This window comes from Mya arenaria, chromosome 1 (genome assembly GCF_026914265.1).
Source record: "Mya arenaria isolate MELC-2E11 chromosome 1, ASM2691426v1".
Lineage (NCBI taxonomy): Eukaryota > Metazoa > Mollusca > Bivalvia > Myida > Myidae > Mya > Mya arenaria.
Window position 1 is genome coordinate 48,512,975 of NC_069122.1, and position 144,179 is coordinate 48,657,153.

The 144,179-nt window shown below is 34.2% G+C and overlaps 4 protein-coding genes and 1 pseudogene across 5 annotated transcripts; 3 read left to right on the forward strand and 2 right to left on the reverse strand.

Annotated features, from left to right (window-relative positions):
- Nucleotides 1–11,233: 11,233 nt before the first annotated feature.
- On the reverse strand, nt 11,234–21,172 carry LOC128225628 (integumentary mucin C.1-like). 2 transcript variants are annotated; one of them, XM_052935564.1, is made up of 8 exons: nt 20,987–21,170; nt 19,807–19,845; nt 18,833–19,174; nt 17,513–17,635; nt 15,345–15,458; nt 14,757–14,795; nt 14,314–14,643; nt 11,234–13,681 (listed from the first exon to the last, which is right to left on the reverse strand). In XM_052935564.1, the coding sequence occupies exons 1-8, from the start codon at nt 21,051–21,053 to the stop codon at nt 13,293–13,295; spliced, it is 1,443 nt and encodes a 480-aa protein (XP_052791524.1). In that variant the 5' UTR covers nt 21,054–21,170; the 3' UTR covers nt 11,234–13,292. The 2 variants fall into 2 exon arrangements, with proteins under 2 accessions (XP_052791524.1, XP_052791589.1); XM_052935629.1 differs by lacking the exons at nt 15,345–15,458; nt 17,513–17,635 and having other exon boundaries at nt 20,987–21,172.
- A 1,840-nt stretch (nt 21,173–23,012) lies between these two features.
- LOC128227653 (cryptochrome-1-like) lies at nt 23,013–40,713 on the reverse strand (annotated as a pseudogene).
- Nucleotides 40,714–55,105: 14,392 nt separating this feature from the next.
- LOC128240148 (uncharacterized) lies at nt 55,106–57,778 on the forward strand. The gene is made up of 4 exons (XM_052956670.1): nt 55,106–55,183; nt 55,892–55,984; nt 56,995–57,142; nt 57,611–57,778. Exons 2-4 carry the CDS (start codon nt 55,900–55,902, stop codon nt 57,711–57,713), a joined length of 336 nt encoding a protein of 111 aa, XP_052812630.1. The 5' UTR covers nt 55,106–55,183; nt 55,892–55,899; the 3' UTR covers nt 57,714–57,778.
- Nucleotides 57,779–63,880: 6,102 nt separating this feature from the next.
- Nucleotides 63,881–82,919, forward strand: LOC128227660 (peroxidase-like). The gene is made up of 18 exons (XM_052938405.1): nt 63,881–64,022; nt 65,044–65,187; nt 65,970–66,105; nt 67,638–67,731; nt 68,124–68,250; nt 69,061–69,240; nt 69,545–69,593; nt 72,188–72,294; nt 72,898–72,999; nt 73,642–73,740; nt 74,018–74,178; nt 74,812–74,963; nt 75,566–75,745; nt 77,969–78,108; nt 79,242–79,323; nt 79,815–79,984; nt 81,850–81,949; nt 82,856–82,919. The coding sequence occupies exons 1-18, from the start codon at nt 63,881–63,883 to the stop codon at nt 82,917–82,919; spliced, it is 2,229 nt and encodes a 742-aa protein (XP_052794365.1).
- A 5,289-nt stretch (nt 82,920–88,208) lies between these two features.
- LOC128227670 (peroxidase-like) lies at nt 88,209–108,356 on the forward strand. The gene is made up of 17 exons (XM_052938416.1): nt 88,209–88,281; nt 89,134–89,269; nt 89,645–89,738; nt 90,155–90,281; nt 91,121–91,300; nt 91,663–91,711; nt 95,074–95,180; nt 95,365–95,466; nt 95,818–95,916; nt 96,332–96,492; nt 98,425–98,576; nt 99,176–99,355; nt 101,709–101,848; nt 101,951–102,035; nt 102,584–102,753; nt 106,749–106,848; nt 108,232–108,356. Exons 1-17 carry the CDS (start codon nt 88,209–88,211, stop codon nt 108,338–108,340), a joined length of 2,064 nt encoding a protein of 687 aa, XP_052794376.1. The 3' UTR covers nt 108,341–108,356.
- The last annotated feature ends 35,823 nt before the right edge of the window (nt 108,357–144,179 follow it).

The following is a 144,179-nucleotide window of genomic DNA, read 5'->3' on the forward strand; positions in this document are numbered from 1 at the left end:
TAATCATAGCTGGTGAGCACTTTCTAAAGCACCTTAGTTTGACAAATGACCATATATCTCTATACTGGTGATATCTCTATATAGGTGTCTTTCTTATGCATTGTAGGAAGTCACTTTACAGATGTTCATTTTTTTTTTGATAGAATTGGACCAAAAAGACACTAGAAGCACACTAGCACAAAATGGCCACCACTACTATCACCATAAAGTGTGGGCTGTGCTGTCTGTCTACACCAGCTGCTTCTGGAATGAAGAAGAGTTCAAGAACGAACCATGTTGAAAAGCCTACTGGTAAGACTGTGCTTTGTGTTTGTAATTTTGTATGATACCACATTTATTGTTTCTGCCACGCTTAAAAGAAATGTCCATACACAAGTACAGGTCTAATACACAAGTACAGAATTGAAATAAAAACAATGATTTAAAGAGCATTGAGTTGATGAGTGAGAACAAAAAAGATATATCCATGTACATGTTTAATAAACAATGCATCTCATACTATGAATAATTAATGCTATAAGGAGCTGGTCATGGCCCTTTGCCTGCCATTCATCCAGAGTCTGCCTCAGTGGTGGTAGGTATATCCTGCTTGGACCAACAGCTGACCACACCATTGCGTCCATGATCTCAGTAGCAGCCATGACAACATCTACAGACTGTCACCTGCAGTAGGCCTATGGATGCATACAATCTGCACCTCTACTTTGGGTAAGAATAAACCTTTCCATGTCCTCAGCATCAACATTTTTGTAATTAAAACTAAAAATAATAACCTTTTTATACATAGTTATTAATAATTATATTCAGACAAAGTAAATTATATCATTTGTTCCATGAATATGTTTTCTTTGAAATGCTGTAAAATTCATAGCTTCATACCTGTAAAATTACTGTTAATGATAGTCTGTTTAATCATTAAATTATATACGGGCATCATTTAATGTATCATCACTTTAGGTAAAAAAAATATAAAAAGTCACTGCGAATAAAAACAGTTTTCAAATATGTACATTGAAATTGCAGGCTGTCAGTATGAAACGTCTCAACTCAGAAGGAAGTGAATGAATCCCTAGGATTGTTCCTCAGGAAAATCTCTTCAACAGGCTGTTGACAGCTTGCATGCTCTTTGGATGGAATAACCTAAGCATGGCTTCCAGAGAATCTGTGATATAAAAGAAGACCTCTTTTGGGCTGCTTTGTGTTATTGATTTATTGACCTTAAATGTATTCTATATGTATTTTGCCACTATTGTAAAAAATGGGCATACCTTAGACCATGAAATATTTATAAGAGGGTATCTTTGACTATAACATGACCAGTATTGTTTTTTGAGTTTCTTGGTCAAAGGTGAAGGTCATGGCAAACAGTTATTCTGCACAATGACTCTGGAATTCTTTGACCTAAGACCATTAATATTAAGTGATTGATATCACTCCAATGCATATGAACAGGGTCCTGCTGAAATTCAGCTAGAGCTTATTAATTAGCATTGTAAATTATTATTTGTGTATGTAACTATAAATACTGATAGGCTTTGTGTCAAAAACTTGACAATCACAAATTAGGGTCATTGTTGATCATATCTTGTTTCAGCCTTGGCTTTTTTACAGCAATCAGGAACAAAGTTTTGTGTTGTTGACTTTAAGAACGTATTACAGCTGCACTCTACAGTTTTTACATTAGTTTACATATTTTGTCTCAGAAACATTTAACCTTCAATTTAAATAATTTAAGATTAAACAATATACAGATCTCAATTTTGTGAAAAACTGCTGAAAAAATAATTTTATTAAAGCGTAAGTTACTCTTGTAGCCTTAAAACATTGATTTCCAATTGGAAATTTAAAACCCCCCACACGATCTGATCTTTTGTCAACAGTCATATATAATTATCACTGTTTTCCAGACATCTAGCACTAACTACCTCATTCCAAGACAAAAAAGATGTCAAATCGGTCGATCCGGCTATGGGAGAGCAGCTTTAAACAGAGACTTTATTACGTATTAGGTTTCAGTGACTACCTCATTCCAAGACAAAAAAGATGTCAAATCGGTCGATCCGGCTATGGGAGAGCAGCTTTAAACAGAGACTTTATTACGTATTAGGTTTCAGTGCCAATGTTTTTGCATACTCATATAATAAGTTTTCCATTTACATGTTATTAAACCTGTTAAATTTATTCGAAGTTTCGTAAAACATTTGATGGATTTAGAAATAAAACTTATTTGAAAGTTGATTTTGTTAGGGAATAATGTACTGAAAATTTGGTACAAATGTGTAGGACTGATATTGATGTTCAAGGGGATGGTGTTGTTGTGTCACTGTTAAAGGTTACATCCATCATTCAGTGTTATAAAAATGTTTGCTTAACTTAGTTAATAACAGAGTTATTTGTTTGAGGACCTTGTAACTTTATGCTATTTTGCACTAAAACAGCATACAACGACTAGCCGATTTAGTGGGGGTACTTATTATGTCAATATCGAAAAAAAGGTAATAAGGCACCATTTCAAATGTGATTTGTTTAAAATTTCCCTGAACCCCACTGCAAACATTTAAAACTGTATCATTTTCGTTTCTGAGGGATGGGCGTGTGTAAAAAGGTTGCGCCCTTAATCATCCCCCTCTAACATCAATTCCTGCTTGTTTTTGAAACCAGTAGATCAACGTCACTGTTAATGCTATAAGTAAAACATTCTTTTTGTTTTATATCTCAGACAGTTAATACGTTTTTAGTATATTTTACTTGACCAGTCGATTATCCTTTATGATCATTAGGTCAAATGTAAATATTACAGTCATTGCTGATATATACCTACTTTAATCAAGCACAATGTCTTTAAACATCTTTTGTTTAAATATTTTATTTGTTTAATGAGTGCATGTACTATTGCATTGTGCATTTGTTGATTGGAGGTTATGTTCAAAGTGTGTAAATTAGCCCAAGTATCTTTTTAACTAAAATAGCATTATGTACAGATGTATTCTCTTTAATGCTTTTAACCACATGATTTGCAAGATCTTTGCATATACTGACATGTATTGGTCTTAATTAGTTAAATGAACAATTAAAATGTTACAATGCAGTCATATTTGCCTAACTTTTAAAATAGCCCACTGTTTGATTTTTTTTGTTTCCACTAACCTGACTGATCACTATTTTTTCCACGGACCCTACACCTTTTGCTGTAGTGTGTATTTGTTTTCTTAATTTCCTAAAAATGTGCTTTTTAGCTCGACTGTTTGAAGAATAAGGAGAGCTATCCTAGTCACCCGAGCGTCGGCGTTGGCGTCGGCGTAACCACTTATGTTAAAGTTTGCGTACCTCCTCAAATATTTTCAAAGTCCATTGAAATCTGGCTTTAAAACTTAGCACGCTTGTTCACCATCATGCCCCCAACCTGTACACAGGAGGAAGTAACTCTATCAATGATTTTGACAAAAGTATGCCCCTTTTTCTACTTAGAACTTACGTTAAAGTTTGCGTACCACCTCAAATATTTTTAAAGTCCATTGACATCTGGCTTTGAAACATAGCACACTTGTTCACCATCATGCCCCCAACCAGTACACAGGAGGAGGTCACTGTATCGAGCATTTTGACAGAATCATGCCCCTGTTTCGACTTAGAATTTACATTAAAGTTTGCGTACCACCTCACATATTTTCCAATCAATTTATGTAAATATCTCAGCACATCATTTATTGCATTGAACTCTAATCTTACAGTGATCAATGCATGTTTTGCCAAAACTTTTCAATCCATACACCGAAAAGCGGCGGAATAATCGAGCGCGCTGTCTCTTTGACAGCTCTTGTTTAGTGAACTTGTTATATTTTGACCATGTTAAGCTCGACTATTGGAAGAATAAGGAGGCTTTACTACTTGCCCCAGTGTCACTGTTGGCGTTCGGTTCAAGTTTTGCGGCAAGTTGGCATTTTCACTTAAAACTCCCTTTCACGATACGGCCGTCAGTTAAGAGTTTTGTAAATAACTGTGTGGCTTTAGGTGAATGTGGTAGATTACCAATGTTCACTATTTATGTCTCGAAATGTGTAAAATATTGGTGCAAAGTATTACAAATGCCTGAAAATAGATTCCCTAGAAATTCATATATTATGATAAAAAATCTGGATAGTTTAGGTAGGCGTACTTGGGCAACTTATATAAAAGAAATATTGTTTACATATGGCTTTGGGTATGCTTGGATTGCCCAGGATGTGGGAGATATAAATATATTTATGTGTCATTTTAAAATAAGAATTGCTGATTGTTGTAGACAAACATGGCTTGGTGATGTAAATAATTCCTCACGTTGTGATACTTATAAATGCTTTAAGTCTTTATTGAATGTTGAAAGATACCTTAATATCAGTTTACCGTTTCCTGTACGAAAATCATTGGCAAGATTTAGAACATCTAGTCATAAACTTCATATTGAAATTGGTCGATTTTTTTGTATTGATAGAAATGATCGCTTTTGTACTTATTGTTTATTGGATAAAGACATACTTGTTATTGAAGATGAATATCATGTGTTTTTTAAGTGTTCAAGATTTAATGACATCCGGGAAAATTATTTGTTCTCTTGGTATCGTGGAAATACTGACATTTTTCATTTCTATAATATGATGGCATCGGAAAATGTTACCCATATTAAATCCATTGCTCTTTACATTCATAAACTCATGTTAGCTCTAGATAACACTTAACTTGTTAACCAAGAGACACAACTCTTATTTAGTTACATATATATATGCATTTTGTTATATTTGATTTGCATTGTAACATGTATTATGGGCTGGAGGCCTTTCATTGAAATAAACTTTCGTTCGTTCGTTCGTCGGACCGAGCACATGTTTGTTGAAGTGTTTGATGAAACCAATCACCTTATCAAACTCCGGTTATAAATAAAAGGTTGAGCTCTTTAAGCTGCATAAACTGGCCTTTGTTTCATTTTAAATGGTGAAGTAAGCGAAACGTTATCTTTGATTTGAGTCTTTATTTTAAAGAAAATATTGCCTTCCGACATAGCATATATGACGTAGTTTATCACGTGGTATACACACACTGATGTTTATATCTAATTGATTTTCATTCGGAACTCCTCGGCCATTTTTATCGAAAACAACCTCGGATGTATTTGGACGGTTTACATACTCAAAAAGTGGTACGTTTAAATCCGCTGCAAGTAGATCGCGTAGTAATTTTAATTAGCAGTTAAAAGTTATGACTTAACTCTTTGGAATCTTAATTATGTTTGCCACAATAACCTTCACTGGCAATCAATTCAAACTTAGATCAATAAATACAACTCTACAAACACTACATTTAATTATTGATATTATTCAAATATTTACTAACTACTTCAACTGATGTACCGGCATACATCCGATGTTGTTTTCAATACAAATGCCAAGTATGGGAATAACAGACAACTTGAAACTAACTACTTACTAAGGAAAACGAATACAATTCAAAGGCTACCAAAATGTGCTTTGAGATTGTGTTTTGTTTTATTTATGTTATCCTCAGTCAACAAGCATCGAGAAATGAAAGAATTACCACAGGATTAACACATCATTGAAATACACCACTGACTGAATCTGCCACCTATGGGAATAACATATTGAAGCTTACTACGACCAAGCAAATTCTAGAATAAAGCTGGCCAGAATGATTCTGTTTAAATTTCTCAAATTCCTGATTTGGTTTTATGTAATTAAATACAAAATAATATGGAATCCAATACCGTATTCACACTTTCATTAAGAACCATATCATTGAGAGATTTGAAATCGCTGTACTAAATTCATTATTAGTCACACTCAGCCATTTTCTTGTTGGGGCGTTTTAATCTGAGGGTGGTTTGATATTGGGATGTTGTAACCTGCAACCGTTGTCTTTCAATGTTGACACTATTTCTAAGGTACAGACGAAGTCCTAGGATTATTGATGAAATGGACCGTAGGGCCTTGTGGCTGACATTGGCGTTATGCAACCATGTTGCAAGTTTGTATTTTACGAACAATAGAAACACGCCAGCTTTCGAAATTCTACCCGTCTTATTATCGTATTGCTTCATTGTTCTAATGAGGTATGTTGTTAAGCATTCTTTGATAGAATGAACATAAATAATTATCCTCTGTTAGATGAGCATTTAATAAATGTATATATTTACTTTTGAAGGACCCAAGTACGGAACTTATAAAGGATATACATGTTTCTAGATTAACACATTTCTTTCTAACGATGGTTGTTGTTTATCAATTTGCAATATTCTGCATATTGCAATAGTATTTCCAATCAAAACGCGTGCCTTTTGTTCGATATTTTGTCCTTCCATATTCACACTAATAGGCAGGGCATATTCAAAATGCTTCTTTTTTCAATGAAATGGTAGTAAGATTATTGGGAAAGTGCAAAACTGCTGTCTTGCAGTTAAAACAAAATCAGCGACGATAATTTGGTCGATTTTCATGTAGGGTTTGATTGCATGATTGTGGGAACATTTGTTCAGATAGTAATTGATTATAACGAGGACTTATTTTGAAATTTGGGCTTACCATTTGGTGAATCTAAAGCATCTAATATTTCAACAAAACATTGAATCAAGGAAATGGAGGAAGAAACTCTTGTAGAACCCCAACAACGTATTAAAGAAAGCGCCAAGTTGCTTTACTGAAAGTTCCCATTGCTAAACCCACCTCACAATCACTGTCGTTTCATCCGATGTTAACTTCCAAAGAAATGCAATTGATTTAATACCGTTTTTCGATATGGTTCATACACCAACTGCTCTTTCAACATAACGCCAACACGTTAATTGAATTGGCAAGGGGTAAAAAACAGGGAGTCGTCGAATCAAGGGTGATTAAGTCAGGCTAATTGGTCAGACAGCTTTCCAGAGGAAAAAAAGAAAATAAATAAACTAAATAAATTAAGAATAACATTTAAGAATTTTAATAGATTACTCAAAACTGTGACCAAAACTCGATTGCTGAGAATGTCCGGTGCTTTACAAACTTAACAACTGAGGCTGGTAGTCCGTGGTGGTTTTACATTGAGAAACATTAAGAAACGGGGACACTGAACTTGGTCGGCCTATTAGAAGTAATGAAATGAGTGATAGAAGATAAAAAGAGAGCGGTTTAACTAATGAACATAAAAGAAATGTAGTTTAAATCGAAGCGGCCAAAAGATTTTTGGAAGTATTTTTGTAAAAATGAAAACAAATAAAGGTCAATTTATGGATGTAGTTGAGTTCGTGGAATATTTTTGGAATCCTGTTAATGAATGTAATATAGTAAGGGGGAATGAGAGTGAACTGTTTCGCGACGAGGTCTTACCAATGAATGATACCATTTACGAGGAGTTTGATGTCGATATAACTACTTAATTTAGCAGGTGCATTATAATTTAGCTGTAATTGCAAGAAGTGAATGGTGCTATACGAAATTTTAAACGTGGGCAAACGGTGTTATCAGACAATATTTTTTATGAATATTGTATGAAAACTCGCGACATCCTATCGGTACACATAACGGACATATTTTATCTCGCAATATCATCAGGATTTTTCCAGGAATTATAGTCCCAGTGTATAAAAGGGGGATTACTCGAATGTGAAAATTATAATGGATCGAATAACATTCCGAAGTTGTCTTGCGAAAAAATATGCATCGGTAGTTATTAAACGTTTTGTGACTCGGTCAGAAAGAATTTTTCGGATTCGCAGTTTGGGTTCAGAAAGGTGTTTTCTACAACGGACGCTATAGTTTGTCTCTAATCGGTATTTGAACACGTGTTAAACAATAGAAAATGTCCGTACTGTTCCTATATCGACATGCACAAACGTTTTGACAGTGTCAACCGGCATGCCCAATGGTTAAAAATGAATACACTAGGTATCAAGATATTGAGAACAATAAGATCTGTATTATACATTGCAACAAATAGTCTGAAGCAAGGGAATATTTATGTGCGCAGATATTTTGGTCAATGCTTGTTTAAGAGATGGAGATCTGTATTCAAAAAAGTATCACTAGTGGCATATCCCTAAAGGATATAACTTTGATGTTGTTGTTGTATGCAAACAACATTGCGAGTTGTGCTCCAACGTCGAAAGAGGTGCAATTAACTCTGGACAATCTTAAAGCCTATTGTGATAGATAAGGTAATAGAGTGACGCCAACAGAAGCATGGTAATGGTCACCAGACGTCATGGATATAGGAGGATTGGAAAAACGTCGACACTTCTTTAAAAATTGAGGATTAGTTCAATTATCTGGGAACGGTGTTAAATTGTCACCGGGCCTTAAATGAACAGAACAGTTTCCTCGACTTATACATGTGTACATCGTCGTAATACATATAGATATACATATAAACATGTCACGTATCTAAACTTACAAACATAATATAATGAAAAATGAAATATAAGCAAATAGATTATATAAATTGAATACCAAATAATTAGTATGTATATTATTATATAACTTTGGCAGTGAGGGAATGTTTCATAACTACTATATCAAGTTAAAGTGAGTTGCGTATAATAAATGGTTCTTTAATATATTTACAAACATTCATAACTTCCTTTTTATCACATGATACCAATATTGATGGAATTTGAATACAGATGGATTAACATAATAGCATCGTTTTATATAAGTTATACGTAACTGACGATAGCATGGACAAATACATATGAGGTGATATTCATCCTCTATGTCCGTACTATTACAACATAAACAATATATTTCGTTACGAGGTATATTGTACCGTGCATAACGTCCTGTTTGAATTCTTAAAGGGTGTACAGAAACTCTCAATCTAACAAAGTATAAACTTATATTCTTTGTAACTAAATCTAAATATATTTCATTATTAAAGGAAGTTTTGAAAATTCTATACATATCCAAAACAGAACTGTTACAAATATTACCATACCATTCTTGTTTAAATGTAAGTATAATTCTACATTTGAATTCGTTTATAAATACATTAACATGCACGATATTTGGGTTATCAAATACGTATGCAAAACCATAATCATTTGACAGTTTTTTTTACCTTAGAAACCCAGTTTATATAACCCTTATTACAGTCATCAATGGCCTGTTTATATACACGGACTTTCTTATATTGTTGTTACTGTTGCAATTCTTAAACCAGTATCGAATAATTCTTACATATCGATTAATGTATAAAGGGTATCTACCTAGTTCTCCATATACTGTAGCATAACATGTGTTTATTTTAACATGTAACAATCGCTTACAAAATTTTAAATGTATACGTTCTATTTCTTTTGACTTACTAAAACCCCATATTTCACAGGCATAATTCAATATTGAGCCAACAATAGAATCAAATAGTTGACAAAATATTTTAGGTTTAAGGTCGTATTCTTTGCATTTATATAAAAAAAGTATTCATGGCCTTAAGAGCTTTTCCAACCAAATGCTCTTGATTCAATGTAAAACTTCCAGTGTAAATTATCACAGTACCTAAATAATTAAAGTTAGCAATAATATCGATAGTATGGCCATTATATGTCCAATGCTCGTTACGACGTATTCCACCCCGTTTACGGAAAACCATGATTATGTTTGTCTTTGGTGTATTTACATTTAATCCCCATGCTTTGCAATACGAGTAAAGAGTGTTTAAATGGTTTTGGACTTTCTCGACTTCCTCCACGAATAGTCACTGGGCTTACAAGATCTGTTTCAATAAAAAGACTCCTAGAAGAAATTGGCTGGGTTACACTATCAGAGAGACGAAAGATGCAAAACATTATTATACTGTTTAAATTCAACAAAGGCGATATAAGTAATACAAGTAACTACATCTTACGTAACCAAATGAATTACGCAGTTGTAGCACGTCGACTAGAAATTTATTCGAACTCTGTAATACCATTGTCAGTTAAACTATGAAATGAATTAGACTTAGAAACTCGTAATTTAGAAACACTGTTCTCGTTTAAGTATAAATTGAGAAATAAGTTCAAAGCGGCCGAAGTACCATCATTTTTTCTCTCAGGAGATCGATTTCATCAGGTCCAACATGCTCGAATCAGAAATAAGTGCAGTAATTTGAATGCGGATTTATTTTATAATCATTTGCATGAAACTCCATTATGTTCTTGCGGCAATACACTAGAAGACGATGATCATTACTTTTTTAGATGTCCAAAATATGTTAATGAAAGACGCCAACAATTTTTAAATACACGCACTTTCCACCCATTAAGCGCGGAAAAAATACTTTTTGGTATCAATAATTTAAATGAGAATGGCAACAGCATACTATTCCAACAAGTCCAGCCGTTTATTAAAGCAACGAAGCGTTTCGAACAAATCTCTTGAATTAATACTGCGTTATTCTAGAATATAGCCAAACAGGTCAAGAGACGGTACGAGGTTAAAGGCATAAACATCATTCAATTCGTTTAAAAGTTTTTTGTTTTGTTTGTTTTTTCTTCTGCTCTTACTTTTGTCGAATTGAAATATTTTCCTTTTTTCATTACTTTTCCCACTTTTCCCCTGTATATTGTAATTTGTTGCAAGGTAATTTATATATGCATATTTAGATTTCGTAACCATCTTGATAATTTATTCGGATTTAAGGGAGGACCGTTTTCTAATGTTGTAAAAACTTGTGGCCCAACCTTTTTCCTTTTGACAAAGTAAAATATATCATGCTTTTCATGTAACTTAGATTTATTTTCTTGTATGTTTTCTTTTGCATGCATTGTCAAAAAGTGTACAATTATGAAGCCATAAAATACGATTTGATCGGACTTCCGCTGGCGATTTCCCTAAAATGGCCATATCGTCAGCAAATTGCAACATAATTAATACAATGTCATCAATACTTAAACCGGAAGTGATGCTATCTTGTATATATAGTTCTAAGTCCTCTACAAACAGGGAAAAAGAATCGGGGACATAACCTCCCCCTGGCGCAGGCAAACGGCATAACAAAAGTATTCAGAGTAAGATGTACATGATTTAACACAAGATTTAACATTTTCATACATATCTTTCACTTTTCTAAGTAATTTACTTTTTATACCAGACTTATACAACATAAACCACAGAGCATTGCGATAAATACGAAATCCGAATTGTGCATCCGAAATAGTGGCATTAGCTTAACAAAATGACTCGATGCGCTTATTTAAAATTGTTGTTAATACTTTTGAAAAACAACTAACAAGTGTAGTTCCTCTATAATTATTGACATCATTAACAGAACCTTTTTTATGGAAAAGAATGATGACACCTTCTGTCCACTTTTCTGAAAAAAAACAGACGCTAAAATGCTATTAAATACATCACAAAAGTGGCTTGTTAATATGTCAGCGCATTCAATCAAGTACTCATTTAATATGCAGTCGCTACCAGCCGATTTATTTCGTTTTAAATGCTTTATTGCGTTACGTACTTCAATAATAGAAATAGGTTGGTCTAACTCTGGAAAGGTAGAGTCATCAAAATCATTACTTGCAAACAACTGTTCAGCCTCGTTGTTATTGCAATCAAACGTATTGTTGCTAAGATTTTTAAAAAATGTTTTAAAATGTTCCAAAGGGATTTTACAATTGTTAACTTTATTTTTTGATTTAATAAATTTCCAAAATTCTCAAAGTTCTTTTTTCTTAAATTCTCAATATCCTTTATTTTTTACGATAAGCAAAGTTTTTCTTTTTACGAAGTAAATCTTTATAAGACTTATTTTGTGCACACAGACTAGCTCTGTTAATATCGTTTTTGTTCGAATTAAAAATATGTAAAGCTTCTTGGCATAATCGCCGTGCATTAACACATTCATTATCAAACCAATCTGCATTTTTCTTACAACTATCAATATCAAACAATGGCTTGTTACTATAAGTACAGCGTTTAGAAAATAACGGGTCCGCGACATTGCGGATTGTAACCATAAATCTATCTGAAACATCATTAATTGGCAATCTATTTGAACAGTTTGTATTATCAACAATATCATCGAACACAGGTAATTTTGTAATAATCCCAGTGCGAAATTGTTCACGTAGAGTATTATCCCATTTAAATTTAACATCAGTGTATGTATCGTAACTATTCGAAAAATAATTACAATATAATGAAAACAGTATTGGAGCGTGATCGCTCCTTTCATTGAAATCGCCAATAGTAAAGTCGGATATCAATGAAAAGTTACATTCATGGGTCAATAAGTAATCAATTACGGAAGATCCGTTATGAGAATAAAAAGTATGTTTATAACTGTCACCAATTCTACCATTTAAAATGCGAATACAAGTTGATTTTCAAAAATCTAGCAATTTAATCCCAAGACTATTATGTACGTTTTCAACAGAGGCCCTAATCAGGGACATAGTCTAGGTCGTCAAAAACAGTATTAACATTATCATGTGTAATAAAATCGCATTTGTTGCCTCCACGGCTATTTAAAACACCAGATAAAAATATTTTACCAAATTCAGAAAAATATGTGATGTCATTTTCTAGAATTTCATATAGATCTACGTTAAATGTAATGTAAACTGGCGAACCTTCTCCCCATATATAAGATGCACAAATATATACATCCTCCTCAGTATTAAAGAAATTACGATCTAATTTTAGCCAGATAATGATATCATAATGGGTTTTTACCGCTATTTCTACGTGCGTTTATGTTTTGATTTTTTCTGTTAAATTAAACGAACTATAACCGCTTAAATAAACGTTACTAGATGAATTTGTCAAAGTGTCATATAAAAAAACAAATATCAAAGGAACTTATCAAATCAGTAAAATCAGTATTGCTCTTTCAATACAAGAGGATGGACACCTCACCGTCGTCGTGTCCCTATGCCCTCACGGCGGTTCCGTCGAAGTAGAGGGTGTCGTAGGTTAGGTAAGCCCTCTTACCCAGCCGCTTCGCCTCTTTCATCTTGGGAACCAGCTTCCTTCTCTTCTGAATGACATCCAGGGGGAATTGTTCAAAAACTCGAAACTGGGTCCTATCAAGCTGTTTCCATGATTTACGAACCATTTCCCGGTCTTTGAAAAAGAAAACTTTGCAATAATATTCCTGGTCTTGCCCGCAACTGGGGAACCTGGTGACCGGTGAACCTTCTCAAAACGAATATTGTCCGCTACCTCACGGGCGATCTTAAAGGCGTCATGGAGGTGCCGACGCGGCTTCCGCTCTTACCCTTCCCTTGCTCGTTCCCGTCGGTGTTATCCTCGGGCACCCCGGTGAAAGCCAATATATATGCAAAAAAGTTACAAAAACATGCTCAGTAGCAAAACGTTTAAACATAAACCCGGTTTAGTGGCAATGCTCATGGATTGAGATTGCAGATATGAGACGTCGTCACGCAGAGTATCTCTCTCCTTTTCCAGATTCTGCATCCGCTCTGTCAGGACAGCCGCGTGCATATCGGCCCCCTCCACCTTGTCTTTGAGACGTTTTACTCTCGCGTCAACTTTCTTCACTCGGTCATCAAGCGCTACCCACAACTTTTTTATGTCGACCTCAAAAGATGCCATTCTTTTTTCTAAGGATTCAATGGCCCGTAACTTTTTTTCTACGGTTTCAAGTCTACCAATCACGGCATTCAACACATTCAACAAGTCTCGGTTTGTAGGTTCACTGCTGCTTTCTGACATGGCTGCAAACATAAAACTATTATTTGGCTAGGCCTTACAAGCAATGAATGATTACATCACTATCTATTATATTACTTAAAACATTAGTACCCAACGAATTGTCAATTGTTTTACGAGTTTCTTAATTATTCATCTGAAGTGTGGGGCTTTTGTAAATTAAGATTTTGTAAACACTCATCAAGCAATGTCGCTATATATATGGGGGATAAGGCAGATTTTCACCATTAGGTTCGCAGCATTAAGTCGTGGGTAAAAAATATTATCTTTTAACAATTCCAGGGAAATATTGCGTGATTTAAAAGCTAACAATCATAACTGGTTATTTGACTGGTTTAAAAAAAAATTGCATACATACGGTAGATTTCTTTTTTTGAAAGTAAATATTCAGTGGTGCGGCGGGGAATCGAACCTGCGATCTGAATATAAACCAGTATTGATGTCCATTTTGCAAGGAAATGGGAAATAACCACTGGTGGGGATCAAACTCACAGCCTTTTGTGTGAAAGAAGGAAACCGATACCACTAGACCACTTTCATCATGACTATTTAATTTAACAATGTAGCTCAAGCTTATTTACATGATTGATGCATTCATAAACTTTGCAAGATACATCACAGCTTTGAGTGTACTTACATGGGTTAGTAAGTAGGGATGATTTAGGAGTCACTGTTGGCTTTGAACCAGTTGAAACATCCTTGTTACTCCTATTTTCAGTAATTTCGTTCATAACTTTTCTTGTGGGTTTTATCTCGTTAGTTTGCTCTGCTGTTCTAATGTCGTTTGTAGATGTTAGTGGTGGTGTCGTTGTCGCCTTTGTCGTTGGTGTTGTAGGTTTTGTTGTTGTCGTAGGTTTTGTTTTAGTGTGTGTTTTATTTGTTCTTGTAGTAGTGGTGGAAGTTGTTGTGGTGGTAGTAGAAAAATGCTGACTTTCGAAACATTCAACTTCTATCAAAGGTCCGGTATCTGTGTAGATGAATAATAACATAAATGATAGTTAATTAGATCATTTGTCCATAGATTTATCTATTAACATGACGGCGAAATTCATTGTTTGTTTTGTATTTTTTTAAACGTACCTTGCATTTGTTCTTTGTCGTTTTGCCCATTTTGAAATCCTGAAAATATACTCACATATACATTCTAAGTCTGTTTAAACAACATTTTAGTAGGGAAATCCTGCATAATGCCCAAAAGCATTCGTGTGAATTTGTTCCTCAACACATATAATTACTATTTTAAACATTACTTTGGACATAAACTATTTTACTATGACAATCGGTACGATAGTTTAGTATGACCTTCCGCAGGAATCCGCCTCCGAGTCAAAAATGCTCCCGAATGCGATACGTAGTCACAGACATTCAGAACGGACATTCATTAGGAGTGCATGCATGAGATGACAAATGAGAATCGAATTACAAGCTCAAATTATTGAAACGTTTCACTTTAATATCTCTCACATTGCATTGGTTCAGACATAGTCTGTGACACAGAATGATTAAATAAAATTTGATTTTATACATCCACAAATAATTGTTTCCTCTGATCATGATAATATACAATTTAACGTTTGATAGAAAATAGAAGTTTTTCGTTCGGCCAGCCTTTCCTATTTTCTTTAGAACGTTAACATGTATATTTTTATATACGTAAACATTACACACCACAGTCTTTCTCGTCCGTGTGATCTCCACAAGTCGACACGTTGTCACAACGATCAGATTTTCTGAAGCAACCATTTCCGTCCATACAGGCTTCCATGCCCTTAACGCACTTTGCTAGGAGAAAGAAAACATTATGACCAGTTATACATTTCAATGACTTTAATAAGTATAATAAAATTGAAAACCTATATGAAATGTATATTGCAAGACAATTAATCCTGTTAACGTTTCTATAAACGTTTGCATTTAGCAATAGTTGTAAAACTAGTATAATAATTGTGCCTTATGTTAAATAACACGCATATATGCATGTAACTTGAAAGCCAACAAGATAATTTTAAGGCCTAACATTAACAATATGTATTTGTGGGCATTACTTTAAAAAAAGCAACAATCTGCAACAGGAGCCGGCTGCCAGTTGCACGGGGAAATCAAATCGGAAGGACCATGGGCCTTTATTTTAAAAATTGGTCCTTGGATGCTCTTTGTGTCTCACGGTGTATGAAGTTTGGAACCGATTCCTCTTGTGATGCTCTTTGTGTCTCACTGTGTATGTAGTTTGTACCCGATTGGTCTTTAGATGGTCTTTGTTGCTGACTGCGTATGTAGTTTGTACCAAATTGGTCTTTAGATGATCATTGTATCTCACTGTGTATTGAGTTTGTACCCGATGGGTCTTTGGATGTTCTTTGTTGCTCATTGTGTATTGAGTTTGTGCTCGATGGGTCTCGGAATGCCCTTTGAGTCTTACTGTGTATGGAGTATATACCCGATGAGACTTGGGATGCTTTTAGTGTCTCACTGTGTATGGAGTTTGTGCCCGATGGGTAGTGTGATGCTCTTCGTGTCTCACTGTGTATGGTTTTTGTAACAGATGGGTCTTAGGATGCTCCTTGTGTCTCAATGTGTATGGAGTTTGTACCAAATGGGTCTTGTGATGCGCTTTGTGGCTCACTTTGTATGGAATTTTACCCAATGGGTAATGTGATACACTTTGTGGCTCATTGTGTATTGCATTTGAAACCGATGGATCTTTAGATGCTCTTTGTGTATAACTGTGCATGGATTTTGTTACAGATGGGTCGTGTGATGCTCTTTGTGTCTCACTGTGTATGTATTGTGTAATCGAGAGAGCCTGTGATGCTCTCTGGGTCTCACTGTGTATGAAGTTTGTATCATATGGGTCCCTAGATGCTCTATGTGTCTAACTGGATATGGCTGGCCCTAGGTGCTATTTGGGTGACATTGTGTACGGAATTAGTATCCAATGAATCGTGGGATGGTTTTTGTGTACCTCTTAATTCGGAGTTTGTACCAGATTGGCTCTTTGTCTTTCACTGTTTACGATGTTTGTTTCCTATGTGCAATTGAATGCTCCTTGGTTCTTTGTGTAGAAGGAGTTTGCACCCAATCGGTTATTGAATGATTTACTTTTACACAGAGTAAGTACCAGATTAGCCATTGGATGTGTTCTGATGGTTCTAGGAATGCTCTTTGGGTTCCACAGTTTATGGAATTTGTACCCGATAGGGCCCGTTATGCTCTATGGTTCAATTGTGTACAGAGATTGTACAAGGCGGTTCCAGGGATGCTCGTTGAGTCCTACTATTAACGAAGTTTTTAGACGATGGTTCAAAGGATGCCTTTTGAGACCTACTGTAAACAAAGTATGAACCAAATGCGGCATGAGGTGCTTTTGTGCCACTGTATTAGGAGCTTGTACCCCACTGAGGCATGGAAGGCGATTTGAGTTCTCACTCTTTGGGTTGTTCCCAGTAAGACTCGGATAACTTATAGGATCTTAGTAGCTATAAGAAAAAAAAAAAGGTTTGGACAAATCATGGGATGTCAGAAGCTCTACCGATTCGGACAAACATTGGGTTAACAATGAACTTATAGTTAGTATACCATTTTGCTGTATAGACGCATGTGGCGTTTGCACATCCATAGAGCACGAACAACCTTTACACACGTAGTGTTTACGGCGTTTTAACCTCAATGAAGCGCAAAGTGCATTAGGTCTGTATCCCCTCAGCGTCGGCTACCAAAGACTGACCCATTTCATTACATCCATCTGACTCTCCCATCTCGTAAGTAACGGAAATGGGTCAATCGATGGTTTCCACTTTTAAGTAATGGCATTTGGTAGTCCGAGTCCAGTCGATTACCTGTGTTATAACAGTCTGTTTCATCGGATTCGTCGGAGCAGTCCGGCTGTTGGTCACATCTGAAATCCTTATTGATACACGCTCCATCATGTTTGCACTGGAACTCTTCCGCGCCGCATAGATCTTGAGCAGTCATATATATACTAATACAATTTTCTTATGTAAGGAAAAGTTACTGTATCGACGAGAACCATTTCACAAGGGCAGTGGGTGTAATACTGAACTGTTTAGTTACATAGCATCACTTTATCACGGGCATTTATTTAGAAACCGCACGCTATGTATTGCGCTGTAAAATCTATTGTGCATTTATTTTAATATCTCATGCTCCAGATAAGTACTGAATTCATGCATACACGACAAAAGAGAGAATATCGCAGATACTATATATACAATTGACACGATGACATTAGCGATAAGGCTACGCCTACAATGTCAGGTGACCACATAATATCCGGCCCTCAGACAAGTACGCAGACGCAGACGATTATAATATAGAAGCTATACTTGACAATGGGATAAAAATGGCATGGGACAAGGCGATACGTAACAAAAAAACAAAAAAAAAACATTAAGTTAGTAAATAATTTTTAATTGAATGCAAAGTATGATTTAAGTGGAACTTATTTAGTGTCTAAACAGTAACATAATTTATTTCTAAATAATATCGGAAATTTGTGACGGTAGAAAGGTAATCATTATTTCAAAACGAACAACGACGTTTGTTTAGATCAAATGTCAAAACGCAATGGTTTCCGCTGTTTTTATTCATTTCTGTATTATGAATCACTTGTGTCATACAAGATAAATAAATCACAATTATTTATATAACCACCGTAATGTTTCTTTTAATGTATTAATATCAATATTAATGCTAACTTGTCATTTTAAACTGAGTTGTTTTCCCCTTAAACCTGAGAGTAGGATAATTTATATATATTTATATGTATACGTTAATATATATCAGGAACATATTTTGTAATAAGTATAAGGTAAACAGCGTAATCAAACTTCTTATGATAAGTGGAGATTGTCGGAGGTCATGGCAGATATCATTTGGCAACTGTTGAGCCCCGCCTAATTTAAACGTTGATTGGTCAGTCGCGTATCGACCGGCTAGTCTGACTGACAGGCCGCGTTATGTTAATTATCGTACGAGCTTGAGATGTTTGTATGATTTTTCGAGGCTACGATCGTTATACGCATGCAAATAAGTTTATATTGTCGCAAGAATTGCAGGTAATGAAGACAGTTATGAGTATTACAGAACAGCCATCTTACTACACTAACGGTGTTTACTATGATAAGAATAAAAATTACCTGGCTTCATGCGTGCACAAAAGTCTGCCTCAAATGGTTGGTGAAGTTTGTCCAATGTGATATTAACGATCATTTCAGTCCCAACTTTGATGGTCCTATGCATTTCAAACGAACACTCTTCTTGTGATGATTTGGAGCTATGGTCGCTTGGATTTTCAAACTTGAAAAGGGAGCCGCACGTTCCAGGTGGCCCAGCCATGTATAGAGAATAAAACGATACGTCTTTGAATGTTGCTGTACAGTGACAGACAGTCGACCTGATGTTTACAGTCCGACGGGCTTCTGATGTGTCTATGTAGACTTCCGGTCCCTTTAGTGTGCCGGCTGTGCACATTTTGATCACTGGAAGTAGTAATCTGGATGTTTAAGTACCACTGTGATGTCATACTATGGCAACTAAAGTATACACTACCAAGTTGGTCATTGCAAAAACACCCCAAACAAGTCTGTTTAGTTACAGTATTGGTTGGAATCAATTAACAAAACATAAGTACATGTCTACTGCATGTAGCATGTCTTTTGGGGATCCTTTCATACCAGGGCATGGTCATGGGAAACGGTTTCAGTTAGAGATGGCATTTTGTTTCTGTTACATACATATAAATATTATAAGTAACGGGGTTATAAGAAGCCCCCGTATAGGATATACAAGTCAACGTTACGGGGCGAATATAGTTTTCGGCGCCCTAAATCGAAATCGGAAAAAAGAAGCCATTTTGGCACGAAATAAATTTGGTGACCCAATATGGAAAAATATGGGGTCCCCGCGTGACTGGCGTTGCGTTATTTATGCTGGAGGCGTGATATGCATGAATAAATATATACGTCTAAGCGTTTTCCATTGAGCTGTGACTATACTGCTATAGTTATGATGAGTGACAATGCATGTGCCTTTAAAGACAACCTTGGGTGCCAGTAAAGGTGATTTAACTCAGTTAAATAACGAAAACAAAATGTTGTTCAGCAAACCCTACCTTTCGTCGGGTTATTATTTCCCGGACAGCCACAGTAGCCTGGTAAAATAAAGGTGATCGTTATTTAATGCGTAAAATAATATTGTTTTTTTCGGAAAAATAGACAGCGAAGAAAAAAATCTTTTAAAATACCGTTGGTAAATTTTAAAGCATTCGTTTATCTTTAATACGTAATATATTTTTCTAAAATGCCTTTATACATAATAAAGTTTATGTAGCGTTTATATGCCGAGATTTACTATCGGAGGTAAATATGCCCTACTTGGACAAATATATAACCATACTCCCTTGGTAATTTCATATCTTTTGACTGAGTAATTGATTTGCCCTCCGGTGTGTTTTGATTTTGGCAAGAATTTACAGTAAATAATTGACAAATATAACAAAATAATGGAAGTTAAATTACTATAAATACAATTTTTATTATTTTTTCTTCATTATTTCCTCATCAGACTGTGTTTGAACTACCATGTTTAGACATGTTGTTTTCAAGTTTGGCTATTAGTTCTTTCTTTGAGGTTAATATGCTATCAACATGTAGTACTCACGTGTTCAAATACATGTTCATGTAATGAAAAGATATCGCACTCAGCTAATGTTTAGGAAGTTACCAGGTGCAAAAACATACATAAATCGAATTATGTAAGAATGAAACAAACATGTCATTTTCTTTTCTTAATGTACAGACTTCTATATTATTTTCCTGAAATGACCTCAACATTTTATCGCTAAATGAAAAAGAGTGGTTTACACGTTAGAAATGTTTGCTATATCGTTTGTACTTTTCAACACAAATATGCTGTAATTCATTTAAAATATCCAGTGTTCATCCAATTGCCATAATAACCCGTTGGTATATTTGACATCGGGGGTAAATGTCCGGCATATAAACGCAACATATTACTAGCAATGCCGTTGTTAATATGAACAGTATTGTAAGAACTAATTTTAGTCAAGCCAATGTAGTTGCATAAAATGTCAAGATACTGTAGCTCCTTTTTCTGTTACACGGTCGTTAAAATTGAATTGTATTTCAGAATTCGTAAACTGTACATTGTCGGTCTTTTGTAATTATTATTTTTAAAATCTTTGAAAAGTAAATTAAGGTAAAATGACTTGCAAAACGACATATGTGCTAGCAAAGACCATGCAATTAAATGTTTCTGTAGATAACACTTACCATTGTCGACGAAGCTTAGAAATAGCAGAAAAATATGTGCTAATTTTTCCATCACAAACTTCATCATTAATCTATCTTCAATACAGTTTCAAGATTATTGTTACACAATGAACCAGCATACTGTAAACACCACAGCGTATTTAAATCGTAATAGTTTCGAGTGATTAATTAACTACCATTAAGGAGTACTTAACCAGCAAGTCGTTCTCCTCAAACATACCTCTGTACATATACAGGGATGTACAGGCCGGAAATGGCGCTTTTATATCTCCATCTTGACGTGAACAGAAAACTTCCGGCGTTCAAGAGGCAGGCTTCCCGCTTAACCAATACAGTTCACGTGGGCTACTTGCACGAATACAATAAATTTCAATGACTTGTTTTTAACTACTTACAATGTTAAATTATGTTTTGTTACCTAAAATACTTTTTACAAACCTGACTCTGGGATTTAAAAAAAAAAATCTTTGTTTGAAACTCCGTCAATAAACTTGAGTCAGGAAATTTGAAGAATGACCACAGGAGTATGTATCAGTTTAAATGGTAAAATAGGTTGTTTGTTCAAAATATAGTTATATATCTCCGAATGATACTGCCACCGATGGGAATAACAGGCAAATTGAAACTGACCACTTTTGAGAAATAACTGGCCACAATGATTCTGCTGAAACTTATCAATCACTGGTTCTGTGTTATATAATTATATACATTATAAGAAGGTATCCAAAACCGTGTTCACCCCTGTCAAACTTTTTCTTATTATGCATGGATGTAGAAACATTACGTCGAGTTTACCTTCAGTATTCTCGTATGCACATAATCATATCAAAAAAAAAAAAAAATTGACGATCCATCTCCGACTGACACTGCCTTATCAAAGGGGATGTTATTCTATTTATTTGTAAGCATACCCAATGACTTCTGTTAATCTTTTTGACACTTTTCGTTGTCGCCATAAATTTGCCAAATTTGAAAAGTTGTTGACACTTTTGTGGTGGACACAAAAACATAGTGATATTGTCGATAGACTTTTCCGTAAAAATGAAAATGCTTTTTGGTCCAAAATTTGATAAAGTCTTCCTCTGTAAAATCGAGTCAACTCCTTAGTACCCCAAACATGTAACAAATGGTGTATGTTTTACTCACTCAAAACTAACCAAAACATAAACTTTTGAAACGTTTTTATTTTGGACCTTCCCCACCCACTTTTGCACTGTGTAAGGCCCTTATACATAAACTTTTTTAACAAGTCCAATGCATTGTGTTGGATGCATTTGGCTCAACGGACATGCCATGGTGGTTAATTAGGTACGACCCAGTCATGTTTGAAATGTAGATTAGATTTTACTAAAAATACCTTAAATGCTTTATCCGTGGCAATGCATTGATTACAAAAATCAAAGTTACAGATACTATTTCGTATGCAAATGAGTTTTACTTCATACTTTTGTAATTATTTGGGTATTTTACATATTCAATTAGTATTTCAAGTGACTGATACTCAATGGTCTTGATTTAACTGATTTTAACATAAAAAGAGTATTTCCGAAGGAATTCATGATCACGCATACACAATTTAGATGTTTATGCAAATTTGATTTACAATTACATGACTATACTCACAAACCGTAGCTAGCCGAAGACCTTTCGACGCTTTAAGCACTTTGATTTAAGAAGCGAAAACGAGCTGCATGGAAAGCCTCGTATGCTCCTGCTTCAAAGTAAATGAACACACACGAAAACATATGCACTCAATCCTTTAATAATAGTACAAAAGTACGTGAGTGTGAGCATATGTATGTTGTTGTTTTGAAATGATATTAACGAGAGTGTTTTTGACAATATTATTCAATACAATATATATTCATTTATTCACCCATCCCATTCCCTTCCCTACCAACTAATCCAAGCTAAAAGCTGAAGATAATGTCCATATACCCACAGCTTCAAAATCCCTAGACACATGCCAGTGTTGGTCCCCTGCAGTCAAACTCACTGACTCCCCATCAAACCCCTTCCCCAAGGCTCACATTCCCACGAGTCCGTCACACAGCACCCCTTCACTCGTCTCCTGTTTACCCGAGGAGCAGATTCCTTTGTGGGTCCCCGGCAGCCAGACGAACTGGCCAACCTCGTCAGAGTTGGCTGGACAACAGTGTTCGATTTCTGCAAAAAATGGTATTTCATTTGCCAGTATCTTTTAAATTAGTTGGAGTCCCAAAATATCACTTATTCATAAGTGAAAAGCTCAATGTTCATATCTATGGGTAAATGCGAACAATTCTAAGTGGCATTGTAGAATGTACATCTTAATGGGTAAATGCGAACATTACTAATAAACATTATACAGTGGGTGAGAACCGCTATGTTAACATAAATCATCGTTCTTTCTTCTTCTTTCTTCATATCGAGGGGTATGTGAATAATTTGTTTATATATATTTGCAGGATTATGAAAATAAATTACTGGTTGCATAAGGTCTCATGGACGCTTAGATTGTCTTTATGTCCCGATAGGGAATAGTGTCGACAAACATGCTTTTGTTCAAGCGTATGTTAACTTAAACCTAACAACATAAGCATAAATATTTCAATGTGAACACAATTTGCTGCAATGTTAAAATCCGCTATGTCACAAAAAAACATGTAAAAGCATTAAATTGTAGCGATAAAGACCTATAGTACCTAGATCGAATCCTAATGCTCTTTATCATTATATCTATAAATACCATGAAAGGTCTTTTTTATTTATTATACCCATACCTTTGCTTGAGGCCATCAGTTTATTCTTGACTTCCTACATCATGTTGTAACAATCCTTGGAAGCCTTTGCGTGATCCACCATTGGTTTGGGGTAGTCTACGCCGATAACACAACCAGCCTTCTCCTGGACGGCTTTTGGGGCCTTCCACGGCTCAAATAGGTAACAAATGGGCATGTTCTTCAATATCGGCAGGTAGCGTCTATGGGGATTTTTATAATTGCTTGAATTGAATTAATTGATTGGCATGGATGTCAACAGTTATCTAAGTGAACCTCTACAATCAGCATGTCTAACAGTAAATGTCAACCAAATTGACAGTGTTTGGCATTTAGAAACAAAGAAAATCAAATCAGACTGACGAAAATAACACAAGATGACTGAAATTTAGTTACATGTGATACTAAGTCTGCATTTCTTTTACGTGGCAAATATTTGAAACCAAACACACCTAATATATACGCCATCGGGGTCCATCTTGCGTCCGTATCGCACAGGGACACTGGAGAATCTTCTCGAAGGCGGAGCTAGACATCCACATCCAGTTTCCAGCACACACCGACCAATCAGCATCCAACAGGTACTTGTCAAACACCTTTACAATTTACGTTTGCGTAAAACATACTTTAAAATGAAAGTATTTGAAATGTTTAATATAGTGTATAGTTTATATCATGGAGTTTTCAATAATTTCTTTATAAACGTTTTTTTACGTTTGTGTGAAAGATAACGGTTTTGGAGCATGCAACATCTATTTATTTGTTAACAATTTTTATGAGACCTGAGATACAAATATCCACGCTGGTGAGGTGTTTTATATATACAGGAACAACTTTATATCTCAAGTAGTACCAGATAACACAGTAAACCGCCACCTTGAGTCCGTCCTCCCAAGAGAGCCAGAGATCCCTGCGAGTTAGGAAAGTGGACGTCGCGAGACGACACACGTAGTGAATCCAACCCTCGTTTTTCAGCTGCTTCATAATCGTATCAACCCATGGATAACCAGTCTCTCCCTGACAATAGTATGTGTGTTCTTCATATTATCGTAACATTGTTTTCTATATAACACTACCAGAAAGACTCAAACACGTGTTTATTTAATTACAAAATCGTCCTCCCCGGTATTTAGAAGATAAACATTAATACATCTCCACCAAGTGTAGATTCTAGCAAATGACATTGGCGAACCATTAGGCATAACTTAATAGAAAACTAAAGAAACACTTAAGCTTATACACAATGATAACTCTTGATCTTTTTACAGGCCTTTAATATATGATTTGACAAAATCTAGTGTTTTTTAACACCCCCCAAAACAAATACACAGAAAGAAGACAAACAAGTTATGTACCTGTTCCCATTTCTTCAGTCTATCCTTATCCTCATACCAGGGAATGTTCAGGCAGATTGGGTTGCTGTCCATCTTGTCGTAGTTTATGTTGTTCACAGACATCGTGTAGAAGTACTCCCGCTACATGAGCTGGCCGACCACAGATATCGTGAACGCCTTACCTGGGTTTATCTGATAGGGTAAATACTTTTACAGATTTGTTACTGAAAAGTCTCTCAGAAAATTAATCTTACAACAAACCGTGACCTAGCTAGTTGCTGTTTGTATGTAACTACTTACATTGACATGAATCGAATAATTAAACTTTAGTGTATGGAGCACCAAATTAACATAAAGACAAATGTCTGAAAAGTTCATCAAAGAATGATATTCCTCTTTAATTCAATTAAAGATAGCTCCAGGCGAATACATTTTATGTATTGCTTCTGAATAAGGAGTGGCTGGCCATGACAAGTTCAACCAAATGGGAGACGTGAATAATAAACCACAGTGAGTGAAAAGGACATTTATTTAATGTCAAAATTAAAAAATAAATACGAGTACGGCATCACGTTACCACAACTGAATGCCTGTGAAGGAAAATGTCCGCCCCATTATGATGTAACTTTATTTGTTTTTTAAAACTCTGTGCAAAATATATTAGATAAAATATGTATGCTTCAACACAAGTGACAATTACTTTTGTATTTGTATACAACAGCGAACTCTTAAAATGGATTTTACTAAAACAAACAGCAGCCAATTGAATAAACTGGAATATAATTTGGTTTTGTTCAAGTGAGTCAAAATGTTTATTGGTCAAGATGTGTCCTATAAGTAATATTTACTTATTAAATTGCTTGTACGGGTAAGCAAGCCAAAAAATATCCCGCGGATAACTTATCCTGTTTCTTACAATTGCAATTTGTAACTGTGAGGGTGTACCTTGATCTAAAGGCATCGTTTACACTCACCATCTCCTCAACATTCAATCTATGCCGAAGTAGGTCCAGAGCCTTTGACTCGCCGCCCATCCAAATGTTATGGCGCTGATTCTGTTCTTCATTTTCCGCAAATACACCTACATAAAATCCCATGAAATCCCATAGTAACTTTAGGAGTGATAAACTGTGGTCTAAGCTACCGTCATAAACATTCGCAAACACATATTCATGAAATCAAAATTTAAATCAAGGACAGACATCCAAACTGTCGTCGTAGCTACCTTAATCAACATTCGCAAACCCATCTACATAAAATAACAAAGTATATCAAGGCTTTGCTCACAAACTGTTGTTATAGTTACCTACATAAACGACACAAAGTGTAGTGTCCCTATATTAAGTCATGTTCAACCTAAATGACATTTAAAGAATGACTAAGTAAGAATAGAATAATACTGTCATTGTTTTTAAAGAAATAAGGTTTACAAATAAATACAAAAAAAACAACAACAAGCTTTACAAATAAATTTTAATAAACATAGCTTTACAAATCAATAGACGCTTATACAAGTGGTTACTATGAAACGAGAAGAAAATGCCTGTATTGATTTTTCTTGCCCAATACCATTACACCATGGAAGGAAATTCGTGCACCAAAGTAACAGGAAAAAAACATTATATTAATCTTACCGAGGAAGATTAATTATTGTTATTGCTCAAAATCCGAACAAGTTACATCAGCATAACAGTACAAGTTAGTAAGAACTTTAACATATTGTTTACCAAGTGATTGGGTATACTTTAAAGAGCTAACATACATTAATAAACCAAGTGACTTGGAAAACTTCAAAGAAGCTACGCCTATTAGTAACCAAAGGACTTGGTATACTTAAAAAACTACTTTTTTTACTTACCAAGTTAATGGTTTAACTTCACAGAACCAACGCTTATTACTAACCAAGTGAGTTCGTATTATTCAAACTTTTATTCAAAGCACTTACCCATATCACTGACCTAGTCATTGGTTATACTTAAAAACCTACGCTTATTGCTTAACATATGAGTTGGTATAGTTCAACTAACCTACCCTTATTACTTACCAAGTGATTAAACCTACACTTATTATAAACTAAGTTTGGGGGTATACTTCAATAAGCCGAAACACATTATTTATCAAGTGAATGTTTATTTGAAAGAAGATACACTTCTGAGTGATAGGGACTTCTTAAAAAACGTTGACTTCTTACTTACCAAGTGAGTGGATAAACTTCAAAACTCCTACACTAAATACTTACCGAATGAGTGGATATCTGAAATGCCAAACAACTTGTCGTGGTCGTTATGGATATTGAATGTGACTTTGGATAAGTCATGGACATTTACTGGTTTGGCGGGTCACCTACAACTTACCAAATGAGTGAATATCTGGAATGCATAACAACGTGTCGTGGTCGTTATTGATACTGAATGTGAATTTTGATAAGTCAGGGACATCTACTGGTCTAGGCGGGTCACCTACAACTTACCAAATGAGTGAATATCTGGAATGCATAACAACGTGTCGTGGTCGTTATGGATATTGAATGTGACTTTTGATAAGTCATGGATATTTACTGGTCTAGACGGGTAACCTACAACTTACCGAATGAGTGGATATCTGGAATGCCCAACAACTTGTCGTGGTCGTTATGGATATTGAATGTGACTTGGATAAGTCAGGGACATTTACTGGTCTAGACGGGTAACATACAACTTACCGAATGATTGGATGTCTGGAATGCCAAACAACTTGTCGTGGTCGTTATTGATACTGAATGGGACTTTTAATAAGTCAGGGACATTTACTGGTCTAGACGGGTAACCTACAACTTACCAAATGATTGGATATCAGGAATGCCAAAAAAAAACTTGTCGTGGTCGTTATGGATATTGAATGTGACTTTGGATAATTCAGGGACATCTACTGGTCTAGGTGGGTCACCTACAACTTACCGAATGATTGGATTTCTGGAATGCCCAACAACTTGTCGTGGTCGTTTTGTATATTGAATGTGACTTTTGATAAGTCAGTGATATCCACTGGTCTAGGTGGGTCACCTACAACTTACCAAATGATTGGATATCAGGAATGCCAAACAACGTGTCGTGGTCGTTATTGACCTTGAATGTGACTTAAGATAAGTCAGGGACATCTGCTGGTCTAGGTGGGTCACCTACAACTTACCAAATGATTGGATATCAGGAATGCCAAACAACTAAGTCTTGTCGTGGTCGGTATTGACCTTGAATGTGACTTTAGATAAGTCAGGGACATCTACTGGTCTAGACGGGTAACCTACAACTTACCAAATGATTGGATATCAGGAATGCCAAACAACTTGTCGTGGTCGTTATTGACCTTGAATTTGACTTTAGATAAGTCAGGGACATCTACTGGTCTAGGTGGGTCACCTACGGCCACTGCCACCTGATTAAACAGGGAGTACGTCAGATTTACTGTGATTCTGTATAACCAACCATAAACAATGATCAATGCAAGGAAATATTCGCGTTTTTGATTCTGTTCAATTGTTTCCCCAAGCATTCATAGTGCATTGTTATCAATGTTTTACGTACAATATGGGTCATGAACAAATAGAGAAAATTAACCTACAATTAATGATCTACACCGAAAGAGGGTCAATAACAAATATGTGGACTGATTATATGAACATTATCCTTATATTATATTTATATTATTATATATATCCCCAAAATAGTCAGAATTTATTCTCTTAAAATGAGATATTTTATTTAAGTATATCGATTTTGCTTGTTATATTTAAAAGAAATGTCGGGCAAAACAGAGCAACCCATTTATGCCAAGTGACGTTGTTTTCATAGGTGTACCAGCTATAAAATAAATATAGTTGACGTCATAATTTATTTAAATAATATAATAATTATTTATAAATGTTTGAGAAAAATCACCATACCTATCTTTCACTGCTGATGTAGTTCCAAGAATTAATCAAAGTACAGAGACTCCTAACACCGAAAAAAGTATTTAGAAATGAAGGAATATGGTCAAATACGAAATAATGCAGTTCAGAAACGTTTCTCCCACCTCAGATAAGTAGATCCATAAATTTAACCATGCTAGAAATTCTTTTCTTGTCCACGGGCGAAGATAAAATGCCCGTACGGAACTTCTTTTAATGATCACCACATTGTAATTACCTCCCTTGTTAAAGACTGTCGTCTGTAGCATCATGGAAACCTTGTCTTGTGGCAATATTTAGAACGCTTGTTAAATATTTCTCGCTTCAAATGTCACCAGAAAACAGTTTTCACGCACCTTTCAAGAAATAATGTTTCACTCTTCTTAGAACTATCTAAAGACCGATCAGACCATTCACATACTCGGAATCCCTGCGCGAATATCCATGGCAACCACGAATTATCGCATATCCGTACGAATTATTTTCACTAAGCACAACAGAGTTTCAGCAAAAAATACATTTTTACTTAATTGTGTTTTACATAGGTGGGAGAAAAAGCATCATCCATAGCCGTTCGTGTAAGATAGGTTCACCCCGACCCTCGCGCAGGGTGTTTTGTGGAAACTCGGTAAACCTTGTATCCGCAAAACACCCTACGCTCGGGTCGGAATTAACCTATCTTACACTCTCGGCCATGGAAGATACTTATAATCTCAATCTCTCTCATGTCTGTCCGTAATTTTGTTAGTTATTTCTGATGCGTAATCTGCCCTTATTTCGGGTACGCATACTTAAAACAAACGTATGTTCTTCGAAAAGTATTCTTATGCATACATCAGGGACGCAACAACTAATTTAAGTTTACCCTTACCTCTTTCCTAAAGTAGGTTATTTCCGTCGTAACTAGACCTTTCTATTACATCATTTACCGTAATCAGCCGTAAGAGATCAGTATCGATGCTTTAAGAGGCGTTAAGATGCTTAAGGGTTTACTTATTCGAAAGGCGCTGAGATGAAATTCATGTGTTTTGCCTTGAATCTTTAGTGTTGTGAAGACTTTGGACTGTCTTGTAATGATTGGTTTCTTGTTCTGTGTTTGCTTGACTTTGTTCATAATGTGATTAAACTGGATTTGGTTACATTTTAGCGACTGAAATTGTTACAGTAGTCACACTTGTTAACTTATTGACAGTTTCACTAAGTTCAAAATTAAGCTTATAATAATATATAAATATCATATGGCAGCATGTGTGACATTGATATTGTCAACCCGAGAGCAGAATGTCACCCGAGAGGTTAGCCAAGGGTGACATTCTGTTTCGAGGGTTGACAATATCAATGTCATACATGTTGCCATATGATATTTCTGTTATTATACCGATCAAAATTAAGTACATAAACAGTTTTAGAATGTATTCATTTCATTAAATTAAACATGTTTAACGAGGTAAATTCATTACATTTGATCAAATTCCAAGGGAAATATATTCTAGAGTCAAAAATGTATTTGAGCACTTTTCTTTGTTCTTAAAAAATACTCCAGTATATTTTTTGCGCTAGAATAATCTTTTCTTTGAAATATTGACAAATCTTTTTATCTACATTTTATAAGAAAATACGTTTTTAAAAAGTATAAAAAACATGCAAGATTTTGAATCATACTATGCTTTTATGTGGTAAAATAAGTTGAGATTGAAATTAAGATTAGATTTGAGTATTTTTGTGATAATGGGGCCAGGTGGCTCTATAAAAACATTATGAGAATCTGTTGTTACCGTTACTCAATTACTTTAAATTGCAGAAAACAATTTCATTGTATTTGCAGCATTTAAATATCTGCAATAAAAAATCTCTTTTTTTACATATTAATGCATTTTACATAGATGTCATTTTCTTTCCGCTTAATGTATACCTACTGGCGAATGACATCAGCCTGTCTCTTCTTGTTATATGTGTGTATATAGTCTTATTCTTGACAAAGCAATTCTATGTTTATCAATTTCGATATTAGAAAGGTCAGATAAAAATAGGTTTAAACTCAGCAAGACCCTTTTCCCGAGTTTTCTATAAATATATCCGTAAATCTCTGCTATCAAACATGTAAATTGTATATTTCAGACAGCTTGATTTAACCATATACCATACGTATTTGTAATACGTTTCTAACTATAATTATAACACCGCTATTATTTTGTTGTGTATCTTGTTTTAACCATACTTTATACAAACTCACACATTTGTAACATTTTTAATAGTTTGCATATTCACTGTTTTCAGTCAATATGTAATACAATTTACAGCATGTTTCCTAAACAAAGAATTTCTACCTAGCTCACCATGAACGATAATATTCTGAGTATAAGATCTTTACCCAAGTAATTACTATAATTAAATACATATAAAAATATATTAGCTTTTCATTCATATACTTTACAAACCTCTACTCATTACATTTACAAAATCAGGCTGGACTCTCGCGTTAATTATTGCTCTTTAGAACATTCAAATTTGAAAGGAGAATCCGGACTTTTCCAAATAGATAGTTTAGGTAAAATTTCAAAAAGTATATTCACCTTGAACATATTGTAAGAATGGTAAGGACAGGTCCGGTAAAAACGAACAGACGTCCACCATCTTTAATGAAATGTTCATCCAGGTCTCGCAGGCTCTCCAAGAGGAAACGCATGCGATTATAACCGGCTGTACGTGTGCCTATAAAAGAATATTTAGATTTAATGCGGCACCCTCAGAGATTGACCGTTTTGTATATGTTGTCTTGGAATGAGCAATTTTTACATACATATCTGGAAAACAGTGAAACAAGATTGATGACTAAAGATCAGATCGAAGTTTTTCATATTTACGTTCGAAAATTATTTTTTATGGCAAACGGAATTACTAACGCTTTAAGGAAAATGTGTTTTCGGCAGTTTTCCAAATTATTGAGATATGTTCTATTGGGATTTATATTATATGATTGAATTGAAGGCATTGATACCAAAATCCGCTGATTCTGAGACAAAAGCTAAAAGAAAGGTCAAATTGTCAATCAGTGTGAATGCAGCTTTAAAGTCAGTGTGGTATTAAAACAACAGCGCCGGGGAGCTTACTCCAAAGGTTTAAGCTTTTTTGTTTTATTTTGTCAAATAAAGGGTAAAAGTCGACAATAACCAGTGACATGGTTTGAGGTAAACTTGCATATTGTCACTGATAACATTTGTACCAAATTTCATGGACTGCTTTAAAAATAAAATTTAAGTCATTGCCATAAATAACCCTTTGGAGCGCCGATGCCGACAACGGCAAAGCAACTATTTTATGGCTCGAAAGCAGACGAGACAAATAGTTATGCAACATTAAACGCATTTACATCACATCCAACAAGATGTTATCCATTTTTTATTCTTGTAGGCATTACGTTTGAAGAAGTTAATTGGCTTTTTTAATTGGCTTTTGATTTTGATTTAGATATAATTGACATGACGCGGAACGATCATGGAATAAACATTGATAACTGTTACACTAATATAATATAATATTTGCTAGTAACTTATGACCATGGACAAACAAATGCTTAACAAAGAAGATAATTAATGAGAACGGTTTTACCTTCTTTGTTCAACAAGACAGAATACAGTAAATCCAAGTTCACGTGCATTTAATTTATCAAAGTTATCATGTGATTAAACCGTTAATATGTATATGCATATTTATATGGGAGTGTTTTCGGCGTCATGTCAATGGTGTGTGACATGCCTATGACTCCCATTTCTGTTTAAAAACCAATTTAACCATTGCAAAAATAAATGGTAAAAACTGCAGGTGTTTGCAAATCAACTTAATAAAAAAAGACTTTATCAATAATTGTACTGATTTTTTGAACACCAGTAACTTTTTTCTTTTTAAATTGTACAACTTTTGACAAGATTAAGGCGATAAGTCACACATAAATCGCAAAGCTTAACACCTGCCACTTCACCATCAAAGATGAAGATTGGATACAACTCGCCACAGTCCTCTACCGCATCAAGAAGGGCGGGATTGTCGTGAAGACGCAGACCATGCCTGAACCAGTGGATGCACACTGGTTTGTCACCTACGAGGTTATCAATGAGTGGTTTTGAAAGAGGCATATATGATGACTCCTGCAACATTGATTTTATAATTACGAAGTTCTCTCATATATTGTTTATAAAACATTGATTTTATCACTCCGGCGTAACAAAAACAAGTACTTGATTTCGGTTTCCCGACCAACCCTATTTTATTCCACCCGACATATTGTTTTGTTTTGGCCATCGGGCATTTTTGTATGGCCGTTATTTCTTTCATCGATTTGGGTTTATCTTTTCGACATTAAATTGCACCAGATTAACCTGCAGATGTATTGTTTTATAGAGCACTGTAGCACAGGTTCACTTTTTTAGTAATTAAAGGATATTCAGACTCACCTTTATCTTAAATCACTACCGACTCTATTTCTTTGTGTGGGAGGAGGGGGGGGGGGGTGTCAGGGGAAGGGGGCGCTTAAAAAAAGGAGAAAAAGATTCGCCTCATCAAGATGATAAATTTGGATCATACCCTACTTATGAGGTTGGGGCATTGTTGGAGGAGGGGCAGGTTACATTAAGCACCGCACTCCTCAGTCATCCATGAAAATTGTGCCCGGTGCAGGGCTGGAACCTACGGCTGCTGGAGCACTGGCATGTCGCTCTATCGAATGAGCTTACCAGGCGGGTGGTTCTAATTCTTACCACATATCAACCCTTTAAGCCGACCCAGACTCTTCTGCTTTTCACGCCTGACATCGATAATGTAAACCTGGGAAGCTCATGTTTACAATAATGGTCAAATTTAATGACAGATTTTAACAGTTATGTTTTATTGCTTTATTCAACAAAGACTTTAAAAAGAACAGTAACCAAAGCACATTTACAACAGAGAAAAATTACACACAAAAAGCGACTAACATCGTTCAAAAGATTACATTTCGCCATTAGAAATGATGCAATAAAAGCTCACAAAATATTTTTTGCTGTAAATCAGTCTCTCTATGATTTAAATATTTCTTAAAAAGACCAACTTAAGTCGCAGGAATGTTTATAACTGTTAATACATTAATGTTGTTGTTTTTTTTCAAAATTTATTAAAACAGAAACATTAAATATTGATAGTACGAAACGAAAGATAACAGTCATATTTATTACAAACAGCGGTATGCAAACATAGCATTGAAATTTTCAATGATAAAACAAAATCAAACATTTTCATTTCAATCGCATTTGAGCTTTGATTTCAATGAGGCCTTCTCGAAATCCCTTTGAATCATAATGACACCATTGTGTCATTTTGTAGAAGTCTCAATTAAAGACAGCATGCAATTAAAGTGGTACCATGTTTGCACTTACTGTTAAGCCAAATACTTATGACACCAATCAAGCACAGCTTGAACAGCGCCTGGTATGAGTTTGAGCAATGCAAACACAATATTGGTCTTTACTATACAAATAACGATTCCGAGGAAATTGAGCAAAACCATCTAGAGCCAACGGGTTTTGACTTCATGTTCAAAGTGAAACAATGACCGACTTAAGTCAAAGGAATGTTTGAAACAAGAACATATTGCAAACACACACTCATTAACGTAAATAAAAGTAGTAAATCCTTGGCCTTGATTATTGTGCCTTTAAACACGAAAATGTAAAATTTCAGACTATATATCATGACATGTGCAAATGCAATGTAATCAGCTCAAATCATGTATTTATACCGATAGCATACATCAAATTATTTTTTTTGTGAATATAATACATAAGAAAGCGCGTTTTAGTACATTTCTCCAAAAAGCGCGTGCGATGATGTTTACTGACGTCATGACGCGCAGTAATTTGTATTCACTGCATACTGTCAATAAGTTCAAGTACAAGTAGCTCCCTTGCCTGGCGCTCGGCATTTAAAGGGTAGTGCTTTAAAGAGTGGTGTACTCAGTACTGGTTTAACACAGAAAATGTGTACCCCGTGTGTCGGTGCTTTACACCGAGTACGTAAAAGAACCAAGGGTTCTCTTCGAAAAAGAGCTAGGGTATCGCACCCGGACTTCCTTGTATCCCACCACTGTCTCTTCAGCGTGCTGTCCCTTCAGCAAAAACAAAGACCCAGTTGGAAATAAGTGCTTGCACTTTCATGGGTTATCCTTGACCGCAAGGCCTAAAGACACACACACACAAACACACGCACCCCCCCCATCACACACACACACACACACACACACACACACACACACACACACACACGCACACAAACACACGCACACACGCACACACACACACACACACTAACACACACACACACTAACACTTATGTATATATACACACACATACACACGCACACGCACGCACGCACGCACACACACACACACACACACACACACACACACACATATATTATGGAAATAGATTTGTTGTACTGGTAGATCTCCGTTTCAACATATCTGAAATGTAAAGGAAAATCATTGGTACAACGTATGGCGGTCCGGCTTTCAGGAATAATACCAGCATTCCACAAACTAAACCTCTTTGTTATAAAAGAATAACTCACGTACCGTTTGGAAAGTGTTCAAATTTCTTTTCTTATAAATTTATGAACATTTCCCCATTTAATATACAAATTAGATCTTTAAACAAGAACTTATTACAATTCTGACAAGAAAACTTTCTCAAATTGTGTATGGTATCATCTCATTTAAATTCCACTCGGTTTACAAAACGAAAATGGAACTAACTGTACAATGTCAAAATGTAATCTTACTCAGCAAATGTTTTCATCAATATTCAACTAGAAAGAAAGTTACAATGAAATCATCATCTGCAGTTTTGACACATCAATATGAACTCAATTTTGAGACTATTCGTAACCATGGCTCTAGGCTTTCTTCATGGGTTAAACGGTCCTGATTGAAAGTAATACGTTACAACACACGCCGGGGTATGAAAATATTAGAAGGCGCAATGTCCTACTAATTTGTTTGTAAATAAAATGTTATCGCCAGGAATAAAGGCGATGAACATGAATGTTTGTGCTAATAAACTTTTGAAATGAATTAAATTTTAAGTGAAGTCTAAGTCAAACACCGTTTATTCACTCATACCATAAACATGGCAAATGTGGTCACATACAAAACATATATACATAACCGCAGATACACTGTTAAATTCAAAAATTAAATCTGAACGCGTGTAGCAAACTGTTTAGCAATTATCACCAACCTCAATCAATGGTGAGCGATTTTAACCAACGTGCGAATCACAAATCATGGTTTTCTTTCAATTTAGTAATAACATAGTGTAAGTGATTTGGGTTTAAATACGGTACATATGAAAGGTGCAGCATAAGTTACGGATAAAACGGTCTTTACCATTTAGTCATTGACATTACACACGCTTCTAATACATTCAGTACGGCAGATTGGCATGTTAGCGGACGAAGCTGAAATTGAAACGAGCTAAGTTGTATAATATAAATATATGTATTGTTTAACTAGTTATATTTTCCTATAAATTGTAAACGTGCATGTGCTTCATGTATGGGACAAAATGTTTATAAGTGAAAACGGCTGTCAAGATTGTGGATTTCTATTGTGGACATTTCATAAAGCATGTTTTGGCTTTGAGATTTTTTTTAAATTACAATCACGCTAATACGAAGAAAACATGAGGTATAGGTGGACATTTCGTGTTAAATAAATGTTATGCTAACAAAATGGCTAATACATTATTATAAATTTAATAACATTACCATCTTGATCACTCTACCGATGGTACAATTGTCTAGATTTGGTAGCGCTTGTTCGGGTTTTCTTGTAAGTGGAATACCTCTGATGCTCAACCTTGGTGGACACGCGCTCGACGCCTTCTAGAAATCTGAGCCGAATATTCTCCAGAACTCTATGTGCTGGTAGCGACAGGGACCTCGGTGGCTTAGAGGGACCTTCATGAACGGGGCTGCCTCCACAAGCGCTTATTAGATCTAGACAATTATGCAATTGCGGTAGGGTATATTAAGATCAAGCGAAAATTCAGTATCCACTTTTGGTTAGGCGCAACATTAGCTAGCAACTGCATTTTCGTAGATCGCCATGCATATAATTGTCGCATATCAGGGATCTCGTTCTTGCATTTATTTTATGTCAATTATCTAAGAGCATCAATATGCTCAATAAACAAGGCTTAAACGATTAATCAGTTAGTCAAACTTTGGCTAATACTGCATTAGTTTACAATTGTGTTTTTCGTCCTCCGCCTTGTAATTTTTGAAGCGTTATCATAGACATCTCGTAACAGCAAATGTCCACCATATCGTTACTTATATTATCGTAAAATGTAGGATCAATATACGAATACTGATGAAATCATTTTTGAAAGCGGAAAAACTTTCCTAAAAGAACAAACGATAGAAATGTTCATCAGTGGGGTCGTATTCAATGACTTACTTAGATTGAACTTAAGTTTAAGGTTAAGATCTAAATTTTTGATCGACCTGTCAATATTGAAAACAGGGCCTGAACTGAATATTAAACGTGTAATTGTATGTTTTGATTTTTCTGCAGATCGTGTCTGATACGGTTTCTAATTTGCCATTAGCAATGTGTGCCAAATTTAAACAAACATTGACTGGTGTGCAACCTTTGTCTACTGGGAATCGAACTTAAAGCGGTTACACGATTAGTCATTTGCCAAATGATATTTATGGTGTATAGATGTTACTCCAAGTTTGGTATTTTTTCCGCTCAGATGCCCGTATCCGTGTATGGAGATGATTGAGGGTTGACTGAGACAATGATGGCTTGGAGGACTGTTTGACGACGAAGCCGGGAATACACTTCTTTCAGGCTGTGAGAAATGACAACACAACATAAGCGTAAGTGTTTTGTACCTAAGTGGATCATAGGTATACTATTTCAGACACTGTTGTAAAACCTGTTGGGTGACTGATTGTGTTTTCACGGAATTTTGACTAAGAAATATGAAATGTCTGTAACATGTGGGCTTATCATAAAACGCATTTAAACACGAAGTGCTCTTTGTAAGCTTCGGTGATCGAGCGGTCGCTGTCCGTAACCATATTTGCATGTCGTTATTTTCATGTTTTAAGACAATCGTATATTAAATATTAATATTTCCATCTCAGTATAATTGTTTAGATGATTTGTAATTGTCAAAAACAAAATGAGTGCTGAATTTAAATGAAATCAAAGTCAACAATTGTATCATACGGAAAATATGGACTAACGGGAGTATGGATATTAGGGATGTTTTTTAAACACATGACCGTGATGCATAGAACTTATTTAGAATGTTTGTGCTATTAAATCCTAAGTGATGTTAGATTATGAGTCACGTCGATGAAGAGGTGTTTACTGAATCATTCATTAGGCGATTTTAAATAAAATGCTGGATTTTCATCCCCGCCCGCCCACTCTTTTTTCACCGCCACTTTAATTTTATTGACTAAAATAAAAATGCTGAACTGGGTTCTGTATTTGTGTATCGGTCCGGTACTGTACGGGAATGGCGTTTATTCATACCATACGGTGTCGATGTAAACAACCACATGTAAAAAAAAAGAGAAATTGTTACGATGGTGTTTTGATTCGTCTTGAAACACATGTATATGACACTTAATGCAATAAGAAAGAGCATGAACACATATTAAACAGTGAAAAATCATTTGAGAACAAATGTCCCCCCCGACCCCTCTCCTACCCCCGACCCCATAAAAATTGGATTGGCCTAAAGAAAATACTCTTAACCCTTGGTGATACTATTTTTTCTATACTCTTCGTCAAAATCAATACATACACATGTATATCAAACAAAATGTTTAAGTGATAAACCTTCAACTTCTTACTAAATAATGCACTTATGGAAAAAATAAATTACTGGTAGCAAGTTTATAACCGTGTATTTAATAGCTGAAAACGCAAAAATACTAAATGATTGGTTAGCCTAAACATACTTACTGTGATCTACTGTTGTCTCGGAAGGGAAGAAATATCGTGTTTTCTGCACCTTTCTTTCACATTAAACACAGTATCCTTCATAATAACCATTGTTTTCGACATTTATTAACATTTTTTGGTGAATTATATCCAATATGGTAAATCTTATATGGGAGTAATAGTGCATCTTTAGCAAACATGTTCGTTTTTTGTTGGCATTGTCATGTTAAAAGACCACACGTGACTGTTATCGTACCTTTGGAGATGTATTATACCAAACATTTACGAAACGTGGAAAGAACGTCCATCTTGAGTCGCGTTAGGTTATGTGGTATGTCCAGATTAAATAGGTCACTAGAAAAAAAGAACACGACACCTTACTGATAAATATGATGCCTGCTTATCAGAGGTATCAAAGCAATGTCAAAAAATTGGTAACGTTCTTAAAAACAAAGGTGCATTAATTAATGTTGAACAACTTATGTTTACAATCCTGATGGCACAATTTAGTTTGTAATATTGTATAATCTATCATATATAGGCCATGGTTGTATGTTGGGGTAAACCAATGTTGGCCATGATGTCAAATCTTTAACAACCTCCATTAAAACAATCGTAGTAACATGGTTGATTCTATACTGACACAAGTGCCTCAACTTGTTGTAAATTGTAATTTGGCATTTTTTAGGAGAATAAGGGTATAAGTACCGTCGTCAGGGAAACAGACATAAACGATGGCCACCACCGAAAAAGGTATATAACATTCATACAAGACTTAGCAAACAAGTTATGATTGACAAAACACACATTTAAGTCAAGGTGCGCTAGTATCTCTTAAAAATGAGTTATGTGGGTCATATAACGTGATCACTATGGCAAAGGGAAACATTCTTGTTGACATAATAGAAGGCATTTTCTTTCACCTAATATTCACAAATAAATATCCATTAACTGCCGACCTGGTATGAACGTTTGAACAATTGAACCAACAACATATTGGCTGAGAGGCAGACACTTATACCACTGGACCGCTCTCACCAAAGCTTGAGAGTAGAAAAAAGTTAACGTCGATCAATTTAAATGTGGCCACAATGTAATGCTATGATTATTTTATTGTTCAATGTGTTTAGAATATAACTGAAATACAATTTTGGGAAGGCGAAATGGATTATCATCATTGTTATACCGTTATTCGAACTTCTTTCCAGTCATAATAAATTATTTGTCCTTAACCAAATTGTTGATTCCATTTTAGGCGATGCTGTGCTGGATGCCATCTGCAGCCTTGACACTAGACCTTGCAGTGATTCAAGATTATCCGCGAAACCAGTCTGGGCGTAGCATGTTGTAAATTCACTATAATAAACCGGAAGTTGCGTTTTATCGATCCTGCAGAAACTGTGATACCAGACCGGAAGATGCGCGAAATGATCAGCCATGATGTGATACAAGACCGGAAGATACGCGTCATGATCAGCAATGGCGTCATACCAGACCGGAAGATGCACGTCATTTCAGGCGATGTTGGGCTTTGAACTATCGGCAACCGCGACACCACACCGGAAGTTGTGTGCAGTGGTTTAAGGAAATACGCGACATCTTTATGAGCGTTACACGTTGAAAAATTATTCAAATTCATTATATTTAACTGGGCGTTGCATTTTTTTGATCCAGCAGAGCCCGTGATACCAGACCGGAAGATGCGCACCATGATCCAGCGTATCCAGTTTTTTACACCCGCTTTACTCGACCAGACCAGAACTACAACTTTCAAGCAGAGACCTTGATCAAGATCGGAACCTTCGTATCGAGCTGCAATTCTAACCGTGATTATTCCCCTGGGGTCCGTAAAGATAGGAACAAACACCGCTTTTACGGAGCGGAAACTCCGTATTGGGATGCATTAGCATCTGTGATATCAAACTGAAAGTTCGCCAGAGGGATCAGACCGCAACCATGATACCCGTCAACAAACTACGTATTGAGATGCTGCATCAGTTAGAACGAAACCGGAAGTTCTGTAAAGGGACGGAGCAGACCCGATACAAGAGCGGACGTTCAGCAATATTTCATGAATTATCATTCTGATTATCACTACATTGTTATGTCGTGATTGCTTTATATTCAGCATATAGCGTTTAAAGACGCTTGTATTTAATAGTATGTATATGTTTGTACCCAAATCATCATTTTGCATATTTTTGTGATGCATGCGTACTATTGCATCCTCGAGCGGCCAATATTGTCTGGCGTCGACGACCCCGTCTGTAAACTGATTTATCCGCTCTCTAAATGTGATCAAATGTTTCAAAACGTTAACAACTAGAGCTAGTTTCAAATTTTCATACATTGTGTTACATATTAAGTTTTGGTTTGAGAAATATCCAATCGTTAGCACCAAGGCGATCCATTTATGTGACTTAAAAGTTACGAAAATTGACAATATTTATACACTTATATTGAAGTTGAAAATTAGTGTCTGCATTGATACTTTTCCAACAGGCCATGTAAACCATTCCATTTAAAAAAATCATCTATAGATATGAATTTAAGAAACAAGTATAAATTCTAGAAATGCTCATTGTAATCACCTATAAATGCCGGCCTTTTATGTCAAAATGAACCGTAATATTTATTTTCAACCTTGAGTTCGTTCCTTAAATCCTGGTCAATGTTACTTATTAAAACTCTTAAACATGCAAACGAGCATTAAGTTTAGACCAATCTCAACGATAGGCATTCGGAGCTCCTCGGCCATTTTTATCGAAAACAACCTCGGATGTATGCCGGTACATCAGTTGAAGTAGTTCGTATTTTTTTTTAATTAGATCATTAATTAAATGTAGTGTTTTAGAGTTGTATTTATTGATCTAAGTTTAAATTGATGGCCAGTGAAGAGAATATTGCAAACATCATTAAGATTCTCAAGAGTAAAGTTTAACTGCTTAATTAAATTACTACGCGATCTACTTGCAGCGGACTTAAACGTACCACTTTTCAGTATGTAAACCGTCCAAATACATCCGAGGTTGTTTTTGATAAAAGTGGCCGAGGAGTTCCGAATGAACGTTAGGCAAACTACTACTGATTATGCAAGCGTTACGGTCCATTAATTGGTCAAACGGAACTGATAACAACTCGATTTAAAACAATGTATTTATTTGCATCTTAAATATATTTAGCTAAACTAAACATTTAATCATTAAATGTAGTTGTCCGATAAGTAAACTTTCGCCAAGAGCTTTTTCATTCATTCTGTTGAACGAAACGAACAGCAACCTAAATTGTGAAGAACCGATATGGGAATGTATTTTGCAAAATATTCTTAATATATCTCCAGGGCGGATCCAGGATTGATGTTAGAGGGGGCATAACTAAGGCGGTTAATCTTTTCACTTGCGCCCCTCCCTCAGAACCGAAATGTATATAGTTTTAAGTGTTGGCTGGGGGGGGGGGGGAGTACTCCCCTGGTGCGAAAATGTTTTTAAATTTCTGGTGGTGCATTTTGGCGTCTTTTATTACTTTGTTCTGTCCTTAATTGAGAAGCAAACATGAACGATCCAAGGGGGGCTTGCGCCTGGTGCCCCCCACCCCTGGACCCGCTAGTGTATTTTATGACGAACATAGCATCAATTACCTTCTATATAGAATTTGGGACTTGGGAGAACGTCAGCAATATTCAACTAATAATAAAAATTCAAACGCAAAATATTGCGAATATGAGTGAAGCATATGACGATCAACGAAATCAGATTGGGGAACAATGATGTTCCCTCACCTAGAGTTCAACAGGAACCATATGGAGAAGTGGAGTTAAATAATTATGCCAGGTAGAAACATTTTTATCATAGGGTCGATTTGCGATTCCTTCAATTTGGGTTTTTTAATGATACAAATGATTTTGCTTAACATATTATTGAAGGGTTGTTTAGTTTTAATGTCCATTTCTTACACTAAATTAACACTTACTTTTTTAATTTTACGACATTTTATTGTACGCTCGTTTGCGTTTACAAAATACTTAAAATGCCATCCAGATTGAGAATGTTGTATTTTACAAGAGAATGGAGGTAGGTGTTTTAAATTGTTTTATTTCAATTGAAGCCTGCGTCTAAGGAACCGTTTAATTAAATGTTAAATGAACACTTCGAAGCGTACTATGTTTGTACGTAGGGATTTCCAAATTTGCCGTTTCGTTTATATTTTCATACGAAACGTGCACCTGATGTACGCAAATTCACACGACAGCGTTAAGGTTGGTGTACAAACATCGAAAAATAGAAATGAGGCCGCAACCACAAACAAATATTTTAAAAGTGTGATTTTCTATTTACTGTGTCGTATTTGAACAAAACCAAAAGCAACTTCGTGATAGAAAGCGATTATCGTCTAGTAAATTTATCTTTTGATACAATGCCGTTTTGGCTAAATGCTCAGGAGACGCAACAATATGTCTTTATTTCCATGCATTTCAAGAGGTATTTGTGATAACAACATGGGAGTTTGAAACTGAAATAGAATCCAAACATTAAAGCTGCACTCTCACAGATTTATCTTTTTTTTTATTTTTGGTCGTGGGATGAGACAATGTTTGCGTAAATATCAGCAAATGAGTGATATAAGACTGCTGACAAAAGATCTGATCGCAGATTTTCGTTCGAAAATTAATGTTTTATGTTTAAAAGCGTTACTAACGATTTAAGAAAAAATGTATAAATCCTCAGTTTTTGAACTTAAATATAAAAATCTGCGGTCTGATTTTTTGTCAGCAGTCTTAAATCACTGGTTTTAATTCCTTTTCGCATAAATTGGCTCGTTCCAGGACAAAAGAAAAAGTTGTCAAAACGTTCAATCTGTGAGAGTGCAGCTTCAAACTCAGATTATACAATCGACCTATAAACATAACTTTTATAAATATGATCGATCTTTCATTTTATTTGTCAATGACGATAACTCAATAATTTTAAAACAAATCCATGGTAGATTGCAAAAGGTTTAGTAGTAATAACTTCATTAAGATTAAAGGGACTAGACCATGATAATGATACAATTGCAAGGAAAAACGAAAATTGTCAAAAATATTGACATCGTTGTGTACAACGCATTGAATCTTACCTACTGATGTATCACATCGCTTACGACACATGCATGCATCTTTCGCAGTTTTTAGCGCATTTTTCAATTCGAAATTTACTGGGGATGTCTACCACATAAATCCCCAAAAGTTTAAAAATAGCATCGGTATATTTATCTGCTCTCATTAACAGATATGATGAGAAAGCAGCATGATTTTTTGCGTTTTTTTCTTCTTTTAATCATGTAAAATGATGTATTGTCGGCCTCCTACCAGCTCGCATTGGCAATGCTAGGCTTGTATTGAAGAAATACAGTATTTGGCGATTTTTGAACCATTTTGGTGTCTAGTCCCTTTAAGTCAAACATGAACCTTAGAAACGGTGGGTTGGGTGGCCTGAGGTGTGGGCTAATAGTATTATTCATTAAAGACACAGCAGCTTCAATATACGCTCTGATGGTGCGAATTGGGGACTGGTTTGTACCGAAATACATTATATTTTTCAATTACACTCCCCATTCCGAAGAGTGTAGCAAGTACGGAAATGGGACTGGATAATCCCTTCTTGCAGGTCATGCGCTTTATCAACTCGGCTTAGCGGCCTATATAACTAAACTACTTTCAGATTGCAATTCAGTTTCTCTGAGCTACCAACTGAGCTAACCGGAACGGTTAGCTAAGGATAACTAAATTCGCATATTGTCTGACTTGTATGACTCAATTAGTACTGTGACAAACTCATAAAAAGTATTTAATTAGTATCGTAAGCCAGGTTGCAAAAGTGGGACAAGTTCAGATCTTGGACCGCACGTTTGTTAAAACATTTGTGGTGTGCTCAGTATATACTGATCAAATGCAATATTTTTGTTAAAAGGAGACCACATTGCATTCAAAGATTTTTTTACCATTACTTATAACTTTATAGTAAAATATATATTTTAAATTATATATATAATCTTGTGCACTTTTTATCCACTATTTGCACATGGATCCAAGATGCTAGTAACTAGACGGATCAGATAATTTCACAGCTGTTGGAAACTGTAGTCTTAAAGATATGTTACTAAATTTCATGTTTATTTGTACTATTTTTATTAAGAAGCGACATAATATTTAATGCTCCCACTTCCGGAGTTATTCAAATAATACATCAAATTGCAAATCGCGAGTTCTGTATATTTCAATTCAGATTATCATTCAGACGTGCAGCACTTGCTAGGCCTAAAGTTTAATGAAAATGATAAAAATAACAAGGGTCTTTAGCGAACTAATCACTGCTGAAATGTGTACTCGTAATACTGACTGTAAATTATTAATTGTCATTATCTTATATACGCAACTGCAATAACGTTCTTTTATAGAATTGATAAACTGATCCAGGGCGATAGACTCGTTACACGAGGGCACCGATACCATTTCTTCAAGTTATAGTAAAGTTTATGATGATGATGATGATGATTATGATGATGATGATGATGGTGGTGGTGGTGGGGGTGATGATGATGATGATGATGATGCTGATGCTGCTGCTGCTGCTGATGATGATGCTAATGGTGGTGGTGGTGGTGGTGATGATGATGATGATGATGATGATGATGATGATGATGATGCTGATGATGATGATGATGATGATGATGATGATGATGATGTTGATGATGATGATGATGATGATGATGATGATGGTGGTGGTGGTGGTGGTGGTTGTGGTGGTGGTGGTGGTGGTGGGGGTGATGATGATGATGATGATGATGATGATGATGATGATGATGATGATGATGATGATGATGATGATGATGATGGTGGTGGTGGTGGTGGTGGTGGTGGTGGTGGTGGTGGGGGTGGTGGTGGTGGTGATGATGATGATGATGATGATGATGATGATGATGATGATGATGATGATGATGATGATAATTGGCTGACTGCTGACAGATTTTGACCAATTGGCACATGTTGAGAGGGTCAAACTGACGTTAGCGCTAGACGCCACAACCTCATCGAAACCATCTGAATATTGAAGCCTCACATTTAATCTAGCACACCAATTTAATATAGTTCTGTGTGGTGTTAATTTCGCATTGCACTCAGTCAACTTTAGTACCTGATGTTTTAAAACTTTTTTTAAACTGTATTTGACCAATATAAGTTGTGTTTTTGTAACATAATTTAGGCAGAATGCAAATGAGACAAAATAATGACAATTTGCTGAGGATATTATAAACATTAAAAAGGCGATCGCACTCACCCATTTTAAAAATAAATATTTCTGAGAACCTGGAAATTCTTCGCATTATTTTCTGGCTTGTTTTTATTAGAATTGTTTTATAATTTGTTTGTATACGTGGAATCTGCTTGTGTGTTTTTTATTTAAAGCATTGTTTCATCTGAATTAAATTGAGAGAAAATTTGAACAACTTTGAAACAAACACTTGAATCTTCACAATATCACATAGGTATATAAAGGTGGTCGAAAGTCACACGACAAGTTCGATTCTAGGACATTTGCCCCCCCGGATGTTTGCCCCCCCGGATGTTTGCCCCCCTTTTGGACCATCGCGGACATTTGCCCCCCCGCCGTTTTCGAGGGGGCGGACATTTGCCCCCCCGCCGTTTTCGACGGTGAACACCTGAAATAATAAAATAGAGGCTTTCATGCAAAAAAGTTTCAAATCACATCATGATAATTGCATAATAAAAGTTGAATGTTATTATATAATATTTTTCAACGATGTACATGGAACTCAGTGATGTTTAACCTTTAAAATAAACTTAAGTTACAAAGTTACTTCCCTTATATTTGACATATACATGACTGCACAGCGTCAGACGTTGCCCTTTTACCACAGGAAACAAATTTGATATTTAAAAATACTACTCTTACTTATGTTTTATATTACATTTTGATGTGTACCAAAGAGGTTTGGCAAACATACTTTAAGACAGTAAAACATTCCATTTACTAAGCATTTATACTGTGATACAGCCAACCACTTCTTCTCCTATTTTCAGTAGCAAAAAGTCAGATAATGCTTGCACAGATTGCACCACTAGCTTTGATAAGTGAAAACTCTGGGCTATCGCATGTGATATTTGAGATTCTCGGTATTGTTCAAAATGTTTGGAAAAGAAGGCGTCAGTAGTTGAGGAAATTTCTAAAAATGACAACATTTTATGGGCACTTGAACAAACGTTTTATTGAAAATGTGTACAGACGTGCTTTACAGTTAAAACCACAACTAACTACCATGTTAAAGTCGGCAACAAGAACTCAATCTTCCAAAATTGGAAAATCGTCTTCAAAGTCTTAAGATTTGATTTGATAATTCTGTGTAAAGCGTTAAACGAAAACGTAGACTTCTAAATTGTTCACTATATCAAATGTCTTTCACGGAGCATGGATTTACACAAATTATTGGAACCTGGAGCCAACAACTCATTCGCTTCAACGAAGTTTCTTACAGAGTATCTTACAACAAAGATCAGCAGGAGTTTATCTTTCTAAATCCATGTTATTTGGGATGTTTCTGAAATCAAAGAATTCGAACAAAACGACTCGGCAAGGTGATTGTCAAAGCCGTCAAAAACTCGTATTTTTCCTGGATGCCGGGGAACATTGATATATTATTGTGTTTATGATTACAGTTATTATATATTTTATTCGTGTTTTTATGCTCTAAACGAATGCTCTTTGTACATATTTGAGGCCAAGAAATATATGTGAAATTCAGATAAACATATATTAAATTTACTAAAATTTGCACTAAATTTACCCCTGACCCTAACACTTGTTTCGGTTGAAAAACAACAACACAATATTATACGCGCAATCTATATTGAAGTAAGCAGTTATTAAATAAAGTATGGTGAACACGCTGTCACGACGTTCCATTACAATTTAAATTCGTTGTCGAATTGTAAATTGAATTTATTGACTGAACATAAATATCCAGTAAGACTGTCCTAAAACATACACATGAGACACTGTTAAATATATTGAACAATCAAGGGGATACCTTAAGGACGTCGAACGGGTGGTATGACCGCCAACAGTTACACCGTCAACCCCGGGATGTCCGCCTGAGTGTCTATCAAAAGCCCCCCCTATCAAAAGCCCCCCGTTCAAAAGCCCCCCCTATCAAAAGCCCCCCCGTTCAAAAGCCCCCCCTATCAAAAGCCCCCCCTATCAAAAGCCCCCCCTCAATATAATTTTGTTCCATAAGTTTAAACCAATTGAAGAATGTTGTCATATTTTATTGAGTAGATCCAGATCAGACATTTTAACCCTATTTTACGTTAATTTCCTGCACTAATTCGATAAAATAGCAGATCAAAGAAACAATCAATATCATTATCTGACACAGCTAACAACATAAAATCATAAAACAGCAATTATTCAAAGCTTAGTTAACACATTCATCACTGATTATTGAAATAATTGATACCTCATGAATATTTATTAGCTAAAATGTCAATCGTAATTAATGATAAAATATTGCTAAATTGAGTAAACCAATCGCCTAAAAAATGACAATAAAACAAATATATTTTTTATTGCTTCGAAGAAAATTGCTTGAAAATTTAAAAGTAAAAAAGTACTGTACATGTTATACATTAATTAACGGTATTGAACAGTTTTGTAAACTAAAAAAAGTGACCATTGAAAAAAACATATATATATATTAATGGTTATATTAAATTTCATCATAATATTTAAAAAAAATGTTATAAAAATATATATATATGTATTTATTTTTTTAGTGGGGGGGCTTTTGAACCACTTGCCCATTTTGAGGGGGGGCTTTTGAACGGGGGGCTTTTGATAGGGGGGGGCTTTTGAACGGGGGGCTTTTGATAGGGGGGGCTTTTGAGTGTACCCCGTCCGCCTGTACAGCGAGAGGACGTGCTTTCGATCCCTATCAGATGCATCAGGCAATTCGTGTTGTCTCTAACACAAACGTTATCGTGTAAATATTACGTTGAACTCTGTCTTTCAAGAATCACTTCAAACGCCTGTGGCTTATTGTTTTAATATTATTGTGTTTAGAATTAAAAAAAAACATAAACAAACTCAAGCCATAAACTTGTAGTAAACCTGTTCGTCAAAGCGGATATTGGAATAATGTAGACACACTGGCATTACTGTGAAATCATTAATGTTCGTGGGGCATTAATGTTCGTGGTTTTCGTGGGTTGGGTGATCCATGAATTCAAGATCCCACGAAATATAAACCCTTTATTCACTTTTTCAATTGCCTTGTTACGTACATACTCTAGTATATTATTTACAGAGGTCGCAGTATACAGTGTTAAAACCTGTCTCACTGTATAACGATCATTATTCTGTTAATATATTATAACTGCCTTTAACAAATAATGAACCAAATCAATTAAATGTGTTTTATGCAGCAAATGACAGTTATAAGCACGTGTTTAAACGTGTGCTGTTAATGAAAATCTCCAAGTTTACAAGATGTGCGTGATGAGTGTCTGTACTCGATTTTTTTATTTAATGAAATAATTAATCGATTACTAGTACATTGAAGGTTACTAAGCACCGAACGTGACAATATACGCACCTTTTCGGTGTTTTCATAGTTTGCAAAATTCTTAATTGGCATTCAATGGCTTCCCCTATCTGTATTTATGATCAGGGTACATCTTCTTTTATTACCTTTATTCCCAATTAAATCGTTAAGTGGCATGGATATATATGCACTAATTGGCATGTCTTTCCACATAAGCGAGTGTCATAAATCGAGTGACGTAGAAGACGGAAATCACGGGCCAGCGCGTGGATATTATGCAGACGATCGCATCTTCGAATTTTTTTTTCAAAAATGAAAATCCACGAATTCAAGTACCCACGAAATTGTTTTTTTTCGGCAAACCACGAAATTTCATGCCCACGAACATTAATGATTTCACAGTATATCAACAGTAAATTTTACTGATTAATCAATTAAACAAAACCAACTATTATTCAAATTGTTTTAATTTTGGAGTGCTCTACTAAAGTATCTTGATTTGTGTTTATTTCACTTGCCATCAAAGCAAGCGCTGGATAGCAATTGGCGACGTATTGTGGAGCAGATCTTCTTTTTATAATGAACCCTAATAACTATAATGTTTTAGGAAAAACAAGAAAAATCGAGCCCTGGAGATATACACTCCTACACTTTACGGTCAGAACTTAAAAAAAAACAACTTGCATAACATTTGTCAGGACACCAGTGTCACGTTATTGAACTAGTATATTTAAAGCTGCACTCTCACAGATAGACCGTTTTAACCACATTTTTTTTATTTTGTCTAATATTGAGCCAGTGTTTGCGTAAATGTCTGAGAACCAGTGATATATGACTGCTGACAAAAACACATACCGCAGTTTTTCATATTTACAGTCGAAAATTAATGCTTTATGCCGAAAAGCACAAAAGTTCAATTTTCAAACGTAAATATTAAAAACTGCGATCCGATATTTCGTCACCAGTCTTATATCACTGATTTCCAGATATTTACGCAAAGATTGGTTCATTCAAGGACAAAAAGTTGTCAAAACAGTTCATCTGTGAGAGTGCAGATTTAAGGACGTTAGCATGTATTAAAAGATAAAACATGTTACAAATAACATTATACAATGGTTGTGATGACGGTACCATTCCTCTATCATTTCAACTCTCATGATAGATATGGTTGTCATTCTTTTGTCATTTTTATTTCTATTAAGGCAACGAGGAATTGCACTTTAAATTTTCTACTTACTGCAAATTCAGTTAAAAACGAGAATAGTAAATTGAAAACAACATTAGGTTTCACTGTTTATATTTCTAGACAGCCCTTTTGTCTACTGTTTTAAACTAAGAAATGTTCTTAGAACTGAAACTAATCATCAACAGATTTTGACCATAACTGTTCTAATTTAGAACTTGTTTGATATTTAGGTCATTTGTTAATTTGTCTCGTATTTTGGTAATAGTATGCTCCTCTGTTTGTTAATGACTAATTTGGTTTTGTATTACATTTGCGTAAATAACCATCATAATATACATTCTTTAATCATGAAAGGCTTCATCCTAATTGTTTTAACTCGAACCTTGTGCGTCTTGTACATGCGTTATTGTTTGTATTGAATTGTTGAGTTCCTTTAGTTTTCAATATACATGTACCTTCATGAAACATAATCAGTATCATATATTAAAAACACCACTATTTATAATTCATTTGACTACTCAAGGTGGATTTGACATTAATATTATCAGGTATGAAAATGATAATAAAACCCTCACTAAAACCCTCACTGTTTTTAACGGAAAGCTTTAATTAATATCAGACCAATTCCCATACACGTTTCAAATCCTGAATACAAAGACATTTCGTATGATTTATACCGCATGTTTTGAAACCGTCTCAGACAATTGTATCAGCAATATGTATTTTGTTGTGCATAAATGCCTTTCGTAAAATATACAAAACAACAAAAAGCCGTAAACTTTTAACTGATATGAACCGATTTCATGCGAACTAAATTAAAGTTAAGTTGTTGTTTTAAATAACATTTCTCAATCATTCAAGTTCAGGCAAATATTCAATGTTAAGGTTATTTTTTATAAATGTTTCTTGGTCGTATCATATCTAAACGGTTGTATTTTCTTTTGTATTGAGTTACAAACCATTTAATTGGACACAACCCAGTGAATGGAACTATATAACTAGCTATTCAACATGATGCCATTAAACTTTACATTTTAAAATAAATGTTTATGTACTAGTCGAACAAACGTTAGTGTTTTTTAAATTGTTGCGGATAAAAAAGGTATCATTTTCAACTTTAAATAAAATATGATGTTACATTTCTTAATGTACTGTCATAATACCGGATAACAGTTTACACAAAAGAGAAAAGTTTGATGTACATGTAATACTTTTATTGCAGGTTATTAATTTTTCTTAAGTGTTTTAGATCAGCGACTGTTTAATGCAATACGATATCTAACATGTGTTTTACTAAAAGTTTTTCATAACCCTGAAGCAGTGAGATATCAGTCATTAAATGAAATGTTGAACTTTTAAATATTAGCGTTTAATTTTACGTATAATCAGTTGCCACGCAACATTAACACTGTGCGTTTTTTTTGCCCAAAAAATAGACTAAAGTAATAAGGTTGGATTTTTGCAGTCATAAAAACGTTCGAGAAAGTACATATTATATATTAATAAATGGCATTACATAGGTTTATCCTATTTCACCTTTCTTTGATAAATAATGATGCGGAAAAACACATTTTGTTAACAATTATAGTAATTATATAAAGTTAGCGAAATTTATGGATTCTTAGGCGGTTGCTGATTTTAAATACAATAACTTGTGATATCATTAAGAGCCTTGGTGCATAAAATATTTGTAGTTCAGTACATCTTAACGTTAATGCTCAACTATTAAGACTGACATTTTCATGTCAAAAAAGTAACAATTAAGCTCTTAAAGAGTTGAATTAATTTTGTCATAGAAAAAGAGAAACACAGAAAAAAATACAAAATGTTATACGTCATCACAAGGAAGACATATATCAATATCATTGATAAGGATATCAGGAATGGCCATGGGCTCCTATTGACATTCAATACAGTAATTAGCTTTAAGTTGTTGTATTCCATTTCCTTTTAGAATCCAAGCTAGGAACTACAGTGCTCCGTCTGTTTCGGGCGTTGGTTTAAACATATTTAAACACGATAAGGATAAATAAAAAATGAAGTCACAATGACATTTCGCAACAATTTCATATCATTTGCAGAATGTGAATCTACTACCGGCGAATCTTTGTCCGTCGCATTATTGGCAATTTTGAGAAAAGCTGGTGTAGACATTGTAAAATGAGGGATCAAGGCTACGATGGCGCATCCAACATGTCGGGAAAGTTCCGTGGTGTTCAAGTGCGAATTCGGCAGAATTGTACACTCACTGCAAAGATCACTACCTAAACCTGGCTATTATGCATGCGTCTGAGGAGCCATTTGTGAGAAAAATGATGTACACCGTTTAAGAAGTAGCGTTTCTGTTTAATTACTCGGGCAAACGGCTGCTGCGTTTTCAGGAAACTCTCGCAAATGATCAAGTAAGCAGGGAACAAATTTTGAACAATCGAATTTAAATGCACTCGCTTTGTGAAAAACGATGGGCATCAATGGCAATCGCACTTAACATTTTTCAAGCGTCGTATACGACAATCGTTGATACCTTAGATGACCGCAAACTTCACTATGGTGATGCAAAAGCCTGGGCATAAAGAGCTGCTTTTACTAATTTCGACTTCATCATTGGTCTCGTGGCTATTGAGCACGTACTGTCAGGATTGGTGTCGTTATCCCAGATGTTACATAACAAAACCTGTGATCTTGTAGAAGCCTTGAGAGACGCGAACGGTAACCCGACATGTTGCAGCCGAACGGAACAACATTCCTCCACATTTTACTGCCAATGCCTGTTTCGAGCTCTACTGCGGAACATTCGTTTAACACCATGAGTAGGATGAAGACGTATCTACGGTCAACCATGACCACCGGTAGATTATCTAGGCTTGGTTTAATGAACACCCACAGTGATCAATACATAAACATTGATGTGGTGAAAGATGTGTTTGCAATGAGAATTAGGACGACGACTAGCCTTTCTATTTCGCGTATAGGCTGAAAAGGAAACCCTAGTATGAACCCCTTGACAGGTTGACCTGATCGGAAATATGCGCTTGCACGCAAACCTATATGACCATTTTTCCGAGTATGCTGGGTTGCAAGACCTTCGATTCCGTGACGATGCCCACAAGTACGATTCTATACTTTTGAAATAGTCTGTACAACAACTTTGTGGTCGGTGAAGACAAGATATGGCTGACCATTTTCTCAAAAGTTATTAATAGGCTTCCTTTTGCATTGCGGACAAGTTTTAAAATTTACTAGTCACACTTAGTCTATATATATATATATATATATATATATATATATATATATATATATATATATATATATATATATATATATATATATATATATATAGACTAAGTGTGACTAGTAAAGTGTATTGGTTCATATTGTATTTGTTGAAATGACAGTCCATTTTTAAACGAATAAAGTCAAGATGCTGGAAAAGTTTTAAGATTACTTTATGTACTTATGCCGCACATTATGATATGATTTCGGCTCATTTAGATATTGTGAAATATACGCCTAAGTCGCCTGAGACCATATGGATGAAAGCAAACATTTCAGTGAGGTTGGGGTGGGGGCATGCCCCTAAAAGCCCCCTAAAATGGTGCTTAACTCCAGTAAGAGCCCGTCTAGTGACGTAAAATAAGTTATATCCAATATATAGTTCGCAAAACACGAGGAAATCATTTTACTACTAATACCGCCATAAACCATATCATTTGTAAACTTTAATCAATACAGTTATTACAATAAACCAAAAGGAACTTATATTTTTAGAAACGTAAAGTATTTCAAACAAACAATTTTTTTCAATTTTTATATCTTAAGGTTTCAAAATAAGTTTCGCGTAGATAAATAGATAATGATAAATAAAAAATGAAGTGTCCTCAACGCCATACATTGTTTAATGACGGCAAGTCGTTTAGCGACAAAAGAAGATTGTTATAAACACTGGGGCGTGTTCGACGAATGGGTCTGATCCGACGGCAAAAGTATACAAACTCACATCCTCCATTGAGAGTATTCATTGCAGCAATGGGCGGTACAATACTGTTATCGAAACCTACTGTAGTAACATACCAGGCAACGAACCGCATAAAGGTCCCGTGACTACTAACTCTCAATGAACACAAACATTACGAAGAAGGGCCTCACGAGTACAGTGCACTAAGTAGACATGCTCAGATATCATTTTGACATGTTATCGGAGATTGAGTCAACTTAAGTGCATACTTATGAACATAGACACTAACGAAATGTCTACAATCCACATGCACAAGTGAAAAGCGTGATTGCGCCATATAACATTGTCCAAATATGTAATCACAGATAACAAGTGTGTCGGTCCCTAGCTCAAGATCGTTTCGAAGAGCGGCCTGCATAACGCCTCTAGACACCGTGAATAAAGGTAGGGATTTTGTTTTGATGTTTTTGTGTTTTCAGCTATTCTTTTTTTATAAAGAAATTCTCTTCTTTGTTGACTTTGTATTTATAAGTTATGCAAATCTTCAAATAAGATTACACATAAACATTGAACGTTTAAATAGCTTTAACATAAATGAGATTTTAAAAGAAAATAATCCAGCGATGCGGTCTAAATTATATTAAAAGGCAAACGTTTGTTTATGATTAAAGTACAGAAACTGAAAATTATAAATAAAACTTGTTTGTTCAGAACGATGTTAGCCTCGACACAAACACCTTAAAGAAACACAACGACAATATATTAGATAAGAGCTACTCCACCGTTAATTACTGTCTGTTTATCTCTTCGGTAAACATTTAAAAATGTAATCATACACGTACACTAGAATGTCATAACCTAATGTGTCTTGTAAACTAGTAAATGCTTCAATACATAAAACAAAGTTAGGCCAAAATCGAACAAAAACAAATGTGCTAGGTTACATTTAAACAGTGTTGGATTTGGTTAAGTATGTAGACAGGGATTTGTTTCCCTGCAATGAGCACACTTTGGCTACTAGCGCCCCTCTGTTGGAACAAAACACTGACACTACAGACGACCAAAATTGTTTTGAGTCGTGCAAATGGTATAAAGTAGGTCGGGTAGCCACAAACAAACATTTTGTTATAATGGTATAATGTACTATTTTAGACGCCAGAATGAGGTACCTTTTTCTCTGCCTGCTGCCTCTGGTCCTGGGAGCACCCAAAACACGATTCGTTTTGGATTCTCTCGGTAGTATATGTAAGTACAGTTATAAATAAAATATTTGTTTTATTAAAATATGACTTATATGACTTATGGCCGTATAAATAAAGATATTTGAGTAGTAAATTGAAATTATCTAAGTGTCATTGTTTCATTATTTTGCTACATCTTCATGTGATTTAAACGTTCGCCAAAATTGAAAATGAACATGAATGAAATCAATGTATTGCAATTCCTGATCTTTAATAATAATGAATAATTGACATTTTTTAAACTCCACTGGAACCTTACGTAGAGCAAAATACATACATAGAACCACATACTCACGGCTTAATTCACAGCAATTGTAGTTACAACACTGTTAACGCAACCCATTACCGCCTCATGTGGTATTCTATTTTCAGATTCAAAGATTTCGATGGGTTTAAAACACAACATATTTAGGTTACAGTACAAGGGGGTATTTTATGTAATGTAACTGACTTTGCTATGTCTTGGTATTGCTTGTACACACAGATACAAAAATAAGGTTTCAATGACATGGACACCGAAGCACTTTGTATTCATTCATTCATGTGAATGTCAATGATACGAAGTCAGTTCGTAAACGTACAGATACCATGATTATAATGTCTGTATGATATGAAAGAGAGGCGTGAATTCCTGTCAAGTGGCAGGCAAACAAACACGATTTGATAAGTATAGCATTGAGATGCCGAAGAAATGTGTTTTTGTAACTAAGTGAAAACTAAGGGTATGATATAAAGAATCTAAGATGTGTTTCACACAGTCAAATAAAATAACACGCCTTAAACATGTCATCAATTTGTCAAAATCTTTAAAGGAATCTGTTTCTTAGGTTATACGTAAATTACGTATGAGAGATTCCTGCGGTTTGATTTCCAATTTCCAATGAGTGTTCCATATGTTTTAACACTTTTAAAAAAGTGTCAACTCTCAAGTGATTTTGTTGTTAAACAAAGAAAACTTATTTCCATTGCGAGTTGTTATTAGCCAGTACATTGATTAAAATCTTTCAATTTCAGTTGACCAACAGGTCCTGAAATGTGATATACAGCTTATATTGGATGTGGTTGGTGCGCATCCCACGGAACAAGCGTGTGAGGCAGAATGTTACAAGGTCATCCAAGAGGGACACTTCTTGAATTACGGCTGCCCCCTCGTTTGCTTAGGGTACGAAGATGGCATATAACAACACGAATATAACGCTATAATGCTTTTCTGACCAAGTGCATTACGACTTTTTAGGTATATAAACACTGAACGCTTCGAGGTCTTAACGGATCCGTGTTTACGCAACAAACTTGACATATACAGGAATTCAGAAACACGTCCTGTTAGAATAATCTATATGTATTACTGAGATTGGGAATTATGATGTTTTATTATTCCAATAGCAATTTATCAAAGAGCTGCCGTAATTATTTATTTCATAATTATTATGAACGGTAAAACACGCCCTTGATTAATAACTTGCAATGTCGACATACCTTTCAAAATTTGTTTTATCTTTACCTTGATAATTATATTTTATATCAAAGCGACGTGTTTCTTTCACATATAAGTAAAATTTAACCACCTGGTTTCCCAAAAAAGCTTAATTTCAAAATATTTAACCTTTGCCTTATTTAAATTTCTAAGGTTGGAGAGCTTCGCCCACAGCTTTCATTTGGTGCCTGACCCCGTCGACGCAAATGACCCATGTGGCAGACCTCCCCCGAGTGTGGCCACAACACAGGCTTGATCATATCGCTGAAATCGAATAAAACTTACTGTCATGAACGGATGGACATTAAAAATGAAAGCATATGTCTTTGTTTATGTATGCTCTCTTATGATGTAATTATCATTTTTGTTATGTTTCAAGTAAAAAGACAACATTCTGCAAATGCACGTAGGTAGTTTTGAAAGTGCTACCCGAAATAAAATGCTTTAATTGATGCAATTACGATTAAACCTCATAAGCAGATATATAAAGGGTTACTGCTGTCCGTAGCCTGAATACTCGCGACAACAAATATTAGAACCAAGCCAACTTGTAGTTGAATGTAACCTACATGATTGTTCCGGAAAAATCATGACGTCACTTCCTTTTCATTCATGGTTTTCTACCGAAGGGTAGCACACATTCTTCTCCATGATCAGTCCACTTTTAATACCCATACAATAATCTCTCCTTTTTGTGTTTTAACAGATAAGATCTTATCAGTTCATCTTATCATAATAATAGCAGCAGAACTTCTCATACACCTTTATTAGTATCCTCATTATATGCCTGCAGTTCTAAATGAACATGTAACACCACGCTACTTGTGATTAAAATGTTAATTATATAGGTATGTGTTAATTGTGTATCAATTAACAGCCTAGAGACGAGACAATCAACCCGAACCCTTTCATTCCAATTACCAATTGTCTCATAATTTATTTTAAGAAACCTAGAAACAGTACGTCGGCAATCATGAGTCTTAGAAAGCGAGGATCAAGGGATCATGCAACTACTACGGCAACATCAGGAAAGTAGTTTAGTTGCCCAACCGCCAATTTCTATCTTCCAAACTTCATGGTTATTACTCGACTGTACACTTTTCCTGGCCGATATTTTGTACCTTAACCCCCAATGCCAACCGCCAAGGTCAACCAGGGTCTGCACCAGAGGTTTCCTGTGTATTCGACTAAATCCCGATGGCCCACACCGCGATCAGTGTTTCCTGCTGGAATTTAAGATAGTTGGTCGCTGGATTTCCCTTCCAATGGTTTCTGCCGCTCTTGGCGACACCGTACCAGCACCAAACAAAGACCTAATAATTGCTTGCAAAGTTGTTGAATTTGCATACCTATTATACCCCTGTATCGATACGATACCTGCAAAAGGTTAACTCTTCCTGCCAAACGCGTGCATGTTGCAGTTCATGTTTCAATGCGCAATCACGTCCATTGAATCATGCCTTTATAAAACATTTGGACAATTATTTTTTCGCTCATGCTGAAATAAACGAAAGTCCACTTGAAAGGTATGCATATCATAAGCGCAACAAAACCGCTTTATCGATCTACGGCAAGCAATTTTGTTAAATGATTGCCTTAACCCTAACGTATTTGGAGGTATTTAATCGTTTTGGCAGTTCCAATGCCTGTACCCATGTCTGTCCAGTATCATCTAAGGCGTTGTTGGAGCTACAACAATAGCGGCTGAAGTCAACGGAATTGCTCATCTGTCCATCATTACCTAAGATGACAAACTTGCCACAGATGCAAATTTACTTTGGAACGGTTTACACATGGGTTTAAGCTTTGTTACACAGAAACATAAAACACCCATACTATAACTTATCATTAACTGCTTTCTGCCCATTATCCAAGGGGGAGGACGTAATTTCGTTTCTGGCAAACATTAAGTGAAAAAATGTTTCATGGCAAACAAAATGGCGTATTTAGATTGATAAATAGCGTTTCTGGAACCAAGTTTTGCCTGGTAAGTTGACTTTTTTATAATTTTGAAAAATGAATACGTCCAGTGTGTGGGGAAACATATTCTTCAATCGACATCTTAATTTGGTATCATAATTTTAAAGATAAAAAAGTTAATGAACAGATTGTGGCTCGGGAGGCAACGTTTACAAATAAATGTGTTGAATATATACTCATTTTTTCGTATTTTCTCGGCAAATATGGCATATATCTGCATGTTGTAACCGTGCTTTCATGTATATATTTCTGTCTTCCAAACGTCAGGATTATTACTCGATTGTACACGTTTCCTGGCCGATTTTTTGTACCTTAACCCCCAATTTTGTTTAGTGCAAGCACATTACCCACATTTTGGTGACAGTGCAAACAACCTTCTGCATCATTTCAGTGTGTCCAACTGTTCATAATGTGCTGCAAAATTAACTACATACCTCTGACTAACTACATTGTATGTGTTCACGGTTATTCCATAGTTAAAAAGTAATACAACAGAAATTATTCTAGAATAACGTACCTTGATAATCGATTATCTTTCAAAATATTGTTTTGATGATTTCCGTAACGAAAATCGATTATCGAGGTACGTTATTCTAGAATAATATATGTTGTATTACTTTAACTTTTACTTTAAATACGTATTTGTTTGCCATGAAACATTTTTCTCACTTAATGTTTGCCAGAAACGAAATTACCTCCTCCGCATTGATTGTCCGTCGAGGTGATTTGGTGCGTTATGATATTTAAAAGTACAAATATATTTAAGGGCCCCGAGTAAAACCCACGAGTAAAATCAAGTGTTGCCAACTGTTCTGATAGCGGCCCTCGATGTTCCAAAATATTTCTCAAAATATAAAAATCATGTTACACAGACTATTCGTTGCTTATAAGAGTCCGCTGCGGACGGCTCTTCTAGGTTTCAACAACAAAATATATTTCTATTTCGCACACATTTGCTACTCACGAACATGCGTATAATTGCATGACAATTGAGAATCACTACCACTTGTGACTTTGTAATCATTCGTGATATGGTTGACAGTTCCGATAAATTTGTTACCATATGCTCTATAATAGATGCACTTTGTCTGCATTAAAATCATTTGTTATACACAATTAATAAGGGTAGCCCTCCTTTTCCACTTATGTGATAAAATTCCACGCTTTTGAAGTCATAGTTAATTATACTATGTAATTGTACTGTTCCGTTGCCATACAGTTTTGAGTTTAGTCTTTAGAAACTCATTTAAATAATCGGTAGAAATATGAAACAGTTGTCCACTACCAGAACTTACAAGGCTATCGTCAGTTAGTCAAAATTACGCTATCGCTATTATTCTACTGAAGAGTATGGATGTAACCTTAAATGAACATCATCTGAAGGTCATGAATACTTTTTGGTAATTTAAGTAGATAGGACAATAGGTCCGCATGAATCAAAATTAAGAAAGTTATCAAATGAACTTGAAATAATATTGAAATAATTCAAATGTTATTTCTTCAAAATAGTGCAAGACCAAACACATGTTCGTTTATACCGCGAATTCTTATTTTTTAATTAGTAGATACTGCGATTAAGTAGGAATACTTGTACACTAATACAAAACAATTCTACTATATAAATAGTAGTTACACTTTAATTTGAATTCTTAATTAAAGTTCAGCTTTACTTTCTTACATTTTCTTTCTTGTACTCATTCTTTTCTATTCGGTATTTGCTTATCCTTCACTCTAATCAACCGAAAGTTTACAACTTGCGACATGTTCTTAATCGTCTTAAATGGCATTAATAAGAATGCTAACTGACCTCAGTAGAGGCAGATTGCGACAACGACATTACTAGTCGGATATCAAGATAGAAAGGTAACGCATTTTCTCATTTACGAAATTAATAGACCTTTAGGATTATAAAATATTCATCACTCGTTAAGGTATATTTATGAACAGACACTATTAAAATAGTTTATGACAGTGTTCGTTGTATTCTTGTAAAACGTAAATATATAAAAGCATTAAGAATTCGAAATTCAAAAATAATCATTAATCAAATTGTAAATGTTTTGCTTGGCTTATATATCTTATCAAGTGTCAAAGGCAATGCGCTGTATTTTGATAAAATGAATACAGATACACTGCAAACATTTTTTTTTAAGTTTTGGAAGATGATATTAATGCTCAAACATAAAAAGGGTTTCCAAAACTTTAACAAGACTTTCAATAAACTAACATAGCGTTTAAAATTGTTTTAACACTCCGTGTGTAAACATTTGCACACTCTAAGTTTATATATGCCGACTGGGCTACTTCAACATTTACAAACAGAAGTATGACTGTAATATAAATTCTAGACAAATTCTTATGCGTATCAAACATAATTATTGTGTATGGCAGTGGTATAATCTAAACTTATACAGCGTACGTAGTCAAAGCTACAGAGTAAAATTTAAAACTATTGAAAACATACGTTTCTGTGCAACGTTTTGAGTACTAAATACAGACATTGCAGTGTTACTACCTATGGAAATATAAAGGTATGTTACTAAAAATTGTTACCAACAATTGTTACCAACAACAGATTTATGAGAATGTACAAGCCATTTCTAATATTTTGCAGTCAACATTTTATTACTTCTGTTGAATGACGTACTGATTATCCATCTTGGATAAGACATTCAGATGTTTTCATTACTTTCGTAAATTCTTTCGAAGAAGTCTATCTTATCAATCTTTTGACTTTTTATATTATCATTATAGTGATGTATCTAGTATTAAACTTGAAGTTTTTTTATCAAATTAAACTTATAATTCTTATAATAATTCGTTTTAAAACATTGAAGACACGATCGTAATCATACGAACTTCATTTTCTATATGTTAAAATAGTCGTTCATATTGCATGAACTCGTCGCCCTTTAGTGACCTCTGTAGGCGGAGTGTCGTAAGGAAAACCTAGGTAGGTCGTGCATATTTAAAACACACATAAAAAATCCCAAACATCGCAGAAACTCTTCAACCAAAATCAGCTTTATCGCAAAATAAGAAAATATAGCGCGCTTCATGGATTTGAAAAATCGCGGCCGAGTAATTATACTGCATGAACGCACAAATATAAGACTCAATCCTTAATATATATCCGTATTACGGAAAGCCATTAGGGCCATTACCTGTGCATGTGTTGGACTGAAATGCGATGCTCGATAGTACAATAATGAAAATGCAAAATTACGAAACTACGATAACGAAATCGCTTTTTCGCCATTTTACTGTCCGTTATCATTATCGCACTGTCCAGTAATAAATTAAAATACTGCCGTGTTATCATTTATCAAAATATATCACTTTACATGTCAGTTGGCCAGGTGAGTATTTAGCTTAGGTCAGGCCATACCAAATCGTTTCTATTTCAATATTCCGCCGACGGATAGGTTTTGAGATTCCCAATAAAAACACAACATTTTATATGATCAATGATTTTGCATTTTTTTTTAATTTAAAATTATAATTCCTAATACAGAACACAACTGCAAACAACATGCTTCATTCTATAATAATATAATGGCATTATATATCAGTAACTGATGCATTGTGTAAGATTCTACTTAAATACAGTTGTTTTATCACATTTTGCAGTTGATACTTATCGACCAATTTAGAATGGTCCAGAAAGGAGGCTCTGGTTTAGCTATTGTTCTAAGGGTGTCACTTATTTAGTATTCATTTTTGCCGTACGTTTTTGTTTCCAGCAAAGCTAAATGGGTGTTCATATTAAGGTTTGATGCTAGAGAAAAACAATAATGTTGGTCACGAGAAAAGATCAAAGAATATAGTTTGATTTAAATAGTATTTCTAAATAAAAATACGCGACGTGTTATATGCCGACATTAAAGATATGTTTGATAACGAGTAAAACGCTTATTATTGGGCTGTCTATAGAATGTCATTTTTAATGAATCTGCGAAGCCGGAAAGCCGAAAATGTTGACATGAACTTTAAAAAGTTGTGTCACAGTCAATGGATTGAATTCCGCTGAGCTATGGCTAATGATTCCACAGTCATCAATAAAAACGACTCCTTTATTCCTTTTCATTGATCACGTTCATTGTTTTTGCCAAACTATTTCATTAACAATCGAAAAATACATTTTATACCGATGTTTTGTTCAAATGAACAGTTGAAACAAGGTTGTCTGGTAGGACGTACCAATTCTCGTGTGTACCAAAATATTACGTATCACTCAAAGGACCCATGATAAGTATTTATTTTGTAAAAAAAGTTTTTCAACTAAAATTTGCAATAATCATTGTACATACATATCAAAGAACAAATTAAGGCCAAAATGATTCCGAAAACATGAATGTGAAACCTAATACAGCTCATCTTCTTTTTTTTATCTACATTGACATATTATTTACAGGACTCAGTATACCCTCTATAAACGAGAACATGCGACCGCGATTCTTCATCGTTGTCCTAGCCTCTGTCATTGTGGTTCAGATTAAGGCCCATATAGGCATGGGACTCTTACAGAAAGCGTTCCAGAAGGAAAACAGAGACAAGGAAATTGACAAAGAGAGGAAACAACTAGGTTTGCACATTCTCCAAGTAATTATATTCAATAATCTCCATTTTATATTCATTCTTTAATGATTTCGTTTTATGCACTGACTCAAATATACATCAGACATAGATGCTTCACAATTTGATAACCACAAGTAAGATTCAATTATGACCAATATTTGATATTATTCCTGCGATTTAAATAAATGTGCCTGATCTGAGTACAAATTCAAACCTAAAACCTGTGTCAATTCTACTGAAAGGTCTTGATACGTGAATAAATACTGCAAACTTTGTCTACAAATAGTATTTAGATGTTAATTTATACTCGTTGTCATGTTTACGACATGTCTCGAACTAACTCGGTATATGTCATAATAGAGCTCAAACTCAAGGGTAAATATAATCTTTACTTCTATCAAGCTATTTTTGAAAAAAGATTGAAGATGATAAACCTAAATATTTCCAGTGACATATCTCAACGGTATTTATGAGCGATATTATAAACACTATTAACCAAAATAAGCATTGATATCATATACTTAGAATTCTGTTTGATTGGCTATGTCTAGACTCAGACCTTATTTACATGTGCCTATATTGTAATGTAGTTGTGTAAATAAATGTAAATCATGCATTACATTTTCTACAAACACAAACTACTATTTGTTACTCGCAATGTCTTTAAAAATGTATTTGCCTAGAAAATAATTACTTTTCATATTAAAAAGTTCATTAAACTATTGATCGTCTTGAAGGGGGGGGGGGGGCGAGGGCGTAGGGGGGGGGGGGGGCGGTCATTTTGACCTTCATATAGGGGCGCAATATAGATTGATGCCATTTTCATATCATTAAAATCACATGCGTTCAACATGATAATGCATTTTTTTGGCATCAGCATATATTGTGCGCATTATAAAGGACATCTGAACTGGTTTCCACTCATTGAACTGTCTGAGATGTATTCATATCAACATTCAACTTTTCGTAGTTGAGTAAGTACAAAGTTTAAATAAGTGCATTATAGTTAAATTTAATTTGTATTTAAGGTATATACAGAAAAAACGACGAACACAAGAGTACAGGGAAACTCCATGGACTATTTGGCTCATTTATGCATATAGGTCCCTTCCAAAAGGCGGTGGAAAAGGAGAAAATAGATGAAGAATTTGACAAAAAGAAGTACCAACAAGGTTTGCATATAACCAAAAGATTGTATCAAATGAATTCCCTAAACAGTGAATCTAATGATCAAACGTCGATGATAACATCCACTGTATATGCCAAGTGTATATACATAATTTGATAAGCATGATTGTACTTAAGTTAGGTTCAATCAAAACCATTTTCCGATATTACTCCCTGTATGCATGTTAAAGAACTTTTGCTTATATTAGTGTAGGCTTAAATCGAAATCCTTGGTCAATTTTAACGAATGGTCTACAAACGGCAGCTCAAAACTGTTTTAAAAAGAAGTTGTTGTTTGTTGTGTTTTTTTTTGCTGTTGTTGTTTGTTTGTTGTTTTTTTTTTTTTTTTTTTTTTTTTTGGGGGGGGGGGGCTGAATCTAGACTCATGTTCTTATAGAAGTGCCCATATTGTTTATTATATACGTTTCGATACAAAATACAGTTATATAGATGAATATGTTTATAGATGAAGTCTCGGATTACGAAGTCTGCAAACACGAATTAATATGTAATAATCCTTTTGTTTAAAGATGTATTTAGTTGCAAAGCACAACATCACTGTTCATGTTTTGAGAAGGTACGTGTATCCTTGGAGAGGGTGAGAATAGACTTATGGTAAAGTGTCCGCCTCTCAAGGGGACGTGCGCTAGTGCTCCACCACAAGCACCGTCTCTGGCCCTATAAAAGGATACCCGAACTGGTATCTTTTCAGAAAACAGACATATTCCAGTCGTGTTAAAATACAATACGTGTAGTAAATGTAAACTAAACTTTATTTGAAATGCAGGTATAGACAGAAAAAACGACAAACGCAAGACGACAGAGGAGCTCCATGGACTCTTTGCGGGCTCTGATGCAAAGATACGGATGCTTGCAAGGGCCGCCAGTATTCAGCTTAACGCCCTCAAAGATATCCTTAACGCGTAAATATATTTCACACACTTCATACGTTATCTACATGACCTTTCCAAGCTTGTTGTCCAAATATTACACTAAGAATACTATTGTTTGCAAACAGACCCATCGAGGCGTACTCCGCAATCATTTGAGACAACGATTTTATTGGCAGATTGAAGGAAAAATAATACAAACTGTACATGTATGAAACATTTGCGGGTGGATGAGCTCTCCCCTACTCGTAAAATCCACGTTGGTGCGTTACAGACTTTGATCAATCGCTGACGGTGGAAGTCGACTGTCTTTGATGAAGAAGAAAATTTATTCAAAATATATATTCCTGAACATACATATTCGATTACGATTCATTGGCCAAAGGTCGAATTAATTTGATAATAAGATTGTAGGTACGATTATATTTGGCGAATAAGTAAATGATTGATCAAATATACATATTATTAGACAACAGCTTAATTGTATTCTGTATACCAATCTGGTAATAATGTAATAGTAGATTGAAAGACTATAAGTAGTACAAGTGATTCTGAATGCACTTGGTATACTTGGTGTAAGGGAAAACCACGATCATTCAATGCTCGAAACTCTACAAATGTTATGTTAATTTGCAAATAATAATATACTGAACAACTTGCTGATCAATAGTCAAAACATTTTGCCCTATGTCAGAGAGGGGCCGGTGAATTACCCGATACAAAATTTAGCTATTGACCGTCTACCGATTAATTCTCACTATTTATTTTTGTATTGGTATAATTTGTGCAACAGCCTTATTAAGGATTGTTTAATACTTTTGAATGAAATTGTTTTAATCCCGAAAAAGCTTGTCTGTTTTGTTAAGCAGTTTAAGTTAGTAATTGGGCTAAATGACTTTTTTATTTAAGCTTGATATACTATAAACGTTCTCGAAAAAATGACCCAGTATTTGAAGCAAAAAATGACAGTTTATAAAACATCAAAAGGAATAATTGAAACATGCATACAAATATTTCAAATACATTGTCATTTCCGAAGACTTTCTCCACATTCATATTGTATGATACCTTTGTATTTTGTTAATTGCAGTTTTAGGTTCCGGTTTTATTCTACTTTATCGTTATTAAGATAGATTTATTGCAAATAAACATCAACAAATTATCTCAAAAATGCACATTAAACGTAATAAATTAGCATTACCATATTACTACTTGCATGAATATCAATTATTGTTTTAAAACATCATAATATTCAAGTGTAAAAGGTTTTATTATATTTCTAAAACAGAAGTTGTACAGCATAATCCTTTAGTTACTTAAAAAGTCATTGATTCAAAAGTAAAGTAATATCAATTGACTATATTTGTAAGAGAGCAATTAAGAGTCAGTTGTAGACGATTTACTGATTATTTATAATCATATTTAGAATGTAAAGATGAGAATCGATTGTAATTGTTCCGTGTGTTCATGCAATCGTGCAATCATATGGAGGAATGAAAGCACGCAAAACTGCGATCGATCCGTAAAACATGACTCCTTCAAAACATGTCTTATCATATGTCCAGGGAACACGTTGATGCCAATATACTCCGTGAAAGCAACAATTACCGGCAGGTGTGGAGGAAACAGTTCAAGGAATATTGTCCGTACGCGAATGAGGTACGTATTCTAGATCATTTATTTATCATGTTGCGGAATAAAAACAATAAATATTATAGGATCTTTTTTATTATATGTGTTGTATGAAACATGTTTGGCTAAATATTTTTATTTAGGCGTATATTGATTATGTCAAAGGCCCGAAAGCGTGTATCATATTGTGAATATTAACCAATAGAAAATACATAACATGAGCAAACGCCTAGAACTCTACTCTCTAGAGATAGTTTTAATATAAATACCAGGAGCAGCTTTAATACCAAGGAAATATTACTACCGAAGCAGTACGCTCCTTTTGTCCATAAAAACTCCACCCAAATGTTCTTTTTAGACTTCTATGTAGGAATCCATTTGATAATACATGTGTTCATTATTGACGTATTCATTTAAAGGACGAAGATTGTGATGAGACAGCTTTCTACCGAACTGCCGATGGAACATGTAACAACTTGCAGAACCCGAAATGGGGAGCCACCTTTGCACCCGAGTTAAGGGAAGTTCCCGCCATGTATGACGACGGTAATCGTTACAAGGAGTAGGCTTGCTCATATCATGTTGTATTATTATATTATTTACCTTCGGATTGGTACTATTCGGAAGTTTGTTTGTTTGAGACGTTCTTGCTGCATACGGCGTACACTTATAACTGTTCTGTGTTGCTAGGCCAATTTCAATGGTAAGTTTACTGCACTCAACAAACGTTTAAATCACATTTCCTATCCTGGTTAAACATATCAAGGACGTTAAGAACTCTAAAACTCATAAAGAATCGTGTTACAGTATGATAAGGACAACTGACGTTTGCACGTTTTCAACAACACTCCATCAAATAAAGGGAAATACAAGCCATATTTCACGGGAAACCTCTTCTTTGAGTGTTTACACATTGCTGTCCCCTTTGTGTTGGGAATTATAAAAGTAGACTGTTCAAATTTGCCCAGCGTTTAGGAAAAATAACAATTTTGCATAACGCCGATAAATCTCAGTATTATAGGATATAAGTGTGCGAAATAGTTACAATTCCATGTAATTTCGTGTTCCAGTGAACTCGTGTTTCACTGACAGTTCCGATGTGGCAATTTCATCATTTATTGATCAAGTTATTTTGAAGCGGGATTTGTGGGGTATTTTCATTTGTGTCTCTATTGATGTACTAGATCTTATGAATACTGGCTATTCCCTGTTGTTTTCATTATATTTTTCCAAAAAATAAAAATAGATAGCTTATATGACAATATTTTCATGTTTTACAGCAACCTTGTACTTCTTTGTTATCTGAGTTTTATAAGTTATCACCTGTTCGTTCTTAGACTGAAGTGTGTATTTAAGGCATTAACGAGCCACGACAAAAAGACCGTATTGGTAACCCCCTGCCAAGTGCAAGGCTTATCAGCAATATACTGCATAAAGTGGACGGAGAAAGCCCCAGAAACTCTAACAGAACAATGATGGTTATGCAGTTTGGCCAGTTTATAGACCATGAATTTGTGGCAACACCAGTCATGAAAGGTTTGAGATGTATTCAGTTGTACATAATTTAATGATTTTATTTTTTCACATGATTGTGCAATAAAAACTGGCTCAGTGTTATACAAATTATAAATGAAAATGGAGTTTCCATTTATGTCGTCATTTATTCAATTCATTTCAAGAAAACACAAATGCGAATTTGGCGAAGATATGATATATATACAGTTTTTTTTATTCAAATCTAAAGACTTCAATTCACATTTCATTTGTTAACAAAAACATGTTGATAAAAAATTCACATATTTTTGCATTCATCTAACCAATAAACATCTTGAATATCCAGGCGATGGGGGAACTAACATCCAGTGTTGCGGTGCAGAGAATGTCAACAGGTGATTTCCCCTCTTACTACTCCTTGACAACCAACCGTAATTTTGGGAAGTTGTCCTTACTCTTTATCTTGTGAATAGTGTGTATATAACAAATACGTTGAAGGGTTAAGAGTTACTATTGGACATCTATTGACCAATAAATACAATTGTAACCTTACCAATATTCATGCGAAAAACAACTTACAAGTATCATAATATGGGCAGCTACCGTTCTATTTTAAAATGATGTAAAACATGAAACGGTAGAGAGTTGCATAGCAGTAAAGGTGTCCGCCTCTCAATTAACAGGTTGAGCTCAAATCGGGGCGCGTTCTTGAGACCTCGCAATCACTGTACTTCTATTCTGGACAGTATTCAATTAACATCTTAGAACTTACTTAGAGATAACAGTGAGGTGTTTTTTCGACGATATAATCAATTATGGCCAATGAATTCACATATAATTAGAAAGTATAAGCTGCATACTTAATATGGCATAATTTACCGGAAATTTAATAAAAACGGCGTATAATTGTCTTCCCAATCGATCTGAATGAATAAGTATCAACGAGTATAAACATTTCATGTTCTTAAAGCATTTCTACATGGGGCAATTGCCTCAAGTTGCTAAGTGATGAGGTATTTTTATATATTATAAGATGGAATGTCAACGTAATTGTAACGAAAACAGATGAAAGAGCTTCATGTGAAACAATACATTCCTGAGGATTTATTTTAATAATGAAATACATAGAGGTAACAGTAGGATATATAAGTAACAGCTTAACCAATACATGTAATTTGACCAGTTAACATAAAATACAAACATACATAAGTTTCAATCTAATAAAGAAATGTAGAAAACATGATCGATTGTAACAGTTTAAATAATTTGATAGCACTGAATTTAACATTGTCAGTTCGCATTTATGGAGGAGTGACTAGGACACGTGATCAGCAGTGCCATTTAATCCGTTAAGCACGGACATGTTTCCTTAAACCTTTGTATTGACTAACAACCCTCTGTGTAACAGCTTTAACCGACACATGCTGCTAAGGATAGGCAACTGTAATGACTGACGAATGATGCGTAATAACAATACGTAGATTATAATAAGATCAATCAATGATGCTTAATTGTACTGTACCTAGAGGTGTACGGAAACTACTCCAGTAGGCCAAGAATAATACGTAAATTATAATCACTTTCGATTGGTATAATTACCGAGTGGGACTTTGCCCTTTTGCATCTTAGATGTAAACGTGATCTGCAATATTTTAATCTGTTGTGCATGGGCATGTTTATTGCATCCTGTCGTATTGTATATCAAACCATTATGTAACAGCGTAACCAACATATGCTGACAGGATTATTAGCATTGACTAATACTGCAAAGGAATAATACATACTTTATGGCATGATCATGCATTGCCTACGTAAAGCAGCTTATTACCCGCTGTATGTTAGGAAGACAATTATGAGCTGATAGCAATACATCTCTTAAAACCATCTTAGTCTCAACATCAAAGTAATCTAGAAAATCGTACTGTTGAATCATTTCATTAATATAGGGAATGCATTTTGCATTTTATCGGAAGTTTTTACTGCACGTCTTTACGGAAACTGCTTTAAAAAGCATGGAATTACGTTTAAATCATGATCGTTTTTAAAATGCCCATTGCTAGATCAAACAAAAGCACTTTGGTATGTAAAGGCACTTTAAACTTGATATGTTTATAACTTTATATTGAACATCTTATTTGTATGCATTCAAATTGAATACATTTCAGAAATTAGAATAATACAAAACCTGCACAGCTTTATTTATATTATCACATGACAGAACATTTATTTCACTGTGACCACTTATATGTAGTATTGCTTTAAATTAACAATTAACAATTTATTTAGAAAGCATCTCAATACTCCCGATTCGGTAGATCTTGAATTAAACTGAAATGAACACAAACTCATTGGAGGCTAAGTTTAATGGTTTGTCTTTTTACAAATGACTTGTAGTATTGTCTTTATCAAGCAAAAGCAAATGACGTGGCGCCATTATCGGTATTTGCTAACATTGACTTAACAGGTGAATCTTACTAGAGCCAAATATAAAGTTCTTTAAGGCAAGATAATTACTCTATATGAACTAGGTTTCTGATGACTCAATCAACGCAACCCACACTTTCCTAGAAAAACACAACAATCTTTATAAAATGGCATGTTGAGTGTCGGAGAATAATTAATATGAATTTGTGAACGCAAGCACTGCTGTATTACAGCCAGTATCTTTCATAATAAACGTGTGTTTTATTTACCATTGCAATTTATCGATCGCTTGAACAAGTTATGTCAACTAACATTTCTATCGAAATGTCGTTTGAAACGAAGCAATTTGTTTATTAAGGTATACCTTTTTATATGAAAATAAGTTTCTTCATGATCTGTGTACTCTCTTTAGCATACGCCGCTGATGGCACCAGTTTTGGACATAACACGGATCCTTACCTTTTCCCTCAGTACTACCCTGTTTGAAATTGTATACTATACTATTGTCTCCGATATATGTCATTCTTACATTACATTCAATGTAACTATTTCAATATGACAACAGGACACAATGCTTTCCAATATCCATTCCTGATGACGACCCTTACTTCAACAAGTCGTGTATGAACTTTGTTCGTTCTGCACCTGTTGCTCGCGAGGATTGTGACGCAGGTAATCTTCATCATCTAGGGCAAATATAAAACCCTCTTTTTAATATATAGATTCGTCATCCGATGAATGTAACCTTTAAACCGTTAGAATAATACTAAGCTATACATATCAAATATATGTTTTCTGAGTTGAAATGAACCAATTATACATCAACGTGCACTGTTCTACAAAAAAAAACATAAAACATACACTGCAAGGTGAAATAGATAATATGAACAATATGACTTCGCCCATCGATGATTTCGCACTCCATGATTCTCTCAAAGTAGAAAGGAACACCATCTAAGGTCATTTAAATTTTCATTTAAGTTTTTTACTGACACCCGGAACCGTCAAGTAATTGATCCTTATGCTGTTTACAGTTCTACTAAGCAATATTCCAAAAAAAAATCATTAGAAATATTTTCACCTACGCCAAGCTTAATTATTGTATATTTTAAGTTCGTAGTGTATGCTTTTTGCATATAGTTTACCAATTTTCGGTAGCAACTGGGCCATGTGGCTGCTGTGAAAGAATGACATAGCGCAACATTTATACTTTATTGCGATATTGTGATTTTATTTTAAAAGTTTCAAGTAATCTTACTGATCAATATTTGTCAGGTGTTCGGGAGCAGATGAACCATGTGACGTCATTTATCGATGGTTCTGCTGTTTACGGTTCTACCAAAGAGAACATGATGGCTTTACGGACGATGTCCGGTGGTAGGTGGCATCCCTTTTCCAAACAGTGATTCCCAAGGAAACTGACTCGAGTGTGATCTTAGAAGCTATCAGCTTTCGTTACAATCGATCTCAAATAAATTAGTTATTATAAACCAAACACTACTTCATTGTGCACACAAACTGGTTTAAAGGCCTAGAAGACATTTTACTGACCGTTCCACGGCGGTACCTTTTTATATAGTATATATGTACTGTGTTGTTTGTAGAGTTTTGCGCTGTTGTTCCATGTTTCTGGTTTGTGATTGTTTGTTTTTGTGTTCTGTGTTATTGGCGTTTACCCTGTGCCATTAAACGGGATTTGTGTTTTAACTTTCGGCTACTGAGCTTGTTTCTGTAGCTTTTCATATAAATATTCAACGCGTACTGTTACATGTGATCTACTAACTTGCACTACATCATGCAGGTATGTGTACTTAGACTTAGAATGATATGTACGGACAACGTGATTGATGCGAATATCAGCGAGCCTACATGTAGAAGTGGAATTGAAATTTTACAAAATACTTTTAGACACAACTTCATCTCGTAAATGTACCCGAACCTCGGGAACACTGCGTAGCAAGAATTAAGTTCGATGTTAATTTGATGTTAGCAAGCAATGATAAATAATTGTTTTCCAAGGTTACCTGAAGTCCATTGATGAGCTTTATGAAATGCTTCCAAAGAATAGTGACAACGCCTGTGTCATGTCTGAACCGGGAGATTATTGCATGAAAGCTGGTACGTGTTCATACATATATGAGAACAACGCAAATATGATATTTGATATATTTATGTCAAAAAACGCGAATACATTATCGATCTATGTGTACGTTATTTCCATTCTGAGCATGATTCGATCTCTTGTCATTAACCGTGTTAATATCAACCATAACTACATTAGTCTTGTCTTGTTCTGGCGCTATTATTTTTTGTTTGTCATACTTTATCGAGGTACCCCATTTATATTCACATTTATATTAACATCGATTGTTTTTTAATCTTGCGCACCCACTAGGTGACTTTCGTGTTAATGTGGTCCCCAGTCTGGGCTGGACCCACACCCTGTTTTTCCGATCTCACAACCGAATGGCAGAAGCATTGGCGGAAATCAATCCTCACTGGAATGACGAAACTCTTTTCCAACAGGCAAGGAGGATACACGCCGCACAGATGCAGGTATTGAAGAAACTAACAGACACATTGAGGAATTCAGAAAATGTAACAACACTATATAAATAAGGCTATAGCACCGAAGCAGATTTTGCAGGAAACTAGCAAAATTTTATTTCAAGATTATACAATATTACTCGCCTCACATGTGCATGCTTTGAAGAAACTAAATTAAAATATACATATATTAATGGCCATCGTTGAAAATGTCCATTACAACTGTTGGTTGTTAATCAAAGCTAGTTCCCACTCTAAGTTCCCAACCTTTTGGTTGACCTGGTTGAGCAACGATTTCCATATGAAGAGGTGTCATGTATTGAACAATTAGTCTAGCAAATGATTAAAATTGTAAAATCCTACAACGCCGAGCATACATTAATGTTGATAGTTGAGGCTTACGAATATACGGTTTGATTGTGCGAAGGTACAATTTGCATTGTTCGTTCTATTGTACCTGTCTCTTTGAGAATGATACAAAAAGAACAAAACAAAATAATGAACCACTGATTTTAACACTCTGGCGGTGTCGGTACAATTTTTATAATTTGTTAATTCTGTTGGTGTGCATCAATAGGAAACAATGTTGATGGCTTCTATACAAATCAAGAAACTACCTAAATTCTAACGTTATGTTTTCAGATCATTACTTATAATGAGTACCTTCCATCTATATTAAACGATAACACCATGAGGGAGTACAACTTGAACCTAAAGACAAATGGTTATAACGAAGTGTACAGACCTAATGTGAACCCAACCATTGCCAATGTGTTTGCAGTTGCCGCATTTAGGTATTATAATATTTGATTTATCATACAATGGGCCGATTGTTCAGAACTTTGTTAAAGTTAACAACATGATTAGCAACATTGTTGTTAACTTTCAAATGTGAACAATATTACATTTATATTATATTTAAAAACAACAAGTACGACTGAAACGGTAGTCTCAAATCTTGTTAGAAATACAGCAGATCACACGTGTATCCATTATATTTTCAGCGCAGTAACACAAGGACGTTAACAACGTTGTTAACTTTTACAAAGTTCTGAACAAACGACCCATTGTAAGATAAACAATTATGGGTAAAAATAAACTATTTCATTGAAGTAAATGTATTGTATTGTAGCGAAATAAGTTTGTGCTATGTTCTGTTCTGTATCAAACTGCAAAGATATGTCATTTTATGCTGTCGTTCTTGTATTTATAAGACAAAACACAGTTGCAAGTATCATCTAAAAAGGCAAGCTTTTGCATTTTGTCACAATTGACTTTTGTCTAAAACGAATATCATGTTGGTTTGCAGACAGAGATTCAATAATCATAGTAATATATATACATTACGTGTATTGTGTTTGATCCTAATATATGAAACGTTCATTGTGAACTTTAGGTTCGGTCACTCTCAGATCGCTGACTACCAGGCCATCATGAATAACGACTACAAGATTGTCGAGAAGAGACCAATAGAAGAGACTTACCTTAATCCACATATGGTAACATTCGAAAATGGCGGTTCACTAGCGGGTATAGGCAGATGGCTGTCTGCAGACCCAACACCATTGGCCGATGGGTATGACAGTTTGTCTGTATTCAATTATATTAAATTAGTCATTGTTAGGCCTGAAGGCTACGTCGACGTTTCTGTTTCTAATGAGCATATGCAGAAAATGAGGCCTACTGAATAAAATCAGATGGACGGTAGTTTGTAATTGGAGAATTTATAGGCAATGGTTTCAAAAAATAAGACATAAATATTCAGACTATATGATTGACATATATAATCAAAGATTTGATTTTGACGGATTGCAGAATTGACTTTTCGCAATATAGTCATACGCATTTAAATGAGGCATCTGCTTCAGTTCATCTAGGGCTTATAAGACACACACCACTAATAACTTAAAAGAAAGATTGTCTTCAAATTATCAAGGCCTTATCAGACAGAGAAAACGAATAAATATAATTTAAAAGAGGGTTGTACCTCAATTTGACAAGGGTTTATCTAAGGAGTATAATTTAAAAGAGGGATGTACCTCAATTAGGCAAGAGTTTATCTGAGGACTTTAATTTAAAAGAGAATTGTACCTCAATTTGACAAGGGTTTATCTAAGAAGTATAATTTAAAAGAGAGATGTACCTCGATTAGACAAGGGCTTAGCTAAGAAGTATAATTTAAAAGAGGGATGTGCCTCAATTAGACAAGAGTTTATCTAAGAAGTATAATTTAAAAGACGGTTGTGCCTCAATTAGACAAGGGTTTATCTAACAAGTATAATTTAAAAGAGGGATGTACCTCAATTAGACAAGAGTTTATTTAAGAAGTATAATTTGAAAGAGGGATGTACCTCTATTAGACAAAAGTTTGTCTTAGAAGTATAATTTAAAAGACGGATGTGCCTCAAATAGAAAGGGGTTTATCTAAGAAGTATAATTTAAAAGAGGATTGTACCTCAATTAGACAAGGGTTTATCTAAGGATTATAATTTAAAAGAGGATTGTACCTCAATTTGACAAGGGTTTTTCTAAGAAGTATAATTTAAAAGAGGATTGTACCTAGATTAGACAAGGGTTTATCTAAGAAGTATAATTTAAAGGCGGATGTACCTCAATTAGAAAATGGTTTATCTACAAAGTATAATTTAAAAGACGGATGTGCCTCAATTAGACAAGAGTTTATCTAAGGAGTATGATTTAAAAGAGGATTGTACCTCAATTAGATAAGGGTTATCTAAGAGGTATGATTTAAAAGAGGGTTGTACCTTAATTAGACAAGGGTTTATCTAAGAAGTATAATTTAAAAGACGGGTGTGCCTCAATTAGACAAGGGTTTATCTAAGAAGTATAATTTAAAAGAGGGATGTGCCTCAATTAGACAAGGGCTTATATAAGAAGTATAATTTAAAAGAGGGATGTGCCTCAATTAGACAAGGGTTTATCTAAGAAGTATAATTTAAAAGACGGATGTGCCTCAATTAGATAAGGGTTTATATAAGAAGTATAATTTAAAAGAGGATTGTACCTCAATTAGACAAGGGTTTATCTAAAAAGTATAATTTAAAAGAGAGATGTACCTCGATTAGACAAGGGCTTATATAAGAAGTATAATTTAAAAGACGGATGTGCCTCAATTAGACAAGGGTTTATCTAAGAAGTATAATTTAAAAGAGGGATGCGCCTCAATTAGACAAGGGTTTATCTAAGAAATATAATTTAAAAGAGGGATGTGCCTCAATTAGACAAGGGTTTATCTAAGAAGTATAATTAAAACGAGGGTTGTACCTCAATTAGACAAGAGTTTATCAAAGAGGTATAATTTAAAATAAAGATCTGTTTCAATTCCACAAGGGTTTCTCAGATATACCAAACTTTTAAGAAAAATTTAGATGAGTAATCTGCTCCAATTTATGAGTGGCTTATTAGAAACAGATCACTAATAGGTATTATTAAAAAGTGGGATCTACTTTAATTCGTCAAGGGCTTATTCGACATACGAAACTTATATGAATAATTTTGAATAGGGATCGGCTTCAATTCAACAAAGGGTTATCAGACATAGAAAACTAATAAGTATATTTTTGATAAAATGGTGTTTCAGCTGAGAAGCAGGATTTGTTCATTCAGCAACTGCAGGTTACATGAGAAGTATGTTGAGAGCACAGTAAATGTTGCGATTATCATTGCAGTGACAGAAAGAAGTATTCAGATTACACCTAAGGAGTTTTGATACTCTTAGAGCGTTTTACTTATAAACATGTAGGTAGTAGATAATTACTACTAACGTTTCGTCGGACAGGTTGTTCGAAGCAGGAACGCGTAACAAGTTGTTTATGGACGAGATGAAAAACAGTCTAGACCTGCCTGCCCTAAATATCCAGCGTGGACGCGACCACGGAATACCTCCATATAACCACTGGCGAAACCATTGTCGATTTGGTAGGTAGAGGCGAGACGTGGATGTTAAAACGTTTAAGTGCATCTAGAAGTCTTAATAGCACATGAACTTATTTGCTTGGAAAATTAAAACCGTTGGTTGATAATAATGCGTCATGTTCTGATCGCCCTTAACACGTTATGTTTAAGCATAATCGTTTGCGGTTGTATGTCTTATGCCTCCTTATGCCTTCAAACAGTTATACAAAAACATCTTCAGGGACGAACCAAGGAGTCAATTTTAAAACCTTTATTGTATTGTTGAATTAATTTATTGGCTTCAAAGAGCAGTATTGTATAGAACGTACGTTTTACGTTTTAAAAGACCAATTCAAAGGCAATATTGCTTGAACAATATAATGGTGTGCTATTAATTCAAAGCTAATGGATGTAATTTTAACGCAACTGTTTTAGATTTTGAAAAGGTTACAGATTTCGAACCATACTTATAACACAGGGCTTCATAGTAATATGTAGTAAAGTAAAGTATTAAGACAACTTTGACATGATTGTCCAAACACAATTTCTTTCTATGTTTTTATCTTTTTGCAAGCAAGACACACACGTGTCCTTTATTGCATGTGTGGGGTTATTGAACAGCTTTTAAATCAAGATACAACACACGTTTGTATTCAAACGCTAAACTGCTACAACGGCAGGACAGGTGTCAGATGCCGAATTGTTTGACACTATTCATTAACCATCTTTTGTGGTTTATGGTGATAACTATTATTTTAGAAAAACTGTTTGTATTTTTGTAATTAGGAAGTATAAGTATATTTTTCTAAATATAAACACTGTTTGAAAAGATATCATCAAAAAGCAACCATACATTGTGGTTTGTAAAACTAATTTGACAAGAAATATTCATGTTGTCAGTTTTCTTTTTCATTTAATTGTAAACATTATTTACTAAATATCTCATAAAATATTCCTACGTTAAATCGGCTCACCCAATAAATTTCTCAGCTTTGCGAGATACTTCCTCTATCCGCTGCATTAACCCAGTATTCTTCATATATCCCTCGAGGATAGTAAAATAACACTGAATGGAGATTTGGAACAGTTTTGGCCTTCCCGTTCAACTTGTATTGTTTAAGGTATCTTATATAAAGGTGAGCTAAATTTATTTACAGAAAAGGCTAAAATGGACAAAGATGGATTCGTTTTGCCTGACCACACCGAAAAACAAACCAAACTACTTCAAGAGGCATACAGGTTTGTGTAAAACTGGTATTTGCTTGCCAACGTTATAATTATAATTCTAGTTACAATGCAGTGTTTCATAAAATGATTAAAAACACGACATTAACAATAGATATATGGAAGAAAAATATTTAGTTTGTGACGAAAAAGCAATTATTATTGCGATGCTAAGGTAACATATTATTATATATTAATTGAAAGATGAAAACTAAGTGCTTTTACAGTTCCTGATAAATTATCATTGAAATTAATTTGATTTGAGAATACCCCACTGGCAAGTGGAAAGAATTTCACATGGCTTAGACTATATTGGGACAAAGTTACGATTTATGTTTGATCTACACATGAAACGTTGAAATAACGATGAAATAAATGTCTGTTTCTTATTTACAAAAATGTGTAGTATGATGAAAGTAGAAGTCACATTGCCTGTAAAAACAAACCGCAGTTCTGCATAATAGACATTTCTGTTTGATAATTGTTACTTCTTGATTGTATACCAGTCACGTTGACGACATCGACCTATTCGCGGGTGCCATGACAGAAACATTACTGCCTGGAAGCTCTGTCGGTCCGACGTTTGCCTGTCTGATCGGCCGGCAGTTTCAAAGAATTATGGAGGGGGACAGATACTGGCATGAGACTTCTAATAAAATCACTCGATTTACACTTGGTATGTTATGGCTGGTTTTACATTGTTTGATAGCTATTTAGATTGTGGCATGAAGCTTCAAAACGAAAAAACCGGTTCACGATTTGTACGTTTATGTCCGTTTGCATTTGTTTTACAATAAAGCGTATAAACAAGAACATTACTGATATTTGATTTTAATGTAATTAATACTCTGAGCATTATATACTGATTCTATCAGTTTATAAGTGTGTACCTAAATGTGTGTCTTTCACAGGTTTATCACATTGTTAAAGATTTCACCAATTTCTGTCACATCATCACACTGCGTCATCAAAGCCATGTGCATGAAATAACTATTTTTTTTAGTATTGAGCCATTATACAACTTGGTGACAGTCTGTTGGCTAATATTGTCTCGTTCAGACATTTAGTTGAGCATTTATTATTCAATCATAATAACACGTGGTGACAGTGTATATAGTGTATATAAGCATACTGTCTCGGCTTCGTTCGATCGTGGAGTAAATCGTCTCAGTAACGTTAGTATTAAGCTCACTGTAATTGAAATTAAAGGCTCATTCCTAGTGTAGACAAATATTAACCTCAATATAATTATGTCAGTATTAAGGTTGGTGATAGTTTTTATAGGCTTAGTTCCTTTACCGAGTTCGATCAATTTTTCACCAGGGCTCTGCCCTTTTTACACTTGAATTAATAATATAATTGTTCTTCTCTTGAATGGCTCGTGAAATACATGAAACATCTAATTCCGCGGAATTCAGTTATTTTATAAGGATGGTCCATCAGCAACATATTAGACCATGTGTAATTATGTTTTTTTGAAAACATCCTCTATGCTATGAATTATTTCAATATGCCCCTCCAGAAAGTTTGATACAGTATCATATTATCAAACGCCCACTGAATTACTTTCAGTCATTTGGCTTATTTCTGTAATATCTGTATTGTGTCATCAAACACATTGATGCAATTTCGTTCATTGATCAATACATAACTGTCAGCGGCAATGTTCAACGTTATAATCCCCATATGCCCTGATAGATGGTTTTATAGTTTTGGACGCGATATAAGGCGCATTGTCTGTGCACTGGCTAGTGTCAGAATTTGACAAGACCTTTGGAAAGAACCAGTTATGGCTATTTTGTGCTGCGTAAGAGTACATGATAAATCATTACTTTGGATCAATTATTCAGTCTAATTCATCACAGTTTAGTGGGAACAATTTCCAACAAATTACATGTCCGTAGTAAAATAGCTTATATAGTATTGCTGCTTTAATTCAAAGCATAATCAACATGCCTGCCGTACAGTGCAAATGTCCTAAAACAGTTGTTTTTGTTTTAAACGGTTTTATATATACTCTAATATAATATTGAAACTATAGAAACAAGTTGAACATAAATGCATGGTAAAACGTGTTTATTTCATGCTAAATTGAGCAGAAAGCTGGGTCTCGTCATTCACTTCTTCTAATTGCTTTTGAATATCTAAGAATACTAAAAAAAGCAAATGTAATCCCGCCTGGAATATATTTTAACCTTAAACACGTCAAGAAATGAGCTGGTGTGCGGGGATTCGAACCTAGATATTTCTGGGAAAATGTAAGAAGTAGTTATGCATGGTCATCAATGAGCAATATTTGTTAATGACTTGACTATCAAATAACTGGATAGAGGCAATCATCAAATCACTCTCGGAATCTGACATCCCCGCTGTTATGCATGCATGCATATAGGTTAGAATTAAACGAACAGCATTAGACCAATTCAATTTAAAATCGTCAGTGGACTCTCAAATAGAACAACAATTTAATAAACAACAACAACTGTTTCTAGCGTAGCAAATGTTTCTAACAGTAATATAAATGAAATAAATTAATTTCAGACCAGCTTCAAGAGCTCCGTAAGATAACCCTTGCGAAGGTGATGTGTGACAACTACCATATCGAGAAGATACAACCCAATGTCTTCGTGGTACCATGCAGGTGAGCATGTTGCTGATTTTCTGATCCATCGGAATAAGTAATAGGTACTGCACCCACTGCCCGCGTTGTTGATATTATAATCGACTGCTATCGCTCGTGTCTTTTATTTTCTATTTTTTATTTAATGAAAAACTTGATCCTGTTTCTGTGTGTCGTTTTGTAATTTGTATGTCTCTCGATTTGTGTTTGCTGGGCACTGAAATTGTGCCTTAAACAGCATCATCGTTAAATTATTGTCCATTTGGCTTGTCACTTGAGCTTTCATTGTAGAATTCACCATTAACCTAGTATTCTCGTTGTTTTTATCCACATGCTATTTATTGCACTGTTAGGGCTCTGCCTAATGTTCACTGTTTGAATGTAACTTTAAATGACTCAACACGGTCAAATTCAATATGATTCTACTATGCGCTACAATTAGTGTAGCGCAGACATCTCGTCACTTCCAATGGACGGTCTCAATCAAATGGAGATATTACTGTCACTTTTTTGTACTGAAAAATGTTGCTTTTTAATTTGTTTGTGTTATTGTTTCAAGAATTATGAAAACCCTTAGTATTCATTTCCTTTCGCGATGTTGTTCGCGAAGTTAGCTAAGTGGAAAAGGGTTTTCTTAAGTGTAGGCATTAACTGTTAGCTCAATCTGAATATTGTGTGACAAAACACGGATAACGTATCATTTAAATGTCAGAAAAGCAACGAATGAAGAATACGTATCCTTCGATTCTTTCCGAGATGTTTTATTATTGAAAAGAATTGAAACAGGCCTCAACTGTTAGTTGTTCGTTTTTCAATAGACATATATAACTATTTAACAAACTCATATCCTACCAATTTACAACGCATTAATTTAGTGGACATGTTTGATAAAAACAGTTTGATTATCAAGTTATAAATTTGTTTCAGTGGCAATGAACGAATGTCATGTGATGACCTACCAGGGATTGATCTGACCAAATGGAAGGATTAAGGACAACCATTTGTACCAAACTTGTGTGCACAATGTAAAAGATAAGAACATGACATGAAAATAAAATTTACTCTAACATACATGTGTTCGATGTTGTTCTGTATATTGGGCGTAATAACGGCAGACTTTCAAACCCTTCTCTAGGCTGATTAAAACGGACACAATTCGATATACAGATGCTGCGCAAATATTTATTTTCTATTCTATAATATTATAGTGTTAACACAAATCTACATTTGCTTTGTACAACATACGGGAAACGATGGCAAAACTGGTGATTTTTTTATATTAGTTAATGTTTTCGCCTTTTAAATTAGTTAATAATTAAAACGGCATGAACGAGCCGCGGATATACTAACTATTGTACCCATACCGTGACTTAATTCAACTCCAGTGGGCGTTTCTGTGAGACGTTCTCTACATTACTAAATTCGAATCCATCTGGCGATTTTGTTGACGGGGAATTACGCAACAACACTTAAGACATTTCTGTTTAATTTATTGTATATTAAACATAGAGTGTTTTTGTTACGGGTAATTTTACCATTTACTACAAATTTACTTCTACTACCACAAAGTTTTAGTCAAATAAAACGCAATGATTTTTAACAGTGATAACAAATCTTTTCTCTAGTTTTTAAATTTTAATGCTATATTTTATTTGTATCCCCACCGCTGGTCAAAAACAGAATGTCTCCTCAATATATTTTTGTCAGTGTCCACAACGTGACTGTCAGGCTATAAGTTTTTATATTACATAACATATATCCAGCTGGAACGACGCATTTAGAAATAAGAGGTATTGACAACAAAATGCGCTTAGGGCGATAAGAATTAAAGATATACATCTTAAATATGTACTTGTAACGTAGCATATATGTAACGAACTAATAAATATGCAATGGAACATAAACTATTGCAAAGTGGATTATTTATCTTTTCAAATAAACTACGAATATAAATATGTTGCAACTAAATTATTGCAAATAATTGGCGATGTGGCAGCATTATGCCAATGCAAATTTTAATGATGAAATATTAGAAGCAAGTCATCCCTGCTCAGTAGGCTATTGGTCAAGCGTGATTAAATGGCCAAACGTTTGGTTTTACCATACAGGTTGTTTTCGTTATCTCAGTAGACCTGATCAGCATACTTACAAACCAGTGTTTGGTCTTCTTTGTTGAAAAGTGTAATTCCATGCGGCCGTGAATATGTTGACTTTATCATTCAACTGTTCAAGGTGAAACAAGACAGAGACTGCATGAACACTGACATTTCTGAAATAAGGCATATTCTCAACAATAGTTCCAAATGAAATTATAACCAAATTGTGAGCCCTGCATATTGTCCTCTGGTAGCAAATGTAATATGAACGATACCTACCTTCTCAAAAATTTAGTTAGACTCCAAAATACCGTGAGCTGGAGGGTTCGATGGTGTTAAAATTTGACATTAACGAACAGGAATAGAAAATACGTAATTAAAATGAAACATATTCCGTGGTGTATTTTTTCATTACGTTATATCGCTTTCCACATGGGGAACAATTAATGTTTGGTATGGACAGTCGTATAGTTGTATACTTATCTTAAGTTTAACTTGAGGTCAAACGTGCACAGTGATTTAAGTTTGACACCTGGTGTTCAATGAGCGCCGCACATCCATTTAAGTTGGTATAAATGACGGTATAAATGTACACAAACAGTTCCACAAATGTATTTTAAAGTGACACGCTCATTATCGCAAACACACGTATGTTATTGTACAAATATCAGGTCATGAAAGTATTTTATAAATAACTTTGATTCTACTTTTCGGGAACTTTTATTTAGAAACTGTTTTAAACTTTTTGATTGAATATATATTGTGATAGCGGTAGAACCGTTAAATGCATTTAACTACTTGTTGTCTTAATTTGTAAATTAAATTTAATTCTGAGATTTTTTTCCACATTTTATTAAATTCAATTTCTAAACGATAGTATATGTTTTATTGTTATAATGTTGTCAGTTTATCAGAATACCTGTTTTCACATTCATATTTTTGTTTTCTGTGACCAGCCATTTGTTCTTTATCTTTAATTTATAAGTATGTGCGATCTGTTCCAAATCTTATTAAATGGCATTAATGTTATATTCACTGATCTTACGAGAGGCAGATGGCGGCGACAGTTTGCTTCAAAATAGAATACTAGACGTAGCCAGTTCTTGTCGGATACCAAGATTGAAAGGTAATACATTTTCTAATTCACGGAATAAAATAAAATATTATACAACTGTAATTGATAAACAATATTTTTCAAACACAATACTTAAAAAGTGCTTAAAATACTATATGAAATTGTTCGCATGTACTATTAAGGATTTACACGACGTGTTTATTTAATATATTATATTATTCGTGTTTCACCACTTTTAAATTGAATAAATACCTTTTTCGATAAAATCACTAGACCATGTACTATAAATGCTTTGAAAAATATAACGAAATGAGTATGAATAAAAAACTGTAGATCAATGTACAAACAGAGTAATTCAGACATCAGTTGACTTTACAAACTGTCATTAAAGTCGAATTATTCTCACAAAATAGGTGATTATACATTATGGTACTGACGCAATATCCCATTCAATAGTACAAGAAACAGTTGCGCTCTTCCAAAATCAGGTTTTTATGTCTATATTGGCGGCCAACGAGAGTGGTTTTGTAAAAATAGATTATTGAAATTATCAAGTTATGTTTTAAACCTTTTATTTTATAAGGCAGACTGTGTTGGATGTTTCTAGTTTCTAACAATGACTGCATCGTATCTTTGAAAAAAAATTGCATTAGGTGCTCTGAATTGTATCCCTCCGTCTGCAGATAGAGTTGGGATCTCAAATCATAGAAGTACTTGGGGTTTACCTATACGTTTATTATTATTTGTTTTATTGACAAGTTTACTCAAGTTAATGCATACTTTGATAAGATTTTGCGTTTTATCTTTATTAAGGATTGTTGGGATAAGAGTGAGGTTTGGGCACAAAAACTGGTTTAAACCTTCAGTAAATTTACCTTTTACTGACCGTTCCAAGGCGGCATCTTACAATTCTTGATAAACATGCCTATTTATATATATATATAGTATGTATGCACTGTGCTGTTTGTGGAGTTTTGTTCTGTTCTTCTGTTACTTGTTTGTGATGTTGTGTTTTATGTCTTTGGCGTTTGCCCAGTGCAACTAAACCGGGTTTATGTTTAAACATTTTGCTAATGAGCTTGTTTCTGTAGCTTTTTGCATAAATATTATGAGTTTTTTTTTATTCCTGATACTATACCTCCATATTCGTTTTAAACGGAATGATGCGCCACACCCACGACCAAGTTCGTAATGTTATCATTTTCAGCGTCGCTTTTAGTTACAGTATTTGGTACAAACGTATACACCTTAGAACTTGTATTTATATGTATTTACTTGTAATTTGCTATTGAATTGTGAATTGATAAAATTAATAAATCAATAAAGAAAATTGAATTGAATTTTGGTTATTTAATTATAAATGACGTCCTTTAATTAGGTTATCTATCTCCAGCTATTCGACAGTGCCAAAAATGAACATTCAGGCTGAAAACTTGTAAATAGTAATATAGAAAAAGACGTTACACTTAATGCTGTTTTCTTTCCATAATTTTTACAATCACATCGATTTTAGATCATTTTCATCCGGAAACTAGGTTATTTTCTTAAAAATAGCGAGAAAACTATTAACATAATTGTAAAACGAAATAATACAGACGTTTAATTGTTCCAATGGTTGTTAATTAATAATCGTTGGCTTTTTCAGATCATTTGACAAGTAAACTTTTTGTTGATAATGATCTTTATAAAAAGAAACTTTGAAATTAAATCTAACCATTAAATGAATTGCTTAAAGTAGTATCGATAAATCACTCAGGAACTGTAATTCAATCCAGTTGACGAATGGAAAAATAAATTCTAGAACGATGCAATATTAATAAATCGCCGGATTTTATTTACAAAGTTCTAATACAATTTCAGATGATAAAGCTCTTACGCGTATTGTTATGCATATATCCTCTTGAAATTGATGTTCTAGAACCAGCCATTTAATGACTTTACGCTGCGTTCGAATGGATTCCAGAAGTCTTGAATATTTCAAAAAAGATTTCTAAAACAATATTGTAATTCAAAAATCTACTAAATGTATTACTATTACTCTAATAAAACGTCTGAGATAATTTATAAGAAAATTTATTACTTCCCACATACGTTTTTAGTATAGAATACAAGAGTGTAAATATAAAAAAAATAATAAAGTCCAAATACCACTCATGATGAACTTGTAGGAAAAAATAAAAGTGCATATATAACTATCATTAACTCTCATATAATCTTGGATAAAACTCCAAGGTTTACACGATGTACTTTTAAACATAAATGGATATGAAATACCAAGAAAACCCCTAACACGACCACTGACTTCTTAAATGCTTATGATGTGGATAAGGGGGTTGAGCATAGCGCTTTAAAAACAGTACCCGAGCAGTTGTCGGCCTCTTTTTGGGGTTTCATATTGATGAAATAACAAGAGAAATACTGAAACGTTTCGAGTGAACTTTCACATGAAAAGAATTGTGCTCCTGTTTCAAAAAACAAATTGATGCAATTATTTGCAAATTAAAAATTATCAATGTTGAATAGTGAACATTCGCGGATTTTATGTGATAATATAATTGCTTTATAACCGCCGTTATCTTCAAGTGAATATAATTGAAATATTTTGTTAAGATAACAGTGTAAGTATGATTATTTGGTATACAAAATAATCAAACCAATGATTCGTAAGTAAAAAATTGAAATCGTTAGTATATAAAGCTTTTAAGCATGAAATATATAAAATGAATCATATAATTACACATAAGTATTAAATATAATTGAAACATCGTTAGCGGAAAGTGGTATTGTTGAGGAAAAAGTTTTCAAATGTTTGAGGTTCCGGTCGAAACGGTTATTTAACTTAATTTAAAAATGGTTATTACTTTGTTTTGTATTCATATGTCTTTGTTTTGTTTGGTGTTGTTGTTGCTGTTGTTGCTGTTGTTGTTAACTTGAATGGACTAAATTCCTCAACAGGACTCATTCAGACGGTTTCATTAGTGCAGTAACAAAACTCAACAGTAAATACTATATTTACCAGGACATTATATATCCTACAAACGAGAAAATGCTACCACGATTCGCAATCGTTCTCCTAGCATTTGTCCTAGTGGTTCAAATAAAGGCCAATATGGGTCCCTTCGATATGGCTGAAAAAAAAGAAAAAATGGACGAAGAAATTGACAAGGAGAAAAAACAGCAAGGTTTGCTTTTAAGTCTTATGTTATTCTTCACTTTTTATATGCACCACAACATTAACAAGTATTGTGTTGTTTCGTGGAATTAAAAATGTGTGAGTATTCTTACTTCCCATAAATGTGAGTGCTATACAATATTACTTTACAGCCTAGCGATAATGACCTTGAGATACTCGAGTCTTAACTCTTCATGCTCATTTAATTAATCAAAAAACAAAGTCTTGAAAACTAAAATCAATATTGCACGTCGTCCTGACGATTTCAAGTCTTATGTTAATTCAAGTTTGAAGCCTAAAGTTAGTTCTACAATTTTGCAGAAATGAACTTTGAAATATGTCTTACTGCTGTAGTTTTTATTACACATTGTTACGTACAGCTTATTTTGTACATTCATTATTTTAATCCAATTGTTACATTTTTGCACATATTCCTTTTGACCATTTTTTTCATTTTAGTGTTTCGATTGATTTTCATATAAAAAAACTAGGCAAACTCGTCTTAAATGTAAATTGTATCTCAAGAATGGTGAATCACTGGACTTTAATATCAATTGGCAAAGGCAGTATTTGGAAAACAAAGGCATATAATCATACCAACTCCAAGGAGTAGTTACTTCCCTTTGCTACGTTATGCTGATTAAAATATGTAAATACTTTTATTTGAAATATATTTTGATGGTTAGACATAAGACATTATATTTTTGCAAAGAAAATAACACATACATTTTATTTAATGAAATTAATCTCGCCGAACATCAATAACTGAAATCAAACTCTACCGGATAATATTTTTTTAATCCTCAAGGGAAGTCACTACGTAGGAGTTTGGAAGCTAAATTATGTTCCTTATTCCTAACAGGAATAGACAGAAAGGACGATAAACACAAGACTACTGAGGAACTCCATGGACTATTCGCGGACTCTGACGCCAAGATACGGAAGCTTGCAAAGGCCGCTAGTATTCAACTCAATGCCCTCAAGGCTATCATGAACGCGTAACTACCTTTAATGTTTCGTTAGAATTGTTTAATTGCATTTACACTTATAATCAATGGACTTGAGCGAAACGAAATGCAAATTATTTGTCCAGGTAATGTGTAACGCACTTTAAACAAATTATGCATTGCAAAGGTATCTATAGTATCTATAGTATGAATAGAAACTTTAACAGAAATGAATTGGGTTTTAACGTCATTGATAGTATCAGTATTTTCTCCTGCTTAAATTATCACAAATGGTTTTCGACGTTACAATTGCAGATTGTGTATATGGATGATAGCATATTTTAGGTTCGAGCTCTCTTTTCGTCATAAAGAACACTTAAACAAACCTTTATAAGTTATCAACTACTTGACTTCTCGTTTACCTAGGGAAAACGTGGACACCCATCGCCTCCGTGTAAGCAAAAGTTATCTGCAGGTGTGGAAGCAAAAGTTCAGAGAGTACTGTCCGTACACGTATGAGGTAAGTCCTCTTGATAAAGTATTTACATATTAAGAAACGAAAATATTATTACACCCTCAGTTCAAGTTTTAAGTTTTTTAAGCTTTTACAATCTTAGGCAGTATATTTGTTATGTAAAGATGTTTCGGCTTTAGATTAGCAATCAACCACTTATTGATTACGTCAATGGATCTCATGCATGCAAACTTTTGTAAAAGTGAACCAGTCAAACTATTAAATAACATTATTTTGGTTTGTGTAGAAATCAAGGGGTTGTTTCGTTAGGAATCCTTCGAACAATATTTATACATATGAAACCATTAAGAGGAGTGTTCTTCTGTACAATGGAAATTTCTCCTTTGTACACATACACTTGTACGATTTGTGATGAAATGCCTCAGTCAACCGATATACACTGTTAGATTATTGTTTTACAGGGCGAGGGTTGTGATCGCAATGCTTACTACCGAACTGCCGACGGGACATGTAACAATCTGGACAACCCCACATGGGGAGCCACATTTGCACCTGAATTAAGGGAAATACCCGCCATGTATGACGACGGTAACCATACATACATCAGTTCATGGGATAGAACGCAGAGCTTATAAGATGTCCATTTTGTATTATAGGTTTTGAGTAACTGAATTGTATCCTATTGTAACCTGCTTACAATTCTGTTACTTGTACTATATAAAGCAAACGTTTGTTTTAATTTAAATGCGTTTAACCCGGTTTTTTATAATAGAAACAAATACCACCATGTAATACGTCGTTCAATAGTTATACAATATTCATCGATATTTGTTGTTTCTTAACATTGTGTTATGTTTTCTTTAAATGTCCCCCTACCGAGCTGAACAAAAACTGCCATGTAAGACTAGTCGTTGATTGACATCTTCGATATTAAAACAGGTTATGGTCTCATTCGTGTCTTGCATACATGTGTACTGTTCACATTTTGTCCGTGTTGAGGAAAATGTTAGCAAAATTTGACGGCGGTAACATAATACTTTTATTGCGTATGTAATAGGTACATCTTAACATGATAATACAATGACATTACCACTTGTATTTTAATTTATACGACTGGATGCACACATATATAAATATAAAAAAGCTCGATTAACCGTTATTGGGGCATATATAAACTAGATTCCTATATTTCCACCTCAAAACTCAATGAGGGACAGAGAAACCAGCAACTAACCTCAAACAACAGCAACATCGATTGAATACCAATTTACTAAGAGCAAGAGTAACGCCCCAGACGGCATAAAACAACAAAAAATCGTTGTAAAAAAGAGCTTGCAAATTCACAGGTTATCCTTGACCGCAAGGTCTAGATAAATGCATATAAAAATACAACAGTTATATTTGTTTTAATTAAGTGTGTATTTCAGGCATAAACGAGCCAAGACAAAGAGATCGTCTTGGTAACCCCCTTCCAAGTGCAAGGCTTATCAGTAATATAGTGCATAAAGTGGACGGAGAAAGCCCCAGAAACTCTAACAGAACTATGATGGTGATGCAATGGGGCCAGTTTATAGACCATGAGTTTGTCGGAACACCGGTTATGAAAGGTTTGATATAATATTTAGATATTTTATATATATTGTTTTTATTGAAGAAATATTACGAAATAGTTCAAAATATCAAATTGAAAAAGTTGTTTAAGGTCGAAATAAACTTTATATAAAGATATATAAAGGACTCGTTATTCCCAATGTTAGCCCAGAGTGATTGTTATAATGAGTTACACATATTGAATTGATTGAGGACGTTAAAGCTATAATAACATTGCCAGCAAAGGAAACTGTTGTTTAAGCCTAATCAAAGCCATGTATAAAACTTGATTGACGGTATCTTAATAAAAAAATGGATACAAATGATCATCAATTAATAAATGGTATGAATCACACTAATTGTTGTTACATAATTACAGGCGATGGGGGAACTAACATCCAGTGTTGCGGGGAGGAGAATGTTAACAGGTGATTTCCCCTTTATAAAGAATACATAGAAAACCAGGTTGTATTTGACTTCTCCGTGCGGGACAGAGGAATTTCTTTCGGACATTCGTGTAATTTACTGGTTACTCAGGAACTAGGACTCGAGATTTGTTTTATATCAACTTCCGATTATCTTTATGGTTTCAGATATTAAAATAATTAGTATTATCTAGCCTCCCCGGTCGTGTCTTTTCAAAGAATCCGACAAACATATAAGTTATAAGCTCAAGCAACATTAATACTATTTTGTATGCCTGGTGACCATATATATAATTTTGTATAATAAGAAAGGTAAGTTTTTGCTTGTTGATTAATAATATGTAAAATGAATCGCCAAAAATAAACGCATTCAATAATTTATTACATTGGATCTTAAATTCAACGGAATCCTGAAGTAAAATGACCTAATTTAAAATATACGAATGACGAAACCCTTTTCGGTAGATTTCAGAATTGTGTTTTCCTGACATACATTTTCAACTGATACAAAGGTAAAATGAGGTGATCATGCATCCAATATTGACATAAAATTATATGTAAGTCGGAAATCTTAACTTTTACCAAAGGACACATTGCCTCAATTTGCCTCGATGACGTGGCATTTCTTAATCATAGGACAGCGTTGTTCGCGGAATGTCGAAGTGAATTTCAATGTTATGGTAACGGATTGTTGTCCTTGACAGAGTGTTTATCTTTATTATGACATAGATATATGACATATGAGTAACTTTTGAACCAAAAGTTGGACTCGTTTACATACATATTACATACATAATACTACAATCTTTAAACCTAACAGCCAAACTATTACCAAAGACCCAGTTTAACTGCACTAGGCTAAGTAACACGACTGCAACTTGGTTGTAAACGTGATCTGCTGCAACCTTAAGTCTTGTTTGTGTGAACGTATTTTCCACTAAGTCGTTGCAAAGACATACATACCGCTCTATGTAACAGCTTACAGCAACATATGCTGATAGGATTAGGCAACTGTGATGATTGACTTGTGATGCGACAGAACAATACGTACGTCACATCAAGGTCAATCATTGATTTAAATATCCTTGACCTACATGTGTTCAAGCAAAATAGTGTAGTGAAAACAACATCAGAATAGTCCCAGAATAATGTTTAAATCGCTATCACTTTCAAAATAATCTTAGTTAAAGTAAGATATGCAAAGCTTTAATATATAATCAGTGTATGAGCCTTTTGGTTAGTTACCAATCTCTGTATATAATACCTGTCATTTCATTTAAACACCACATGTTTTTCTATTAAAGGCGCTTAATATAGGTTATTGCCTAAAAAAATGTTCAACTCTTATGCAATATCATGTTTAACTTCTTTGACTTTAATGAAAAAAGCATATGTTCTGTATACAGATAAAAATATTAACAACATCTTTTCTTTATAAGGCGCTTAATATCCGTTGAAACAAAAACATTTGTTGAACTATTATGCAATTTAATGGGTTTTTTTTCTACAAAGGTAAAAAGGCATACGTTGTGTGTACAGATAAAAATATCACCAATAGTTTGGCGCCTTTAAACTGGGGAATTCGTGGCCACGTAGCTATTTGTGTCTCTTGACAAATTAAATGTTATTTTGCATCAACCTATATTGTGCGCCTTTAATAGCATCATAACGATCCTTATGGAGAACTTAAACATAGGACATAAAATAAAGTTTAAGCTGCAATGCACGCATACTCATTTGAGGCTATGTTTTACGGTTCTTTTATTACAATTCAAGTTCTGTAACATTCTTGTGAAGCGCATTACGTGTCGCAGTCGAGTGGAATTACGCCAATTATCCGACCGCTATCGCTTTGTGTGTACATTGATTTCACCACAGTCAAATGTAGATTACTGCGAGGCAGTATATAGAGGCCCACACTCCTGTGTTGTAGAACACCTTTCTTTTGAGAAATACTTTATTTAACAAGATCTACTTTCCTAATTATCCTTCCATTTGGTTTCTTGTCTTTCATTCATCAAAAAAATAATGACGCAATCTCGCAGATTGACCGTTCTGATAATTTTATATATATTTATATTTTGTTCTTGAATAAGCCATTTTGTGACTTAATTTCTGAAAACCAGTGATACAAGAATCCTTACACTAATCAGGTAGCATTTCTTTAAATATTTAGGTTCAAAATCTTTTATAGCTAAAAGCGTTACTTACGCATGAAGTTTTCCAAACACATGAAATATGTTCTATTGTCAGTTATCTTATATGATAAAGAAAACATTGATACCGTAGTCAGCTGATTCTGGGAGAGCAAAAACCTAAATATGGCAAAACGTTCAATCTGTGCGAGTGCAGCTTTAAGACGAATCCATATTTCTTCAAATGGCTCGTTATCTATATTGATTTATTACTGTGTAGTTGAAATCACGCCAAACATTCAACCGATTGAGATAATTCAAAGCAGTCACATCCATACCCTGGATAAAACACTTTGACTTCGATTCAATAAAGCATTTTGTAAACAATCATATCAGTTTAATAATACACATCGAACAAACATAGCTGAACACACATGCACGCGTTTTATTACTCGGAGCTTCGTTTTATGGTTCGTTTATGTTTCTTAGGTCTTTGCCAAGTACATCACGTGACGCCATAAGTGGTATGAGTCAAATGGATAGAATTGCGGTTCGAGAAAATTGCTTTATGGGAACTAGGTTTTCCAATAAACGCAACCAACTTTATGCTCAGAGCGCGATACTTTTTATGAAATATCTTTTTAAATGCTGGGATTCTGTACGTATTTACTTTTTATTGCAAAACGTATAATCAATCGGATATATATGTTTAATTTACGCACGCAATTTATCATTTGAATGAATGTAGCAGGGTATTTGACACGCATATAACACGACACGTATACCGTCAGTCTAAAGAGCTAGATTTTATTTCGAAGGGGTAGATTGTCCGCCTACAGAGCGAGAGGTCTTGCGTTTCATCCTCGACATGCCATAGCAATAAATGCAGTCGGTTTCATATACATGCACATAAATAATTTCAAAGTCAACTCAAAATAAATATATTTCTTTTAAACACCCCTTTACTGTATGTAAATAAACAGGTGTTGCAACACAGCAAAGCAAATTTTGTATCAAGAGATTATGTTCTGTTTAAACCATCCAAAACGAAATCCATTGCATTTATACCATGTTGCTTATGACAATATTAACTTCTTGAGCTAGCTTTGGTCAAAACAGTATCCATTCCTTCCGTTCTCAGTGCCGATACTTGTAAACTATCATATTACTTTCAATAAATGATAGTTCAAACAATTTATTTTCTGTTTATCTGTCTTAATGTTAATACAGGACACAGTGTTTTCCAATATCCATTCCTGATGACGACCCATACTTCAAAAAATCGTGTATGAACTTTGTCCGTTCTGCACCAGTTCCGCGAGAGGATTGTGGCGCAGGTAAGAGTTTACTCATCAGCAGAATAGCATCAAAACATGTAACATTCTATAGCGATTCAATTGTCTATTATACTGAAGTCATCATCATCATCATCATCATCATCATCATCATCATCATCATCATCATCATCATCATCATCGGTAATAATTAGAGCCCACTAACCGGGTACTTCTGTTCTTCAAGGTTTTCGGGAGCAGATGAACCATGTGACATCTTACATCGATGGTTCCGCTGTTTATGGTTCCAGTGAAAACGTTATGACTGGTTTGCGTAGGATGTCCGGCGGTAGGTTGAATTACGGCACTTTTTATCAATGTTCATTGAAAAGAAATTTTATTTCACAACATCGAGATACGACCACTATTTTTAGAATCGGACACGAATAAAATTCAATGCATTTAATGCAATCTGAATGGACATAATAGTCGCTACTGAATTAACATTCCAAGAAGAGGTTGGCTAAGTTATAAGTACAGTTATAGGATTTATTCCCTTGTAAGTATTAAAAATTAATAAATTATGATATGTTTATTGACCTGACATGTCCCTTATTCAAGCATGACCATACATCACCAAAAATAATAGAATCACCCGGTCCAATGGACCTACAATTTGTTTTATGGAATATGTTGTCAGGTCATCTGAAGTCAGTTGATGAGTTATTGAAATTGCTTCCAAAGAATGATGACAACGCCTGTGTACTTGAGGAAACCGGGGATTACTGCATGAGGGCTGGTAAGATTTCTGGTGCATGTCTTGTATCTTTTGTCTGCAAAATGAGTTCTGTTCCCAAGTCATAAAAATACTTGGGATTAACCTATTTTCAAATGATTTTATTTATTTTAAATTTTATTGAGTTAATGTAATTGTGATATATCATGCATCCAATTAAATATAAACATCTGAATAAAGCTACAAGTGCAATGTAGTTGATAATAAAGAATTTCCCAAATATCCAAACATGCTAAATTCTAAGATATTAAAATGAATACAAACTATTCAATACTTTTTTTAACAGAACATATGTTTCTGTATCTGTTGTTTATGCTGTAAAATTCGCATGCTGAGGTTCCAAATTATAGAACTACCTCAATTATGCTCACAGGCATACTGATATTTTTTTTTCCATTTGTGACCATCTACTACCTAGGTGACATCCGTGTTAACGTAGTCCCCAGTCTGGGCTGGACCCACACCCTATTTTTCCGGTCTCACAACCGAATGGCAGATGCATTGGCGGAAATCAATCCCCACTGGAGTGACGAAACTCTTTTCCAACAAGCAAGGAGGATACTTGCCGCACAGATGCAGGTATTCAGGAAACATAGCAAACATATACATTTGAACACCTCAGATCGGTTCATCCTTTATCCAAATATTTCGGTGTTTTTATTTAATTTTTTTGGTCCCAATTTTTTCGTTTTTTGAATTAAAATGTTCTTTTATAAACCAAATATCGTTTTTCCAAAGGCAAAATTACGGTCCCGATTCGGTAGTTCACACATATGATCAACTTTGAAATTCATGTACTGCAAGATCTGATAGAAAATGTAAATGGTGTTCTTCAAATATGATAAAAGACAAGTATCATTTTATGCTATGTTGTACACTCTACAATATGTTAAGATAATCATACAACATCTCCTAGCCTCCTTTAAATATATTAAATTCTGTATAACTTATAGCAATACCTACAGTTGAACTTTAAATGTTATTTACATGAATTTAAGAATTAAGTATTAACTTTTTATAATTTAACAGTTTTATAATTACTTGTTTCCTTCTTCCTTGTTTTAAGTTTTCTACTGTACTACTTGAACTTAGTGTGTTTGTATATGTGTTGTATTATCACCATAAACATGTGTTTTACGGTCATATGCATTATTTGCATATTTGATACAAAATGATAAATCTTTCTTTCGAATTCGAGACTGAGATCCTGAATAGCGCTGATACATATCTGTTATCTTATTTTAAATCATACTGCGATTGCACGCGGGCGACGGCTAGGCTCGCCAATAAAGGTGATAATGTAGTAATGTAGTACAATAAGAGCTTCATTAATAATGTTATTATGCTTATTATGCACGCGTATGTAACAAACATCGATGTCATAAAGAGATTGATTAATTTATGTATGTTGATGTATTTTGTACAAAAGCATGTTATGGTAACGTGTAGCAGACCATGCAACTTGACGATTTAACATTGTAGGTCACTAGTTCACGAACACTGTCACTTTCTGATAGTTGTTAATCCAAATTTTCGTTAAAAAGTGTTTTGATCTCGACGACTTCGAAGTAAACAGTACGAAATTTAAATATATTCAAAAATATTGAATTATTGGTTGTAACTGAGATCCGAAATCAGAAACATTTGTTTTTCCTGAATAGATTTGAAGCATAAAAGTATCGAAGCATGAGTACGACAAATATTCCGGCGTAAGGTTTATAATGCTTTTCAGTTTAAGATTTTGAAATTAAAGCTACTGTTTTATTCAAAATCAATACAGCACATGCATAACAAACATAAATTTTGACTGAAAAAAAACCCATTAACTACTTACTAAATAATGCATTTATGGAAATAATTAATTACTGATAACACAATTGTTACCGTGTATTTAATAGTAGAAAGAGCAAAACTATTAAATGATTGGTGAATGCTTTAAGATTTACTGTGGTCTGCTAAAGTCTCATTAGGTAGAAATACCGTGTTTTATACTTATTTCTTTCAAATTAAACTCGGTATCCTTCATAAGAACCATGGTTTTCAACAGTTATTCATTCTTTTTTGAATATTAAAGCATTGTATCAATTGCGGTAAATCTTATTTAGGAGTAAGTGTGCATCTTTAATAATAATCGAATGAATATGCCTGGCTGTAACAATATTGATAAATATATCATGAGCTATTTGCAATAGTACTTACACAATCGTAGATGACTGCAGAACATTCACTTAGGACAGACACGGCACTGTCCCGATTAATTAAACACGTTAAGTTTGAACCCGGATATCCACTTTCAAAAAAGTTTCAACACCTTTACTACGGAACTGTTACCCCATTCTTATTCATCTGAGGTTTAGTAATGGTGGTCTGCATAGCATCATCGCTAAACGAGAATGCTGATACATGGACAATATAATCTTATCAGGAATAAGAGCCGCAAAATGAAAAGAAAGTGTATTAGTGCAGCGTAACATCATTTAATAGGTCATCAAATATATCGTATGGTTTCAGATTATAAACTACAAAGAATACCTGCCATCCATTTTAAACAAAGACACATTGAAGAAGTACGGATTGATTCTGAAGAAATACGGATATAATCAAATATACAGACGTAATGTGAACCCAACCATTGCAAATGTGTTTGCAGCTGCCGCATTTAGGTATATGCATCAATTATGTAATAATCAAAACTATTGTGGTCATGTTCTGAATTTTGAGTCGTTAGGTTATGACTTCTCTATTGTTTTTTTTCTACAATTGTAAAGCATTTGATCAATACCAATTACGTTGCCTGATGCTATGCGAGAGTGTGGTCTTGTGTTAAGGAGAAACCGGAGATTCCGGCTTTGTTTACCTTACATGTCTAATGTGTCAATGATGGCATTTAAATGCACCACACGAAAGTAAGACACAATCAACGTTTTGAAAGGGTTATAAAGGGTTTAAATATTTTACTCACTGTTTTCAGTTACAATGCGTTATTAAGTGTAATGTTTAATTTCATCGTAAAATTTTATTTCAACATGATCGCATGTATCATTCAAGCATATATAATCTGATCAGAATATAATAAAATAATCTTATTATATTAAAACATAACCTTTATTAACGTAATGCACCTGAAAACGGTGTGTAAGAGAGGTTTGACATACTACTCTTACCTTGGCAGGAACGTTTATACTGTTTATCAACAATATTTTGTAACTGATGTAATGAATTCAGCTTTCAATTGCTAAAATGTTGTTTGGTCCATTCGTAGATTCGGTCACTCACAAATCGCTGATTACCAGGCAGTAATGAATAACGACTACAAGTTTGTCGATAAGAGTCCAATTGAAGACTGTTACCACAAACCTCATATGGTCACAGCAAAAGGTGGCCAATCACTCGACGGCTTGGGCAGATGGCTGTCTGCTGATCCAGCACCATTGGCGGATGGGTATGATACTTCTGTATATACACCTACATACAGCCTTTTATGAACATAAACCATCTGTAACGAATTTCTATGAAATGCAACATTTTCTCTAATTTTAGGTATGTATATAGTTATTAATCATGCATATATTACTATTAACACATATAACTTAATCATATCTTGTATAACATAACTTTTGAAGAATTCTCAAATGTCGACGTTTATGGTTCTGGAGGAGTTGTTGCAACGTATAACATTTTTATTAAGTTTGGTGTTTAGTCTTGATATTGATATACTACTGAAAATCGGGTAGGAAATAAATATACAGATCTGTTTTGACAGACTTCAGACAGCGTTTGTCCAGAGTAGAACTCCTGTGGTAATTTATAGTCAGAGGACAGTCAATTATTTAGTTCATACTCTAGAAAATTTAAAACTATTCGACTAACTCAACTCTTCTAATGCAGTGGTGAAAAATGTCAGCTAAGTGTTGATATGTTTTTGCTGCAATATGGTATATTTTTCAATTACCCATGGTAATAGAATCAATGAAGTAGTTGGATCAAGGTGGAGGGCCATTCTGTACTCAATTACGAAATAATTTATTATCAGGGGAAGTAACTCAGATACAGGCGGAACACAATTTATTCAGGTTGTTACGTGTATAGGTGCTTTAAATCCAGAAATTCATTGTAAGTGGTTAATTCCTTTGCACTGGTATTTGTTTTATAATCTACTTTCTTCTGCATGGTGACCAAGATTCGTTTAAATAATTATGATTTTCTGTACGATAGTATAAGCAGGTACTCGTCTCGTTCAAGTTTTGAAAATATAAGATACTTAAAGAATTGGGGAGAAAGTTCCTGAATATTGTTGTAAAATGTTAATGAGCATTTTCAGTTTGTATATAAAAGTTAACTTATCTAGAGTATTCAGTAAAGTTTCGGTAACTTTAAAAAGTTGACAAGAGTTTATAAAAGTTTCACCAGTGCAAGAACAGGTCTATAATGTTGGATTTCATTACATTACTCTGAGAAGATTACATTTCAACATTTTATGAGTGAAGTATAATTCTGAAAGTGCTGCTTTGGATCTGGTTCATTATTTCACGTAGATTAATTTCTGTGGACATTTCAAAATACCAGGTTCAGTGAAGATATTTTGTGAACTTTGGACATTATTTTTTAAGTTTTTCAATAATAAAAAATAATACTCTTCTATATTCAAACATATTAATTAATTAGTTTTATTCATCATGAGTATTATTCAATATTTACAGTTGTTGGTCTTATACATAACACTTCTTTGACATAAAAAGCTAGTTTTATGAGTTCTTGTATTTTTTGTTGTTAACAGTTCATTAGATTTGATAACAGTCGGACTAATATTAGATTGACGTTTTATACGTTTTGTTCAAATAGGATCACAGCATGGACATATGATAATAAAATGGGATTCGTCTTTTAAATCTTTTCTATTAAAACGTAAACAATATTTTTCATCCCGTCAAATACAATTACAGTTATAACTTCCTGTTCTGGTCCTAAGAGGTTGAACCGAAAGCCAAGTTTGCAAAAAAATAGACGTACGCTTTTAGAAAGTATGTCTAAATGATGCTCATTATCAAACATTGTTTTAAATACCTTACAAAAAAGATAGCCTGGACGATCAAAATATCGATACCACTCTTTTTGTTCTTGTAAGTATCTGTTTGAGTATCTTTTAAAAAAGACGTCTTATTATATGTCTGCATATAATTTTGAAATCCCATTGATTGTCTTAAAACGATTGAAGTGTCTGTCGTTTGTGTTTCATGTCACTTAAATTTCCTTGTTTTTATGTCTGTATACAGTTTGAAACTTTTCAATTAAGAATCAGTTCATGAACTTATATGTCAGACCTTATTACAGCCCGAGTTCATGTAATATAATTGTTTTCGACGTCTGAACTCCAGGAATGTAATTAGTAACACTCTCTAGTACGCTGAAATGAAATTAGCGCTAAATTACTGACTTGCGTTATTGGCTTCGGCTTTTCCCTCACTAAGTAGTTTTGATACACAATACATTCGTCAAGTGAATATCTCGGTCAATGAAAAACAACATATTTTTCTTTTCTTGTATTGATTGAAGCATATTTTGAAGCCTTTTGAACGTACTTCCCATTGTTTTGTTTTAAGTACTTATGATGATGTGATGCATACCTTGTTATTGTTATAAACCTGTTGCAATTCATGTTTATTGTGAATGTTTCCTTAGCGCAATCTGCAATGACAAAAAATACGGAGAGGCTTGCTCAGAGTGATTTGATTTTATACGAAGTTAATATTACGAAACATTAAGTGCACTGTATGTGTTAATGATTTGTTTGGCAGGTTGTTTGAGCAAGGAACTCGTAACAAGTTGTTCATGGACGAAATGAAAAACAGCCTGGACTTGCCAGCCCTAAATATCCAGCGTGGACGCGACCATGGCATACCTTCATATAACCACTGGCGTGTCCATTGTCATCTGGGTAAGTTGCTTTTGTGCTTCGCAAACAATTCCACAATACACCCCAGTTATGATGTATATGAATATTTATATCAAATAAATTTTGTACTCATTTTCCTTACAGAAAAAGCTGAAATGGACAAGAACGGGACATACATTTTACCTGACCATACCGAAAAACAATCTAAACTGCTTCAAGAGGCCTACAGGTTGTTATATGGCTAAGTTCTTGCCAAACATGAATGTGTTATGAACATAATGTTGGGCTCGTTCCTGTAATATTTCTTGTATTATAAATCATTTATTAAGAAACTATGAAACAAATGGTGTATTATAAATCATTTATTAAAAAAACTATGAGAAAAATGGTGTATTAAAAGATTGACGGGAGCAAAATGTTATTTCTAGCATTATAGCATTTGCCTTTATAATTGTATAATCATTTGCACTGTTAATGTGAAGGACCGTTTATTTATACTTACTCCTGTGTCACGAATTATACACGATAAGAAACACAACGTTATGCTTGGCTATTTTAATGTAAAGTGCAAATCCTTCACAACAGAATACCACGTAGTCACGGCATATCAGTCATGTATATCATATTGTTCAGTTAAAACTATGTTTTTATTTAAAGTAAAATTATTTATGCATTATCGTCCAAACTGAAATAAAAGAAAAAAAATCAGTATATATATATATATATATTTAGAAGAAAAATGCCAAATGTTAGCTATATAAATCATGCATACTTCAGTCATGTAGATGACATTGACCTATTTGCTGGGGCCATGACTGAGATTCTGCTTCCGGGTAGCTCTGTCGGTCCGACGTTTGCCTGTCTGCTCGGCCGGCAGTTTCAGAGGATTATGGAGGGGGACAGATACTGGCATGAGACTTCGAAACGTAACATTCGATTTACACTTGGTATGTTATGTCTGGTTTAACTAAAATGTAAGATAAAAATTAATCTGATCCACGCTCGGAACTTTCATTACTAGCTACATTTGTTTCACTTAAACCTATAAGTTTTATCCAGTTCGATTGGCTATTTGGAATGACTTCTTACTTGAATTCAATAATAATACTAATAGATAATTTAAGGCAAAAACATAGAGTTTCGTTACACTTGCGAATTAAAGCAAATCCTGTGCGAGCTTTTTTCAAATATTACCAACTATATATTTACGAGAATATTACACAAAAATTTGACTGATTGGGCACAAACATACAATGGACATATAGAAGCAAAGCCGGGTTTCATAAAACATATTCGAAATATTGACACTTTCATACAATATATTATTGTTATTATATTGAATTCAAACAGATTTTGATATATTATACACAAGCTTTTGATTATGTGGTGGGATATAACCCGAGGTAACAATTAATAAAGCTTGGAATTAGAAATTCCATTATGGATATGTTGAAATGATTTAAATCTTGGTACGATTGGGCAAACTCAAATGTGAAAAAATATATTTGTTTGTCGATGGTTTTAACGCAAGATGAAGGTTCATCGCCTTTCATTTCCCCCACATTTTTCAATGCAATGATTAAAGATATTTTTATACATAAAGGTTTAGATGGGATCGATGTCGTTATGAAACACTATATTTAATATGCTGATGATATTGTTATATTTGCAAACACAGCAAATGGGTTATGAATGATATTTAGTATGGCATGAAAATTAAGAATTGACTTAAAGTTTTATTACAATAATTAGGAATTAGAAATCGCTGTCATATCATGATATTGTATTTAGTAAAGGGGAAACTACAAAACGCAATAGGTTTTCATATAAAATTTGATTTGTTTTTTTGTAATGGATGATCCTTTTCGGATGCCCAAAATACATCGCCAGGCCAAACACTTAAAGCTATTTCTCAAAAAGTGTCTTTATAAGTTCACTTATTACATAATACGTCTATTCAACATTGCATCATTTCGTTTTAATTATGGAGGAGCTGTACTTTTTTTTCATTGTAATGCACTTGAAAGAGTTCATCTTCAATTCTGCAAGCGTTTACTCGGTGTCAAAAAGACAACACACAATGGTTATATTCACGGTGAATTAGGAAGATATAGTATAAAACAAGTATTTGTAAGAATATAATTAAATAATTTGGCTAAACTGTTTTATACAAATAATAACTAGCTTACTTTAAAAAAATATAATGTGCTTTAAACCAAAATGGAACAAAATCCTAAAAATTAAATCGGTCTTCACATACCGCAGACATTTTTTCAAGTTAAGGTTTAATTGGTGAATGGTGTTTACAAAAAGCAGATAATGTTGAACAATTTTGTCATTTGTTAAACAGCGGCTGAATGAAATTTTCCACCGAGATTGGCATGGTAGACCTAATGCATCGAGAAGATCTAGGTTTATATCAATGTGCCGAATTCAAACACGTAGACACAATTGAGTTTCATTGATCAAAACATAACTGTCAGAGGAAATGCCTTACTTTATAATCCCCACATGGCCTAACTTATCATTTTATAGTTTTGGACTTAATATAAAACTCATTTTCTGTGCAATGGATTGTGTCACAATTTGACAAGAGCTTTAGAGGACTCCATTTATGGTTATTTCCCGTTGCTTTGGAATTAAATTATTACTTGTATCAATCATACACATTATTCTATCGTAGTAAAGCGGGAACAATTTGCAACAATTTCCATGTGCTTAGTGGAATATATTGTTATTATATTCAAAGGTTCCGTTGATATATAAAGCCAGTATGTGGTCGTGCAGTATCTTAAGGTGTCCGACAATCAAGCAGAAGCCTAACTATCCTAAGTTATAAGTTTCGACCTTCATAGATGCAACATTTGTCGTTTGATTTCAGCTAAAATCAAGGGCAAATATACGTAATGTAAAACTTTTAATAGTGTGTACTATCGATCATTTGTTTTAATTATCAATATCAGTAAGTTAATAGCATTGAAATTGTTAAAAAGCGCAAGGGTTAAAGACATTCAATTTTATGTTAAGGTTAAAGAAACTATCAGTTAGCAATTACTGAAAAACATTGTACAAATGACATCAAAACACACAAAAACTAAAGCTTAATCAAATAAATACAAAATTTGAAGAAGGATTAAACGAAAGAGTAAGACTGAGATAGAGAAAGTTGCATTGTGTGTTTTTTTCCGACAAAATTGAACAGAAAGATAAACATGCATACAAATTTTGTCCTTCCATCAAGTTGCGTTTAACGAAACTTTTGAAACAGAATAAAAATGGTAAGAACTCTGTTAGCAAAATAAATAATTTAATAATTTATACAATAAACGTTCAGCCACGAAAATACAAGTTTTTTTAGTGCCAACATCCTGGTTTGAAATCATTGGGAAAGGGATCAGAATCATTTCCCTCTTTTTATACCAACACGTGTAATACAATATATACAATATAAAATTCAAGAAGAATAAGGAACGCTCATCCACATACTGAGACCAATCAAGTCAAAATACAATATAAAGGACTAGCCGAGCAGACAATATATGTATCTATGACTATGTTAAAATGCACATAAATCAAATCTTAGAAGTCTGTCAACGAGACGCACAAGAAGTGCATAGTGATTTGTATGACTTTCAGACATAACTCCAAGCTGTTTTAAAGGAACTTGTGAAATCGAATGAAAATACTTAGAACAGTTTGCAGACTAAACATTGTAATGATTTATTTAATGTAGCAAGAGCAGAAACAAGTCCTTTTTCCTTTTTGAGCGTCCATTAAAGGACCTCTGGTAAGGATCAATTCAACAACATCCTGGATGAGAGTTGAACATATGTATCAGTCATGAACGCTCATGTATAATTAATCCGTTGACGAGCAAATTCGATAAGCCCTGCCTTGATTTATTCGATACCGGATGATGTCAGTATTCGGCCGCTGAGCATTTGGCAGAACTTTATAAGTTTATATGTTATTTTGATATTCTTCCTCATTGTTTTCAAGTTGAAACTAGCCCTGCTATTGCCTATATTTATTGGTTTTGAAATTATTGATGAGCGTCGGGACATGTTTGAGGTTTAGACAAAATAAACTAGTTAAAGCTTCATGAAGACTCGTGTTCCAATGAAGTCGTGTTTCGCTGACTAAAGGCGGTACACCCATCATATTTCGGTGAAGCTATTTCAATACGCGTGTTGTCAATGTGTAGTGGTTGCCCGTATGTATGTGTGTATAAACGTTCGTGTTCCCACTTTATTGTCGCTTAGGCTCTAATCTAGGCCTCTTTACATGGTTTATATTATAAAATTGTCTGTGTAGGCTTGTATTTGTAGTTTCCGTTGTATTTTGTGCTTAAGACACATTTTCGAATGGCTATCACTTAAACTATGGTTGTTGACCATTTTAACAACTTTTTTGTCTTGGAAATAGAAATATTTTGCGTAAATATCTGCAAACAATTGATATAAGATTGCTGACAAAAAAACCGTTACTAACAGTTTAAGAAAAATGCATAACATCAATTTCTGAACTTAAATATAAAAATCTGCGATCTGATTTTTTGTCAGCAGTCTTTTATAACTAGTTTCCATGGATTTTCGCAATAAATGGCTCGTTCCAAGACAACAAATAAAAAAAGTTGTCAAAACGTTCAATCTGTGCGAGTGCAGCTATAAGTTCAAAATATATTTGCGATATATATATGCAACACTAGATCTATGCAAACAAGGATCTGCATACATAATTTATATCAAAACTCAGGCATACTCAAAACTTTTATCAGATCGCTATATCCAACCAGGATTGAGAATAAATGAATAATCAGCATTAATGAGGTTCGCATATTAACTATGTGAGTGGTTTAACTATAAACAATGAGAAGGAATTAATATATTCTAGAAAGTGGTATGCACAGGGATAATTGTGAATTGAATACAACTTGTTTCAGACCAGCTTGAAGAGCTACGGAAGACAACCCTTGCGAAGGTTATGTGTGAAAACAACAATATCAAGGATATACAACCCAATGTCTTCGTGACACCAGGAAGGTGAGACACTTGTTATGTTGGGATCTATCTGTTAACTTGATGTCAAATTGAATGTTAGGATATGTGACCAATATTTCACTTACTGTCATTCTTAATGCACTACGAACGGCCGGTAGTGGCTTTATAGTTTTTTTTTAAATTGTAATTCATGAGTCATCATTCACACTTCACGTTTCCATACTATATGATAAAACGATTTTTGTTTACATAAGTTCATATATGACTTCTTTCTTCCTGTATTTCCTCTAAATCTTCAAAATACCTTGATTCTAAAGCTGCACCCTCATAAACTGACTGACCATTTACAACCTTTTATCTTTTGTCTTGGAATGAGCCATTTTTGCCTAAATGTCAGGACACAAGTGATTGAAAACTCGCTTAAGTGGTACCAACGCGTTACGAAAAATGAACTTTTGTGTTTTTCTTACAATTGAGAACGTTTGTGAGGTAACTTATACAACCAATTGAGGACAGTGATGCTAAAATCATCTTATCCTGAGACAAATAAATGTCCAAACTGTCAATCTGTATAAAGTACAGTTATAGGATCGTGAAGTGGGATGTCGTATGTGTGAGCTCTTGAGAAAATATGACATCTTGAAAACAGGAAATGTGAATTATGAAACATGACAAATTATTACATATGAAGTCACCAACGGTCATCCAAAATGAAGACTCCCAAACGAATATAGACTGAATATTTGTCTTTTCTGCATAGAGTGTACTGCGAATGTACAGTAATGTAGTGTCTGTTTCCTATTGTCAGCAATCACTTTTGCTGTCTGTCTAAAAGTTATGATCGTTCAGAACTTTCTTAAAGTTTATAACCCGGTCAACATCATCGTTGTTATCTTTCTAAAACTTTCAAATATGTATTGCTCTTGTTTTAAGGATACACTTATAGTCGGCAGTAGTCTGCATTATATCTGTGACAACTGTTTTAGCTGAACGTGTTTTATTTCAATATAAGGGCGTTAATCTGCGGGACGGAACATCAATTTGGTGTGGCCTTTTTATTTCAATATATAAGCGTTTCATAAAATATTTCACATTTCAAATTAACAACAATGTCGTTACATAAAATAATTGCCAAGTCTCCCTCCGACAGTTCAATATATGAAACTTTTCTATATTAAATATGGATTTGCTGTGCATTTAGGATATCATTTGAAAGTAAAAAAGGAAGATGTAATTTACATTAGTATATAACTAATGTTTTCTTCTTTTAATCTATTTAGAACGATTTCTTTCGGATGTTTAGAAAAAAGGCTTAAAATTGGATAGACAAACGAAACTATATAAAAAAACCTCAGCGCTAACCCTTATTTACTTCGCGTATTTGATGAAAAAGGAGTTTGAATTAAAACTATGACTTTGTTTCAGTGGCAATGAACGCGTGCCATGTGAAGACCTACCGGGGATTGATCTGACCAAATGGAAGGATTGTGAACAACCATTTGTACCAAATTTTAATCCACAATGTAAAAGATAAGAAAATCACATGATCAGACAATAAACTGTAAATGGCACGTCCTTGATGTTGTTTTCATGTCAGGATAGTTAACCGCACACTGGCTACGCTGTTCAGCAAAAAGAGTATTGTTGTTTGTTTAAATAACCGTCTACAATGCGGCTGTAATTTGAACGTCTAATGAGGTTTTCTCAAAGAAACAAGCATTTTCGTAAATTTTCAATCGATCTCGTCGAAATTAAACGTGATGACGACTCTCTAATACACTTTACAGAGATTAAACTTATAAAATATTCCCATAACATGTTTGTTTCAAAAAATATTTGGCTAATCGCGTCTCGCTGGTGTTATGTAAGAAATTGAATTCATTATCGCTGTAAACCTCGATACCTTACCTAAACTACAAGATCTTGCCTCTTTGTTGACGCCAAATTGACGAACTGCGACATCATAGTGAGTAGTTTTTAATTATGAGTCGGTGTAATGAGACCCGATGTTACATGTCCACGGTTACTTGACATTTCGGAACCAAGAGCAAGTGCCTCCACTATTTCAAAATATTACCATTGGGAAATTATTAACACATAGAACCCAGTTTACATGCGTTGTCCGGTGTGTGCATTAATTTAGACCTTCAATAACATAAATGTGACTATAATTTAATAGGAGTTTCTTAATATCAAGTTGACCTTTTGTTTGAGCCATGGCAATTACTCTTCCTGATAGAAGCATAAAATGTAATTGTCTTGATCAACCCGATAAGATTTGCCAAAACGCTAGAACCATTATACTCATTTGCGTGAGCTATTAAGGGATTCATTTCTATATATTGAATAACGCGATATATTAAAAGGTTCCGAAAGAAGATTTTTAAAGACTTTGTTTAAAGGTGTTCCCATTCAAGAGCCAAAAGGCTAATAGATGAGGATAAATTTCAGATGACAGCCTGTTGGTCATTATTCGATCAAAACTGTATCGTGACTTTATTGTAATTTTACGAAGAACTTTGCGTTTCTGTAACCGGGAACAAGGAATTATCAACAAAGGGTTCCTGTTTTGATTCACAAGCAACTGGACATTTTTGTGTGTGTAAGTTCAATAAATGATTAAGATGACAAAGAAAAGATCTGTTATGCCACACTTAGTAGTCAGACAGGCCTACCATAGTCCTGTTAAACTGAATAGATATAATAAATCTACTAAATACACGTTTGTACATACACCATTGTTGCCTGACTCTCGGCCCAAAACTAAGTTTCATAGTATAAAAAGAAATTGAAACAAATGATCAAAATACAATGGAATTGGGCAACCAGAGCAAACATTTATGACATTGTTTAAAGGCCAAGCAGATACTGAACGAGACGTATAGCGCCATAAATCAACAGACGCAGACTACTTAGATATTAAAATAATATTTTGATAAATAATTGATAAATGCACTATAAAATGAGCGATTATCTCTGAGAATAAGGGGCGGGTTGAAGTGTGTAAACATGTCTACGAAACATCGGCCCCACACTCGTCCTATCGTGTATCGATATGCATTAGCGGTAGGCAGCATCAGACCTATTTGTCTAACAACACAATAGGGATGTCTCACTGTATCTTCGTAGAGGATAATAGTATACTTCTGCATCGAATCTTCCATTAATCAAATATTTGTGTATGTGTTTATGTCTTGATACATATACTACCTACTGCTTAGCCACATTCATTCGTAGCACAGTCCACGCTACATCACCCTTACTCTCCGACAATAGGACTTATTCGACATCTACTTATTGAATAGGTGCTATATTTCGTCCTTGTTCTTCCGAGTGCAGATTATAAGATAGTTAAGTATTGCAAATTTAAGTATGAAGGTCGTTAAATCTTCTAACTAAATCTAAATTAGTAGCATACCTTTTCATGTGTGCATCCATGTATTTCGTTTATGTATTTATTCACTTCGAATGATACCATGCAATCATTATTATTTTTCGATTTCAATGAATCTATTTATATCGATCATTGTTTAATATGAAACAGAAACGCACAATGTGTACTAAAAAAACACTCATGAGTTTAATTTCCATTTTTTTGTAGTCTCGCCATTGCCCAATCAAACACGTAGACGCAATTGAATTTCATTGATCAAAACATAACAGTCAGCGGAAATTATCTACTTTATAATCCCCACATGGCCTAACATATCATTTTATAGCTTTGGACACAATATAAACGCTTTTTTTTGTGCAATGGCTTGTGTCAGAATTTGACCAGAACTTTGGAGGACTCCATTTATGGCCATTTCATGTTGTTTTGGAATTGCATGATAACTTTGAATCAATCATAAAAAAATTATATTGTAGTAAAGCGGGAACAATCTGTAACAATTTTTATGCACTTGATGGAATGAATTAATTTTATATTCAAAGGTTCCGTTGATATAAAAAGCCATTATGTGGTCGTGCAGTGTTTAATGTGCCCGACCCACAAGTATGTGATATGTACCTGGCTACCCCAAATAATTAAAGTATAATTTGAGTTTAACACAAAATGATAAGGTTCGTTAAGGTTCGATTTCATCTAGAATCAAGGACAAATATGAATACTTTAAAGATTAAAGTAAAGTGCACATTTGATCATTTGGTTTAATTATCTATATTGGTTAGTAATAACCATTGAAATGACACAAAAGTGTAACAAATCGAAACTTAATACCTTAAAATAGTTGTTATGGAAATAAAGCATACAAACACTCAACATAAACATATCATTATGGGTATATTTCAGACAGAATTGAGCAGAAAGCTAAACAAGTATACCATTTGTGTCCTTCTATGAAGTTCCTTTTGACGAAACAGCCTAACACGTGTTGGACATTGTTTTTATAATTCACACTCATCCACACTACAAGTCAAAATACAATGGAAAAGAACTTGCGGAGCAGACAAAACACGTATCAATGTTAAAGGCATATTAATCAAATCTGAGAAATCATTAAATGAGACGCACAAGAAGTGTATAATGATGTGTATGACTTTCAGATGGAATCTAGCAGAGATCTGAAAATGTAAGCAATGTCCCGCTTATCTCACCCACGATATTTTAAAGGAAATATCGAATTGAAATGCTTAAAACAATAAAGTAATTAATCGGATTTAGCAAAAGCAGAAACAAGTCCTGTGTTCCTTTGAGTATTCATTAAAAAGTACTGCTGGTAGAGATCGAACCCAAAACATTTTGGATGAAAGGCGAACATCGATACCATTTATAAACGATCATTCCATTGCATAAATCACTGATAGAATCACATTCCAAGTCATTATCTATAAAGCTTTTGACAATTCAATTCGACAAAAAGCTCGGCTTAGATTAAATTCGTTTGCATTTGCTCCTTGTATCTGGTGGCTGAGTACTTGACATTACTTTATATGTCGTTTTTAAATTATAATTCATTGTTCTCAATTTAACACTAGCATTGCGGGGTTATGTTTTTATTTTGTAATTATTTATAGACGTTTGTAAGTGTGATGCTTTAACAATCTAACATAGTTAAACCCTCCTGTAGACTCGTGTTCCAATAAATCGATTTGTTTCTTGACTGTTCGAAGGAGGTAAACGCATCATTTTTCAATGAAGCTGTTTCGATACATGTATTGTCATTGTGTTTTGTTTTGCGTGTGCGTGGGTGTTTATAAGTTTGTCTCCCAACTTCAGTTCCGTTCTGGCTATTGCATTGTGCCTCTTTACATGTTTTATATCATAAAGTTTGACCTAAGGGCCTGTTTATGAAGTTTTCCTTGTGGTTTGTGTTTAAGACAAATTTTTGCGTGATAATTATTTTGGTGCCAAGTGATTAATATGATTATTACATTTCTGTATTGATATATGCAACACTAGATCAACTCGAACAATCAGTATACACGATTTACATCAAGGCTCAAGGATACAAAAGTTTTCATATTACCGTGAGGTCAAAGTTTCACTCTAATAGACTGACTGACCATATGCAACTTCTTTATTTGCATAAGTTTTTAACTATTTTTTAACAAATTTGTTATGCTCTTGTTTTAAGGATACTATAATGATCTGCAGTAATTCTCATCAAATTTGATCCAACTGTGTTAACTGTCCTTTTTTCAATTTATGAGCTTATAAAATAATATATAATGTATAATATAAAATAAATTAAATTTTAAAGTTATGAACGATGTCGTTATTCACGTATTTCGCTTTAACAAAGCTCTAAACATTCCGGCGATAGCGGTATAAAATATCTGCCAAGTCTCCCTCCCCGGAAAAAGAGTTATACTTATATTGAAACATTTCTATACTTAACATGTAATTGCTGTTCTGTATGGATATCATTTGAATGGCAGAGGAATACAAATAACTCCCTTTAATAAATCTATAACTTATGTCTCTACTTTTTGACCATTTCGAACGATTTCGTTTTAGATGTCTAGAAAAAAAGGCTTAAGGAATATTTTATTTACAAACAAAACTTTATAACAAACAACCCAGCGTCCACCCGCTGCCATACACACAGACGCATTTATTTCACGTATTTGATGAAAAAGTTGTTTGATATTAAACAATGACTTTGTTTTGGTGGTTATGAACGCGTGCCATGTGAACACATACCGGGGAGTAATATGACCAAATGAAAGGACAGTGAACAACCATTTTGCAAAAGTTTCCTCCGCACTGTAAACGAAAAAAAATCACATGATCAGGCAATAAACCATAAATGGCACGTTCTTGATGTTGTTTTCTTAGAAAGATCGTATTCTGCCGACTTCTTCGCTTTTCGGCAATTAGAGTGTATTCCGTTATGCTTTCAAGTAAGTGTTCTTATTTGAACTTCTAATATTTTTCTTTCACTTAAACAAGCGGTTTCTTTACATTTCAATCGATTTGTTTCGATCTTTACAAAATAAACGTGATCACGTCTCTTTAACACACCTTACAGCCATTCAACTTTTATTTTCATTGGCAAATTTTATGCTGACTCAATAAGATACTCGCATAACATGATAATCCACAGCAGTTATTGGCCAGACGTGCCTGTTTAGTGTTATAAAGGCAATTAAGTGTAATATGGCTGTCGACCTTAATTACATACATATATACCTAGTACTTCACAACATGTTTCTTAATGAAGATGACGCCGCAATGCATAAATTCCAATTATGGGTCGGTTCAATGACACTCGATATAGATATTACATGTACACAGGAATATTGACATTTCAGAACCAACAGCAAGCGCCTCCACTAGCCTAAAATATTACCATTGGGAAATCATTCATAAATGGAACCCCGTAAACATGCGTCATCTGGTGTGTATTATGGAGGGCTCTTAATTATGTCTTTCAATAACAGAAATGTCACGATAATTTAATTGGACTTCCTAAATATCAAGTTGACCTTTTGTGTTCATATCATTATACACATCAAACAATTGTGTTTCCACGGTGGGTAGTAATTCGACAGGCTGTAGTATGCTCCATGTCAATTACTCTTCCTGGTGGAAACATAATAGTATTTGTGTTTATCCAACCGATCAGATTTGCCAAAACGTTAAGACAATTATAATCTCATGCTAGCGATATTTACGGATAACTGTCTTGTTTTTGAATACCGTGCCTACTAAACGTTCCGAAAGAAGATTTTACTTCTATTTAAAAGACATAGACATTCAATCGCTTAATGCTTATCGACTGGGATCATATATAGATTTCAGCGAGTTCGTTATTATTCCACCAAAAATGTAGTGTGGCATTATCGTCCTTAACGAATCATTTTGCATGTCAGCTGGAAACGTGGAACCGTCAGTAAAAGGTTTTTCTTTTCTAAATCACAAGTAACTGCATTGTTTTCTTTAAGTCCATTGAATGATTAATAAATTTCAATTTTTAAGCAACGACACAATACAAGGAAAATATATTCAATGCCACACTCAGTAGTCCAACAGTCCAAACATGGTATTGTTAGGGGGAACTTAAATAATAAATCTTCTGAATTACGCATTTGTTAAAAGAACCTGATAGCCTGACTCGTGTTCTAAAATGAGAAAAAAAACACTATGAAGTTCAACGTATCGATGATTTACTGTATCTTCGTAGAAGATGAAAATATACTTCTGCAAAGAATCACCCATTCATAAAAGGTTTTCCTCCTCTCATACATATTTAACTACGGCTTGGACACATTAATTCATAGTACAAGATGACCTCATTCTCCGACAAAATGAATTATTCTTCTTTTACTGATTGAATTGGCGCTATTTAATAAGTACCGTTTTTTCTCCTTCTGCAGACTATATGGAATGCTACCATTGACTTATAAGCCATTGAATTGGATCTGATATTAGCTGCGTCTCTTCATGATGTGACAGTAAATATCAGATCATGTTCATTGTTTAAGATGTCTCTTAAAAACAATATGAAAAACTATTGAATTTGACGTGAATAAGTTTTGTTTCGCACAACATTTTTACAAAACCACAAGTGCACAAAAGCAGACAGGCATGGAACGACACGCGCATACCCCGCGATCCATCTGAAACTTCGGGCAGTTATTTATAAAAAAAAAGTGTGCTTGTGGTATATACTATAATTTGATATCAAGTTATTGCACGTTTTTATCTGATATCTAATAAAATATATTTAACATTTTGTAATCGATATTATCCTTTAACATGCTCATTCACAAGCACTTAAATTAAAACTTAAAAGTAGAATGCATTACGCGCAGTTCCTTATTCGGTGAAAGTGGTTGATCTTCTAAATTATTTCACTCGTAAACATACGTGAATGCTGTTACATACTCGAGAAGTAGTGTACTCGTACACATACAATAATGATGTAACATACTCAAGATGTAGCCCACTCGAAAATATACGCTGATTATGCAGCATGCTCGAGATGTAGTCCACTTGTAAACATACGTTGATGATGTAACATACATAAGAAGCGGTCTACTCGTACACATACGTTGATTATGTTACACACATAAGAAGTAGTTCACTCGTACAATAACATTGATGATGTACATTTCTCGTGAGGTTACTAATTTACAAACATACGTTGATTGCCTGCAACACAATGCCACCCATCTAATTTGTTATGATGTCCAACAATCGGAAAGTTGTTTACTTGTACATAAACATTGATGACGTAAACATCTGATAGTAGTCCACTCATTCAAATTTAGTATATTGATAATGTAAAATATTCGAAAAGTAGTCCACTTGTACACTTATGTTGTTGATGTTAAACAATATAAAAGTATAACGCTATGACATGTTTATCAGTGGAACAAGTAACGTGAGAGGGTAAAAATGGCCTTAATTTTGCCTAATCTCCTGCGAAAGAAGATCGTTTTTTGTAATGTTTTGTTGAAATAATACGATCCCGAAAAAGAATTATAATAACGTTCTTTTCGGAATGCAAACATTTCAACCTGAAAAAATATATTTTCTTTTCATACCAGTAGAACTTTTCATTCGATTGGTATAAGTTTATTTCAGAGGTTGTAAGAATTGAAGTGCGTGTATACAACCTTTAAAATATAACCCACTAACTATGAAGCGGAACCCGGATTGCAAGATCATTTTGAGTAGAAAATTCCGAACATATTTTAATGTATTTTCTATCAACTAATTGGAAGCCTCTGTAATGCGTTATTAATCAAATTTGAAGACAGGAAATAGCTCCTTATATCATTCAGTATTTATAGGTTGTCAGCCTTATTGGTATGTTAATTAGATATTGACGCTAAGGGTGATTCATGATTGTGAAAGCTTGACATTAAAGGAATATTTACCGTATTGCTTAACACGTTTTCCATCACCTTGGCTGACTCTTTTTTCGAAACCACATATGAGGTTATTCTGTATTTGATAAAGTAGGCCAAACTAATTCTTATAGGATTTCTAAATAATGTTAGTTGTTTATTTTTTTTCAAAAATATATATATTCAATTTCTTTGTGTTCTTGTTCACTGATCCCAAAAGGCAACTTATCATTATCTGAGAAATTTATGTCATTAAATATATGTCTTGTGACGTTGTGTGTTTGTTTCTGGACTGGTTGCTTTATTATCGTGTTGTGATATAACAGATAAACTGTATAAAAGCGCTTTATGAACAGTCCAACTCTTTCTTGAATTGGTTTAATTGAGGGACAAACCGGGTATTTCCGTACGCCGGTATAGAATTGAGGACACAAATTACACAAATAACTTCCTTATGTCAAAATATATCACCAACATATTTCCAAGTTTTACTGGCTTTGTCATTTCATCTATAGCCGATACAATATTGTAAGCAACAGTTCTAATGATAATATTTGAATTTGTTGTAACCTCTTTAAGTGTCTGTTTCCGAGTGTAAGCATCGAGTATTACTACCTGATTGATATGGCAGATTGTTAAGAACTTTGTTAAAGTTAACAACTTGATCAACATCATCAATGTTAACTTCAAATTATGTATTGCTTTTTTGTAATCAGGATACACTTATGATATGATGTATTCTTATAAAAATTGAGAGCACCGTTTTATTTTTCAATTATAAGTTTGCTGTTTTCCCGATGGTAACAAGACCGTTCAATTGCAGAAGTCGATGGTCGGTCATAAATCAAACTCAAATGTCTTGGGATTGGTGATATTTGTTTGTAATTCGGATATGTCGAATGATCGTTATCTCGACTTTTCCCCAAGGTCCCGACAAATTGACATAACGTGTTTCGACTGTATGAGCATATGATAAAATATTTCATATGTTTAATAACGATGTCGTTAATCACAGTTTTAACGTTATCCTTTTTTACCATCAGGCAATTGTGGAATACTACATCAACAAGTATTTCCTCTTTGGAATAAAAGTTTAATATATAGTTGACAAATTTCTTGATAAAACATGAAATTGATATTCAGTTTGGACATCATTTAAAGATCAGGCAAATACGCCTAAATCGCTTTCATAACTTTATAATCAATATACATAATTTTAAACAATTTTCTTTCTTGATGTTTCGAATAAAGGCTTAAATGAGTTTTAAAGAGAATCAAAACTATATAACAAACCCAGCGTCAACCCATTGCCATACGCACATAGTTATTATTTTCGCCAATTTGATGAAAAGTATTTGATAAAAAATTTCTTTGCATCAGTGGTAAGGGACGTCATGTAATCAACTACAAGAAATTGATCTGACCAAATGCTTTCATGTTTAGATCTTATACTGCACACTTACTACGCAAATTAAGTATTTTCCGGCATGGTTCTTTAGAAAAGTGCTTACACAAGGGCTCTTATTTGAACGTCTGATGTTTATTCACAAAAACAAGAAATTTTGTCACATTTCAATCGATCTCCACTAAATTAAACGTGATCACGTCCCTCCCACATACCTTAAAGCGATTTAACTCATACTTCCACTGATAGTTTCATGTTGTCTGAATTAGACATTCACAAAAAAAGCTTGTTCTGTAAACGTAATTAGCAAAAAGCGTCTCCTTGGTGTTATGAAAGCAATTGAGCTCATGATCAATGTTGATCCCCATAGCATATCTAAAAACATAGTACATACTTGCCTCTTTGTTGACGACATTTCTTAATGTACGGTGACGCCGCAATAAATTATTTTCAACTATGGATCTGTTCAATTAGCCTCAATATAGAGACTACATGTCCACAGGTACATTGACATTTAGGAACCAAAAGCAAGTGCCTCCATTATTATAAAATATTACCATTCGGAAATTAAACCGAACGACACACTGCAATGAAAATATCTGAAACGCAATTCTCAGTAGTCGAACAAGCCACCCATGGTCCTGTTAAACGAAACACATATAATACATATACTGAAGTACTCATTTGTTTAAACAACCTGGTAGCCTGACTCGTGGACCAATAATGAGTGACTGAGCATAACAATCGCACATCCACAAATTCAAAACAAACAAATGATCGAAATACAATGGAAGTGGCACTGCCTTTCAGACATAAACATCTAGGACAATGTTTACATGCAGATATTCAACGAGACGTACAACGCCACAAATCAATAGACACAGACAACTTAAATAATAAAGTACCATTTTAGAAATAAATAATAGATTAACTATATAATGAGCGTTTATCTCTGATAATGCGGGTGGGTTGGAGTGTATTAACATTTTTTTGAAACTTCGTCCCCACACTCGTCCAAACTTGTCTCGATATGCTTAAGCAGAAGGCAGCAACAAACCTGTTAGCCTAACAACACACTTCGGACGTATCACTGTTAACACACTTCGGACGTATCACTGTTAAAATGCATCTTCGTAGAAGATAAAAGTATACTTCTGCAACAAATCACCCATTCATAAAATGGATTTCATGCCCAATACATAGTTTACTACGGCTTATACACATTAATTCTTAGCACAGTCCGCGCCAAGACACCCTTATTCTCCGACTAAAGGAATTATTTGCCATTTACTGATTGAATGGGCGCTATTTAATTGCGTACCGTTCTTCCTCCTTCTGCAGACTATATTGAATTATATAATTGCAAAGAGTTATTCTGCTCTCATTTAGAGGTCGTTCATTTTTTTGACTTGTATAACATTTCCTGTCCGGGAGATTATGCATTCCTTGGGAGGGATTCTATCAGCATCGAATCAGGCATCTTTTACCATTTTGCATTAAACACATACGATGATAATGTACAACATTTGGAAGATGTCCCGTTATACACATACAATGATGATGTACAGCATTGGGAAGATGTCGCGTTAAACTCATACGTTGATAATGTAACATACTTCAGAAAAAAAGTCCAATTGTACACATACGTTGACGATGTAACATATTCGATATTCGAGAAGTAGTCCACTTGTACACGTACGTTGATTATATAACATACTGGATAAGTAGTCCACTTGTACACATATGTTGATGATGTAACATACTGGAGAAGTAGTCCACTTGTACACATATGTTCACGATGTAACATGTTTGAGAAGTAGTCCCCTTTTACACATACGTTGATAATATAACATACTCGAGAAGAAGTCCACATATTTCGATGATGAAACATACTGGAGAAGTAGACCACTTGTATACATATTTTGATGATGTAACATCCTCGAGAAGTAGTACACTTGTACACATACGTGTGCATAGATGAAATGATAGATGAGCTATTGAATTATCGTTAATCTCATAGAAAGCGAGAGTTTAGGAGAATAAACACATGTCTATGATACATCGTTTCCACACATTTCCAAACTTGCATCTATATGTCTTAGCGATACGCAGTATCAGACCTATTAGTCTGACAACACTATATGAACGTATCTTTGTTTTACTGTGTCTTCGTATAAGATGAAAATATACTTCTGCAACCAATCACCCATTCCTAAAAGGTTTTCTTTCTCTTATACATATTTTACTACGGCTTAAGCACATTAATTCATAGCACAAGACGCCCTTATCCTCCGACAAAATGAATTATTCGTTATCTACAGATTGAATGGGCGCTATTTCATCAGTACCGTTCTTCCTCCTTCTGCAGACTATATTGAATTTTACCATTGGAACGAAACACACATACCACGCGATCTAACTGAACATTCGGGGTGTAACTTATAAAAAAAAGTGTGCTTGTGTTCTATACCGTTATTCTGTCTCTACACCATCTTTACAATGAGGACAAAACCTTAACTGTCTTTCAACATTTGTATAACGGCCACGTTCAATTGCTAGAGTATGAGCTGAAGCTCGAAAGTGAGCATATACGTTCCGAAATTTCCTAACACAAAGAATATTTTAAACGCTTCAGTCTCAATATTGGTTTTAAAGCCGATATAAGCATGCAATTTGGCACTATTTATACAACTGCTACGCCATGACTGAACATAGTGATATTTAAGACGTTGTAAGTATGTTGCCATAAAAAATGTTTTATTGGTAATACACTGGGCTTTCCAAACATAACCAAAGCCATTTGAAAATAAATGTTTTCTTAAGTGGGTTACCCAATTCACATAACCAACAGTATCCAAAGATTTCAACATCGCATAAAATTTGGACACATATCTATGTTTTGGGATACTTAAAATTTTTAACTAATAGCATATAACACGCTTACAAGAAAAAATATACAACGGGAATCGACCACAGTCTCCTAAAATTGGACCATAACATGTAAATAGAGGTACAGAAAGAAACCTTTTACAGGCATAATTGTGCACTCTTTCGACACCTTCATGTCTATGTAATCCCCAAATTTCTGACCCGTACATTAATATAGGTACAACTTTTGCGTCAAAATTTTTGAAATAATTATGTTTTTGTAAAGGCATTAAATCATACAGGGAATTTAGTAATGATACAAGAACCCGTTTGCCTTTAATAGCCATGCTGTCGACCATTTTATTCAGTGACAGAGTAGAAGTAAAATGGACCCCAACATAGTTAAAACCGTTTACACATTCAATTTTTTTAAAGTTATAATACCAATGTTCGTATCTAGAAAGACAACCGCAATTTGTAAAAACAACGATCTTTGTTTTGTTAACATTTACAGTTAGTTTCCAATTTTCACAATATTCATACAACAGGTTAAGTTGCGATTGTAAACCTACAATAGTATCAGACATAAGTGCTACATCATCAACAAGTAAAATCATGACCATTTCAATAATATCAGGTGAAAGTTGTATTCCGCGTACTCCATTTTGATTTAGGAAGTCATACAATTCATTAATAAACAGACTAAATAAAATAGGACTTAAATTACATCATTGACGCAATCCTAGAGGGCAATTTTTACTCTCACTTAGTTCATAACCATTTTTGATTCGACTTTTTACAGACACATATATAGCTTTATTGTATTATATAGTTTACCTTTAATTCCGCGATTAAGCAATGACATATATAACTTACTACGGTTAACATAATCAAACGCCTTTTTAAAAAGGCAACATACAATTTACCACGTTTTTTACATAGGTATTTCGATATAACAGCATTTAAAATAAAAGCATTATCCATTGTCGAATAATTTGCTCTAAAACCCGCCTGTGATTCAGTTATTTTGTTAAACGCGTCACAATAAAAAGTCAAACACTTGTTCAAAATGTAAATGTATATTTTACTAAATACGTCAATTAAGGATATTCCCCTATAGTTATCGGGAACATCTTTAGCTCCTTTCTTTTGTATGGGTATCATCTGTGTTGATGTCCATTGTTCAGGAATGTCGCCTGATGAGTATATACGATTGAAAATTCTACGTACATATGATACTATATGATTAATACTGTGTTTAAAGTGGTTTGCTGTTAGTATGCCCGCTGAAACCTTATTAAATTTTAACGATCTGATTGCATCAAATATATCATCGTCTGTAATTTCCATGTTCAATATTGATGATTCGACATCACTCTCTATGACTAATTGTACAGTTGTTCCTGTTAATTCTACGTCCGGCAATTCTGGATTAAACAACTCGTTAAAATGATTAAACCACTGTTCTGTGGAAATGTTTGATTTATAAATACCATTACTTTGTGTTAAGTCTTTAAGTGTTTTCCAATAGTCGCTTTGTCTTTTTGAAACATCGACCAGTTTTTGCACACATAATTCATTGTAAGATCTTCTTTTGGTTTTACATGTATTTTTATATCGATTTTTCGCTGTTAAATAATTATTGAGATCATGTAAATTTTTTGATTCCCGAAAACGACGCAGACTCATCGTGACTTTCGTTTTCAAAGTTTTACATTCCTTATCAAACCACTTTTTATTATTATTATTATTATTATTATTATTATTATTATTATTATTATTATTATTTTATTATTATTATTGTTATTATTTTTATTATTATTATTATTATTATTATTATTATTACGTCTTAATGGCATGATCTTTCTCGCATCAATGCTACTCTCAAGTAACTTATATTCTAATTTATTGATGATATCGGTAATGGGACAACTTTCATTAATGATCATATTGTCAATATCTTCAAAGTTTCCTTCATTGATATTTTCATCAGTTTTCTTTGAAATAATACAATGTTATTGTCTGTAAATGTATAATGCGGTTTAGGGGTTGGCACGATATTATCGACATTTTTAACGTTAGCTATTTTACTTTTAAGTTTAAGTAAAATTGGAAAATGATCACACTCAGCTATATCCTCAATTGAAAAGTCTTCGACAATTTCAAAAATGTTAATATTACCGATCATATAGTCAATTACACTCTTTCCCAAATGGTTTATAAACGTAAATATGCCTGTATCCTTATCCGAACCTACACGGCCATTAAATATATTTAAAGAATAGCTTTTACACATTTCTATTAGACGTCTTCCAAAAGCATTAGTATATGTGTCACTAGAGGCTCGGTCTGCTATTTTATCATCATCAAAAATACGATCATATTCCTTAAACAATGGAACATGTCTATCTATGTTAACCTTTTCTTGTTCATTACTAACACGAGCGTTTAAATCTCCCGATATGAGTATTTCATAATCGTTAGTAGAATATATGCTAATAATTTCTTCAATAATATCTATTCCTTTTACATTATCCTTTTTATATGCGGGCGAACTTTCAGGAGGGATATATAGCGTCAGCGATAATATGTCTTTCGATGTATTAAATAGTTCACGACTATATTTTAAGATCACTCCGTGTCGAAAATCATTATTAAATCTTGAAACATATTTCACGATGTTTTTTTTACAAATATCACAACACCGCCCATATTACGACCTTTGTTTTCAAATTTCCTTGCATGACATTCAAAAGGAATATAACAAGAAAACTCATTTAAACATAATGATTCACAATCCCACGTTTCCAAAAGAGCAAAAAAGTCAAAACTAGTAATATAAGCAAAAATATCAGGTCGTTTAAAAGGCTTAACATTGCCACCAATATTCCATACTAAATACGAAATATGTGAATGAAAACTAGGGCCTCGGCCAAATTCCTAGTCGACCGGTAAGGTTTCCGTCGGGTTTTCGTGGTCTGTGGACTGTGTCTCTTCGCCGGTAGTCGAAGGGGCACACTCCATGGGCTGCTGTATCCGACGACGTGCCCCAATATATACACGATCGCCGGATAGCGACTCTTTAGAATAAGATTCGCGTTGGTATGAAATCAAGTTGTTCACATACGATGATGATGTAACATATTTGAAAAGTAGTCCCCTTTTACACATAACGCTGATGTTGTTAAATATACGTGAAGTAGACCATTCTTCAACGTACGATAATGATATAAAAAACTCGAAAAGTATTTCACTCGTAAACAAAACGTTAATCGGAGGATCATATAACCCTTACAGGGCTCACACTGGCATTAAACTTCAGCGAATATATCCTTTTCATAATAAAAGCAAAATATATGCTTGAAACATTTATATTCAGTAGTCAAACAGGCCAACCATTTTCCTGTTAAGCGGAACATGTACAATAAATCTACTGAAATACATGTTTGTTAAATCAACCCGGTAGCCCTATTCATGGCCAAAACATGAGTAACATAGTGTTAGGAAACCGCATCCACAAATTGAAAACAGACAATTGACCGAAATACAATTGAACTGGCCTAGCTCAGAAGACAGAAACATCTATGACAAAGTTTAAGGCCAACCAGATACTCAACAAGATGTACAACGCCACAAATCAACAGACACAGACTACTTATATAAAAAAAATAACATTGTTATAAATAAATGATAGATGAACTATATAATAGGCGTAAATCTCTGAGAATACGGGGAGGGTTGGATTGTGTAAATAGGTCTATGAAACATCGTCCTCAGACTAGTCGAAAAGTAAATTGATACACGTGAGCGGTAGGCAACATCAACCCTATTTGCCTGACAACACACTAGGGACGTATCAATGTTTTACTGTTTCTTTGTAAATTGTAATATTATACTTATGCAACGATTTATCCATTCAAAAAACGTTTATTCATAAAACGGTTTACATATTCTAATACATATTTTACAATGGCCTAGACACATTATTTCATAACACAGTCCGCGCTAGAACACCCTTTTCTCCGACTAACGGAATAATTCACTATTTCTTGATTGATTGAGGCTATTAAAGTACGTTAAATTAAATTCTTCCACCTGATGCATACTGTATGGAATTACACTATTGCAAAGATTTATATGGCTCTGGTATAAGTGTACAGATCATGTATTCTTTCCACTTAGATAACATTTACTGTTCCGGAGGTTATGCATTTCTTGGGAGGGAATTTATCAGCATCGAATCAGGCATCATCACTTATTTGTCATTAACCTGATCGAAATGTTTGAGATCATTGAAATATATTTCACCATAACATATTTATACAATTATTGACTTGTAAGCTATTGAATTGGATATGTTATTAATATGACGTTCTGCCAGTAAATACCAGATCATATTCATTTATTTCAAGATGTATTTTAAAGAATCGCACAAAAACTATTGATTTTGTGAACACTGATTTGTGACGCGCTACATTTTTACAACGCGACAAGTGTATCAAATCAGACAAGAATGGAAGGACACGCATACTACGCGCAATCAAACTTCAGCTTCGGGCAGGAATATATATAAATTTGTGCTTTGTTTAGCACTGTCAATTGATATCAAGTTATAACAAGTTTTTGTCTGATATTTAAAAAAACACTAACCGTCTGTAATCGAGATTTACGTTTGACATGCTCATTCACAAACAATTAGATTGTAACTTTATAGTATATGGTATTACTTGCAGTTGCTTAATAGGCGAGTATACAAATTCAGTTGCATTTGCTTCCTGCCTTTGACTAATACACATGGTAATAATAATGAAAATTGATTGTGTTGTAAACTCTATTAATGACACTGTTACCGATTGTAAACATCCCCTATTACTGTCTCGTTGAAATTTCCGATGATTCAGAATTTATCAAATGGTCAACATAATTCTTGTTAACTTTCAATATTCAAATATGAAAAAGCTCAGTAGCAAAAAGTTTAAACTTAACCCCGGTTTAATGGCAATGGGTAAACACCAAAGACACAGAACATAAAAACAAAATATCACAAAAAAGAAACATGGAAAAACAGCACAAAACTCCACAAACAGCACATTGCATACATACTATATATATATAAAACTAGATATGCTCTTGTAATCAGACCACACCTGTGGTCTGCAATGTTCCTCATAAGAAGTGAGACAACTGTTTAAACTGAACATTTAATCGCAATATATGAAGAGATCATACAATATGTTACCTTTTTAAGTGGTCGTTATTCACATTATTAACTTTAACATAGTTTATAACAAACGGGCAACTGTTGCATAAAACATCCGCAAATACCCCCACACTCAGCACTAGAGTGTAATGTATGCTTCAAACATTTCTATATGTAGTGTGGGTTTACAAACACAAAACCACTCAACTTCGGAGTTCGAATATTTATTTTTGTTGTCGTATGAAACTTATAACATATAATAAAACATATGTATATGCTAATCATATTATTAATAACACAAAATATAAAGACAATGGACAGTGATCGGTAAATATATCAAGGGAGACTTCGCGGTTAAATACATAAAACATACTAAGAACTATGAGTAATAAACTTACCAGGCACGTCTAAATAATAATTATATCTGAAAGAATATTTCAGCTCAAAGATAAGAGCGAATAATAAATAAATGAGTTTAATATTTCAATTCAAAGATAAGAGCGAAAATTAAATAAATAGTAACAACTGTTACAATTGCACCGATGATGATTCAGAACGGAATGATTTATGTGTTTTTGTTAATAAGGGCGTGTGCAATGAAGCGAGAAAATGGGGAAAAGCATTATGAACCAATCAATCACTCTTATAAATATAGACAAACTCCAATAACAAGTATTCACGCTCGGACGCACTCGGACATTGACGGACAGTAACGCAAAGAGGACAATAACCACGTAGCACAACACTAAACACGACGATACACAAACAATACAAGACAATTTACGATATTGAACCATACCAAACACACAAACTGATTAAATACTGAAACATGCACCTTGCTACATATATATTTTACATGGCATTGCTGTTCGGTAAGGACGTGATTTAAAACATATGGCAAAAACAAGTAGATCCCTATCAACACTTAATAACTAATATACATACTTTAGAACAATTTCTTTCTTAATGTCTAAGAAAAGGCTAATTTAAGTTTATATAGACAAACGAAGCTATTAACAAACTCAGCGTCAAGCCGTTGCCATCAATACAAACTTATCTATTTCGTGTATTTGATAGAAAGTGTTTGATAAAAAGCTGACTTTGTTTCAGTGGCAAGGGACTTCATATGAAGACCAACCAAGGATCGATCTGACCAAATGAAAATATTGTGAACAACCATTTGTAAAAAACGTTTCTCCCCGAATGTTATAGATAAGAAAATGACATGAGCAGACAATAAACCATAAAATGCACGTTCTTGATGCTGTTTTCATGTTAGGATCCAATACTGTACACTTACTACGCTGTTCATCAATTCAGTGTTTTCCGTCTTGTTTTAAATAATTGTTCTACTGTACACTTAAATTTTTTTTTTCACTGAAACAAGCACTTCTTTCAAATTTAAATCGATTTCTTTCGATCTCGACCCAATAGATCGTGATCACATTTCATTAACACACCTTTAAGCGATTAAACTTTTACTAACAATGGCATAATTCATGTTTGCTTAATAAAACGTTCGTATAGCATGCTTGTGTTAAAACGTAATTGGCCATGCGCGCCTCTTTGGTCTTATGTAATAAATTGAGTTAAATATCGCTGTTGACCCTTATAGCATACCTAAAAACCTAGTACTTGCCTCTCTGTTAACGACAAATTTCTTAACGAACGGTGACGCCGCAAATAATTACTTTCAATTATGTAACGGTTAAATGAAATAAACAATGGAAATCACATGTCCGCAGGTACATTGCTATTTCGGAACTAAGACCAAGTGCCTCTACTATTCTAAAATATTACCATTGGGGAATCATTAACAAATGGAATCCCATAAACATGCGTCGTTTCGTGCGTATTATGGAGGGCACTTAAGTATGGCTTTCAATAATAGAAATATCACGACAACTTAATAGGACTTCCTAAATAGCAATTTGAACCTTTGTGTTCATATCATTATTAAACCTACCACAGTGGGTAACAATTTTACAGTCTGCATTGTGCGTCATGACAAGAACTCATCCCGATAGACAGATAATAGTTATTGCCTTAATTTAAACAAAGTGATTTGCCAAAACGTTAGGACCAGTATACTTTCCGGCTTGCGATATTTATGGATTCCTATCTAATTATTGAATACCGTGAATTATCAAACGATAATGCAACAATATTTTAAAATAATTTAGTTCAAAAGACATTTGCATTCAATCGCCATAAGGCTAATACATTATGACCAATTATAGATGTCAGCATGTTGGTCATTATTCGATCAAAACTGTGATGTGGTTTCATTGTACTTTTACGAATAAACGACGAAATACCTTTTTTTATCCCTGGAAACATTCAATCATGACCTAAGATTGCCTTGTAATTTACATGTAACGGCAATATTGTATTTAAATAATTAAGCCAATTTCAAAATTTAAATAAAGAAAGATCTGAATTGCAATACTCACTTTAAACAGGCCAACCATAGTACTGTTAAACGGAACCGATATGATATGATTCTGAAATACATGTTTGTTCAAGCAACCTCGTGGCCTGACTCGTTGCACAACACTGAGAAACCTAGCACACCACAAATTAAAACAAAACAAATGATCAAAATATAATGCAGCTGGCCAAGTCCAGCAGACAACTACGAAATATTTCAAGGCCTAACAGATACTCAACGAGACGTTTAACACCACGAATCACCAGATACAGACTGCTTAAATATCAAAATACCATTGTTATGTATAAATAATACATTGCAAATTAAAATATTGTTATTGTCTGAGAACGCGGGAGGGTTGGGGTGTATAAACACTAACTCCTCAAACTCGTCCAAACGTGCATCGATATGCTTTTGCGCGGTGGGCAACATCAAACCACTTTTTCTGACAACACACTATTGACGTATCACTGTTTAATTGTATCTTTGTATAGGATAATAGTATACTTCTTCAACAAATCACCCTTCATGAAATGGCTTTCATGTTCTTATACATCTTTAACTACGGCCTAGACACATTAATTCATGGCGCAGTCCGCGCTAGAACACCCTAAGGCTTATTCCCCGACAAAATTCTTCGCCATCTACTGATTGAATGGGCAATATTCATTTCAGTACCGTTCTTTTCTGTTCTTGAGAGTGAAGGTTATATGGACTTTTATAATTGCAAGGAGTTATACAGCTTTGGGTTAGATGTGAAGTTCGTTTAATCTTCTAACTTGGATAACATTTACTATCCATAACGTAAGGCATTCTCATGGAGGGATTTTATCTGCATCGAATCAGTCATATTGACTTTTATCATCACGATAAGACCTGATCGAATATGTATGATTCTGTTCATTGAAATATATTACACCATAACATACTATTTACACCTCACCTTCCATTCATTATATAAACTACATTTCGGCTATTGCGAATATTATCCCGTTAACGTAATATCTTCGATAACGTTCAGATCGCGAATCGAGTTAAAAGATGTACATGGCAAATTTAAAAATGTTTATCTTGATTATGTTTATTTTGTGTCAGCAGGTCCCGCAAAACCTGATTCAAAATGTTTGAAAGTATAAATTTATGAAATATATAGTGTATGCCGGTCACTAGTGTTTCCGATTTACATTTAAAATTGATTTCAAGTGGTTGATATTTTCCGGCGCTTTCGGTCCGGTCGTTCTATTAACAGAATCGGTAAGAAAACATAACTGTAAGATTGTCTTGAAATAAAGTATTTTTTCAACAGTTTTTTTATTAAATAACACACACTTGGTGTAGATATAAGAATTAAATTGCTTTAAGAATGACATTATCAGGGAATTCTTTAGCAGTTCGGCTGGTAAAGATGTGCGCGAAGTCCTTCTGACACACTTTGATCAGCCCCACTGCGTTCATATCCCGATATTGAGATCAACCCCTCAATTTATTCCGTAAATATACTATCATTGATTTGTGAACTATTGTATTGAATCTGATATTCGCTGCGGCTCAATACATTGTTCATCCAGTAAAACTAAGATCATATTCATTTGTTTTTAGATATCTCTAAGAGTCGAATAAATACTATTGAATATGTGAAAACTGTTTTGTGACCCACTACAATTTAAAAACACAACAACAAGAAAACCAAAGCATAAACGACTATAAGGACACGATTTCACAGCGCAATCATTATAGTCGTGTACGTGCGGACTTCTCTGTGAATGTTTAATGTTTTAAATTATTTCGTACACATACGTTGTTGTACTACATTGAAAACAAATTCCGTGACACACGTGCGATAAGATTTGAACAACATTCGGAAGATATCCCGTAATACACATAAGTTGATGATGAACAACATTCTGTAAAACATTCTGAAGATGTCCCGTGATACAGATATATTGATGATGAACAACATTCGGTAAAGCATACGGAACATGTCCCCCGTTATACACATAAGTTAATGGTGGACAACATTTGGAAGGTGACACGTTATACACATACGTTGTTGATGAAAACCATTCGGAAGATGTCACGATATACACATACGTTGATAATGTACAAAATCCCGTTGCACACATAAGTAAATAATGTACCACCGATGGAAATCCCATTGTACAAATACGTTGATGATGTAACATACTCGAAAAGTAGTCCCCTTGTAAACATACGGTGATGATGTAACATACTCAAGAAGTAGACCACTTGCACACATACGTCAGTGATGTAACATACTCGAGAAGTGGTCCACTTGTCCACATATGTTGATTATGTAACATACTCAAGAAGTAGACCACTTGTACACATACGTTAGTGATGTAACATACTCGAGAAGTTGTCCACTTGTCCACATACGTTAGTGATGTAACATACTCGAGAAGTGGTCCACTTGTCCGCATATGTCGATGATGTAACATACTCATGAAAATTTCCACTTGATCTCATAATTTGATGTCATATCATACTCGTGAAATAGTCATGCATACACCGCGGGCTCCACCTTAAACTTCGGGCATGAATTTATGAATGAATACACGAAAATATGAGCTTGTGCTCGATTCGGTCATTTGATATCAAGCTATCGCACGTTTTTATCTGATATTTTAACCTTCAGTACTCGGGTTTCACCATTGACATGCTTATTCACATACACTTAAATTAAATGTTTATAGTTTAAGTTATAAGTCGCAATTGCTGAATGGGCGGCAGAGTGATCTTAATTAGGCCAAAAAAAATACCTATGTATATTCAACTAAGTTTTTGATTTGCTTTGGGAAATTGCCGATTTTCTTGTCAACTGTGAGCTCCTTAAACTAGGCCTCCAAGTGGAGGTAGGTTAATAAAAGAACAAGTCAACGCGAATATGGATTTATTTTACGTACCTTATTTTCGTACATTACTACAATCAAAGTTTCATTCATATTTATAGTGAATTTAAACATTTCGGTCATTGTATTAAAATTCCCAGACGACGATCATTGATTATTGTTTTTTCGATCGTATGGTATTTTCGTACCAGCCTAAGCGAAATCCAGGCAATCAAATGGGATCATACGGTATCCGACTGACCGAATTAGATACAAACCATAGCCACGCGCCTTTGATCTTATCACCGCTCGTGCTCTGACGTCACAAATTGTGCCGTTTGATCTGCAGCCGACACATTCAATAAATGTAAGTGTGTTATTAACTTTCGCAGGTTTTTGTTTGGATTTCAGTTGATGGGACTTAAATAAGGCGAAATAAATAGCCATTTGATAATTGCGGATAAATTAATATAACGATTAATGAAATGTGTATTGGAACCTGGCAGTTAGCTTACATCAATTTGCAAAGCCTTATCGTAAGAAGCCTGTATGATATACGCAAAGCATAATCGTAAAAAAAGTAAGTTTTATTTTGGACATGGATATGGATATTAAAATAACACCGCGAACTATAATTCAAAATGTTTCATTATAAAGACAGCAAAATATGTCTCCGAGCATCAAGCACGTGTTTGGACCGTAAACATGCGTTTGCCAATTTTAAAATATCGGACAGGGTTCGCCGCCCGCCGCCATTTTGTTTTCCCGTCTCGGTAATACATTATCAGGAATGAAAGTATATTCTCCGGGGACATTGAAAGACAAACAACGAACATAATAACGATATACTTAAAGAAATATATATTTTTTTAGGATATAATTTTTAGCTTTTTGTTTTTTATGTCTAAAAAAGATTCGGGTCGGCGAGGAAAAAATAGGGTCGGTCGGGTTGCAGGAAACACAGGTATTTTTTTTTGCCTTAGATATGGCTTATCTCGTTCAAAAGAAGCTCACATAATGAATATGTAATGTTGAAAAAATACGATCCCGGAAAGGCATTATAATTACATCATTTTCGGAACTTAAAATTAAGTTAAAATTTCAACCTGAAAATATATTTTTTCTTTTAATAGGTGGGCGTATATCAGTATTGATTTTCAATCAATCATTTAAATTTGAGTTAAGTAGTAACATGACAAACATTGCGTGCATATATTTTTTGAAACATATTCACAATCAAAAAAGCGGAACTCATGTTGAGCAGAACATTCACAACATATTTTCCATGTTTTTTCTATCAACTAATTGGAAGCTTTTTGAAAATGGTTATTTATCAAATTTGACGACGGGAAATCGCTCCTTTCACCATTCAGTAGTTATAGCCTGTCAGCCTTAATGTTATGTTAATTAGATTTTTGACGCTAAAGTTGATTCATGATTGTGAAAGCTTGACATTGAGGGAAGGTTAACACATTTATCAGCACCTCGGCAGACTCTTTTGTTCGAAACCCAATTTAAGGGGATTTCTTCTTTGAAAAAGTAGACCAGACTCATTTTATAAGGGTTTTAAAGAAGATAAGTTGTTACATGTTTTTCAAGAATATTTAGATTGAAGGGGTCCTGCTGTATCCATTTCTTCATTTAACCCCAAAACAGTGATTTAACATTAACTGAGAAATAAATGTTGATACATGTGACGATGTGTGTCTATTTCTTGACTGTTTGTGCTATTATATTGTTGTGATATAAAATATAAACTGTACTAAAACGCTTTCTGAACAGCGAGTGCAGTAACCAATCAAAACGGCAGAAACTCGTATTTGGCCTTCTTTGGTCGATATTGGGCGAGTATTAGCATATATTGTTGTCAAGTGCAATTGTCGTGTCAAAAACGAAAAATTGAATAATAAAATGAAATATTTAGGAACAAACAAGGTGTTTATGTAACCCGGAAATGAATTTAGGTCACCAATTAGTTAAATACCTTCCTTATTTGAAAAAAATATCACCAACAAATTAACAAATTCAGTGGCATTGGCATCTTCCCTTTGACTAATACAAATGATATTCATGATGATATTTAAATTGGTTGTTACCTCTTTAAGTGCCGATTGTTAACATCCACTATCTGATTGATATATTATTCAGAACTTAACAAGCTGGTAAACGTAATCCGTGTTAACGTTCAACCTTTCCAATTTGTAATGCTCTTGTTATCAGGATACACGTATGATCTGCAGTATTCCTCATACGATTTGACACAACTGTTTTAGCTAAATATTTAATTGCACTATATAAACAGATCACATTACATTATACCTTTTCAATTTAACAAAGATGTCGTTAATCATATTGCTTACGTTAGCAATGTTCTGAACAATCGGGCAATCTTGGCATAAACGAAACAAAAACTCTATCGGAACAAGAGTTTAATATATGCTTTAAACATTTCTATATTTAACATCGAATTGCTCTTTAGTAAGGGAGCTTTATATAAAACCTAATGCATATCCAGGTAACTCCCTTTCAAGTCGTAATTATTAACATGATTAAAAAATATATACATATTTTTTAACCATTTAAAACACTTTCTTTCTAAATGCCTAGGAAAAGGCTAAAATGCGTGTATATAGACATACAAAACTAAATAACAAACTTAACCTAACCCGTTTCCATACACACAGACTTACTTATTTTGCGTATTTGATAAAAAGGGTCTGATAAAAAATGTCATTGTTTAAGTGGCCAGGAACATCATGTGAAGACCTACCAGGGATTGATCTGATGAAATGGAAGAATTATGAACAATCGTTTGTGCCAAGTTTTTTTCCACGATGTCAAAGATGAGAAAATGATATAAACCGACAATAAGCCATAAACAGCACGTTGTTTATTTTGTTTTCATGTTAGGATCTAATACTACACACTTACTTCGCTGTTCGTCAATCGTGTTTAGATAATTGTTATAATATTAATTTTTGATGAATTTGACTCACTGAAACAAGCACTTTATTCAAATTTCGATCGATTTGTTTCGATCTCGACAAAAACTGGCATGCTTATTCACAAACAATCGCATTGGAATTTCAATGTATAAGGTAAAACCCACAGTTGCTTAGGTGAAATTGTTTTCACATACGTCCAGGATGTACTCCACTCGGGAAAGCATTGTACACATGGGCTGATGATGTACAATATTCGGAATAAGTCCCGTTCTACACGTACGTTGGTGATATGCAACATTTGGAAGATGTCTCGTTATTCACATACGTAACTGAAGAACAGATTTTGTAAGATGTTCCGTTTTATATATACGTTGATGCATAGAATATTCGGAACGTTTCCAGTTATCCATATACATTGATGATTAATTATATTCGGAAGATCTCCATTTTTTCATAAACGTTGATGCTGAATTATATTCGGAATATGTCCATTTTGACATATACGTTGATTCATACACTATTCGGAAGATGTCTCGTTATACACATAAGTTAATTTACTGGTTCATTGAATTTTAGGAAGATGTCCCGATTTACAGATACATTGACGATGTGCAACATTCAGAAGATGTCCCGATCTGATCGGCCCGCAGTTTCGGCGGATTATTGAGGAGCCAGATACTGGAATGAAACTTCTTAATGTAACAATCGATTTACTGTTGGTATGTTATGTTTCGTTTAAAAGATACACCTGATCCACGTTCGGTACGAACAAAACGGGTTGCCTTTGTTTCACTTAAACTGATACCGTTTATCCAGATCAATTGTTTCTATAATGACTTCGTCATTGAATTAAATAATAATATATATTAAGACAAACACGAACAGTTTCGTTAACATTGAGCTTTTTAGTAGAATCATATAAGAGCTTATATTTGTACATAATGACCGCTAAATATTTACGAGAATGTTAAACAAGAAATTGAATGATTGGGCAGAAACATACAATGGATATATAGAAGCAAATGCGGGTTTCAGAGCACGTATGGAAACCGTTGATAATAATTTCATCCAATATATTATTACTTATAGTGTTGAATCCAAACAAAATTGATTATGTGGTGAGAAATTTTTGGTCGTAACAATTGATAAAGCTTATATTCAGGATGATATGTTGTTTTATTTAAATATTTCTATAACTAGTTCAAGTCAAAGGTGAAACAATATTGTATAAAGCGATGGTTTTAACTGTATCTCAGTATCAGACAAGGTTTTTGAATGGAAATGCAATCTATAATTGCAAGCATCTTCCCGGTGTCAAAAAGACCACAAACAATGATTTTATTCACGATGAATTAAAGAGATGAAAACAATTACAAATACATATATAATTAAATACTAAAGGTATACTGGTGTATGCAAATAATAACATGTACTTTAAAGTGGTACCAAAATTCTTTTTAAATTAGGTTTATTTGGTGCATGGTTTTATCAAGAAGTAGATAATGTATTAATCAAAAGTTTAACAGCGGCTGTCAGATAATTTTATCCCAAAATGGCAAGTTATACTTCATAAGTGGAGTAGAGCTAGATTGTATATGAATGTATCGATATTTAGACTTCAGCCAACCTTAGGATATTGAATGTTACAAAGATTTGGAAGTCTATGTCTAAATTTCGGATAACATCATGCATATTAAGGATTAAAAGAGTAAGATGTGTTAGATTGCATTCAACACCCGCAATCGAACGTTTATGTCCCCATTTGTAACTTATTGTAAGACGAATACATTTGGTTTGTATGAGCACATGAACTAAGAGTTAGATATTTAGTAACTATTATATACGACGTCCCCTTATGCATAAAGTAACGGAACAGTAAAACATCAATAATTGAGCGATTTTTAAAAAATGTAAGTGCGTTTATATTTAAAGCATTTCATTTAAGAAACGTTGCGTTATATTTCATGTATTGTATGTATAGGTTGTATATTACAATGAAAAGGTTATATGTTATTGACATAAACTTGTTTACAATCACTCATCAACATTGTACATGAAGCACTCTTACGAAGAAAAAGGTAACATACGTATAAACTAGTAGCACACCTATATGTGAGCATTCATGTATTTCGTTTATATATTTATCCACTTCGAATGATAAAATGCAATAATTGTTATTTTGCGACTTCAATACACCCATTTATATCGATCATTGTTTAAAATTAAAAAGGAACGCACATTGTAAATCCAGAAAGACTCTGCTGATTTGAGTTTATTTTGCTTTTTTTCATTTCTGTAGTCTCGCCATTACCCCATCAAACACGTAGACGCAAATGAATTTCATTGATCAAGACATAACTGTCAGCGGAAATTCTCTACAATATAATCCCCACATGGCCTTACATATCATTTTATAGTTTCGGACACAATATAAAACGCATTTTCTGTGCAATGGCTTATGTCAGAATTTGACAAGAGCTTTGGAGGACTCCATTTATGGCTATTTCCTGTTGCTTTGGAATTACATGATTACTTTGGATCAATCATACAATTTATTCTATAGTAGTAAAGCGGAAACAATCGGCAACAGTTTCCATGCGCTTTGTGGAATAGATTATTTTCATCTTCAAAGGTTTCCTTGCTATATAAAGCCAGCATGTGGTCGTTCAGTCTCTTTAGGTGTCCGACCCACAAATATGTGATTGTAGAAGCCTGGCTACTCTAAATGATAAGGTTTTGACCTTCAAAGAATCAATTTGTCTTTAAAGTTCGAGTTCAGCTAAAATCAAGAGCAACTCTACATACTGTAATGATTTAAGTATTGTGTACTAGCGATATTTACCATTGGTATGGTACAAAACGTTAAAGACATCAAAATTAAATGCTGAGGTTAATGAAGCGATCAGAGAACAAGCTTATTGGTGGGTTGAAATCAATGAGAAATGTTTGTTTTGTTCAGTTAGCAATGATTGAAATACATTGCAGAAATGAGAAACAACACACAAAAACTGAAGCATTTTGAAACAATTTGATGATAATGTCACAGGACGTGTATTGATTGTATTGAATAAATAAAGGAAATATATTAAAATATATTAAATTTGCATTAAGTCAGGAGTCTTTGTATTTATTACATCCATGATATTCATACTTATTTCCTATATTTCTACTTTTGTCCTTACCTTGATCCAGCTTAACTCCGCCCTAGGTGTCCTGTGATCATTATTTTACTCTACATTTGATTCTACCATTGTTCGTACTAACCTGTCACAAAGTGATTGGTCATCAGGTGTCGAGTGTGTTTATCTTTGCACTTGCCATTCAGATTTTATAGTGACCAGTCACATTATTAATACAATAAAATATCTAGGATATTTTGATTTGTTACAGGTTAGTACATTTTTTGGTATTTAATAAGTATATAATATGTGTTGAAATATATTTAAGTTACAATTAACATCTGATGTAATTATATCTTTACATGAGTATTATACCTATAAAAGTATATAGACTGAATCTCGTTTGTATTAATATCTACATATTTATTATTTGCATTTGTATTGTGCATTTTGTAAATCGGCACTTGCCATTCAGATTTTATAGTGACCAGTCACATTATTAATACAATAAAATATCTAGGATATTTTGATTTGTTACAGTGGTTACTCTACACAAACGGATCCTAATTAAAAATATATGCAGACTGGGCTACGTCGACAATAAATTGTATTAAAAAATGATGTAAGAAAGATAATTTGTGTTATGTGTATATTTCAAGCAAAATTGAATAGAAAACTCAAACTGATATTTAAAAGTTTAATCGCTGTAAGGTATGTGGAAGAAATGTGATCACGTTTTATTTGGTCAAAATCGTTGCAGTACGAAAGCATCACAAGAAGTTTAATTTATTTAAAACAAGCTGGAAAAAAACTTTAATTTATGACCAGCGTAGTGAGTGTGCAGTGTATTACCAGCTTGTTTTAAATAAATGTTGTTTCTGGACTTCTGGGGATGTTTTCGTACTGCAACTAGCAATTATTTCACATTTTAAATGATTTGTTTCGAATAAAACGTGATCACAATTCTTTCACATACCTTACATCGATTGAACATTTACTTCCATTTCCAAGATTTATGTTTACGGAATATGACATTCGCATAGAATGCTTGTCTTAAAACGTAATTAGCCAAACGCGTCTCTTTGATGCTATAAATGTCATTATTGCTGTTGACATCAATAGAATACCTTAAAACCTAGTTCTTTCCTCTTTGTTGACGACAAGTTTCTTAAACTACGGCTACGAAATATTTCCAATTATGTGTCGGTTCTATGAGACTCGATTTAGAGATTACATTTCCTTAGGTACATTGACATTTCGGAGCCAAGATAAAGTGACTCGACTGTTCTGAAATATTACCATTGGGATAAAATTAACAAATGGATCCCCGTAAGCATGCATCGTCTGGTGTGTATTGTGGAGGGCACTTAATTATTGCTTTTTATAACGGAAATGTGACGATGATTTAATAGGACTTCCTAAATATCAAGTTGACCTTTTGTGTTCATATTATTATTAAACATATTACACAATTGCGTTTCCATAGTGGGTAATCATTTTTCTGTCTGCACTGTGCGCCATGGCAATTATTATTCCCGATAGGAATAATAGTAATTGTCTTGATCCAACCGAAGTGATTTGCCAAAAGGAAAGGACCATTATACTTTCCGGCTTGGGATATGAATGACTCCTATCTGGTTAGTTAATACCGTGCCTATCAAACGATATCAAACAAGATTTTAAAATACTTTAGTTCAAAAGACATTTGCATTCAAGCGCCAAAGCCAAAGGGCTAGTATATTATGATCAAAATATAGATGTCAACATGTTGGTCAATATTCGATCAAATCTTTAATGTGGTTTTCTTGCAAATTTACAAATACACTTCCATTTCTCTCACTAGAAAGAAGCAACCATCAACAAACTATTTCTGTTTTAATTCACAAGTAACTGCAACATTGTGTTTTCATTTCAGTCCATGAGCCAATCTTAAAATTTTAAGCAACGACACACTAAAATAAATGATCTGAAACGCCACACTCATTAGTCAACAGGCCAACCGTGGTCCTGTTAAACGGAACAGATATAATACATCTACTGAAATACACATTTTTACAAACAATCTGATTTGTGGCCCAAAAATGAGTTACACGGTGTAAAAAAATTGAAAACAAACAAATGATCGAAATACAATGGAACGGGCCAGGCCCAGCAGTCATTTATTCCAATGTTTGAAGCCAGGCAGATTCTCTACGAGACGTAAAACGCCACAAATCAACAGACACAGACCACCTTAATATTAAAATACCGTTGTGATAAATAAATAATAGATGCACTATAGAATGAGCGATTTTCTCTGAGAATACGAGGAGGGTTGGATTGTGAAAACGTGTTAACGAAACATCGTCTTCTCACTAGTGCAAATGTGTATCGATATGCTTTAGCGGTAGGCAGCATTAGACCTATATTTGTAAGAACACATCTTGAACGTATCACTGTTTTATTGTATATTTGTAGAGAATAACTGTTTACTTCTGCATCGAATCACTCATTTATAAAGTTGTTTTCATGTTCTTATGCACATTCTACTACGGCTAAGACACGTTATTGATAGCACAGTCCGCGCTAGATCACCCTTATTTCCTGAAAAAAGGAATTATTCGCCCTCTACTGATTGAATAGGTGCTATTTATTGAAGTTTTGCGAGTGCATATTATATGGAATTATATCATTGCAAAGATTTATACAGCTCTGATATCGATGTGAAGTTCATTTAATATTTTAACTTGGATTTATAAAGCAGCATTAGACCTATTTGTGTAAGAACAAACTATGAACAAATCACTGTTTTATTGTATATTTGTAGAGGATAATAGTATACTTCTGCATCGAATCACCCATTCATAAAATGTTTTTATGTTCTTATACATATTTTATTACGCTTAGACACATTATTTAATAGCACAGTCCGCGCTAGATCACCCTTTTGTCCTGAAAAAGGAATTATTCGCCCTCTACTGATTGAATATGTGCTATATCTTAAAGTTTTGCGAGTGCATATATATGGAATTATATCATTGCAATGATTTATACAGCTCTGATACCGATGTGAAGGTCATTTAATATTTTTACTTGGATAACATTTACTGTCCGGGAGTTAATTAATTGTTTCGTAGGGGCTTTTTCTGCAACGAATCAGGCATCTTTAAAAACAATTCATTACGATAAGACCTGTAGTTTACCCAGTGCCATTAAACCGGGTTTATGTTTAAACGTTTTGCTTCTGAGCTTGTTTCTGTAGTTTTTCAAATAAGTACTGATTAAATATGTCTGATTCAGTTGATTGAAATAAATTTAACCAAAACATGATTTCGAGGTTAATACACGGCGTAGCATGGCCGTTCAGTGATATTTGGCCCGAGTGACTCATAAAGGCCCGAGACGTAGTTGCTACGCCTTGTATTAAATTATTTAAAACATATGATTTATTTTCTACCTCCGATAGTTTAAAGTTTACCTGCAATCCTCTTGTGCATACTTATTTCCTTCTGGCTTGACTACGATGACTTAACTCACTCAGGAATCTCAAATCAAATCAGATGGCAATCCTATTGCACACATACGTTGATGATGCTTGTGCACATGCATTGGTCATGTAACATACTCTAGCAAAGGTTCACTTGAACATATTGTTTTTGATTTTATAACATACTCGAGAAATAGTCCACTCGTACACATAAGTTGTTGATGTACATCTCTCGTGAAGTAATTGACTCTCACTCGCAGGTGTTATGTCCCCGAAGCGTGGAAAAATGACTTACATATATCAGGTCATTGTAGCGTGTAAGAGAGACTTAATCACGGATATTATGCCCCTGTGTTAACGTGTTAAAGGGACCCACTCACGCATGTTACGTTCATGGATTGTGTTGAAGCGACCCACTCACAGATTTAATATCCCTGTAACGTGTTAAAGGGACTAACTAACAATTGTTGCCCCCTGTAACGTGTAAAAGACTCTCATACTCAAATGGTATTGTGCTGTAATGTGTAAGAGGGACACACCCACATATTTCAAGTCCCTCCCTTGAACGTTTTAGAGGGACCAACTCACGGATGTTATGTCCCTGTAACGAGGTTATTGGACTCATTCACAGATGTAATGTCGCTGTAACGTATCAAAGGGACCCACTTCCATATGTTATGTCCCTGAAACTTGCTACTGGGGGTTATTGACAGATATTTTGACCCTGAAAATCATTAAAAAAAGACTAACGCACATATGTTTTTTTCACGTTAACGTGTTAACGAGATTCCCGTTCAGATGTTATTTAGCTGTAACGTGTAAGAGGCACCCACTCACAGATGTTTTGACCCTGTAATATGTTGGATTGACTCACTCAGGGTGTTATTTCACTGTAACGAAATATGTTAAGTCCCAGTAATGTATAAGAGGGACGCGCTTAGAAATGTTAAGGCCTTTAAACGTCTCATGGACCCAAAGTCATGTCCCTGAAACTAATTTAAAAAATTAACTGGCAGATATTATGTCCCTGTAACGTGTCACAGGGACTATCACACATCTCTGTAATACGTAAAAGAGACACACTTACAGTAGAATTGTCCCTGTAACGTGATAAAGAGACTCATTGACATGAGATATGTCCCTGTAACGTGTTTAAGAGACACATTTACATTAGTACTGTCCCTGTATTGCGTTTTTAAGATCTGCTCACATGGTGTGTCCCGGAAACGTGGTCAAGGGACTCACTTCCAGATGTATTGTCTCTGTAACGTGTTAAAGAGATCCGCTCATGCTGTGTGCCTGTAACGTGTTTAAGGGACTCACTTACAGACGTTTGGTTCTTCAAACCTGTTGAAGAGATCCAATCACATATGTTTTGTCCCTGTAACATGTTTGAGGGACTCACTCACAAATGTTTTGTCTCTGTAACGGGTTGAAGGCACTCACTCACAAATGTTATATGCTCTTTTTTAAATTGTTAAAATGAAGTTATTTTACTAGCTTTTATCACAAAACGTTGAACAGATACTGGTAGATATTCATATCAACACAATTTGGAAAATGAAAGCCTAAAATTCAGTTCGGTTTTAAATTCCATATAACTAACGCTGTTCGGCAATTACAGGGTTTTCCGGCACGTTATACGTACATATTTAAAAGGGCTTTAATTTCTAAGCAAATTTTAACCAAAATTATTTTTTATTCTCTACCTTATTTACGTGATCACGACTACTTAACATACCTTACAGTGATTAAACTTTTATTTTCATTGTCAAGTTTCATGTTGTCCAAATCAAAATATTCGCATAACATCATTGTATTTAAACATAGAGGGCCGACAGTGCCTTTTTGGTGATTTGAAATAAAAGTCAGGTCATGATCGCCGTTGACCTCGATAACATGCTGCAAAACGTATTACTAGAATATGTGTTGACGACAAGTTTCTTTCTGTAAGGCAACTCCAAATTAAATGAATTGGAATAACGTGTCTGCTCAATATGACACGAATTGGAGGTTAGATGTCTGCAGGTACATTCATATTTCGGAACAAAGTAAAAAAAATCAACTATTCTAAACTATTTCCATTGGGAAACCACAAGAAACCCCGTAAACATGCGTAGTCTGGTTTGTATTATATTTTGGGGGCACTTAATTTTGGCTACAATTAACAGACATGTAACAATAATTCAATAGGAGTTCCTAATATCAAGATGATGTTTTGTGTTCATATAATTATTATACATACCACACAATTGTATGTCCATAGTGGGTAATCATTTGCACTGTGTGCCATAGCCATTACTCTTTCCTATTGAAGCATAATAGTACGAATGAGAATTGGCAAAACATTAGGATCATAGTACTCTCGGGCTAGCGAAATTGAGGGACTCCTAATCTTATTTTTGAACATCGTACTTATCAAACGTTCCGAAAGAATATTTTTAAAGACTTCAGTTCAAAAGGCATTTGCATTTAAACGCAAAAGGGCTTATTGAATATGATCATTTACAGATGTTTGCATTTTTGGTCATTATTTGATTAAAACTGTTATGCGGTTTATTGTTATTTTACAAATAAATTTTCATCTCTATAACTGGAAACGAGCAATCATCAACATGATTTGATTCACTAGTAACTGCAATATTGTATTTTCAAATTTTATACAACGACACAATACAAAGAAAGATCTGAAATGCCACATTCAGTAGTCAAACACGCCAACCATAGTCCAGTTAAGCGGAACAGATATAGTGTGTCTACTGAAGAAACGTTTGTACAAACAACCTGGTACCATGACGCGTGGTCAAAGAATGGGTTAAATTGTATAAAAACTAATTGAAAACAAAGAAATAATCGACAAACAATGGAACTGGCCTAGCAGAGCAGACATCTATGACAATGTTTAAATGTTACAACGCCACAAATCAACAGACACAGACTACTTAAATATTAAAATTCCATTGTGATAAATAATCGATAGATGAACTATAGAATGAGCGGTTATCTCTGAGAATACGGGAAGGGTTGGAATGTGTAAACATGTCTACGAAACACCGTCCCCACACTCGTCCAAAAAGTAAAATGTGTGAAAGAACACGCTACGCACGTATTACTGTTTTATTGTATCATCATGGAAATAAAAGTATACTTCTGCATCTAACCATCCATTCATGAAATAGTTTTCATGTTTTTATACATATTTTACTACGGCTTAGACATATGAATTTATAGCACAGTCTGCTCTAGATCAAATACCGCCTGAAAGTAGAAATTATTCGCCATCTACTGATTGAATAGGTGCTACATAATTAAGTCTTGCGAGTGCAGATTATATGGAATTATATCATTGCAAAGATTTATACAGCTCTGGTTTGGATGTGAAGGTCATTTAATCTTCTCACTTGGATAACATTTACTGTCCGAGAGATCATGCATTGTTTGGGAGGGACTTTATAAGCATCGAATCAGACATCTTGACATATGTTTCATCACGATAAGACCTGATCGAAAATGTTTGATTCAGCTCTATGAACTATTAAAGACCATATCATAAGATTCTATCATTGACTTGTAAGCCATTGAATTCGATCTGATATTCGCTGCGGCTGAATATTTCGTTCTGCCAGTAAATCTCAGATCATGTTCAATTGTTTAATGATGTCTTTTAAAGAATCGTAAAAAAACGCCATTGAGTTTGTGGAAACTGTTTTGTGACGCATTTTTTTTACAAAAGTGACAAGAATACCAAATCAGACAAGAATGGAAGGTCATGGAAATCACAGCGCAATCC

Coding starts and splice junctions, on each gene's coding strand:
- LOC128225628 (XM_052935564.1), bottom strand. CDS start 21,053: ATGATGAAGTTTGTGATGGAAAAATTAGCACATATTTTTCTGCTATTT. Junction 17,636..18,832: donor TTGTGCACGCATGAAGCCAG/GTAATTTTTATT, acceptor TGACTGCTCAAG/ATCTATGCGGCGCGGAAGAG. Junction 15,459..17,512: donor AACAGACTGTTATAACACAG/GTAATCGACTGG, acceptor TCTTTCTCCTAG/CAAAGTGCGTTAAGGGCATG.
- LOC128240148 (XM_052956670.1), top strand. CDS start 55,900: ATGAGGTACCTTTTTCTCTGCCTGCTGCCTCTGGTCCTGGGAGCACCC. Junction 55,985..56,994: donor GGATTCTCTCGGTAGTATAT/GTAAGTACAGTT, acceptor TTTCAATTTCAG/TTGACCAACAGGTCCTGAAA. Junction 57,143..57,610: donor TGCCCCCTCGTTTGCTTAGG/GTACGAAGATGG, acceptor TAAATTTCTAAG/GTTGGAGAGCTTCGCCCACA.
- LOC128227660 (XM_052938405.1), top strand. CDS start 63,881: ATGCGACCGCGATTCTTCATCGTTGTCCTAGCCTCTGTCATTGTGGTT. Junction 66,106..67,637: donor CTCAAAGATATCCTTAACGC/GTAAATATATTT, acceptor TCATATGTCCAG/GGAACACGTTGATGCCAATA. Junction 79,324..79,814: donor CTACTTCAAGAGGCATACAG/GTTTGTGTAAAA, acceptor ATTGTATACCAG/TCACGTTGACGACATCGACC.
- LOC128227670 (XM_052938416.1), top strand. CDS start 88,209: ATGGGTCCCTTCGATATGGCTGAAAAAAAAGAAAAAATGGACGAAGAA. Junction 89,739..90,154: donor ACTGTCCGTACACGTATGAG/GTAAGTCCTCTT, acceptor ATTGTTTTACAG/GGCGAGGGTTGTGATCGCAA. Junction 101,849..101,950: donor GCGTGTCCATTGTCATCTGG/GTAAGTTGCTTT, acceptor TTTTCCTTACAG/AAAAAGCTGAAATGGACAAG.